This window comes from Mustela erminea, chromosome 1, assembly GCF_009829155.1.
Source record: "Mustela erminea isolate mMusErm1 chromosome 1, mMusErm1.Pri, whole genome shotgun sequence".
Classification (NCBI taxonomy): Eukaryota; Metazoa; Chordata; class Mammalia; order Carnivora; family Mustelidae; genus Mustela; species Mustela erminea.
The window spans coordinates 152,499,079-152,639,662 of NC_045614.1; the positions used below are offsets into that span (position 1 = coordinate 152,499,079).

The 140,584-nt window shown below is 42.9% G+C and overlaps 1 protein-coding gene and 1 long non-coding RNA gene across 8 annotated transcripts; both read right to left on the reverse strand.

The window, feature by feature from the left end:
* Positions 1–4,177: 4,177 nt before the first annotated feature.
* ZBTB38 (zinc finger and BTB domain containing 38) lies at positions 4,178–80,381 on the reverse strand. 6 transcript variants are annotated; one of them, XM_032347226.1, is made up of 6 exons: positions 79,840–80,335; positions 78,606–78,680; positions 62,295–62,360; positions 47,554–47,652; positions 23,277–23,369; positions 4,178–10,596 (listed from the first exon to the last, which is right to left on the reverse strand). In XM_032347226.1, the coding sequence occupies exon 6, from the start codon at positions 10,594–10,596 to the stop codon at positions 7,012–7,014; it is 3,585 nt and encodes a 1,194-aa protein (XP_032203117.1). In that variant the 5' UTR covers positions 23,277–23,369; positions 47,554–47,652; positions 62,295–62,360; positions 78,606–78,680; positions 79,840–80,335; the 3' UTR covers positions 4,178–7,011. The 6 variants fall into 6 exon arrangements, 5 of the variants coding, with proteins under 5 accessions (XP_032203117.1, XP_032203108.1, XP_032203092.1 ...); XM_032347217.1 differs by lacking the exon at positions 23,277–23,369 and adding an exon at positions 61,341–61,704 and having other exon boundaries at positions 79,840–80,334; XR_004286843.1 differs by lacking the exons at positions 4,178–10,596; positions 23,277–23,369 and adding exons at positions 41,582–41,592; positions 45,860–45,861 and having other exon boundaries at positions 79,840–80,381.
* Positions 80,382–114,451: 34,070 nt separating this feature from the next.
* On the reverse strand, positions 114,452–139,293 carry LOC116593249. 2 transcript variants are annotated; one of them, XR_004286845.1, is made up of 3 exons: positions 138,868–139,293; positions 126,684–126,925; positions 114,452–114,611 (listed from the first exon to the last, which is right to left on the reverse strand). It is a non-coding gene; the product is annotated as an uncharacterized LOC116593249 (long non-coding RNA). The 2 variants fall into 2 exon arrangements; XR_004286844.1 differs by lacking the exon at positions 114,452–114,611 and adding an exon at positions 115,678–116,615.
* Between the last annotated feature and the right edge of the window lie 1,291 nt (positions 139,294–140,584).

The window sequence follows — 140,584 nt, forward strand, 5'->3', positions numbered from 1 at the left end:
GTTGACAAGCCCTGGGAATCCATCTTTCCCTCTCTCCAGGGCAATGGTCACATCACTGCCAGTGATCTTCTAGTTGCTGGGTGCAAAAGGGCACTTTCCAGATTTTTTGTACTTGGCTTTATCTTCACTTGACACGATTAGTCATTCTCTCCTTTCTGACAGGTTCTCCATCTCTGGGCCCCTAGCTACCCCTCCCCCAATTTTCCTCCTACTTCTCCGTCTCTTCTCCGTGCCAGAAACTTGCAGGCTTTTATTTAAATTCATCTTTCCAATATTTGTGTTCTCTGTGTCTTGTTTTGCTATACAAGCTTCATCTTGCATTCCCATAGTCTCGATGAATCTGAAACCAGAAGGTTATCCTTGGCCCCTCCGTGGCCTTCACTTTCCCATATCCATCCAACATTAACTGCTGCTGATTTTATCTCCTCTAAATAGCTCTCTTTCTCTCCTCTCTTCTTTCATCTTCCTTGTCAGTACACAATCCACACCACTGTCCTCTCCAGCCTGGACCACTGTAGTAGTTTCTTACATGCTCTATTTCTGGCCACTACTGTCCTCTGCTTCATTCTCTACATTTCAGCCAGACTTTTCACAGTGCAAAATTGATTAAAACACTTCTTGTCCCAACAATTCAGTGGCTCTCTGTTGCTCTTAGTAGAAGATCCCAATCCTGGGGACCCTTCAGGGTCTGGCTTTCAGCCTCCAGCCTCATCTCAGACACCATCTCTCTTGCACACTGGCCCCCACTGGCTTTCAGTGTGCTGTGTTCCCTCTAGAAGCAGACTTTTTTATGTGCTGTTCCCTCTACCCAGAAACTCACTCCTCTTTCGATTCTTACCCCTCATTCAGATCTCACTCCAAAGGTCCTTCCTCAAGGAACTCCCCAACTAGCAGCTCTTCTTGGTAGCACTTAGGCAGGTGTAATGGCTTTGCTTTTTGTGTTCCCCACTAGACCACAAGCTCCAGGGACAATCTTTTGCCTGCTCTTGCATTCCCAGCACCTAGCTCAGATAGGTTTTGAAGGAATGAAGCATCCTTTCCAGCTTCATGCCTGAAGTCAGTCCCCTTTTGCAAACTGTTGGCGCACATATCTAGTCTTCTACTGGGGACTCCATCCTTCCAGTTGCTCAGGCCCAAGACTTGGATTCACCTTTGATGCCTCCATTTTTCTCCCCTCCCGGGGCCTAAACCACCCACAAATCCCATCAGATCTACCTTCAAAGTACCCCAGTATGTCAGTCAGACAGTACATGCTTCCCGATGGAAGAACATGACCCAACTTAGGAAGCTGCCTTGCTGATTGCCAGTCCGTGAGAAACTGTTCAGGACAAACAATATTAATTTCTTCAAAAATACATTGCAAGGGGGGAAACAAAGAGAGTCTCTACACAGACCTGCAGTCTCTTCACTGAACTGCAGTGAGAGTCATCCTTAAACACATTAGATCATTTCCTGTCTGCTGAGGCCCTCCCACGGCCTCTCATGTTGCTTCTGGGACCTAGCTCTGACACACCCCCCCCCCCCCCCCCCCCCGCACACTCAGCTGTCCTCTGCTCCTCCATCACTGGTGTCAGAAGTACAAATTCTCTGGCAAGGCCCACGAGGCCCTGGTAATGTGTCCTCTATGTGCCTCTCCTGGCTCACCACCCAAACCCCAGGTTTGCATAGCAATCTGCCCTCACCTGTGCTCCTTTGTTTTAGCCACTCCTACCGGGGCCTGCCCATCCGGAGATGCCCAGGCTCCCTCCACCCTAGTTCTGAGCCATCTCTCTCATTACGCAACACAATCCAATCTGCTTCTGAGCTCCCAGGAGCTCAAGGGTTTGTTCTGTAATCCATGCTTGCCTTGTTCAGTCTCCTTCCCCGGATCCAGCTTCTTGAAGGCACAGGCTACTTCTTAGATGTCTAGAGTCCTGGCCACAGCACCTGAGACTCAATATTAAACATATTTTGAATGGAAAATTCTACATAAGTTAGCATTGTGACATCTTTTAAATCTCTGTATACCAAAGTTTCCTGTAACAGGAATAACATCCTTACCCATAACTGCATAGAAGTTATAGCTTTTTTTTTTTTTTTAAAGATTTTATTTATTTATTTGACATTGAAAGATATAGCAAGAGAGGGAACACAAGTAAGGGGAGTGTGAGAGGGAGAAGCAGGCCTTCCGCTGAGCAGGGAGCCTGATGCCCGGCTCCATCCCAGGACCTGGGACCATGACCAGAGCCCAAGGCAGATGCTTAAGGGCTGAGCTACCCAGGTGCCCCAAAGTTACAGCTTTTTAAATTATTGGGGGGAGGGAAATTGCTTTTGACTCCTCAGCAAAATGTTCTTTAAAAAAAAAAAAAGATTTAGTTTTTGAGAGAGAGAGAGTGAGCACAAGCAGTGGATGTGGAAGAGGGAGAGGGAGAAGCAGTTTCCCTGCTGAGTGGGGAGCCCGAACAACATGAGGCTCGATCCCAGGACACTGAGATCATGACCTGGGCCGACGTCAGATGCCTAACTGATGGAGCCACCCAGGCGCACCCCACCCCAGCAAAAGATTTTAAATAAACAGAACTGAGGTCTTAGATGTCAAGAATGAAATAGTAACTTAAAAAATCTTTAAAAGTGTAATCATATTTCTGTTATCACCAATTCTTCCATTAGTTGTCTAAATTTGGAGTTTCATTTTTAACTTTGTTCAATTTGTAACTTTAAATTTTGTTAATTTAAATTTTGTTAAATTTGTCAATTTGTACACCACGCCAACTTGCCTGTCCACTGACCACCGTACTTGAAGAATCAGCATCAAGGGGTGCATACTGGGGGAGGGAGAAGGGAGATTAATAGCCCACCAGGATTTGGGGAAGAGGAAGGTGACGAGTTCTCACAGATGGAGGAAACTGCCTCTGCAAAGAGAACCCGATAGAGACAGAGGGCGTGGAACCAAATCAACCAATAGGTAATGAGAAAAGAGGAAGGTGAGCAACAGGAATAAAAAGACCCAAAGTAATTGATACAGTATGTACAAATAGGATTGCTTTGCTGTGATTTGGTTTGATGCTTTTAATCCAGTTACTTTCTCAAATGTTACAAATTCTTTCAATATTGAATCTGTTTGTTTCACTAGATCAAGAACGTTAGTTTCAACAGACAGGAGTTATCGAATTTTTGGTCTGGAATTGGTTTGGATTACCCTTCAAGTACAAAATTGCTGTTACTGGCCAGCTGTGAGGAGGGCTGGTAATGTGAATTCTTTTCCCTGTGTTGGTGATGGGTGGCAGCCCCTGGCACTCCCTTTCACATTATCTACTGGGACTAACCGCAGGCATCTGAAGATAATGAGTTAAGGTTAGGAATATAGTCTGTGATGACGGAACACATTTTTTTCTTTGTGTGAGAAAGTACTAGCTTGTAACAGCATTAAATGGTAATTTTGCTCCATATTCTTGAAAAAAAAGTGCACAGATTAAAAAAAAATTATTTTGTAGGGCAGTATCCCAACATCAAGGGGGAAAGCCAAACACCCAGTGTTGAGGCGGGAGTACAGAAAGCAGGGGTGTGCCAGGGAGAGCGGAGGCCAGTACAGCCCTGAACGCTGTCACCAGAACAGCTGCTGTCCTAGAGCTGCGGGCATTCCTCGGGCCTCTTTTCCTCACTCCTTGTTCAGTTTCCAGGAAGATTTTACTTTTAAGGTGTTGAAAAGAAAAAGAAATTTGGCTCTGGAGTCAGGAAGCCCTAGGTTGGAATCCTGGCTCCGTCTGGCTGTGGGATCTTCTCAAAGTCACTATAAAATGTGGATAGTGAGGTCGATTTCCCAGCCTTGTCGGGAAAGACCTGAATGACATGGCCCATGGCAAGAATGGTGCCTAACACCTGGTACTGAGTGGGATTTGTCCCCTGGGAATGAGTGGAGTAGAAAATATTTCCAGAGCTCTCAGATTCCCCATGACAACGTCAGGCCTATCCAAAGCAGTGAATGATAAGGCTTCCATCTCTCTTATTCTTCCCTTTTTTTCTTTTAACATATATTCCATTTGGGTCCTAAGCATGTAAGTAGGTATCACAGAATGGGAACAAGTAAGGAAACAGAAATATATTAAGTGAATGATATGTGAAACAATGCTGGGACTCACAAAGAGAAAACTGCTGCTTGGCTACACAAAAGAAGTAACATTAAAACATTTAAGAGACTTAACATAGGAATAAGCTATTTTAATCAAGCAAAACCAAATTTGTATTCATTATTTCTAAAAATAAAATTAGACTTTTCCAACCCTTAACATCTGCATTTAATAATATCTTCTAACCAAAATACAGATGCTAAAACAGCAAATCACAATATATCTTGTACAGCATACAGTATGTTCACTGTTTACACCTACTTTAATTCTAGTTGGTCGTTATGTACTCAATGCATACTGAAACATCACTCAGGATAAAGTTTTCACAATTAACAAAAAAAAAGTGACAAGGCTGTCTTAAAACGGCTCTGCTATAAATTGTATAGAATATACAGAATTACAAAGTCAAGTATTTTTTTATCAAAATATACACCCCTCCCTGAAACTAACACAAGCTATCAACATTTTGAACGAATAATACAATTATAGAAAATATTTGCAAAATTATTTTTTTCATGTATAAATATTCTGCCATATTTACTTTGGTCTAGAATTATCAGCATACAAGTCCACTTAGAAAATTTCCACATGTAAGGGCTGGGAGACATCACTACATGTAATAATTTTATATTTAGAGTTACCCCAAATTAAAATGACTGAAATACACAGTAATTCTCTTTGATTAATAATCTTAATTGGGATAAAACAAGTTAGTAGATCACAGAATTGCCTATTCAATATTCTAATTATCAATTCAGAAATGATTTTCATAAGCCCTTTGTGACTATCTCTTTTAACAAAACCCAAATGAATAGTGCAGGTATACATATATACAATGTATAAAATAAAGTTGAATTTGCTTGCATTTTCCCATTTCCTCTATTACATAATACTGTATGTAAGTGAAAGCAGATGAACAAAAGATAAATGCAGATGCAGTATTGGGGTTACTTAACAGCAAAATACTACGATATAAAAAGGTCAGCTCTGATCATGTCCTTCTCTGGGTGTTTAAACACTTTCTTGCCCACCCAAATCCACGTTAAGTCTTCTTCGTGGAGATATCACAATACTTGGAGAGAGGAACTGGAGTCCTTTGAACTACATCTTCATAATGGTGACCTTGAAACCTTGGATAACCTTGGGCTTCCATCTATCAAATCCCATGAACATGAATGGCCGTAGGTCGCCCTTAAGCCAGGTTCCGGATTCTGCTCACACTGGTGATCAAAGGGTAGGAATGTTTTCTCTCTCCCTTCTATCCTGGCAGCTTAAACGTAAGAACGATGAGTTCCAGCTTCCTAGAGCCTAGTCCACATGACAGAATATCCTACAGGGCAACTGGACTTTGAGGGCAATGCTAACGGTATGGGGCAGCATAAAAGAACATGAAAAAACCTAAGTGGGTTTTTAGCAAGGGAGCTGGATGTCTGCAAACATGAAGACAAGGCATCCGGCTTTGGGGATATGTTTCTGAATCATATAAATAAGTGATGGAATCTTATCACTCCGCATTCTATCTCCCCACCCCCACCCCTAAAAAAGCAAAGCTACCCTTTGAGGCAAGGAAGGTCATTGTTTCCTCTCGCCCACTCAAGTCGTTAATAGGTGAGGTGGAGGTGTCTTCCTGATGTCCTTTTGTTTTATACTAGTGTACACTTGTGGGCTGCAAAATCTCCAAGAAAGCTAACGACTACAGGGATTAGGCTTTCTGTCGCTTTCAAGTGTCTGGGAACTCACCGTCATATTCATACTTTGCACTAAATCTCCTGGACACTCCTTCAGTGGAACAGGATGTGTCAGGTTTTACTTAAACCCTTGAGACTGATGAGGTCTGTCTGAAAAAGACCTCCCCATCCATGGCCTTGTGATGGATGGAAGACTGCAGGGAGTTTCAGAAGAATTTGACCCTTCTTTATTTTCTGAGTGAGGCCACTGCAAAGTAATATACAGCACAGGTAATCACAGAAGAGTTCTGGGAGGGCTCTCCCCCGCAGATAAGGCATGACCTATATTTTCTGCGTCTGGAGGAGACCAGTTCTAGTAATAGCTCAGCCATAACTTCAAGGGAACGGCACTCCATCTAAAAGCATACATTATATGCTCTTAAATCAGATTCAAGATGCTTATTTACTGATTTTTCCATCAGTTCCTCATTATTTGCAGATCTATTGCTTGTCATTAGAATTCTCTACAGGGGACATGGACAGTTAAAAGTCATAGTGATTTATATATGCACTTTACAAGGTTTGTGTTGCAGAAAAGTAGTTCTACATAATGAACGTCCTACTTAGGTTACTCAATTTCACACATATTTTCAGCTATAATATTAAATATTTCATATATATTCACTAATTTAAATAATTTTTAAAAGCACAAAAGCTGGATGGGAAAAATGACTATAATAGCTCATTTATCTTCTAACATATTTATGAAGATGATGTTTTCATGATATCTGACCCTCATTTTCTCCAGTGACTAAAGAGAGCTTAGCAGCCAGTTGCTATCAGCACTTACTAGAATGTTGTAAATTAGGCTAACAGTAGACTCTTCCCCACCCCCCCACTGGCAGAAATACCACAGCTAAGAACTTCATAAACTTCCATAAGATTCTTGGGATAGTGGAGGATTCGGCTATTTCATTTTTGTGCACTTTGCATGAAGTTAATGCTAAAACCCAAAGTAGATATTAGGATCCTTTTTCTGGAATTTTCACAAATGAGATTTTCTTTTTTACGTTTCACTCCTTATGACTGTTGTGTGAACAAAACTCAACTTAACAAAAAAAAAAAAAAAACCACCAACAACAGAAGAAAACAGCTAACTAAAAACGAAACAAAAACAAAACCCCAAAACAACACAGCCACCAACTTATATCTTTGAAGACTTTTCTAAGTATTGCCACTCAAAGGACATTTTCAACAATGGTTTGTACGTTATCCTTTTGGTCACTGTCTTCTGAGTCATGGACATGTGGGTTCTCCAGGGGATCTGAGTTCTCCTGACACATGTCACCTTCCATTTTCTCCCGCTGACTTGGACTTTTGAACAAGTGTTTCTTCTGGTGCATTCCAAGGGCAGCAGCTGTTTTGCAAATTTTGGGGCACTGGAAGCAGGCATAGCCCTTCCCATCATGCTCCCAAATGTGCCTCTGCTCATGATTCCTTTTTGTGGAAAGGTACAAAAAGCTCTGGAAGCAGAACTGACAGCGGTAGCGCTTCTCACCTGTGTGGATCCTTTCGTGGATCTTGAGGGTCTCGTTGAGCGTGAATGCCTTGTTGCAGTACTGACAGATGAACTCCTTCACACCCAGGTGGATGCGTTCATGTTTCTGCAAGTTGCCCTGCACTGAGAAGCACCGCCCGCACGTCTTGCACTGGTACGGCTTCTCTCCGGTGTGACACCTCATGTGCATCTTGAGGGTGGATGGGCTCTGGAACTGCTTGGCGCAGAACTCACAGGCGTAAGGCCGAGCAGTGAGGTGCCGGTGGGGCCTCCCTTGGTTCCCGGCCCCTGAGGCTTTGTCCCCATCACAGAGCTCACACTGCAACTTGGGCATCTCCTTGGTTTCTTCTTCCTCAAAGGCCTTCTCTGGAGGAGCCTTCCCCACGGCACAGTCCAGTTCTGCCGGGTATCTGCACTTAGCACTTGGGCTCCTGTTTTCGTGTTCTTTCTTCCAGTTGACCTTCCTCATCTTCCTCAGCTGTCTGGATTTCTTCTTGGGTTTGTAGTTGTAGTAAGGACGCCAGGGCTTGTCAGTGGAATCCTGGTCACTGGCGTCGTCAAACATCTCATTCATCTCCATACACTCGGACTGGCAGAGCCCGAGGGGGCTGTCTCTGTTGGTTTCTGGGTCACTCTCTGGCGGCAACGCCTCCTCCTCCATCTGGTACTTGGGTCTTCTTCCTCTTTTGTAGAACAGCTTGGATCCGAGGATGTGCCTTTTCACGATGGCCTCGTTTCCGATCTTCACTGTGATCTGGCAAAGGGGCGCGACATTGCTGTTTGTGGAGGTTCCGGGCAGAGCGGGCTTGGCAATGTAGGTTTCGATTTTACTGGTTTCCTTCGTATTTGCAGTTTTGCTCACGGACCCTCCAGGATCGGCCCCATACTTGGACTCCTCTGCTACTTCTGCCTTGTTACCAGGCACAGTCTTCTTTTTCTCCTTGATGCTCTTCGGTCGGCTGACCGTTCTGCTCACTTTGTCGGGCTCAGGTTTGCCGTCGTCTTTCAGGGACTGGCTGACAGGCGGCTCAGAGGGGACACGGGGGTTGCTGCTGGGCATGGCGGCCACAGCGTTGCTGTGCATTATCACTGATGAGAACTGGCTACTGTGCACGATGACCGAGGGTGCTGAGCCACCGTAGCTGATCACAGAGGCTGCGTTCTCGCTGCTGTTACTCAAAGATGGGACAGGTACGTCCCCGGCCGGGGCGTCAGAGCTGCCAGCATTCTCAGCAGAAGAGACGGACACCTCGGCAGAATAAAAGTTACTATCGAGGTCAACTTTCAGCGATTCCTCTCCCCATTTGGTCCCCTCTGTGTTCTGTACATTGGCAGAGGTGGGCACCTCCTGACGTACAGACGTTTCCAAGGGGATGGCTGGACTGTTGGTCAGGGTGTTGACGCGGTCCTGGAAATTCAGCGTCGGTAACTCAGAGCCATGTGGATTCTGAATAACATAGGGGCCAGAGGCAGACTCATTCATCTGACTGTTTTCTCGGGCACTTTCATAGGAAGAATTTCGGTAGCTTTTGTAAGGAGCCCTCTTGCATTTCATGGGCAGTAGCCTGTAAAGTTTATATGGATAGACACTAGGCTTCAGGCCTCCATTGGCTGTTTTTTTACTGATGGAAAGTCTATGATCTATGGCATGGAAAGACTTCTGGTGATTCTTCAGAATATAGTAGGTCATGAAAGTTTCGAGGCAGAAAATGCACTGATAGCGCCTTTCTCCTGTGTGCCAAATTTCATGTCTTGTCCTGTACTCGGCCAACGCAAACACTTTGTTGCAGTAATGGCAGGGATAGGTTCTTCTCCACGAGTGAACGTTTGCATGCCTTCGGAGGCTGGACAACGTCACATAACTCCGTTTGCACACAACACAGCTGTAGAGCATCTGCCCATTCACAAATTTAACCATGTGGTCTGTCTCTGGCAAGGTGCTGCCGGTACTGGAAAATTCGCCGATCCTGTTTTCAGACAACAGAGGTTCTGGTCCGGTGAATGAACTTCCATTCTGTCCAATGGTGGGGTAGTTTTCCAGAAAGCGCTGGTTTCCTCCAGGAATCGGCATGTGGCTGGAGCGCATACAAATCTGCTCATGCCGGTCGAGCCTGTTCAGAGTGCTGAACTGCTTGTTGCAGTCCTTGCACACCAGCGGCTCCTGGGTTGGCTTGTGAAGCTGCATGTGGGCACTGAGCAGGGCACTACTCTCAAAGGATTTGGAACAACAGCTACAGTTGTACACAAGAGGGGGGACCTCCGCTGCGGGCGGCCCAGGAAGCTCCGAGGATTTATTTTCATCTTCCTTGGAAAAACGGGCATCTCCTTCGTTGCTGGGAGATTTTGAACAAGGCAGGATGGCAGCCGGCTGTGGACTTCTCTCCTGACGAACCTCTAAGCTGGTTACTGGAGGGGGTGGCATGTTGTCTGCAGCTGGGTCACAGTCCTGGGGTACGGAGACGGTCTTTGGCTTTCGGCACGTTTTCGGTTTTGCTGCAAGAGCTTCACAATTCTCTTTACCTGTCTTACCAGGGGAACTGCTGTCATGTTCACGGACAGGTTGATTTCTGTAGGCCTCGGCCACGGAAGAAACGGCATACGAGTGCTCTGCGAGGGTGCGGACAGGCTCTGCCTCATGACACACGTCGGTCCTCTCCAGGCAGAGGCTTGTGGTTCTCATGGAGTCAGAGACCTTTTTGAAACTTGCCCGCAAGTCCAGTGGAGAAAACATGTTATTACTATTTTCTGTCTCGATGATGGAAAATGCATTGGTGATCCTCGGCCCATTGGTGATGGCGGGCTCTTCATGCCTCTTGTCATTTTTTTCTTCTTTAATCACTCCCTTTTCAGTAATGCAGAATACATAGGGACCAGGGGAATTTGAGAAGTTGCGATCAGTAAGATCTTCCAGGAAGGATATTCCCAGCTTTTTTCCTGCAGCTGCAAGATCGGTGACTGTTTCCTGTCTCTTGACAACAACCGTGGAGCTGTAGATATAATTAAGGATTTCAGTAAACACTTCAGCTTTGAGATCATCCAGTTCCAGGACATGGCTGGAAATACAGATTGTATGGCTCCAAAAGATATTTTTGAAGTACAGGCTTGAAGCAGCTAGGACATTGCTGTGGGCTTTAAATTTGGTGTCTTCCACAATAATAGTGACATCACATAAAATGCCCCGAATGCGCTGCTCATTTAAGATGGAGAGCACTGTGTCACTGTGCAAGTCGTCCTTGAGGTCCCTGGAAAGGGACATGACTGTCATCTGAAACAAGAGGGGAGAGATAATCAGACACCCTTCCACCACAAGTAGTTTCTTTCTTTCCTTTTTTTTAAAGTAAGCTCTATGCCCAACATGGGGCTTGAACTCACGACCCTGAGATCAAGAGTTGCACACTCTACCAAATGAGCCAGCTAGGCACCCCAACAAGTAGTTTCTTTATTTCTAGATAATTTTCAATGCTTTTGAAACACTTTAAATAAAGGTTTTTATCTTATTCTGGTGTTACTTGCAAGACTTGGAGTCAACATTAGAAGCTAAATCTCGATCTCGCCCCAGCCTGTTTCTCATACCATTGTTAATAGTTGTTATAGTTGGAAATCCTCCCAGAACTCTTTCTCCAAAGCTGTAGCTATATATACATGTCCAAATTCGGGAGGGGGAGGGTTTCTCTCCCAAATGTTTAGGGTCTCGCTATCACTCAAGGCTGCTGCATTAAATTCTTAGAGCTGAGCAATGCCATGGTCCTGCCACAATCTCCCATCTTCACAGATAATCCTTATGATATGACCCAAACATGATTTATGAAGCAGGAAGAGGATGTATTTTTTTAAGAAGCCCTCCCTCATTAAGCAGTACCTGATATAAAGGTCCTGCCTGCTCAGAGAAGAACTGGAGAAGCCATTCCGAATCTGTGGCTCTGAAAGGTATCTGGACGGAAAGCCTCCGTCTGCAGACCAAGTCTGACCACCAGGGGTACCCTGCCTCTCTGTGCTACTGGCCCTTCTCTAATTCTTTCTCCGATTTCCCTTTCAGGATCGCCAAAGGAGATTAGGGTTTTCAGAAACAACTCTGTGAGGTATTGAAGGCACACTAAAAAAGAAAAGAAATAACACACAAAACCAGGAGAGTATGTCTCTGAGTCTAGTGCTATCTCACTGTGGTTTTGATGTGCAGACATCTCTACGAGATCTTGATTTCAATTCTTCTGAATATATACCCAGAAGTGAGACTGCTAGCTCATACAGTAGTTCATTTTAATTTCTTAAGGAATCTCCATACTGTTTTCCATAGTAACTGTACCAATTCACATTCCACCAACAGTGCACAAGGGCTCCCTTTTCTGCAACCCTTCATAAACGCTTGTTATCTCTTTGATTTTAGCCATTCTAATAGGTGTGAGGTGGTTATCTCCTTGTTGTTTTGACTTGCATTTCCCTGATGATGTGTGATGTTGAGCATCTTTTCCTATGTCTGTCAGCCACCTTGTATGTCTTCTTTGGAAAAATGTCTATTCAGGTCCTCTGCCCATTTGTTAATTGGATTATTTCTGGGTTTTGGGTGTTGAGTTGTATAAATTATTTATATATTTTGGATATTAACCCCTTATCGGATATATATAACTCTCCCATTTGGTAGGTTACCGTTTTGTTTTGTTGATAGTCTCCTTTGCTGAGTGAAAGCCTTTTATTTTTGTGATTTCCAACAGTTGATTTGCCCAAGACATATCTAGAAAAATGTTTCTATGGCTGATGTCAGAGAAAAAATTGCCTGTGCTCTCTTCTAGGATTTTTATGGTTTCAGGTCTCACATTTAGGTCTTTAATCCATCTTAAGTTTATTTCTGTGTGTGGTATAAAAAAGGGGTCCCACTTCATTGTTTTGCATGTAGCTGTCCAGTTGTCCCACCATCAGTAATTTACCCAAAGAAAATGAAAACACTAATTTGGGAAGATATATGCACCCCTATGTTTATGGCAGCACTATTTACAACACCCAAGATACGGAAGCAGCCCACATGTCCACTGACAGACGAATAGATAAAACAGATATGATACACACACACATAGACACCCCCCACAGGAATATTACTCAGCCATAAAAAAGAATGTTGCCATTGCAACAACATCGATGGATTGAAAGGGTATGATGCTAAGTGAAATAAGGCAGAGAAAACAAATGCCATATGATTTTACTCACATGTGGAATTTAAGAAATAAAACAAGTGAACAAAGGGGGGAAAAAAGAGACAAAAACCAGATGCTTAAGTACTGAGAACAAACTGATGGTTACCGGAAGGGAGGTGGCTGGGAGGAGGGGTGAACTACATAAAGGGAATCAAGCATATATTTATTGTGGGGAAGACTGAGCAATGTATTAAACTGTTCAATCATTATATGCTTGAAACTAATATAACACTGTATATTAATTATATTTCAATAAAAAATACTGAGTCTAGTCACATGTTCTTCAATTAGCACAATTTAAAGGCACAGTGGCTCTTGTTCTGGTTCAAGGGTCTTATCTCTGTTCTTCCCAGAGCCTAATTCTTATTCTTCTTTCTATATATTTTATACCATAAGCCCGGGATGCTCAGAGCCTACCAACTAATATTTTAATGAGGGATAGAATATTAAGATTATATATAGATATAGTTATGTATATATTTATAAATATATATTTATATATAATATCAATCTTCTATAAGAAATACGTGGTACATAGGGACTAAGACACAAAAATTAAAACTTAACCTTAATGCATGCACTATGTTCAATGTATTTTGTCCTCTTCCACTGTCTCTCAATTAAAAAATGTTAATGACAACTCACTAAACTAATTTCACTATACACTAACAGATCACTCCCGCAGCTAAAACCAAAAATCTCCCTCTGGTCTAAAGGCCATACTGAACAGCTATTCATCCAGCCTTTCTCTCTTGTCAAGTGATGTAGGGAAAGTGGCAGAGCTTGAAGATACCTCTTTGGCTCCCAGTGGCAAGGTCTTCCAAGCACGGGAGCCCTACCTTTAACCTGTGGCATTCATTCAGTTGTGGAGACCAGATGGCCACAGAATGAATAACTTTTTACCCTTTTCTGAAGCTATTATAATTGTGCCTATTATGTTATTTAGTGTCCTTTATACTTTAGGATCCATTTGATTAACTCTTTGATCTCATCTAGCCACAGGAAAAACTACATTACTACTAACAAATTCTTCTGTTCCCAAGACAAAGCAGCTTCGAACTCTCAACATCACTGGTTGTAGCCATTGTTACCCTGGGTTTCTGGTGTGACTACTGTCTCATTTTCTTTATGAAACATTACCTCTTCTACTCTTATTTACCCTGCCTATAGTTGTAATAGTCTATGAATCTTTCCTAGAAGTGTGAAGGAGTTATGTCTAGGAATAAAAAGGAATTAAATGAATTGGAATCTACAGCTTCCTCTACACCCCTGAATAGACAGCGGGACTCTGTCCTTCACTGGTTATAGATCAATGTCATTGATCTATAACCAGTGGCTCTGGCTGGTGCCTCTGTTGCCCCCTTGGAGTCTCTGCTCTGGGCCCCTGTAGATCTACTTTTTCTCCTAAATCATTTATTCTCATCTGTTTGGGTTTTCTGAAGCCCATACATTACTTTCATTCTTTATCCAGCTGACTGGGTAGTTCCAGATCTGGCAAAAGACATACTATGGTTTTAAATGGTGGTTTCCATCTTGGCTTAGTTCCATGCTGACATATATTTTGTCCTTCCACCTCAAAACTACTGCTTCTTCCAAAACACTCCAGTTCACAGCACTATGAAACTCCCACGAGGTCCCACCTCCACTTGGGAAACAGTATTTCACATCAGGCTAATACTTCGAGGTGCTCGAAGATAAGCCCCACCCGCTTCTCTAGGATGGCGTGATTCTTCACTTAGATTGTTGTTAGGAGGGTTAGTGAAAGGCTAACTGTTAACATTAGAATATCTTAATCACACTCACAGAATAACACATAGAAAAGGAAGTATCATTTTATATGTCATTAGAACATCCTCCTAACTTTGGAATATCCAAGTATGACACTGTTCGAAAGGGGGACTATCTACCATTGTGTGGCAGGAATCCTTTTAAAAGCGTAGTGACTATGTAGCACTTTGATGTGCCTTCTTGGCACATACATAAAAACTTCATTCTTGTGTCAATTCTACCCAGCACATATGTTAATGCCTAACACGGTCAGACACAGGGCTCAGAGCTGGAGAAACTGAAGCATGTGAGACAAGTCTGTCCTCAAGGAGCTCAGAGTCGAGGAGAAGAATGAGAACTGTCAACTAATAATTGGACTCTATAATGGTAGGCCTTATACTAAAGGTATGTATCAAGTATTAAACGATGAAGTGCCAACTTATTATTTATAGGGGCCCTGGAAAGCTTGACATCAATCAATAAGTAAAACAGGGTTGTGGGGAAGGCATTCTAAGCAGAAGGAACACCATGGGCAAAGCAAATGCAAAATGATAAAAGGGTGGACTGCACTCAGGGACTGGGAAGTGGGTCTGTGTGATGGCAGGAGAGGGTGTGCACACTGCTCTGTCCCCAATGTCCTCAGCAATGCCAGGCATCAGTACCTTAATGCTGAATGACAGGGGCCAGGGAAGGAAGGGTCAGACCAGATCCCAAAAGCTCTAAAGTAATCCTAACAGTAAATTTTATATTGCAGGTTAGGAGGAAACCACTGAAAGTCATAACCAGATTTGAGCTGAAACAAACACACACCCGACTGCTCAGACTGCAGTGTGCTGGAAGGATCAGAGGGAGGGGCCAGCTGAGAAGCTGCCCATCTGCCCGGATGGAGGGTGGGGTGGTGGCATGTACATGGACCCACCCCAGCTAAGTGGTACGGGGGGCTGGTATCTGAACTCAAAATAGGCTTTCATTTCCTCTACCAATATCTATGGAACAACTGTTAAGTACAAGGCATTAGGCTAAATGTTACAGGTAGACAAGAGTTCATTCTTCCTTTGAACATTTGAACAGATGCTTCCTGAATACGTACTCTGTGCTTTGAGACAGTAGTTCCCAACCCTGGCTATGCATCGAAATGACCTGGGAAGCTTTAGAATAGTACAGGTTTATAGATTTTCCTCTCCCCTCCTCCCAGAGAAATTCTGGTTTAGAACAGCCAGGCCCAGACCCTGGAATCCATATGCATTTTTATATTTATATATATTTAGTAAATAAAGAATACATTAATGTGATACCAAATTCAAAAGACACAACAAATTTCCTACCTTGTCTCAGAGGCTCTTCAAAGTAGGTTTTTGCTTTGTTTTGTTTTGTTTTTAAGCAGGCTCTACACCCAGCAAGGAGCCCAACACAGGGTTTGAACTCACCAATCTGAGATCAAGACCTGAGCTGAGATCAGGAGTCAGACACTTAATCAACTGAGCTGCCCAGGTGCCTCAAGTAGTTTTTATCAACCAGCTAGAACCAGGCCCAGGCAGCTGACAATGAAACCCCATTGCCATAAAAGAAATAAAAATTCTGCCTTCAAAGTTTTGTGGTATAGCAAGGGAAGTAAGATGTGTTTATGAAACGCCACATAACACAGTTACACAATAAGTGTGTGGGATCATGCAGACAGGTAGAATAATTTGTAATTAGATAATAGTGGTTGCCTGACTTATGTTACTATTTCCTGAGTTTGTATTTAAGCTATAAATAGCCTTTAACATATACCTTCTAACTACATCAATACACATATGCATGTATTCACATGTATGTACAAATAAATGTGTGACTTTATAAATACATGAGCATATGCTATATAAAAATATTTACAGTCACACACTTAATGATAAAGAAATATATATATGTAAAAATACAGGGTGAACACATAATTCGGCATCTAAAACAGGACACTTTAGAGAGAAAAGGGATGCAACTAACAACCATGCCAGAGAAACAGGTACATACTGGTTCAGTACAAGGGGAAATAGAATGAATGGTCATCCTCTCTTTATTTATATATATACACACAGACATATAGATATTTATATATAAAATCTGTATATATACATGTACAAAATATAAATCTCTAGTATAAAATTCCATATTATAATTTTAAGTACATATGTGTATATTTACATAAGATGTATTTTAAAAGTAAGTAAAGTGCTTTTAAGAATTTTATAAATATATGATAAACATTTTATATAAATGCCATTGGGAAATTCACATATTTAGTTAATTCACATATTTAGGATCTTCTGCTGCTTTTGTCTCCTGTCATACTCCAACCTTCCCTAATAAACACACAAACATTTAATGCAAAGGTGGGCATTTAAATAAGATACTTCTGATGATTAAATTACCTTTTCTTCACTAGCTTTTATTTATTTATTTTTAAAAAATATTTTGTTTATTTATTTGACAGAGAGATCACAAGTAGGCAGAGAGGCAGGCAGAGAGAGAGGAAGGAAAGCAGGCTCCCTGCTGAGTAGAGAGCCTGATGTGGGGCTTGATCCCAGGACCCTGAGACCATGACCTGAGCTGAAGGCAGAGGCTTAACCCACTGAGCCACCCAGGCACCCCTCTTCACTAGCTTTTAGAATGAACTAGCTTTAAAAAAATAAAATAGGGGAGCCTGGTGGTGCAGTCGGTTAAGCATCCATCTCTTCGTTCCGGCTTAGGTGCTAATCTCAGGGTGGTGAAATGAGCCCTGAGTGAGGCTCATTTCTGTGCTCAGTGCAGATCTGGTCTGTTTTGGTTTCTCTCCCTCTCCATCTGCCCTTCCTCCATGTACTCTCACTCTTTCTCTAAAATAAATAAATCTTTAAAAAATAAGTCTATGCTCACGGTGAAATATTCGAACAGTACAGAAGTGTATTAAGGTACCAAGCAGAATCCTCCTCTAACCTAGTCTCCCCTCCCCCACACCACTGCACCCACTAACACGCACAGCTCGCATACTCCCTACCACAGATACCTTTTCCCTAACTTTGGAAGATTTTGTAAATTACATCTGTACAAAAGCTCTAGGAGAAAGATGGTATTTCCTCTTGAGTTTCTTCTAACCTAACCTCTATCTTCTCTGCTTGGCAATTCCTTAACCTTACTCATCCCGGCAGTGTCCGTCCTCTGGAATTTCTGGATTTGGGCTCCTACCTTTATTATAACATGTGTTATAACATTATGTACGGTTATGCATTTGTTCACGTTTATACCATTCCCTGCTTGATCCTAGAATGCGGGGTCAATCTAACCCATCTTTGTTCTCCTGACATTATGGGATACAGTATACCGTTGATGTTGACAGGGAGCGAGAGGAACTGCCCCCTCAGACCCTGGGCAGCAAATGGCTTAAATTATACATTGTGCTTAGAAAAGTTCCTGATTTAAAGCTTTAAAAATGAGAGCCAGATGAACCCAAGTTCTACTCTACAGAGAGTAAAATTAACAAAGTTAAAGCTCTGCCTTTGGCTCAGGTCATGGTCTCACAGTCCTGGGACTGAGCCCTGCAACAAGCTCCCTGCTCAGCGGGGAGCCTGCTTCCCTCTCTCTGCCTGTCTTTCTGCCTTTTTTTCTTTTATTAGAAAAATAAAATGAATTCCTGTTGATTTTTTTCCCTAGTTCCCTTCTAAGCTGGCAATTCTCAAAGCATTTCATGGACCGTGAGTCTCAAAAGACCCTTTCATCAGGCTCATGAGGGCAAAACAGTTTTCATAATAACAAGAAGATGTCATTTGCCTTTCGTCCCCCACCATGCTAACATGTACATCAACTGTTCAAAAGCAACAAGGGGTAAAAGAGCTGATGCTGCAGCAAACAGTGAGCCAGTAATACCCAGATGAAAAAGTAAAAATTATTAATTTTACTAGATCTTTTGACTATTGGATATACACATTTTTACCATTCTGTGTGATAAAATGGGAGGCACATACAAAACACTAGCAGTGCATATTGACAAAACAATGACTGCCTTAAGGAAAAGCACTTGGGTGGTTCTTGGAGTTGTGAGTTAAATCAGCCAAATTTTTTTCATGGAACATCATTTTTACGCAAAAAAATGACTGACAAACTATGGTTATTTGGATGTGGACATCTGGGCAAACATACACTTGAAAATGAACTAAGTGTGCCTGCCATTTCTTTCTTTTCTTTTTTTTTTTTTTTTTAAAGATTTATTTATTTTACAGAGAGAGAGAGAAAGTGTGAGCAGGGGGAGGGGCTAAAGGAGAGGGAGAGAGAGAATCTCAAGTAGACTCCCTGCTGTGTGTGCAACATGGGGCTTAATCCCATGACCCTGAGATCATGACCTTCGCTGAAATCAAGAGTCAGATGCTTAACCAACTGAGCCATCCAGGCACCCCTCAAGGAAGTAGTCATTTTATTGCCAGTAATAAAAATTCAACTTTCAGGGAAATTACTATTTTGGAAAACTTGGTATTTAACATAAAGTTTGGTATCCACCACCATGAGCTCTATGCTGCTCAATACATAATGATTTTTCTAATGAGATTAGTGATAATTGTTAAAGAATGTGATTTTTGGATGGCATGCAATGAGTCTGGAAGACCAGTACAGTTCAGGGAACTAATATTTTCTGAATAACCAATGCTTATTGTTACAAAAAAACCATGCACAGGCTAAAAGGTGAAAGAAATATCAATAGATTCAAATGTGACACAGTATGGAAAGTTCATTCCTATGGTTTCAAGTCCCATGTTATGACTAACCTTTAAAAAACCACCTGCCTGTCAAGTTTTGGTGTAGTATTAAAGAATATCCACAAGTAACTGAAAAAGCAATTAGATAACTTCTCCCCTTTCCAACAACCTGTTTGTTATGAGGCTAGGTTTTCTTTACATACTTCAACTACAACATATTTGCCCCTGAATTCAAAGCTGACAGAAAAATCTAGCTATCTTTCTTTCTTTTTTTTTTTTTTAAAGAGAATCTTTTTTTTTTTTAAATAAAGATTTTTATTTATTTATTTGACAGAGAGAGATCACAAGTAGGCAGAGAGGCAGACAGAGAGAGAGAGGAGGAAGCAGGCTCCCCGCTGAGCAGAGAGCCCAATGTGGGGCTCGATCCCAGGACCCTGAGATCATGACCCGAGCCGAAGGCAGCGGCTTAACCCACTGAGCCACCCAGGTGCCCCTCTAGCTATCTTTCTATCAAGCTAAACATTACATATTTGCCATTGTTCTCAATATATTTTTTGCCGTAGAAGACAGTTATTTTTAAAATAAGTTTTTTATCATGTAACTAGGTTTACTGTAGTCACTTTTCATGAGTTAATTGTTTAAGTTCTCCTTTTAAATTCTGAATATGGCAGAGACTGATAGATTTCTAACTCTGATAAGCAAAAGCTCTTTGGGTCCTCAATGATTTACAAGAGTGTAAGGGGGTCCTGGCACCAATACGTTTGAGAAATGCTGTCCTTTTTTTTTTTTTTTTTAAGATTTTATTTGTCAGAGAGAGAGAGAGAGAGAGAGAGCACACAAGCAGGCATAGTGGCAGGCAGAGGCAGAGGGAAAAGCAGGCTCCCTGCTGAGCAAGGAGCCTGATGCAGGATTCGATCCCACCTGAGCCAAAGGCTGCAGCTTAATAGACTGAGCTACCAGGCATTCCAAGAAACACTGTTCTAACTTACAAGAAAACGTTCAAAATGATTGTTAAAGGTATTATTAAAAATTTTTTCTACTCAAAATAAATCAGATATAGGCCAAAAGAACGAGGGACACAGAAGATGAAAATATGGTAAAATATGAAGCAGAAATCCCCAGGAGAAGGAGAGGCCAAGGGACAGAGAAACACGAACATACCCACAATCACACAGATACACATTCTATAGCTATCTTTAATAGCCCAAGCCTGACGTGGTTACTAACCATCTCTGGAGTCTGAGCATCGTTGAAAAATCAGGGGGACCAACAGTCCCTCGACACTCTCCATACTCAGGTGAAAATTGTTCCTTGATTTGCAGGACCTCTGCCTCTCTTCTGTTTGAACAATCTAGCACTTCTTGTATTCCTGCCTTCCAGATCTCAAGGGTTAGCTTGGTCCCAGTATTCTGTGTGCTCATACGATTCTATCCATTCATCTATCAAATTAGTTCCCTCCCCATCAGATCCTGGAGACTGCTTTTAGGGACCAGTCCACTCACTCTGCAAATGAACTTGAAAAAAGGGAAATAATTCTTAGCAATGACCTGAGCAACTAACTCCCTGTATTTCCAGCATAATTAAATCTTCCCTCCCCAAACAGTCAAGGCAACTTTACTGAAATACACAGAAGCCAAAAAACGTAAAGTGAGAGTTTCCATATAAATTTTAACTCTCACAGTGCAAAGAAAAAAAATCTTGGAAAACTTCTTTAAGTTATTAATCAACAACATATCTATCATGTAGAACTTTATAGGGCTCGCTAATAAAATTTGGTCTAATTTTATTAGTACATCTCTAAGACCCGACAGAGAGTGAAGTAATGCTACCTTGAGTAAGGCCGCTCTCCTGGGCCAGACTGAGGCCCGTTCTTCTAAATCTTCTTCTGATCAGAGGCATAGGCCAAGCGCCCTCTTGTAGCCCATCCGCCACTTAATTCCTAACGTATGTAACAACAAAACTGAATCAACACAGCAACTTTCGCTTCTCTCTACTGCACGTTGTCTTCTATAAAAAGAAACTTAGAAATAAAACCCAACTTAAAAAGAACACACTATATTAGGATATTGACCTGCAATCCTGCAAAAAGTCAAACACACAGTCCATTTTGGGGCAGTGTGCGGCCCATATCGAAGCGGAAGCTGCAAGTCCCAGCAGAAAGTGTGCCGACAGAGCACAAGGCTTCAGCAATCCTGCTCCCTCATCCCACCCGCATCTTTGCAGCACACTTTCTTGCAGTCATGTTGGGGGACTACGTCAGACCTCCTCACATGACAAGGTGTCAGAAATACATACATCGGATCTCAAACAAAGATTACACAACAGAAGCCCTTTGTATAGTTTTGTCTAGGAAAAGGAAAATCCTCTTGATTTCTCTTCTAAATGCAGTCCCAAGGGGGAAGAGAAGAGCTGCATTTATCAGACTCAGATGCACTGAAACCCTCAGCTTGGAGAAGGCATCGTAAGGCAAGGGAAATTTGCGTCTTCAATGGGAATTCAAGCCGCTCAAAAGGCTGACATCAGAAAGCTGCCAGGGTGTATCTGACAGAGGGAGGTTGGCTTGAACAACCTTACTTGAATATATTACTTTGAAAAGGTAAACATTTGGGCTCTAGACTTGTAGTTGCGTGCATATTGATTGTAAGAACGAGTTATTATCAGATTCATGAGTGATGCAACGGGCTCAGTTAAATATTTCAAGCTGCTTGTTTGGAAAGATGAAAGGGGGAAAAGGTCTTGGCTTCTCTCTCTCTTTTTCAAACACAACAGTGTTTCAGGGTAGCCCATGTACCTCAGGTTCATCTCAGGATCGAGCATGCCCACATACCTGCTTGCTTAAGAAACCCAGCCAACAGGCTCAAGTGTTTATCTCTGAAGCCCTCCAGTGCTGTGTTCGTTCCTCATCTCAGCCAAGCTCCACTGACACTCAGAGTTCCGAGCATGGAAGGCATTTTTAATCTGAATGCTGGGGGGGACCGAGTTACCAAAATGACCAGGGACAGGGTTCCTGTCCTCTGAAATGTCTCAGTATGGGGCGAGTTTATCATCAAGAGTTGCTTTCAAAAACCAAATAACATTTTCTTGTGAACCTAAAGGGCCAACTGATGTAATGGCCCTGTTCCTCTCAATGAACTGCTTCTTCTTGGGAAGGGCAGAGGGAAGAACGGTCAGATAGTCTGGCTACTGAACAAGAATGGCTCTCCGGCCAGTCAGAAGGATGGGCCATCCTGAAACAGACGGAACACCAACTGCGGCTTTGGCCTTAAACTATCTAAGCCCACCTCCCCATGGCACCCTCCCTCTCCAGGCCCTGCTCCCTCTGCACCCCAGCTTTCTGAGGACTACCACACGACAAGGAATCACAGTTTACACCACTGGTTCTGTCTGGATGAGCCAGGAACTGGGCAGGGAGGAGTGAGGGGCACAGCACACACAGTGCAAAGAACAGTGCTTGGCACACAGTGGGGTTCAGTGAGAGCGGGCTGGAACCAGCCGGAGGACTGACCGTGTCCTGCTCAGCTGGTAGCTTTGGCGAGAACTGCTTATGTAGTCCATGCTTCATGCGGTACATTGGAACGATCTTTTAAAAACACAAATGAGATCAAGCCAATCCCTGCGTAAAACCCTTCACTGGCTTTCCCCTTAAGTCAGCACAAAATCCAGACCCTTCACTGTGGGGGCCCGGTGTGATCCACAGGCCCTCTCCACTCTCTCTCGACTTGCCCACTCCCTTCCATCCCACTCTCCGTGCTCAGCACATAGGTCTCCCTTTGCTTACTCCACCTGCCTAATGCCTTCCGGCCCTGGGATCTTTACACGCACTGACCCCCATACTGGCGGTGGCTGGCTCTCTCATGCTACAGGCCCAGCTCAGATGTCATCCTGGAAGGACTACCCCCTCTGTCTTTGATCCTGCTTTCACTTGCCCTCACCATGCCTGGTTTTCCTTCATACTACCTATCACAACCTGCCATTACCGCGTGTTTGTGCCTGCCTGTTCACTGTGCACTCTGCCCACCAGGAGGTAGGCTGCAGGAGGCTAAAGGGCCTCATCCACCCTGTTTACTGCTACAGGACGCAGCACATGGTAGGCACTTGGGAAATATTTGTTGAAATGACTAGTGCTGTGGCCATGCACAAAAAATAGAAATGAGGCTTACCCTGATTAAAAGAGCAAGCTTCCCCTCTCCCCTGCACTCCCCGTGCCCTGCACCCTGCTCTGCTTTTTTCTTTTCCATAGTACCCACAGCATTCCAATATACTACACAATTTACTCCTTTATTGCTTACTGCCCATCTGCCTGCTCCAACTGAAGTCTCAAAGGGCAGTCATCTTTGATACTCTTCCCTTCCCTGATGTAGCTACAGCACCTAGAAGAGAGCCTGACACACAGTAGGTCCTTAATATTCATTTACTAAATACATACTTCATCCTGTAAATAGATACATTTCTAAATCAATATCAGACATGGATAGGTAGATATGGGCATCATACATATTGTCATCACAATTTGCAGCTGTTTGAATCTCCCCAATCAATTTAGAATAAAATTGCTTTTATCTGATGTACTTCTGGTTGTGAAGCACTTCACATATTAATTCTTTTAATCCCCTTCACCATCCTGTGCAGCAGGCACATAAAATGGGGATAGTAGCATACCCTCACAAGGTTAAGGGAATGAACAGAGCCTGTGCTGGGTATATGGAAGTTGGTATTACTGGGTCTGCATCCTGACAAGTGCCACCTTGCAGGAGAGCTATAACTGCTGACGGCGGCACATAGCTCAGTCCCCCACACTCCGTGGCCTCGCGGGCATGTGCACGCACAGCAGGAGGGAAGACAGAGCGGGTGACCTGATCTAGCCACACAGAACTGCCCTGCATGGAGTGCAAAGAGCAGGCTTACTGCAGAAGCCCACAGCAGGAACAGACTCAGGCTGAGATTAAAGAGCTAGCCCACAGGGGGCAGCCACCCTAAGTCAGCAGAATATGTCTGAGTGGTCCTTGGGGAAGGGCCACAGAGGCTGGGAGTGAAGGCAAGCAGACCCCTTGCCCTAGGCAGCTGGCCCCAGGGCAACCTGAACACTGCTAGGGACTGGGCCTGGACTCTTCAAGGCCAGCTGGGTTGACAGTGGTGTGCAGGAGGCGCTCTCTAGGTGCCCCCTAAACACACACACCACAGTCAGCCATAGTGTCTGCCCCACCCCCACCCAGAACTGACTAAACACCCAACACCCACGTTGGCACTTTAAAATTTTAGTATTTAAAAAATTGATTTTTAAAGTCTATTACTGATTCAATTCAGTCTAAGCACTCAGAACACAAAGACCAAGGATTTCTTAATCTCAAGTGTATGCATCAGGAAAATGGGTTTTTCTTCACCTCCACTCCCCTCCACGAGTATTTAGATTTACCCTCTCTGGGGATGACGCAGGCTTCAGGGGTCAGGAAGCTCAGGCTGGAGCCCTGTCCATCAGGGTACGGCACAAGAGTAGTGAGTATGAAGCCTCAGGAGGCACCACAGAAAGATCTCCAGGGGAGGGCCAACTTTGGGTGTGAGCTGTCTCCATGACAGACGGCAGTCTTCCCACAAACACAGAACGGAGACGTGGCCAGTGAGCCTCATTAAAACCCTAAGTCCAAATTCCAGTATCTTCACCAAGGCTTATAAAGTCCTCTGCGACTTAGCCCCATTTCCTGATACTCTAATTGGCATCAGCCTTCCTTCTGCTCCTTGAATATGCCTAGGATATTCCTATCTCTGGGTCTCTGGACATGCTGCTCCTGCAACCCAGAATGCCTTGCTAGCCCAGGAAGCAGCCTACCCTTACCTCCATCCAACAACCCTTTCCCCCTCAATTAGGTTCATCTGTCATATATTCTCAGCATACTTTTCTTTCATACTACTCATTATGATTGTAATTAGTATTGACAAATGAGTGCCTTTACCACAAGAGTATAAATTCTGTAAGGGCTAAGACTGTTTCACCAGTATCTCTAGCTCCCAGCACTCTACTTGGCACATAACAGGTGCTAATAAACCTTTATTAAATGAATGCAAAAACAAAAAGCACCCAAACACCAAGCCCTCTACAGCCCACAATACCAGGCACTGTTACCAAGCTTTCTGGATCCAGCATTAGGTCAATGCAAACTGCCCTATCTGTCACCTATGCTTTGTTCAACATAAAGCCAGGAGGGTGTTCTGACATGGTATAAAGGAAACACAGACACAGACACACACACACACACACACACACACCCCAACACTGAGGGCCATCTACTGTCCACAAAGTTGTCACTGCTCAAACAAGTTAAAACACTGAAACACAGCTTCGAAACACTGAAGAATAGCTTACTATTACTGCTTTGGCTCAAAGGAAGGAAAAGAGCAATACTTCCGGCTCCACCGGTATGCTTTGTTCTGTTTAGAACAACAGGCCCCAAATGGAGTCACTTATGCTAAGCCCCATGTCCTCAAACTGAAACGTAACTTAGTTTGGCTCTCCCAGAAATGGAATCTTAAACCAATCAGGAATCAACCGATCAGCATTAAGTAAGTAATCTGCCCCATGATGCCCTGCTGTCCCATATAAGGAAAGTAACCTCGCAATAACCAATCTGCCTTTTGCCCAGTATAACTTCCTTATTTTGCTCCCGTCTGCCTATAAAATCTTTTGCCTTGCATAGCTCTTTGGTGCTCCTTTTTATCTGCTACGTTGGAGGCCGCCCAATTCACAAATCACTGAATAAAGCCAATAAAATCTTTAAAATGTACTCAGATGAATTTTGTTCTTAAATAGTTTAAACTCCAGGGATTTGGCCTTTGTCCCTTGAGTACTTGGACTAAATTGGAAACAAACTTTTAAAATAACTTTAAAAAAAATACTAAAACTGCAAAGTAGTAAACCTGTGGCTGTGTAATATAAAAAAAAAAAACTGTGCACATGCACTGGCCCATGACTTCTAACTATGCTATGAAGAACTCAGTCACTGCTGACTCCTGCTTGCTTTAGAGCCCCCCTTGGGCTGCCTTCCACAGATGAATCCCACCACAAATGAATCAATGTCCCCAATAAGACTTGCTCGTCAGACAGGAAGAAACTCACGTCATAGGCCAGTCACATCCGAGTACCGAGACCATTCTATGCATTGCGTATACACTATCCCTATTAAGTTCACAGCAACCAGATTTTGCAAATGAGAAAACCGAGACACAGAGAGACCTTGTAATTTGACGGGGGTCATTTAACTAGTGGGCAACATAGCTGGGATTCAGAGCCAGGCAGTCTGATGCAAACACCAGACTCTCCATCTCAGGTTCAGGCGTACCAGGAAGTAAAGAACTCAGCTTTTCCACCTCTTTCTTGGTATCAAAGGCTCATCTGCTCCTGACCCCAGCCTACTTACCAGCATGGGATGCAACACCAATGGTTCGCTGGACCTGAGTGGGGGTGCCATAAGCAGGGCACAGGTTAGGGCCTGCGATGTGCTGTGAGGAAGGGGAGGCTGAGAGCCAGCTCGTGCTGTGCTCTGTGTGGCCAGGCGGGTACACTGGAGAGGGCTGCATCCTCCTGCCAGATGGAGGGGGCTGTGTCTTTAAAACACACAAAGATGCCATATGGGCCACCAGGTGGCCTTGTGGTGAATATTTTAGGGAAATTCAGAATTCTCCATAACATTCTACTTTTAATTTGTTTTCCTAAAAAAAAAAAACAACAAAAAAAAACCCTCCAAAGTAATATATGGTGCTCATAAATATTATTATTATTAAAGATTTTATTTTTAAGTAATGTTTACATCCAATGTGGGGCTCAAACTTACAACCCTAAGATCAAGAGTTGCATACTCTACCCAGTGAGCCAGCCAGGTGCCCCAATATTAGTAGTTTTTGATCCATTTTTATTTCAAGGTCATATTTATCAAAATGCCTACCACTCACCAGTTACTGTGTACAACATGGGTTGCCATAAGAAGCGGGTATTGAAAGGGCAAGCGAGTGGAGAGATTACATAAAGCTCCTGAACCAGGAGAACAGAGAGACCCCAAAGCACTATTAGTCCAGTCATGAAACGGAGCTCTACTAAGGGACGGTTCAGGATAAGGCAGCCTGGCCACGTCCAGTCTGGGACCGTGGCTGAGAATCTGAACTTTGGCGTCAGGGGGACCTGGCTCTGTCACGGTCTGACTTTGACCTTGGGCATGTTTCTTAAGCTCTTTGCACCTCAGCCTCTTCATCTGTAAAACGGAGTTAAAAATAGAATCTACCAGGCTTAACATGAGGATTAAATGGTAATACCTGTAAGATGCTTGGCGTAGTATCTGGCACAAAGCTTACTAAAATTAATTATTATTAATGTTATTATCATTAATTAATAATTAGTTGTACATGTCAGTAGGAACAAATATTGCAAGCCTTGGCCCCAAGCCCCAAATATAGGAAATGTGAAATTTCTCAGTGGCAGGGACAAATGTTCTAGTTCACTGTGTGCCCAAAGGTCCCCATACCCCTCCCAGTGCTTACTATCCCAGAGAGGCTCAGCAGTTGGTCATTCTTCCCCAATGCAGATGGCAGTTACATCTAGGCCTTAGCTCCTATGTGGGTATTTAGTTACAAGTATTGTCTAAATTCCTTTTTTTTTTTTTTTTAAAAGTTGCATTGGTTGTTAGTAGTCTTCTTAGGAGGTGGAAAAAAAAACGGTATCAAAAATTTAAAAAAAAACAAACATCAACTTGGGGTACCTGCATGGCTCAGTCTGTTGAGCGGCTGCCTTCATCTCAGGTTGTAGTCCTGGGATCGAGCCCCACATCAGGCTCCCTGCTCAGCGGGGAGCCTGCTCCTCCTCCCTGCCCCCTGCTCATGCTCTCTTTCTCTCTCAAATAAATAAATAAATCATTTTAAAAAATCATCTTTTAAAAAAAATCATTCACTTAGGTATCTATTAGCAATTCTGGTAAAAGGCTTGAGAGGAAGGAGACCAAAATAATGTTTAAGACATATACTAAATCATCCATAACGTTCCATGGTGTGTACTTGTCCTCTTAAGTCAGATCACTCAAATTATGCTGTATAAGGCAAAGCCAGGGTACGGTCCGTTTATTGGGTTACATGTTTTAGATAGCAACATTCTTTTACCTTCATAAAAAAGCCTCTCCTGGGGCACCTGGGTGGATCGTCGGTTAAGTGTCTGACTCTTGGTTTCGGCTCGGGTCATGATCTCGGAGTCGTGAGATAGAGCCCCACATTGATTGCGTGTGAAGCCTGCTTAAGATTCTCTCTCTCCTTCTTCCCCTGTCCCACTCCCTCTTCTCTAAAATAAATAAATAAGGAAACATGTTAAAAAAAAAAAAGCTTCCACTGTGCTCTGCTTCTTCACCTCTCCTGTAGACAGACTCCAGGCAGACCATGTTTGCTCCTCTCCCCATGTCCCATGGAACTTTTAGAGGGCAACATCTTGGGACCTCCTCCTTCTTACTTTAAACTAGGAATCTAGTAGCTGCTTCCATTATTTGGCTGTTAAAAAAAGGGGGGGGTCTAGTAACATGTCAGTTTGGTTATGATTTATTTTAGAGAACATTTTGGTTTTTTGATTTTAGAATTTTTTTATTTTATGTCTCAGTTTAATGGATTTATTAAGTTGTGGTTTATTCAGAAAAAGAAAGTAAAAATTTGGGTTAATTTGGGGCTTAACATGTTTATTTGCTTATTTGGGATTCTGGTTCAAGCTTCCACTGAAGTCCTTGAAGAAAATTTTTGACAATTGTCCGATGTAATCAATATAGAAGTTCTAAGCCCTGCTTCTCCTATACCACTGGGCTGTCCTTTTTCTGTCTGTACAGTTTTATCCTTAGACTCAGAGGGTAAAGCAGGGCCTCTGTGTACATACTCCTGGGTTTAAATTCCATTTCTGCCACTTACTAGCTGTATGAACTTGGACAAATTAACACCTCCACACCCATTTTATTTTTTAAAGATTTATTTATCTACCTGAGAGAGAGGGAGAGATAGAATCCTCTGGCAGACTATAGGGCTCGATCCCAGGACCCCAAGATCACAACCTGAGCCAAAATCAAGAGTTGGATGCTTAACTGACTGTGCCACCTAGGCACCCACAAACCTGTGGGTTTTTTTAATCTACAAAATGGATATAATAGTGCAACTTAGTTCTTAATAGGATTAGATAAGACAACATAGATAAAATGTAGTATCTCATTCTATTGCTCTTTTCACCCTAATTTTCCATGAAAATTCCAGGAAACAATACTTACAACTCTTTTCTTTAGCCCATCTCATTTTGATAATAGCAACCAATTTACTGCTTGTCGTTGGAGAGGCTGTTGGAATCGAGGGACATTTTGTACAGAGAGGTTTCTTTGAAGCTGAATGGAAAGACGGGTGGCCTGGAGAGTCTCAGGCTTCACGGGTTTCCAGTGAGCCTGAGCAAGACTAGTTCTGACAGGCTTAGCAGCTGGAAGTCAGGCTGACCCCAAAAGAAAAGACATTAACTAAAAAACAGTCATGGAAGGTAAGTACAAAAACAAATATTTAGCAAAATAAGGGACTGTGGGTAAGAGTTCCTACATGAAAGTCTTGGGAGGATACGCTGACCTAGGTACATAATGCAACTGTGAGAACAAACATTTACTTCGAAAGAATAAGTACATGCATCATGATGTTAACATCATGATACATAAAGCCACATACAAAATTAGTGACTGTTGTTTTGGGGGGATGGGGTCCTACACACCCATTAAAGATAGCACCACCGCCTCCCGACCTTACAGCAAAGAATAAGAGAAGAGGCGAGTGGCGTCTCTGGGTCCACACATTGCTCCTTTCACTCTGGGTAAAGGCGCTGAGCAAGACAGCTCTCAGACCGTCATCCGAACCCCCAATTAGACTATTACTCAGTTTCTTCACACACAGAAATGGTAAAAACATCCAAGTGGCCAGCCTCACCAGTGTTCACGGACAGAGTTAGGGCAGGCAAAGGATTTTACAACCTGAGCACTCAGTCTCTCCACAGCTTCATTCAGTTCCCTTCTTACCTCACAGGGAAGGGGGCCTTAAAGCACTACGAAGAAGTCATGCCCCGAGTGGTAGTCAATACCAGCCGGAAGGAGAGGAGACAGGCAACCAGTGTTCTGCCCCGGAAGAGCTGTGGCTGGACACAGGAGGAAGGGGAAGGGAGGCCATGGAGGAAGGAGCCTGGGGCTCCCTCCCTAGGAGGCCTCTGCACTGATGTCCTTCCTAGTGAACATGGCTCCTGGGACAGTCTGGCTACTGTGTCACGGAGCCTGCCCACGCCGCCCTTCCAGGCTCTTCAGGGGCTTAGTAACAGGATGACGGTCATAAAAGCAAGTTCCCTAAGGCAGTTTCCAGCTCCAAGATCAGGCATTCCCTGTTAAAAACAGAATCCCTGAAACCGAGCTTTTTGCCTTGGCGGCAGCTTCTTCAAGCCCACTTTGAGGCTCTTTTACATATTTGATGACCACAGCCCATCCCCAGTCCAGGGAGCTGTGTCCACAAGATGGTGCTGAGTCCACACCGAGAAATGCTCTTGTGTCCTGGGTAGCTGGTAATCCAGTCCCCCAGAGCTTTCTGAAAATGGGCAGATGAGTAGGCCCGGCTCCAAAATAAATAGGCATTGAATGTTCTAGGTAACAAAAGGCAGAGAGAGTCTGCTTCTTAGTGGACACTGCACTCTAAGTCATTCTTAATTTGCCACGAACGGCTTCTAGAGATTCTTCAGATCGGAGGTGGGGAGGGCTCCACCCAGCACAGGCATTTCCTCCTCAGAGGAGCAGTTCTCACTGGTAGCAAAGAAGGGGCCCTTAACTGTGGTCTCTGCCCCATGACAGCCCTTTGAAGCTTTACTCTGCATGGCCCCCTCCTAAACATCTCGAATTCCTTCTGCTATCCCACTGCAAAGAGGGTTTTGTACACAAAAGGAGCATTAGATTTGGTCCAAGGCTCTCATTTTGGATGTGAGAAAACTGAGGCACGGAGAAGTTAAATGACTCGCCTAAGAGCTCAGGGTTTGACCAAACCTGGTTGCTAGGCTACTGGTTCCACATGTTTCACTATACTGTGCTCAAAAGGCAGATGCTGGGGCCTGCTTACTAACAGCATGACCACAGAAAGGACCTGACCTCCCTGAGCCTTGGTCTCCTACTCTATAAAATGGAGAGAATACTACACGCCTCACAGGGCATGGGAGGATTAAATGAGAGTATCTGAGCACCCGGCAAGTGCAAATATGAAGCAAATAATAAGTGCTCAATAACTGGTTTTATTTAGGTTATACAGGTTTCTTTTTTTGGCATAGGGTTCTCCTTTTTTCCCTTGTTTCCTTCCTCCTTGGCTTCCAAACTTCCAAGCCTGAATTTTTTAACTGAAGCTAAAAAATTTACTCATTTATTATAACTAAATTTAATTACGTTCATTTTGTTCAACATCTCCAGTGTGTTGGGATATTTTTAGAATGTCACTTCTGTCTTATAATAGATCTACCAATTTCTTTTACGTGTCACACAGATTCACCCTCCGGAAACTTAACAGGTTAAATTCAAGATGGCGATGTCTGTGACAAAAGGGCAGGACTGTTTTCTGTGCCCACCTCCAGAGAGTGGCAGAATGTGGCTATTCTTCTCAGACACACACACCCCACCCGCACAGATCATATTTCAAGATCAGGACTTGGAAAATATTTTTCAATCTATCAGAATGAAAAAGATAAAGCTTTGGTTTCATTTTTGAGGAGGAAGGAGGTTGAATCTACACGATGAGGAAGTGACTCTGTAAAGAACAGCTCTGGCTGTGCTAATGCATTAATGTGTTTAGAATCAAGACACTGAGACCTCAGGGTAGGTGAGCTCTTGTGCTGAGATCCAGAAGACTTCTGAGCTGCAGAAAAGTTAAGTTTTACTTAAAAGAACAAGATGTCAAGCTCTGTGGAGTTGAACTGTGGTCCCCGGGCTGGCCCTTGATTTCAGGTGAACCAATGCAAACCCTAAGCAGCAGTTATATTCTCTCGGCTCTGTTGTTTCAGTAAGCACAAGACCTTAATTTTCTAACCACTCGTCTCCCCTCCCACATCCTCCCTAACTAGCTCACGCCATTTGTGTTTCTGGGGCTCAAGACACAGCATCCCCATACTCTGCCCCACTGGGAAACCAGATAACCCGCCACTGTTTCAGGGCCCATATTCACTAACCCAGCAGAATACCACCTTTCCCCAACCTGACACTTCTCAAAGGGCAACCTTCTGGACTGAAACATGGGGCAAGGCCAAGGACATTCAGCCTTACTCCTGTTTAGCTCCCGACCATTTACAAATCACTTTCATACAAACCATTTCATTTTCTTTCTCACAATACCCTGCTGGCTGTGAGATAATATTTCCATTTTAAAGATGAAGACACTGAGGCTCAGAAAAATTAAGCCAAAGTCCTAATACCACATATCATGTCATTGGCGAGGCTGGGTTTTCAACCCTGATCTTGTGACTGTGGGTCACAAACTCCTTCTAGCATACTTAAAAGGAAGACTGTATTTATGTGATTCCAAATGTCAGTAAACATAGATCACCATCTCACCCTTTGAGTGGTATATTTAGTAGCTGTGTTTGTTTTATGCCAAATTCAGTCCCAAATGTGTATGTGCCGCTCCAAAGACTACTTAGCAAGAGCTGTTCTGACCAACCGAACCAGTTTTTCCTGACCAGCCGACACACCATTAACACTGCTGGCCAGGTGATCATCCATGCGCTCCATTGTGTTCTCTGCCATCTTGCACTGCCCAATCACACAGCATTTTAATTCATTCTGTGAAATGGGAATGTCAGAGATGATTACTGGGCTAGTTAAATGAATCAATGAGTATGGAGACAGTGGCTAGCAAGTATTCAGTTAGTGGCATCCCATACAGCTACCACGACTACTACCACTTCATTACATTCATTACAGCCAAGTAGAGTTTTGTTTTTTTAACAAGTGTTAGATGAGGTATAAGGCAGCAAGGGCCCAATTATCCAGAAAAGCAGAAACACTATTTTATCCCCTTGGCCTTGTTTAATCCTTTATTTCTTCCTCATTGAGCAACCTCCTGGAGCCCACAGTCTAATGGAAGAGACAGACATGCAGACAAACAGCTCTCTGTGATGATCACAGTGCTCCACCAAGTGTGCCCAGGACTCTGGAAGACCCAGCTTTAAACGGAGTTTGAGGAAGCAGAGTCAGGGAGAGAGAGGTGGAACCAAGTCTCCAAAGACAGGGAGCATTTCTTTGGAATCCAAGAGAGAAAAACCTCTAGTCCAGGCAGAGGTCTAAGCAAAGGCAAGGCGGTGTGAGACCGAACGACACCCTGAGGGACTGGCACAGAGGTGGGGATGGCTGCTGCACAGGCTGTGGGGAGGGCCTGACGAAGATGCAGAGGGAGAGACTGGCAGGAACTGAGCTGTCAAGAGTTTTGAATGTTACCAAGACACTGGATTTTATCCTCTGGTCCAGAAGTTCTCAATCCTAAACTGCACACTGGATCACCCATGGGAACTGGAGAAAGAACCAACATTAGGCTCCAACCGGAGATTCTGATTTGTTTGGTCTTGTGTGAATACTGGGTATGGCGATTTAAAAACAAAAAACAAAAACAAAACTCTCCAGATGATTCTAATGAGTAGTCTGGACACTGGTGAGTCATTTAAAAGATTTTAAGCAGGAATCATTTGGCAAGTTTGCAAACAGATCATTCTGGGAACCATTTGGTGAGAAGGATGTCTGCAGGGAGTCTAGTGAGAAGGCAAAGAGAAGGCGGGGAATGAACAGATTTGAGAGAGAAAGATCTGAGAGCTATCTGGATATAAGAACCAACTCACTGGAAATCAGGAGAGAGGGAAGAATGAAGGTTGACAGCCCAGTTCCATTACCTGATGTCCCACTGGCAGGTAGGGAACCAGATAAAAGAGCTGGTTTGGGAGGAGGATAATGAAGTCTGTGCTCCCTGAGGAGCCTGTGGGAAATGCAGGTGGTGCCCTCAATCAACAGGCATCCCAAATAGACCTTGCTGCTGAAAGGAAGCTGGGCTGAAGATACAGATGTGCACTGCACAGACACACAGGAAGTGGTCGAGAACACAGGCAGGGGAAGGATCCAAGGAAGGTAGAGTGGATGGACAGAAGGAGCTGTGGGAATACCACTACCGAGGGATAAAAGATATATTGGAATCACCCAGTGGCCCTTACTAAAACTTTAGTTTCTGGATGCCACCCCACACTGACAGCATCTGAATGGCCAGGGGTAAAGCCCCAGAAATCAATTTTTACCAAGTTCCTAGGCATTTCTGAATCCAGACTAGGAATGGACATTGTTATCAGCTGCCTAATAATGCTGTAACAGGTTACCACAAATGTGGTGACTTAACAACATCAGAAATTTATTCTCTCACATTTCTGGAGGCTGGAAGTTTGCAATCAAGGTGTCATCAGGGACGTGCTCTTGCTGAAGACTGGAGGAGTGCTCCCTGCCTTTTCCAGCTTCTGGTGATTCTAGGCAGTCACTGATTGGTTTGGTCACTCCAATCTCTGCCTACATGTTCACAGGGCCTTCTCCTCCTTCTGTGTTGCTCCTCCATGTGTTTACAAGGCCCTTTGTCTTTGGATTTAGGGCCCATCCCACAATCCAGGATGAACTCATCTCAAGATCCTTAACTAACATATATCTGCACAGACCCTTTTTCCAAGTAAGGTTATATTCACATAATGGCGATATGAATGTACCTTTTGGGGGCCACCATTCAACCTACTACAGACACCATGGCAACAACTCTGGATAAGTGGGAGAGGGAACTGAGATCCAGAGCTCCAAGCTAAGTTCCCTGACAGTGCCGGGAAGAGGAGGGAGTAAAGAGGAAGAGAGAGGGCTGGTGCGGGGACTAAGATCTACAGCTCCACCTCCAAGTCTTATGCTGCCCAAGGGACCCCAGGTCACTCAGTATGCAGGGCACAACGCCATCTGAAAGCACCATGCAGAATGGAAAAAATCACCCCACTCACAAATTAACAAAGACCATGGTACCCTCAAAACCCAGGTGAAAGCTTTGAAAGGCTGAAAAGGCTTTCCATTAACTCACTTTCTAAACTAATCTGATAGGAAGTTAGGATTTCATCTCTAAGATATTGTGGCCATTTTGTCCCCACCACCCTAGTAGATCCCAGTCCAGACAAGTCACCAAGGCGGCACTGGTTACTGGGATTGGTTATTTCTATTCTTCAGAATGTTTCCATAGGAGCAGGCAAAACTCTCAGTCACCAACATTAAAGAAGGTTCAGTTATACCTCCCTTCTCATGCCTCCTAGAGTCCCCCAGTCCTTGCTGAGAGCCCAGCACTCCCTGTTGTCACACTACTACATGTTCCAGCACCGTAGTCCTAAGTTACAATAACATGTGTCACTTCCCTGACACATGAAGGTTTTCTGGCCTCTTACCACAGGAACTTCCCTTCTTGGCAACATGGTTTGCATGGCCTAAGAGCCGTGGCAGGTGGGGAAGGTGGAAAGGAACCAGGTGCTATGTTCAGGTTAAAGTCACAGCCAGGGGACACTAGCCTCCAGAATCAGATTCCTAGCGTGGTCAAAACCACCCCATCACACATCTCGACGGTATGATGTAAAAGGTACATCTCCCAGCCCCTACTCCCTAAGACCATCCTGAAGTATCTCCTGGCTAGCAAACCCATAAGGGCCAGTCTCTCTGCAAGTCCCTCCCTGGGCTTCACCACACCACCTAGAGCAGTGTTCCCCATGCACCAATGTGCACGAGTCAGCTGGGCAGCTTGCGAGGCTTTCTGACGCAGTGAGTCACGTCGGTGTGATCTGTCTTCCTTTACATCAGGGTGGAGAGAGCTGATGTACATGGCTGAGTTGAAGGTTTAAGAAAACCAAGTCCCCTTACCTGCTGGTGAAATGATAACTATAATGGTGAGGATGATAATGCCAATGACAATGAGAGCTAATATTTACTAAGCACATTCTACACGCGAGGTCCTGTGCTAAAGTGCTTTATTGACACTAAGGCTCAGCTCCAAGAGCCCTAAGGAAAACAGGAATAGTACAAAGAAATTGAGAAAAGAGGCAAGGCATTGTAAATTCCAGAATGTGCAGAAGGTGAGTAAGTGTCAACAGAGACAGAAGCCAGTTCTCACACTGTGCCCATTTGGGACTAGTTAGGAAATGGCTAACTGCTTGATATTTCAGAAAGCATCTTTGGGCCGAGCCAGTCACACCAGAGACTAGATATATGGCAAAATGCCTGCTGTCCTTCACTGTCACCCCATGGCCCAATGCCAGCCAGATTAGCCTCTGCAGTGTTCGCTCCATTCCGCTACCTTGGGGCACCATGTCTGAACAGGGAGGGGCTTCCTTTTGTGAATTCTTCCTGTTCTAGCCTGAGATGGGCACATGGAGCACTGAGCAGCTTAATCAAGGCTGCTGTGTCTGGTATCTCTCCAGATGTCCTTGGATATACATGCTGTGTTTTGCAGCTGATTCTACTGACAAATCGCTTGGCCTGTATAACATGGATACAGTTTGTCTCCAAAGTGGCTCCCTTATTTGCTGTGACATGAAGAAGGTTCAATGACCATGACTTTTCCTTGGGATGGGTCTTGGAGAACTTCAAGCCCAACACTCTACAGGAAAAGACTGGGCAGGCTGCCACCAAGGAAATGCAGACTGGTGGGTGAGTCAGACGGTGTGGCTGACTGGCACGCAGGCAGTCCAGAGGCCGGATTCAGCCTGCAGAGATGTTTCATCTGGCCCTACAGTAGTTTAAAAAAATGTCATGCCACCATTTTGCCATTCCATCTTCTTATACCCAGCCCACATTGAACATTCACATTCTCTTCCTGTCCCTCTATATACCTTTAGGTCCTAATATATAATAATGTAAGTATAAACCACTTCTAAGTTTTATTTTACCTACAACATCTGTCTCTGTACAGTGATTCATTGTCCTCCTAAAATTTATGTGATGAGGTATCAGTATTTAAGCTTCCAAAACTATTGAAGTATTACATCTTAATGAGGGACAGGTGGTGAGAAGCTATGACATGGAATATATTTGGGTTGCAGAATATTTCTTCAGGATTCCTCTGGTTTGTTCATGCCCGTGTGGAAAATTTCTTAATATACGAATCCTAGGGGACACAGCGGCAGAGAACAAACTCTTCACTTTGCTCCAAAAGTCGCTTTAACCCTAACGTCAGCTTGAGCTCCACAAAATCAGATTCATACTCTTGGGAAGCACCCAGCTTTCCTTTTCCAAAGAGGCTCTGTGCTCATCGTTAGCAGATGATGTGGTGAGGGACACAATCACTGCTGAGAATGCATAGGCCTTCACAGGTAGCTCCTTACTGTGTCAGAGTATTTTGGACGATACCACGCTTCACCACTGTGTCACACAAGTAACAATTCCAAAAACTAGACCAAGAAAATGCAGTCTGGACAACCTAGCAGTCTGGGCTTCAAACAATGGGATCAACACAATAAAACACATGCCCCAAGATCACAAGTGTCTCTAGGGAATCTCTGCGAACTTCTCAGGAGAACAATGGTGGTCAAGCTGAGGAAGCAGCTTCTGCTCTAGAGACCCTGGACTGGGGGTGGGGATGCAGAGCTGATGCTTTTGGCCTCTGGTGCTGGTCCGGGGCCTCTCGGAGGCTGCTGATGCTCTTGCCCTGTTCTGCCCCACTTCCTCCCACTGTCAATAAACAGCGCATGGTTCCCAGTGTTTTCCCCTGCTGGTAAGATGCCAAGGCACAGAGATCATGTTCACAGACCTGAGATCTCATATATTTGAGGCCACATACATATGTCCCTTGCACACACACTTCCTCCTGCCGTGTTTTCCATCATTTCTCTTCCCCCTCCCATTTTTCCAGTTTGAAGCCACTGCTGGCAACACGGCAATCTCTGGAGTGAGGCCAGGCATGGCAGCACAGATCCCCGAGGCAGCCTGGGATTGCTAAACAGTCACCTCCTCCCAGGGTCCAGGAGATACAGGTGACTGGCAGAGCTGTCAGGCAAGCCCATGGGGAGGTCAGATGAACAGCTAGAGGCATAAGAGCTTCTGTGCTGTGGAAATGCTGCAAAAACCCTGGCCCTTCACAGAGATGGACACACAGCACTTTAAACAAAAGAAAGTGCCTGGGGGAAACTGGGTGAGGGAAAAGGCAGGAGGAGGGAAGACTAGGAAAGGAACGGAGTCTCAGGGAGCTTCTTCCAATTTCACTCCTAAAGACATGACACTGACGCTGAAGGAAGGTTTCTGGCAGGAGTCAGGTATCCAAATAGTTACCCTACTCACCTGTTAGGCTGAAAGTATCTGGGGGGCGTGTGGGGGGTAGGGGGAAACCGGGAGCAATCACAGCAATAAATAAGCTGTCTAAACTAAAAAAAAAAAAAAAAAGTGAAAATCCCCCAAACAAACCCAAAGCTACTGCAGATAAAAACCCATAGTAGGCTGTTTAAAAAATTATGCTTTTAAATATACTGATCTAAAAAAAATCTGAAGAACAGGCTGCTCTGAGAACAGCTCGAGTTTCTGCTTGTGCTTTCATTTTAGAAAACAAATGCTCAGAGACTCCACGGTGGGAGGAGCCTCTCACAGGGATTCAAACTCACAGAAAATGGCCACCGGGTTTAGAAGCCTGAACACAACAAACAGGACACGCAAGGGACCTTCTGGGACTACACAACACCCACCTTCCACGACAGTAGCTGTCTAGAGGCAGATACAACCTTTTTTTCTGACCAGTAACATAAATCAAGGCCTCCAAAGGATTTGTTTGCTGAACACCATAATGACTAATCACCCGACTTTTTTTTTTTTATCCTCCCTAAGCAAGGGAACCTCACGGGGCGAAGAAATAGGTCATCTTTAATGTAAGGTAGCATCGAGGATTGGAGGTAAGACTCCCATCTAAACGTCATTTAAAAAAAAAAAGGTCTCAAAAAGTATTTCCTAAAATAGAGACGCACAAATCACCTTATCAGAAACTCATAACAATAAATAGAAGAGAAAGTCTTAAAATAGATGATTCAAAAGTGGCAAAAAGTTCTTGAGTGATTTCCTGAAAATGTCAAAACCAAAACCAAATATGAAGAATGTTAAATATACAACAAAACAGGGTAAGAGACTCACCCTGCAGTGCACATTCATTTAGGAAAACGCGTGTTTCCCAGGTGATCAGTGGTGCTTCCGTGCACAAAGGCAACTTAGAGTGCAGTAGCTAAAGAAACTCCAGAACTGCTAGACCTCAGAAGGACAAAATTTAAAGGTCAGATTCTTTTTTAAACCCTATTTAGCACAGCACTCAGGGTAGGCCATTTCTCTAACGTCTGAGTAAAATCCTTTTTGGGGCTTCGTGTCCCTGCTGCTTACTATTTTCTTCATCTATCCTAGTGTCTTCTGCTTCCTCAGGGTGGGCCTCCTGTGAAAGCACAAATGGAACTCCCCCTTAGTCCAAGGGAAGGGTGGAACACGCTGCACCAGGCACGGGTCTGCGGCAGGCACCCGGGAGGCACGTATGGCTTTGGCTCCCATGAGACAGTCAGCTGCTTCCACCCACCAGCATAAAGACAGCAGGGAACCCTGAGAAGCCTTGCTCTCAGAGCTTGTGTCAGGGGCTTCAAGACCAGAATAAGCCGGTAGAAGCAGGGACAGACCAGAATGCTGAGTAGATATTGTTTTTTCTTTTCTTTTCTTTTTTTTTAAGATTTATTTTAGTGAGAGAGAGAGAACACGAGCAGGCGGAGGGGCAGAGGGAGAGAGAGAATCCCAAGTACACTCCCATCCAGGGCTCGATCCCACCACCTTACGAACAAAATCTCGAGACCATGATCTGAGCCAAAATCAAGTCAGATGGCCCAACCAATTGAGCCACCCAGGGGCCCCTGCTGAGTAGACTTTTTAAAAAGGAAATCCTCCCCTTTGGGTCTAGAAGAGAATCGGCCTTCTAACAGAGCTAATCAGAAATCTCTATGCCTACGTGAACACGTATATAAGTTTGGGGAGACTGCAATTCCAGATGTGGTGGGTCTCTCTTGCCTGGCAAAGTAATAAATTTGGTTTTGTTTTTACTGAATTGGTGGTCTTATTATCTAATCGTAATCAACTCTACAAATAATCAGAAGTTGTTCTAACTCATGAACAGGAAAAGTAGCACAAACAAAATGGGGCCTAGAAACAATATCCAACTCACAAAGCAGGAAGGAAGTGACAGCTCATATCTATCTCACCTTGCACAAAGCCTGCCTTCATGGATTGCTGAAATAACCCCAGTATGTTCCTCCAGGATTTAAACAGCCACTGGATTTCTCATGAAAATGCAGCCTGGGATGAACACACGGCATAAAAGTGGCCAGCAAAAACACAAGCATACCAGTGGCCAGTGTGAGCTGGGTCTTCCTCTCTATGTTCTTCAGAAAAATATTTAATTCCTCTCAAAACTAAATTATTTTATAGCTTAGAAATCTGCATTGAAGAGAGAAAAAAGTGCTTTATTTAAAAAATAGGAAACGCCTCCTGCCTCTCCCAGTTTAAAAAGACCTTTTCTTGACTGTTTTACTTTATTTTATACATTTTTAAAGATTTTATTTATTTATTTGACACAGAGAGAGAGAAAGAGAGGGAGGGAGATTACAAGCAGGGGAAGTGGCAGGCAGAGGGAGAGGGAGAAGCAGGCTTCCTGCGGACCAAGGAGCCTGATGCAGGACTCTGTCCCAGGACCCTGGCCAGGGTCATGACCTAAGCCAAAGGCAGATGCTTAACTGACTGAGCCACCCAGGTGGCCCTCTCGATTACTTTCATTGATGAGAATCCAAGTGGTCAGCAGGATGGAATTTTTGCATCACGGTGTCCAACTGTATACTAGAAGTCCAGCTGCCATTCTGGTCCACTCTCTCCAACAGAACAGCCTCCGCCCCTCTTTAAGCTTTGCTTGCTGCCTGCCTTCTTCTGCTCTCCTAATCACCTTCCTTAAGACAGGACTTGCCTGCTTCTGTAGATAGCGTACCAGAATGGGCATTAGACACGGGGTTCTATTCCCAGTTTGCTACTACCTGTATGATTTTGAGTAAATCCTATGATGTCTCCTTATCTAGAATGTGAGTAGCTGGTTTGGGCTAGTTTATTTTTACGGTTCTTTCTAGCCACAAAATTTGAAAACCACAATTCCCTCCCTTCCATTCTGCTATCTTTTGATTGATTGCCAGCCAGTCTCAATCTTTTGGTAAGAATCCTAATTTCCTCCAAAACAAATAATCTCTCATCCTTAAATTCACACACTTTCCTCAAGAGTATATAAGGTAAAAGCAGAACCCAAAGACTGGCTGGTATTAGTCTATCTATGAGAAGAGTTGGAGGGCACTCTGAAATCAGGACCCCTGGCTGACCTCAAACATGGAGTTAACTCTCAACCCACCTTTCCACCTGCTTGTTCCAGCACCTCTGCTTTTCTCCTAGAGAAGGAACAGAATTATTGCACCTTAGAGCTAGAAGAAGCCTTGGTTACAGACGAGGAAACCAAGCCATCAGTTACATGACTTTCCTTCCCAAGATCGCCCAGTGGGTCACGGGCACAAGTCCCAGGCCTCCTGGTTGATCTGGTCTCTCACACCATGCTATTTTTGTATCTCCTCCCCCAAACTCTCTCTGCAGGGCTCTGGGCTCTTTCCCTCTCCCCACTGCAGCCTTCCTCAAGGCCGCAGAGGGTCATCAACAAACACTTGCTGAGCACCTCTGGGCTATCCCCCAAGGAATAGTTCTAAACTTTCAACTGGCACAGTAACTCTAGGAACACTGAGCCCTGCATAGGGACAGTAACAGCTATGACAAGACACAAATTGATGGGTCTCACCAGTGTAGAAATTCACCAGTGTTCTCATTTTAAAAGGAAAGCTTGAAGCAACATGTAGACTGTACATAAAGATAGGTCGGGGAGATCAGGAAGCCCCATGAGTTGGGGGTCCTGATCTGGTTCTCGGCACATAGCTGATATTCACTGAACAATTTTGGGAAGTTTGCACATTAGCTTTGCTCCACCTGCTTTTTGTCAAAATTTCTGAGGTTACAGTGATATCAGGGACAAGGCTGAGTCTCTAAGCTAAAATCAGGAACAGGAATCTACTTCATATTCTATATATGTGACTGGGGAAATAACACGGGGTATGGAGAGAAGAGGCTGGACTTTGTAGTCAGACCCCAGAATATGAAAACTTCATTGGCTGCATTACTGAGCCTCTTCGCCTCAACTTCCATCACACCAAGTTATTCTGACATTCTCCTAAGATGGCTGAAATAATGCACATAAGGCACAGAATTCACTTCATGAAGGTTGCTCTGTCCTCTCCCCTTGGGCATGATGGGAGTAGACAGAAATTCTTATTTCTTGGAAGGCTCCAGGCCACTGGCATCCTCCAAAAGAAGCAAACCATCAACGGAATGCCAACAATGTTCTAAGAGGACTCGGTATAATTTTAAAAATATATTCCCGTTATCTGATTTTTAAATTTCGTACAGGGAATATAAAGCACAATTCAATAAGAACAAGTCAAATATGTTTTATATTCTCCATACACAGCTTAAATATCAAGGACATATATGATGTCTCAATCCTTTCCTGTGAACAAGTGAGGAAGAGGACTAGCACTAGGAGAATAGGGTCAATTATCTTCTCATCTAAGAAATGAGGTTGGGACAGATGAGCAATGTGAACAGGCCTAAAAATTCTACCATGCCAAGATGCAGACAGGCAGAGAAACGTAATCAAGTAGCAGAGATGTCCACCAGCCAGAGGACACTGAGTCAGAAAACTGTATGCAGATATACTTCAATGGCATTATGGAGCAATGCTGCTGCCATTAATGTATTATTTGTCGCAACACTTAAAGTTACATTGTTTTTGCAAACTCTGGGCACAGGGACAGGATGTCCCCATTGATCCTCCAGGAAGAGAAGCTGATCTGGGGGCTGCACGTCACCTGGTACTGCTGTGGGCGTGCTGCAGCCGGAGATGGTGGGGGGTGAGAATCCTGGCATGCCTCCACTGCCTGGGGCTCAGCTGTTTTTATCTTATTACAGATACAATCCACAAACGTTAACAATACAAATATAAAACACTGGGGCACAGACCTCTCTCTGATAGAAACTGGGTTCGCATTCAGCATACTGAGGCTCAGGTTTGCCCCCTCCTCTGCTTCCTACAAACTGGTACTTGTTAATCCTCATCTTGAACTGCCTGTTTCAAATGAAGATTCCCAGGCCCTCCTCCAAACCTACATCCCCAGAATCTCTGGATTTCGGGCCTTTTAATAAGGCCTGCTTTAATAAGTTCCCCAGGTGGATTCTTATCCATATTAAGTTGCCAGTCAGTTGAATTATCACGGGATAGATTAGCTATAGCTGGAGGAATGCTCTTTCTTTGATAAAATCAACACATTAAAATGAGTCATAAAGATAAGGCTTTGTGTATAGATGCATATTACACAGAAATTTACTGATACAAAGTTGTAAGGGGAAGGGAATCAACATTTACTAACTTCCTACTACAGTACAGATCCTGACCAAATTATATATCACTCAATCTTCAAAATAACCTTATTTGAGTTATAGATAGGAAAAGTTAGGCTTAGAGAGAGAGAAACTTTTCTGAAGTCACAAGCCTGGAAAATGGCCTGGTGAGGTTGTGAAACTAGATTTATCTGACCCCAGTCTTCTCATTCCATTGTATTAAGCTCATATGTCCATGAAAACACACACACACACATGCACACACACTCTTCCTCCCTTTCTCTCTCACACATACATGTATCATATAATAGCCATTTAGTAAAGGGCAAAGGAATTAAATTACTTTTAGCAAACCTCTTGCATCAACAGAAATGTAGTTTTTAAAGGACTATCAACAGATATTCTTTGGTCCGTCTGCTCAAAACAGAATTAAGTGCACGACTACTATGGAAACCACATTTAACAGCCGGAATTTTAGTAATCAGAAGTGTTTTGGGGGGCTAGCTAGGGTCAAATTTAACAGTGATTCTTGATTTGTCCAAGCTACAAATTCTTGAAAATGAAGCCGTTTAATATTCACTGTACAAGTCATATTATCACAAAAGGAAAAGCGCCAATAACCATGATCTAGCCCTTGTCAATCCAATGGCATCCTCCGCCCAGCCCCTACCCCCACCCCAACCAGAAGTCTGACACTTCTGGCTCCCTCCACTGGGAAACCCCTTCTGCTGGCTGCTGCAGTCCTGCTCTCTTGCAGGTCTTCCTTGCTCTCTTGCCAGCTTTCTCTCTAGGTACTCGCGAGGTCCTTCCTTCTCTTAAGGCTCCATCCACAACGTGTGCCTCCCCGTACTCACTCTCTAGAAAATCTTTTCTCCCATCTCTTGACTTTTTCTTGTATCCTAATGACTCCTGAGCTAGCTCTGGCCTTCCTCTGCGGCATAAAGCCCCCTGAGGACTGTTACCACCTCAAACTCAACACCTCTTAAGTGCAGCTCTTCACCCACCTCTGAACTTTCCCTTACTGGCAGCACTACTGTGGAAAGCTCTGGGCAGCCTTAGCTATTCCTTCTCTGCTGAGAAGTCAGACTGTGTTCTTTCCTTTGCATTTGTTCCTTTCCCATTTCACTGCTATCACCCATTTCAGGTCTTGTCCTCCCACACTCTCACCTTTCCCTGATGGACTGTGGGAGCCTTCTAACTGGTCTCCCTGTCTCTGGTTTCTGCCCTGCCTTTCCTCCCGATCGATCTTCCCATGAGCTACTCACAAGACCGTGCCCCTGATGCATAGCTGGGACTCCCCCCTGTTCAAATATATTCAATGACTTCTCTTGGTTTAGCGCATTCCTATTTCCCAGCTGGACATACAAGACCATTATTGTTTACCACTGAATGTCCTCAGTTTTATTTCCCACTTGATGCCTATCTAGGCCAGTTCTAACTCATTTGGACTCACTACCTTTCCCTGAATGTGGTCCATGCTCTCTTGTTCTCCTCCTATTCTTCCTATCTGAAATGTCTTCTCTCCATCTCTCTCTCTTTTAAAAGATTTACTTATCTTGTTTAAAGACTTTTTTATTTATTTGAGAGTGAGAGAGAGTGTGAGGGCATGCATGAGCAGGAATGGAGGGCTGGAGAGGAGGGGCAGAGGAAGAGGGAGAAGACGACTCCTTGCTCACCAGGGGCCCAGATGCTGGGGCTTGGTCCCCAGACCCTGAGATCATGACCTGAGCCGAAGGCAGACACTTAACTGACTGAGTCACCCAGATGCCCCTATTTATTTACTTTAAAGCGGGGTGTGGACAGAGGTAGAGGAGAAACAGAGAATCTCGAGCAGATTCCATGCTGAGCACAGAGCCTGACGGGGAGCTTGATCTCACAACCCTGAGATTATGTCCTGGGGCTCAATCTCATGACCCTGAGATCATGACCTAACCCGAAATCAAGAGCTGGATGCTTAACTGAGCTACCCAGGAGCCCCTTCTCCCTATCTCTTTTATGGAAACTCTACATCCTTCAAGGACTTGCTTATTAAATGCCTTTTCTCAAGGAAGAATCCCTTGACTCCTAAAGGTAAAAGAGACCCCTTCCTTTTCACTACCTTTTTAGGCATTTACCACACAGTATTCTGCATATGTTATTTCCTCATCTACGTAACAGGGTCTGAGAGGGAAGGAACCAGATCTTTTTGCTGCTAAATTCTTTGCTTTCTCTAGCACAATGACGTACTCATGTAGGCACTCAATAAATATTTGCTGTATAACATTTATAGAACTCCTAGAAGTTTACAGAGCACATTCACATTCAACATCTCATTTGTTCTCTTTGAAGTTAAGTTTATTACCAGCAGCATTCAAGACTTACAAACTGATACCTGTTGCTTAATGCAATTATTGTAGCTATCACTAACTCTGTACTCTGTAAATTAAAGTATCTCTTAAATTGCTTTACCTTTGAACACTTCTAGCCCTGGGTAGCCTACCAAGCTAGAAGAAGAGAGCATTTCAAGTTAAAGAAAGCCCCCTTGCCAAACTGCTTTATGTCTACTGGTTAAGCATATAGATAAAAGACCTCTAAAAGCAGGTGACAGTAATAGCAAAATCAAAATTTAAAAGAGAAGAAATTCTTTTCTTTTTTTAGGGGGAAGGTAGGGCAGAGGGAAGAGTGAAAGAGGGAGAACTCACAACCCCGAGATCAACCTAAGTGAAAACTAAGAGTTGGATGCTTAACTGACTGAGCCACCCAGGTGCCCCAAGAAGAAATTCCTTTCTTAAGATTTCAAGATTTTTAAAAAGATCTATATATCCTTTATGGGTCAATCGTGAACTTCCTTGCAGCTGATATTCTAGTATGTTAACAGCAGCAAATCTCTAACAGTTGGAAAAATAATTCCTTGCTAAGAGACTGAACATAATTAATATCATGATTGCAAAAAGAAAGTATGTTTGATCTTGAATACCCAAGTGCCTTGTAGGAGTTTCATATACATTTGTTGAGTGAACAAGTCCATGAATTAATTCAGAGAAGACACTATTGTTTATAAGTTGAAAATATCAGTTTTAGTAGCTGGTTGGAAGTATAGGTTAAATTTGAAAAAAAAAAAAAAAAACAATGAAAAATTGCATGGAAAGGCAAGAACTGTGACACGCCAGCTACTCAGGTCTCTTCCTGTAAGAGATCCCACGCTGACTGCTGGAAAGGCAGGTGAAGGAGGGGGGTAACATCAGGTACTGCCTAGCTGACTGCCTTTTGGAGTTTAGGCTGCAAACTCCGAGAGGGCCAGCACTTTGCCTTGAACTTTGTTGTCCTAGCTTTGTGCTTTGCATACGGAATGTGCACCACACATACAGTATGAGATATAAAGCTCCCCATGATCTGTCTGCATGCTCACATTTTAATCCTTCACCTCTGTTCTTCTTTACCTTGTAGGGGTATTGTGAGGAGTAAATTTAAAAAAATAAAAAAGATAGAGCATTTTGCTGGGCTGTCAGTTCTTGTCTACATAAACTGCCACTGTCCTGAGGTGGGGGTGGGGGCTCTTCACATGTGTACTCTCAGGGCCTAGCGTGGTGCTCCCCCTCCAGCAGCCCCAGCTGGCTACATGACTGAGCAGCAGATATGCGGGTGTAGTCCTGCCTCCGCCCCAGCCCACTGGGTCAGCCTGAAGAGCCATCTAACTAGCCTCAATGGTGTCTGTGGTCCTTCCAGTCTGGACAAGCTAGAGATCTATGAAGAGATTTACAGACGCTCCCACGACAGTCACTGGCAGAACTGGAATGAGAAGCCAGTTGTCCTGAAGCCCTGTTTCACTTGGTTCCCCCCTTCATCACAGGGGCCTTCTGTCACCTTAATAAACAGTTCATTTAAATGTCATGGTCACTTTGTAATCCCCCAATCTGGTGGATCACTGGCACAAATCATATGCCCCTTGGGAGTCCTTCAGTCCCTCAGAAAAACCCTTTTTTATTTCATACAGACTAAGGAGAGACACAAATTCAGTTACCTCAGTTAGACCACACCAGCACTAACAGTTTCTTGTGCTTCGGAAGAAATCACTTGGCAATTCTTGGTTCTGAGTCCTCCATCTTCTCCACATCAAGATCTAAAAAGAAAGAAAGAAGGGAAGAAAAAGCACAGTGTCCCATGACTGGCTGCCAGGATTTGATGTTTCAACAATAACAGTAACTGCAATCAGCATGTGTCCTCAACACCTACTCTAAGTCAAGTACTGAGCAAAAATACTGACATATGTGACCTCATATAGTGTTCATAATACGCTTCATGTAGGAGACATTCCCCGTTTTACAGCTACACAAAAAGAGGCTCCAAAAGGTCACGGAACCTACTCAAGGTCACACAGGTAGTTTACGTTAGATTTGAGACTGAAACCCAGGTTCAGCTGACTCCAATTCTTGGGTTATTAATCCCGAACAAGTGTTTTAAAAACTGTCTGGCAGTGAGGGCACCTGGGTGGCTCAGTGGGTTAAAGCCTCTGCCTTCAGCTCAGGTCATGATCCCAGGACCCTGGGATCTAGCCCCGAATGGGCTCTCTGCTCAGCAGGGTACCTGCTTCCTCCTCTCTCTGCCTGCCTCTCTGCTTCTGATCTCTGTCTGTCAAATAAATAAAATATTTAAAAAAATAAAAAGCCCTATCTATTAAACAAAAAATAAAATAAAAAATAAAAACTGTCTGGCAGTGACCTACCATGTTAAAAAATTAAATTATATAAACAAACCCCAAAGTCTCAAAACAAGATTTACTCTAACTATATGCAATGCACCCCGATATTGCCTATTCTTTTCTAAATTGGATTATGTATTTTATATCTTTTTTAAAAAATTCCTGTAGTAACCCACTAAACTGATTCCACAATTTTCTAATGGGTCCCTACTCCTGTTGGAAAAACACTACACTTACCTATAGTACCTCACCAAAAGTTTCTCTGAACCCACAGACTAAATCCTCCTATAATTTTTAGCCTTGCGAACCTGATGGGAGTAGCTGAGCTTCGTAATTGGGAGAAAAGTGTTTCAACTTTAAAATATGTATAAGTCACCATAACATATATCATCAATAATGGATCCTTAAAAGGAATATTCAATTAGGGCCAAAGTGCAGAAAGGAATTAGTCACTTACCTACAGCAGAGCAGGACTTAGAAAGTGGAATCGCGGACACACTAAAATCTTGGGTGATTTATTATACACCCTGCAAAGAAGCCGCTTCCAGGGGGCGGTTGTGTTGTACCAACAGAACACCACAACACAACAGAACAACAAGACCTAACTACTTGCAGAAGTAAGAGGCTGAGATTGCAAACCCCTGGGGGCAGGGCCCTGCCTCTGCACGTCTCATTCAATTCCAGGGGCTTGGTATTGAACCAAGATCATCAGGTTCCCACTGGGTCGGGTCTGGGGTCCCAGTCGCAGGCCAGAGGAGGGGGGTTGCGACTGTCAGCGCAGTTACTGAGCCTGTAGGACCTGAGCCCTAAGGTCTCCAGCCCTTGGGTGCGCATTTCTCCCCGCACCCCCAGCCCTCTAGCCCAGTCGCGCAGTTGGGCCACGAGATGCGGCGCCACCTGCCTGGTCCGTAGCTGACCCCTTTCCCCACCCCTGAGGCACAGGCCCCCGGCTCCGGGCACCTGCGGCCGCTGGGTCCCTGCAGCAGCTCGGCTTCCCAGCGCCCGCGGAGCTCCCAGCTCTGCGCCAGCCGTTGCCAGCCAGGTTTCGGGGCTCCCTCCTGGGAAGAGGAGGGGTCAGGCTGGTCGCGCCCGGGGCCCCGCGCCCGGAGGCCGCACCTCGCCCACCCAGACCCGCACACAAACCCTACGAATGGCACTTACAGGGCTCGACTGCTGCAGAGCGAGCGCGCTCCCCCGGGGGTCCATGGCTCTTCCGGACCCGCGAGTCCGGCCGCTGCGCCACACAGCACCGCCCAGAAAATGGACGCCGGCGGCTGGGCTCTGTCGGCCCGGCCCGCCCCCGGCGCGGGGCAGCGGACTCGGCGGGTCTGGGAAGAGGTCGGCCCGACCCTCAGCCCGCGGGCCGGGGCGCCCGGGGAACCGCCGCGCAGAGGACGAGGCCGCAGGAGGGCGGCGGCGGGACCGGGACTGGGGGCAGGAGACGCACGACGGCCGCGCGAGGCCCAGACTGTACCTGGTGCGACGGCGTGGGGGCTGGGGGTAGGAAGCTACGACGACTCCGCGGGGGCCCCACACTCCACGAAAGGGGCAGCGGCCTCCGCCTCCTTGCCTAGGGACAACGCAGCTAGGAACCTGGCCCAAGGACAACCGGTTTGGGGGGCCAGCGGCCACTGTCACTATCAGAACAAGGCCTGGGGCGGCAGAAGGGCCCCTGGGTTCCAGATCCAGACCTCAGAGGGCATCCAAGCCCTGCACATTTCAGAGAGGCAGGATTCGGAGAAAAGTCAGGTGCTGTTTTAAAGTAATCAAATTCTCAGGACTAGCGTGTCACCTGTGTTCTCCCATGGCTGTCAGGGAAGGCCTAGATCGATTTTCCCAACGTGGTATAAAAAAGCATTTCACGCAAAATGACCCAGTCGTCGTCTTCAAATAAAGGGCGCTGACTGCGTGCTAGGATCTTTCTTCCAAGAGTCAGGGACTGCTCATTGAAAAAGTATTTACTGAGGCCTGCCACAAGCTTGCCTTGTGGAGCTATTGGCCTGGAGCACTAACATGCAGGTTTTGTTTTTTGTTTGTTTCTTTTTTACAAAGCCATCCATATTCCCTGCATTTTGGTAGTATGAGTCTAACTGTAAAGCTTTCTTGAGCAAAGATTTACTCCCAGGTTACAACTTAAAAGGATAAAAAGCCTGTTATCTGGTTTTTAATTAGGAATACAAATATTTGCAATTCTGCATCTCTGCTCCCAACCATATTTTAAGAACCCAATCATCTTGAAGACTAAAGTAGATTGCAATATCAAATATACAACTAGCAAAACATTTGAAATAATCAAGAGGAAAATACATTGACTTAAAGTCAAAGAATTATGTAATTTTAAAAATAAAGACAGGGTTTTAAAGCCTGGTGGTTTGGGCAATATGCACACACATGTACACTAGCAGTTCCCAACCTTCTCTAAGCCAACCACCCTCTAGTATTTCTCAGTAGGCCACATGTTTAGAAAGATCTAGTCCACTAAATTGTGTTTATTAACTAATGATTCATCTTCTCACTTAAAATACAACCTTGCAGTGTTTTTGTGTAAGTAACCACCAATCAGAGCTTCTACAAAACCTGAGCCAATCCATTGTCAATCCTAGATTCCAGCCTAAAGAAGCCTGTGGTCTGATTGCAAGTATAAGTGTTTCCGTTAAGGTTTTTGGAAGCCATGAAAAACGTCTGGAGACCTTGGAGAAAACCGGAGCATACAAATTGGGAACTATGGGTTGGAAAGTGCCAGTATGAGGCATGACTCTCTGTGCTTCCCTAACACTGGAAGGTGGGAGAGGTAGTAGAACAAGGGAGTTTGGTGTTTGGATTCTGTGTGGCTGGGTTTAAAGCCCTGCTTTGTCACTTACAAAGCCACTTGCTGTGTAATTTTAGGCAAGTTACTTAACTTCCCTGAGCCTCAGCACCCTCATCCATGAAATGAGGCTTATTTTAATATCACCTCTACCTTATAGGGCTTTCTAATAATTAAATAGGATGACATACGAAGTACCCACCAAAGTGCCTGGTACACGGTAAGCACTCTGCAAGTGAGCAGTGTTGTGGCTGCTAGTGGAAGGCGATTATTCAGAGCTGTACGTTCCTACCATCCATGCAGTAAGAACCATAGCCTCAAATGCAAAGCAACCTTTATACCCTAGAAATTTTCCATGGGGAAGCTGCCAGGGTCACATGGTGAGTGACATAAAGGGATTTAAACACAGGTCTGTCTCCACAGTCCACTTTCTGTGCTGCTAACATGTTCCAGGTGGTACCTTGATCAGACGCTGTCAACAGCTTGTTAAGGGTGAAATCGGCTCTGGCTTCCCTAAGAGGCTTAGCAAGTGAATGGCTCCTTACATCCACTTGGGAATTCACAAACAGTGGCATTTCTTTCTCATTAGAGCCAAATGTTTCTCCAGAAGCGAGGAGATTTCCCCAAATTGTTATTAATAACTAAAATATCATGGCAACAGTTTGAAACACCCCAGCCGAAAACCTTACATAATCAGCCTGTCCTTCAAAATTTTCCACCCTTCCTCATAACCAGTCTTAGATTCTCTCTCTTAATCATTCTTCTGAGTGTGGGGAACTATCTGGAAATTTCCAGGAACATCCCAACTTATCATAATTTTATGCTTTTCTGTAAAGGTTTATTCTTCCCAAAACAACTAAGTGGGATTTATTTTTCTATATTTTTATACCTTTCAGTTCAAAATATTTGCAAATCAGCAAAAAAAAAAAAAAATCCTACGACTTTCGAGATCCTTTCCTCTGAAATATCTACCAGTTGTTCCATATCTCCAGAATGGGGCTCCTGGTCCTTTCCTAGTGGCCTTTCCCAGGAGGTTCTCCTTTTCTACCTCATTTCCTTTAATTCCCACTTGATTTCTGCTAGGCTACAACTACATACTTGCACTTTCTGATTTAGGACTGTTGGTTAATGTAACATTTGCTGCCCCCCCTCTTTAAGGTTTCAATTTTATCATAATGTATAAAAAGACTAAAGCCTGTCTCTTTTTAAAACCCACTTCCTTCCTTAGTTTCCCACCATGGGTTAGGAATCTATAACTCATTCTGTCTCCCATGTATGCAGCACTCTGTTAATTTGTTGTTTTACTTCTCTCCCTCGTCCCGGGCATTCACCAAATTTCTATCACTTGGCCTCCCTTTATGTGGCTGTTTATCTCTCTCCCTTGAGCGTTTTAAGAAAGTCTGTGTCTGAATCCTCTCTACTCTCCACCACATTCCTGAAAGGCCTCTTGTGATAGTGCCTTGAGAAGTCTTAACAAAGCCCCCCAAAAGGCAGTGTTTAGAACAGGGGCTCTAAGGTTCCTGGGAGCCAGGCAGGAAGTAGTATGAACTAGGGTCTGCAGGATAATGCGCATCCCACCTAAGTGGGAACAGGTGTGGTCACTACCCAGGCCCAGATCAACTTTTGCCAATGGGGTGTAGGTGGGGGGAGGCCAGATCTGCAGAATTTTCCAATGAAGCCAAAATTAGGATTTTTATGTAAAGTCTATGAAATGTTGACTATGTACACAAACGGAAAAAACAAAGGCATCAGAATCCGATCAAGTCTTTAACTGTAACTACCAATTTATAGGAAATCTCTGTGACAGAAGAACATGTAAAACAGCACCCAGGAGTGTAATCAATCAGATTTCAGACTGTAGGAAACCCTACAGGTCAAACAGTTTCTTTTTTTTTTTTTTTAAATTTTATTTATTTATTTGACAGAGAGAGATCACAACTAGGCAGAGAGGCAGGCAGAGAGAGAGAGGGAAGCAGGCTCCCTGCTGAGCAGAGAGCCCGAAGCGGGACTCGATCCCAGGACCCTGAGACCATGACCTGAGCCGAAGGCAGCGGCTTAATCCACTGAGCCACCCAGGAACCCAAACAGTTTCTTCAAACAAATTTTTTATAGCAATAGTAAGGATGAAAGAAACAGGGAAGGAAACCAATAAATTAAATGACATTTAAGGGAATATCAGTTGTACTGTAAGGACCTTATTTCCTTTGAACTGTGCTTTAAACAAGTAAAAATTGTAAAATTTTATTTAAATGACATAATTGGATAAATTAGGCCAAATTAGAAAATGCTGACTATGATATTTGATGTTATTAAAGAATTATTTGTTGGCAATGATAATGATACTGTGGTAACTTTTCTTAGAAAATCACATTTTTTAAAATGTATTTCTTTAGTAACTCACATTTTAAAAACGTTTTATTTAGAAATATTTCAAACTTATAGATGAATTTCAAGAATAGTACCAAAAAACGCCTACATACATTCTACTCATATCTACCTACCTACCCATTTTTTCCTGAACTATTTTTAAGTTGCAGGCATCATTCTCTTTTACCCCTAAATACTTCAGCATTTATTTGTTAAGCAAAACAGCTTTCTCTTCATATTCTTGTCTTTCAGAGAATCACTTCAAAAAACTCAGAGATAAAATGATATGATATCTGAGCTTTACTTCAAAATAATACAGGAAAGGATTTACATAAAACTAGCTTGGCCAGCCATTGAGAATTAGAGAAGTTGGGTGATGGCTACATGAGGGTTCATTAAACTAGCCTTTCCATATTTTGTATAGTTTCAAGATTTTCATAATAGAGTTTTATTTTTATTTTTTCCTAATAAAATTTTAAAAAGATTATGTAATTAAGGGCTTTAAAATTATATGCTATTAAGGGAATATGAGAAAGATACAAAATTGTCTACAAAATATTATCTCAAGGGGCACCTCGGTGACTCAGTCAGTTAAGCATCTGCCTTCCACTTAGCTCATGATCCTGGGGTCCTGGGATCTGTTTTTGTGTAGCCTGCAAGCTGAGAATGGTTCTTACAATTTTAAATGATTGGAAAAAAAGTTCAAAGGAGAATAGTATTTCATGATGATTATATGAAACTCAACTTTCAGTGTCCACAAGGTAGGCTGTATTAGGACACAGCCACCATCGTTCATTTCTGTATCTATGATAGTACAGTTATATTATTATTATTATACTGAATATTACATATTATTAAAATTTAAATTTTGTCAATAAAAAGCTTATGGAAATTTGTTTTCTCAGTTGCTATATAAATATCTATATAGTATCCCCAGTTGTGCCTCAATCCACAAAACCTAAAATATGTTCTATCTGACTCTTTACAAAGAAAGTGTACAAACTCCTGGTTGAGGACTGGGCGTCCCCTGTGACCTCAAAGCAGCTTATTATAGAAACGGCACTGGACTAGGAGTCAAGGATGGCTCTTAAGGCTCCACGTGACCTGGAGAAGTCACAACTTCTTTGGGCCACAGTTCCCGCAATGACAAAATAAAGTGTGTCTAATGTCTACATGGCAACTGAAGTCTGTGATTTACATTTCTGAGAGAGCTCCACAAGCAGTACAGGGTAAGGATAACACTAAGGACTGGCATGCCAGCCTGTGTGGTCCCCCTGAAGATCAAGGAATTCTTTTTTCTTTTTTTAAAAGATTTTATTTATTTATTTGAGAGAGAAAAAGAGGGGGGTGAGGGGGATGGGGTGGGAGGAGGAGGAAGAAATAGACTCCCCGCTGAGCAGGGAGCCAGGATGCAGGCTTGATCCCAGGACACTGGGATCAGAATCCCAGCTGAAGGCAGATCCCAGGCACCCCATCAAGGAATTCAATGAGAATAACCTTTGGCACTCAGAGAAGTTCTGGATAGGCTGGTGAAGAACAAGGAACAGGCCTTGGGAACTCGAGAAAGCAGAGCCTGCTGTGTGCAACATGACGCTGGGAGAGAGTTTCTAAAATCTGCAGCTTCAAATCGGGTATTTTGGGTCTATTTCTAGTCTTTACTTTGTAGAAGACTGCAGCACATGTAAAAAGTCTGCTTGTTTAATTCAAAGTTTAATCCAGATCTAGCAGAGCGATGTCGGGGGGTGGTGAGGTCTCTCTGGCATCCTCAGATATAGAATAGGAGCCTTGGGCTGGGGACTTCATAAGATTCTGGGATAAATTACCCTCAAGGACGTAAGTTTGTAGGCTCTTTGTTAACACCCAACACGGGACAGTTAAGCAGCAAGACCAACATCACTACTGAAGCCAGACAGAACATCATGGGAGCAGTCCTTACATAGCAAGTCTGCCTCCTGCATTTTAGGGAATTTCCCAAGACTAATTTTTCTAGTTGCACCCCCTCCCCACCCTTTCTCACTTGTACCCTGGACCCTCCTCCCTTCAGGGTATGCACAGCAGCATCTCCTTTTGTTCACCAGTGGCCTCCTGACTGCTCCCTTTGTTTCCTCTTATTTTCTGCGCCCTGCCTGTACCCTCCTACAGCCCTCTCAGTCTGCTGTCACCTCTGTCTCCCCATTTCGCCTCCTAGATGACCACCCCCTTCTATTCCACATCATTTCCTCAATAGCCAGCAGTTTCTAGAAAATCCGCCAGTGATGTAGCTTCTCTCTTTCCCTACTGAAGTTCCCCTCTTCCCTTCCACAGCTTGAGAAAAGGGTTGGGGAGAATTACAAGGGCACTGCCCTTCTGGGATTTAACCACATTCTCAGCTGGTGGCTTTTGTTTTCTGTCTCACTGGCTTGTAAGGCCCTCGGGGCAGGCACTCCGCACGTCATGCTTGTCGCTGGGGAAGATGGGCAGGACAGTTAGGCCTTAATTAGAGCAAGGCCTCAGACCGGGTAGAAGATTTTAGCAGGCAAAATGAAAAAGGAATTTCAAAATGTCCATTTGGCAGCAATGACCACAGGGGAAGGAAGAGGTTTACTGTATTATGTAAAGAAAATCATGAAAGCTCTCACAGCTTTTCGCGAACACTGAAATAATATTTACACTGGCTTTAAAAAAAAAAAACAACCGGAAGACAAGCTCCCTCTGCAGGCCAAATGTAGTGAGTGCAGACCCAAGTGCTAGTCTTGAACCCTGAGCAGGAATAGCTGCAGAAGCAAGGGAAGAATTAAGGGACAAGATGCCAAATGAGCTACCAGACGAAAAGAACGATTTTCTGGTCAGTGAGACTTTGAGGCCACAGCAGAGCCACACTGGGATCACCTAAGAGAGACATGAGCTTTGGCAACTGCTTTTTAATATACCTGCTGCCCACCAAGCCTTCTGCAGGACAGCCCACAGGAAGCCCCCCTCCCCCACCGTCAGCCAAGGAAGGTAAAAAGGCAGAAGCATCTTGCCTGCATCAAAAATTCAAATTTTTATATTCAAGGGCTTCTCAACTTAACATCTGCTCATGAATGCAAAAGGGTGGCAGCCGTTACTTAAGTCACCTGGCCAATGCAGGCAGACCAGCTTGGAGTAGGGCAGCCAGACATACGGTGGCTTACTAGGAGCCAAGACATCTCGGGAAGGTGATGAGGATAAGACATCGAGTCCCAGAAAGAACTACCCTTGCCATCAGCTGAAATGCCCCCACACTGAAGGCTGGCCTCCAAGGCAACATTATAAAAGGCCCCTAGGAGAACAGCATGCCATTCGCTTCTGTCTGGAACAGAGAGGACACACAATTGTGCCTGTCCATACGATGCTCTAGCCTTGTGTAGGAACCTGGTTGAAGTTCCGAAGGGTGTTTCATGTCATATTCCATTTTGCCTGGGCTGGAGTGGCATCTGTCACACCGTAGCTGCTCCATAAACGATGCCCAAAGAGGTAAGCTGAATTATTGAAGCCCATTCTTCCACTGGTGGGCAAGACTGCTATAAAGGGCTAGAATGTGCTTCACGCAGGGGAACGGTTCATAAGTTAGTCAAAACTAAAGTGTGAGGGGTCAGACAGGCCATCTCTAACTTATGATAAGCAAAACCCACTAAATTACGAATTTTATTTATTTAATATTTATTTATTTGAGAGGGAGTGCGCACAAGTGGGGGGAGGGGCAGAGGAAGTGGGAGGAGCAGGGTTCCAGGATCTTAACCAGAGCCAACAGCAGATGCTCAACAGACTGAGCCACCCAGGAGAACCTAAATTACGAGTTGGTTTTAGAAGATGCTTCTGACACATTCTGAAAGCCTCATAGGATCTTATCGTTTCTTCCTTCCTTTCTTTCTTTTTAAAAGATTTATTTATTTGAGAGAGAGTGAGTGAGTGAGTGAAAGGGGCAAAGGTAGAGGGACAGAGAGTCTTAAGCAGACTATGCACTGAGGGGCCCAACGCAGGGGCCAGTCTCAGGACCCTGAGATGAGAACTAGAGTTGGACACTTAACCAACATCATCACCCAGGTGCCCCAAGGGTCTTAACAGTCTCTAACTTATGTAGCAAACCTATCCCTTTGTACTCAGAGCTTTGTCAGCAGACTAACCTAAAATGCATAAAAGAGATCTGGTTCTTAAAAAGAATTTCTTTGGTATTATTTGCTCAAATAGAGAAATACCACTCCAGGTAGTAGGGTCTTTAGAAAGCCGCTGTCAGGCAAAGAAATCTGTAGAGCTGAAGAATTTTAGGTGTGAGAGGACAGAGAAAATTTACTGGCAAGATGGGACAGACCCTTCCACCATTTGCTTTTGGAAAAAATTAAAGGAAATGGTCATCTCAATGTGTGGCCATAAGTTTACTTTCTGGAGTTCTTAGGAAAAACAAATCTCTGAGAATCCTTTCTCCTGTAGATTTCTGGGGTTAGTGCTACACCTACCTATGTCAGCATTTTGTCCGCACCACTGCACCTTCTTAGGTGGCTTCAGGGTGGGACTGGGTCAAAGGCAGTGACATCCCCGGCACTGCGTCCTGGGAATTTGACCAAAACCAGCCACCGGCCAGGCCCACCCTTCTCACTGCAGCGGAAGCTGACCTAGGAAAGGCTTTACCCGCGAAGCTATCAGACCTGGCCCCGTGACAATGGCGGTTACGCAAAGAGAGGAGTTTGCAGTCTGAGCATGCGCACTCCTCTGCCTCGTGATGATCCCCGCAGAACCCCACCTGGCTGGCTGCGTCTTACCAGGCAGGTCTCTGCTTTTTAAATGCCATCTCCTCGGGAAGGCCAGTCATTCTACCGTGGTTTTCCTTCTCCCAACATATCGTCCTTGCCTTTTAACATTTTATTTTAATTTTCTTCTTTGCACTTGTCTTCTTTAATCGTTTACATAAATATTTTTTGAACTTCCCCAGCCCCACCACTCCACTATACTAGAGGCAGGTCTCTGAGAAGCAGGCCCTGATCTCTCCTGCTCGTTACTCTATTTCCAGCCTTTGGAATATGCCTGGCATATAGAAGGTGCTCAATAGATGTGTCAAATGTTTAATTACCAACGAAGCTGTTAAGAACAGCATTTCCCCTGGAAGGGAGTTGTTAGAATCTACCACGTGGTTCCAGGAACTCAGAAGCTTAGCAGGATTTGGTATTAAAGATAAAGGTGCTAGATCTTTTTATTGATCCTTCTTTCCCTGCCAGCCAGCTCTAAAACAGGGTCTGGCTACCAGCCTCTCTAGGGGGACCCACGGAAATGAATGAAGTAGATCAATCTAACTGTAGTGGCAAGAGATGCAATATCGGTATTCTCACTGAGTTAAGGTTCAGAAAAAATTTCCTATTCTCCAAAGAAAAAGAGTTAAGAACTGAAGACTATAAATCATTCAAGTAGAAAACCACAGATTTGCTCATTTTGTTTTGGTGAGAACAAAGCAGTTGTTTGCACATTCTTTCTATCACACCTGCTCTGGCCTGCCCAGTATAACCACCTTAGCCAAAAAGTATAAATGGGTTAAGCACAGCCTTTTAAACAATGAGAAGGGGTAGGTGCCATCTCTGTGATCATCAGGAAGTGTTTTTGGCTAGACTAGGAAATCCCATAATAACTGTAAATGGGTACGTTTGGAAAAGCTTTGTGCCTTGTAAATATTTCTGTGAAATATGAAGGCAAAGCATTAAGGCGAAACACAACAAAGTAATAAATAATAATTACTCTTGCATTCACTGGTCTATTTATTAGAATGACAGTGGTACAGTACACTTCCCAACGGTCTAATTTGGCTTTCAACCTCCTTGAATTGTGTGTAAAATTCTTTTAGGCAGACAAGAGTACCATAAGTGAATAATGCCACAAAAAAATCATTAGGTATGAAAATCTAAGAGATGATGCAACCATGCTTGAGTTAACAATAAAAGGATCAACATTTTATAAAGAAGAAATACACTGTTGAATCTACTGGGCATTCATTTTTGTGGTAAAACAGTCCCATTGCATCCAACTAATCTCGTGATTAAGATTCAAATAGGTTCAAAATGATTGATTTGTACCGGCCTATCAAAACAGAAGACGTTCTAGTTGTAATCTTTCTGAATAGCAATAGTGTTTTAATCACAAATGCCTGCCTCGTTATTTGCTCAAGAGTGAATGACAATTAGCTTGATCCCCTGCAACTGTTAATGCTACTGATACTGAAATAAACAGGCAAGACTGAATCAGGTTTCCGACATTTCCCTTCGGTTTAAGATCTTCTGATTGATGCTACATTCAGAATGTTCTTAGTCATTTTTAGTCACAAACAAGAAGGAAAATGGCCCCCGAACAGGAAAAAAAAAAAAAAAAAAAAGGTGTTCCAGGAGGGATATTTCGTGGCAAGCCCAAAGAACGAAATCACTATGAGATGAATCACGTTCTAATATCATTGAGCCAGAGAAAGACTCCAAACAAAATATTCACGTTGGCCTCCAAACAACACAACAACAGCAGCAACAAACCTTTAGCCCCGAAGAGGTTTGACTTTGCACATGGTGCTTTGGAATATTAGACCAACTGCTAGACTAAAGCAGCTATTTACACAGATGGTCCCGAGTCTCGATGTTCTTCACATCGGAGCAAACCTCATAGAGGATTCAGGTTTGCCAGTATCTTCCTCCGAACATATCTACAAAGACGTTCCCACAAAGGCTCCATGTGTACTTCTCATTGGGGGGGTGGGCTTGGGCTTGGGTCCTTCTCTACCGAGAGCTCTGAGGTTACCCATGGGGGGATCAGGGAAAACAAGAGCACAAGCATTTTCTGATTCTGAGAATTTCTGAGATGCCTTTTGTTTCACTGGCGCTGGTGAACCAGTGATAATGAAACTACACGTCTGTACACAAACCTTGACCAGCATTCTGGAGCACGTTACAAAGAAAACCTTAATTTTGAAAGTACTGAGCACAAAGGAGGAAGCAAAAAGCTCTCCCTGTGCAAGCTTTCTCTATAAAGTGTAGAAATATGGCTTAATTTTTAAGGCTTGAAGACCGCCTTTAAAAACATCTAAAACCAGTCCAGACTCCCTAAGAGAGGGAAAAAGAACTGGACAATTGTCATTAACCATTTGTTTCTTTTTTTAAGACAATCTTTTGCATATCTGTTATACTGCATTTTTAAACAAGATTTGGTTACCAAGGAAACAGGTTCTGGCCCAGTGTTAATTTGAAACTAAAATATATTTCGGAAGTTAAGCTCAAAGGAAAGAACCCATGAAATTATTTTGAAAAGTGCCAGAATTTGGTACTTACAGAGCCACAGCTGTATGGTCTGCAATGAACCATTCTAGGGACTCTTTCTCATTCAGTGAAGCTCTTTATCTTCTAACAGGGCCATCTACATTTAATACTCCCTCCTTCAAAAATTGTAACTCCTCATCTCTCTGAATTATAGATACACAAATAGCATATTTATTCTTGTATATTATCTAAAATTGATTTTGGAAGCATGTAAGTTTTTATTCTCATCTTTCATATAACACGTTTAAAGACCGCTTCTTAAAATTTAAATATTTTAAATGTTTCTTATTAAGCTTGTTTGCGCTCTTTGAAATTATCTCAAGAAACCCATTTATTTTTAGTTTCAAGCTAAAATGGAGTTGAATCAACAGACTTTTCAAAAAAATTCTTTTGTTGTCTAATGGCGCCACACCTATCATATAGATGATTTTTTTAAAAAGGAATCATCTCACTTTTATGGCAGAATCATTTTGTGAGTTTATCAAAGCTATATATTTATATAGTATCTGAATAGGAAAGCCCATCCAATTTAATACCCTCCCTCCAAAAAATTACAGCTGTCTTATTTAATGTTTGTTCCAAAAGTCATATTTTAATCCATCTCAAATTCTTGCTGCATGGCTCAAAAAAATCTAGAAAACATGCAAATTTCGACCTACCTGTATGTATCACTTAATGCAGTGCTAGCATGACAAGACACTCAGCCATTTTTATGTAAAGCGATGGAGACCAACTGATTTCTCCGTCTTCTTGCTCACAAGTTTTAGATGCAATTGTCACACACACACAAAAAATCATACGCAGAACAGCTTGAATGTACTGTGATCACGAGAACTGAATTTATCAACAGGAAAACAGGATTGAAAAAAAGAAGTTTCTCATCCAAGGTTTCTCTGAGGCTGCAACCAAGGAGGTGGTGTGCCGAATTTTTTTCCCTTCCTCCTCTGAGAGTTCAAAGCCCGGAGCTGACCACTGCAAAGGCCACTGTCACATTTGCTGAAAATCAAACCACTGATACCAGCACTGAAAATACAAATTTGAGAACCAAGTTGTCTGCACACCATGGAGTGCATAAGAGTTAAAAATAGATTCCACCTTGCCTCCTACCTGCATAATAAATATGTAAGTTTCAAGTGTTTAATTTGATATTCACATTAATTAACAATACAACATACATTATTTAAAAGACAGCAAATGCAAGAAGAAAGGAGAGACACCATCTGGTAGCAGAGTTTTGTTGTTGTTTTTGTTTTTAGGGTTCTTTTTTTTTTTTTTGGCTTTGTTTAAAAAAAAAAAAAGGTAAAAATCCTATTTTGAACGTGATGAAAAGCAAACATCCAGAGGCAAATGAATCGGAACTGAAAGGTGATGTTGAAATATCTAAGGCTGTAATGAGGCAAAAACAAGTCTTCGCTACCAGATGATATGGCATACCGAGCATTTACATACTCACATCTGAAATACTAGGCAACGTGTAATGAATTCTATACACAGCATGCACACACAGCAAAAGCACGGCTAATCCTGCCTGCCATCTTAGGCTCGCAGAAGCAAGATACGCACTGCATGCAGCACACGAGCACTGGGGAAGGAGGAGGCAAGGGACAGCTCACCTTAAATGCAGTATCTGATTAATGTTGTAAGTGACATTGCATATCAGCCTCAGAGTCTTGGTTCAACTGGGTAGGAGGGAACAAAGAAAAATGTCATCAACTGGTGATGCAAGATGAGCCCAATCACTAAACACTGTTTAGCAAACTCCAAATTCTGCAACCAGACAGTAGAAGGCATTTCATACACTTGAGCAGAGCTGCTGCACAATGAATGTGTCCTTTTGCTTCTGAGAATCAAACAATCCTTTTGCTAACGAAGAAAATAAGCTGGAATGAATACTGTCATATCTTCTTCTTGAAGAAAGCTTTCAATACAGTATGTATCGGCTGGGAATGCATTTTATAGACTATTAATTTCATAGAATTGCTAACAACAACAACAACAAAAAAAAAACAAAATAAAAAACTGTTATGCTATTGCAAAGTAAAAAATAATGTTATATAGGGTATAGCTCTTCTAGATTATTTTTCAGATCCTAAGTGATGCCGCCGGCAGGCTTGTAGAAGAATGCATGATCGGGCTGTCTGTATCCGTGCTATAACCTCTAACCACAAGCCGTGTAAATGTATCCTGCTAAATGTATCTGCAGTACAGAATGGCAGATACCTCCTCAGTTGCAATTGTATTAGGATGTGAATGAATTTGCTTGAACTTAGAAGCAAATAAAATCAGTGCAGAAAAATAAATTGATGCTAAATTCCTTTGGATGTAGAACTGACCACGGTGAACAAGAAAAACTATCCTTAGGATACTGACCTAAATAATGTTAAGAATTGCAGCAGCATACTTACCGCGCTTGCTCAGAACATAGAACATGCAAAATGATTTTTCTCCTCCCTCCCTCTCCAAAAGCTATATTGTAAAGTAACAAGGCATTAACAGGAATATCAGAAGGCTGTGTGTATATGCATAGTACATACTATGAAAGAAGAAATGGTGTTGTGCTAAAACGCAATGTTTCTTTGTTTTACTTGGAGGCTTATCTTAGCAGTGCTTGCATGATGACATTGACATCATGGAGGTCAGGGCTGACACTGGGGTGCCATCCGTTTTATGAGTGAAATGTTTTCCGAAAATTAAATTTCATCTACTCAAACACCAAATTTCATGTCTTCTTCAATACCACCTCCCTACCCCCGCTGCTTAAGATTGATGAGATCTAGTTTGGCTCTGTGTAATAAATTGGAATTGCCTTCTGTAGAGAGTCCAATACATAATTGTAGGAATTAATTTTTTTAAACAAAAACCCTCAAGAATTCTTATGCATCCCCTTTCAATACTTCCTATCAACACACACACACACACACGCACACACACACACAATTGAAGCTCAAATTGCAATGAAATGTTTAACATGTGGAACAAAAAATGTGGAAAGAGCCGCTTATTCAGGATTTTGAAGAAATGCCTAATAAGCAAATACTATTTTGCTACAAACCAGTGTCACCATGTCCCTGAAGAGAGGAAAACAGCATAGCTTGCTAGAAAAATTTCCTCCAGAAACTGCCGGCAGGTAAAAAGCAGAAAAGCATTTCATTTACCATGCTGTATAAAACAAGAAGTCTTTTATTTTTAAGGAAATAGAGCAGATTCTTTTCCACTTTCTTCAGCTACAAAGAAACCATACTCACCCCCACCCTTAGATCTTGGATATAAGCCAACATTTTTATAAAATGCTTATGAGCCTGATTTTGAGTATATATCTATGTTTTTCTTCTTATCTCTCCAAAAGTCTTTAATTGCCTTGTTGTATCACTGAATATACTAATGTTAATTAATTTTAACACGTACAAAACGAATTAATATTTTCTGAGGTTGCTAGCTTCCCAGCGCCTCGATCTTCTATAAGGACTGGCTAAAAATAGCCAGGTTAGCAAAAATATTCAATTTCCCCAGGATTTTTTTAAAGGAGAAAATGTATTCAGACATCTTAACTTAGGTACTAGGTTTCACAACCAAATCTTTTGTTTCTAGCTTTTATTCTATTTCCTTTCCCAGAACCCAAGTGATTTCAGCTCAATGTGTGGAAAGCACCAGCCCACCTCTATACCATGTACTTAGTCTCTGGGTTGGGTTGTCCAGATAGTCAGTCATACCTGAACCACACCGAATCCTCTTCTCTTTGGAGCACATCTCTCCCCCACAACTACTCCAGAAATAAACGTGGCTCTAACGGAAACAGTAGCTCCTGGTCTAACACCAATGGTGGAACCATCTTCCCCACCCCCCACAACATTGCTCTATGAGCTCTGGTTAGCATTGACAGCAACAGAAAATTAGAATGGAGTGTCCTTAGGCTAATTCCTCCTTTTTACCATGGGGGTCAAAAATCAGAGAGACTATCAGGCTGAGTTACAAGGTACCAATTTAATATATGGTCATCTATAAAGCAAGGTCCTTAGAGTGGGGTGAGAGGAGGTTGAAGTGAACACTGAGGCATGTGATGATATTAGTGTCTATTCAGATATTTCCCCAGGAAAAACATCTGACAATCATGTGAAGATACTCACAAAATATTATCATGCAGGCTAAATACACACGATATGGAATCAGCACTGACCACATAGAACTAAGTCGCTCCCTCCTCTACCTGGGATAATAAATGACAGTGACAAGGACAGTAAGCCATATCAGGCACTCATGAGATGAGTGAATGGTGTCACGTCCTCACAAGGACAGGGTGGTGAATGTGGTCACATCCCCTCCTGATACTCTTAAACCTGATGCCAGGGCATGCGGTTTCCAAACCTCCCAGTGGGTTCCCTGTCCACTCTCTGTCAAAATGAGCCAAAGAGCCACGTATTGGTTTATTTTGTGATGTTCTAAAAATGCCCAATGAGCAAACTTGGCCCGTTTACCAAACCTGCTTGTGTTAAACAAATTTGAACTGCAGTTGAAAGCATTCAGATAGATGAGCTTGTTTAGGCAGACATTCTCCACTAGTAAATCCTGTTTTGCACTTAAAACACACACCACACACCCACACACACACACACACACACACACACACACACACACCATGCTCATGCCTGAATTACTTAGGCTTTGTCACAACTGCAAGTGGCAAGGGTATGCATTTGCTTATGATTTTTTAAAAAATCGTGTGCTACTCATCAACCTCCTCAGGGCATTATACGCAAACATTAAATTAAAAGACAAATCCCTTTTTCAGGATAAAAATTGCAACCTGTTTCTGCCCCTCTGAGGAGTTAAGTATAAGGAATCTTAAATAATCTGGCAGGAGGAAGCTAGCGAAGGACAGGACAGACAGGATGGAGGCAGCAGTGAGGGGCGTGTCTTTCACTTTGATTAACGCTCCTCCTTGCTCACAGTCTTGTTCTGCCCTCTGAGCTCATTTTATTTTCAGTCCTGTGGGTTAAAGTTAAATTGTATGGCTTATGCAAAGTACATAATTCAAGTATGAACAAAGCTTGGCTCTGTATGTTTAAAAAAAGAGTAAAGTCAGGGCACTGAGTCCCAGAGGAATCCTTGGTTTATAAACATTTGGACTGGTTTGCACATTTCTTTACTCCATTCACTGCATTAAAAATTACAGCTGGCTTCCATTTACACCTAATATGGACATTCTACAGTTGGGTGTAAAGTTGTTATAAGGTTAGGCCATTCTAATCTAAATTTTTACAAATGAAAAGTTCAGCAAATATAACATTTTTGTTTAAATTCTTAGAATTAGGGACACCCGGGTGGCTCAGATGGTTAAACATCTGCCTTCAGCTCAGGTCTTGATCTCAGGGTCCTAGGATTGAGCCCCACATCGGGCTCCCTGCTCAGCAGGAAGCCTGCTTCCCCACCCTCTCTCTGCCTGCCTCTGCCTATTTGTCATTTCTCTCTCTCTGTGTCAAATAAATAAATGAATAAAATCTTTAAATTCTTAGAATTAAGAAGTTTGGAAAATTTTATGAAGCTGTTACCTCTCTCTATAATGAATGTATTTAGCCCTGGAAACAATGTGGTCACTTAATTTATCAATGACTAAAAATGGCTTTGGCTGATATTTTAACTTAAATTTTTTGGAAATTCCAATGCTATTTCAAACATCTATATCTTGTCTGGAGAGCTAGGGGGGAACTTTTGCTTTCTACCTTGATCAGAGCTAGGTCTATAACAGCTACCATTTATTGAGAACCTACTACATACTCAATATTTTAGCTATATTATATTATTTAATTCCAACCTAATAACCCTTCAAGGTGAGCATTAGTTATCGTCCACTTTGAGCAAGGAAATAATTGGGATTTCTGGTTACATAGTACATGGTAGAGTTAGGATTCAAACCCAAGTCTGACCAATTCAAAAGTCTAGATATTTCCACCAATCCTCAAAGGATAAAACCTCTTTCATCCACATTCTGCCCTGATGTAGGAATCTTCTTATTGTGCAAAATCCTGGTAGAGGGGATTCCTCTCCTTGAAGCCAGGCCTAACTGGGTTTACAAGAACCAGGCTCCCAGGCTCTGGGCATTGTGGATATCTAGGACGCCACCAACTGGAGACAGGCTGGATAAGATATAAGGTGCAAAAGATAAAAAAAGAGGAGTTGTCCATTGGACCATGTTGAAAAGTTAAGAGTAGAAAGCAGACTAACAACTTGGATCAAAGATTTCTTGTAATTTGGAAATGTTTTATGAGGTGAAAGAAGTGGAAAAGCTTACATTTCCATCTGAGCTTGCATTCTACCAGGTGTGTTTTCCTGGTACAGATGAGGAAGCTGGGACTGAGAGGATCTGGTCATTTGCCCAAGATCACACATTTAATAAGTGAATTTGCCCATTTGCTCTATTATATCTTGTTCCTTTTTATATATAATATATTCACAATTTGTGAGTATATTTGTTATCAGTTTATTAGATTATGCTAATCTAAATTGTCAGTTAAAGAAAAATCAGTGTAACAATCAAGACTGATCTGGTTTCCATTCACAAATAATGTATTTGGCCTGAATAGATAAACTAAGTTGGTATTACGAGTTCCTTCTCCAACATATATTAAAAACCGACTTTTCAAAAGCCTAAAGTTTGAGTCAGAGGTTTTTCCTCAACCATGGGTAGTGTTTCAAATGTACCATTTTAATGATTAGCTCACTCTGTTAGCATCCATACATTTTGCTCCTAATATCCCTTCCAGCTCTGAACAGTTTGTGATTCTAAAAAATCCAGCCTAGCTTGCTTTTTAGGTCGGTTGGCCAAGAGCTGGACTCCAAGTGTCCTGCCTCCTGGTTACATGGCCAGCTGACTATCTAGCTCATTGGCAGTAATTTTATATGCCAACCAGATGGCTCTCAAACAGGGCTTTCTAATCAGCTCCACTCTGCCCGGGAATACGAGAGGAGGATTAGGTTGCTTGGTGTTCATGAGGCAGTAGAGTGAATGGTTGATGGACGGACAGCACTGAGGAATGTGAACTCTGGGAAGCCTCCAATTCTTAGACATGAGCTGTCTCACTTCTATCCATTGACATCTGTGTAAGAATGGGAAAGGACTGTATTCCTGATGGCAAGGATGAGGCTACAAACCTTTGGGACCACACTGAGGTTACCGTCCAGGAAAGAGCTGGAGGGAGAAAGGAAATGTGAACCATGAGGTTTTTTAACAGAGAAAAGGTGGTAAGTGACTTACGGCTGCAAGGGAGACTCTGGTGGACCATGTTCTGCCCCACTGTAATCCTACTAGGACTCTCTTCCCGGCAATATCCTCCACACGTCTCACCACCATTTTGATATCACTGCTTTGACTTTAACAACAGAATCATTCCTGATTTTATTTCTCAATACATTTGTAATATAGCCCCAAGAAAGCCCTTGTGAGCACATGGAGATCCAGAGCATTCCTGCATCCCTAGTCACACATTCATTTGTGGCCACAACTGCTTGCCACTTGCCAAGGGGAGAGCAAGTAGGACAACAAGGTTTTACGAGATCCTGCATTGGCAAAACACGTATTCAACAAGATGGCGGAGTTTCTTCTTTCTAGAGAGATTGGAAAGTAGGGTGAAAATGGAGGGTGGGATGTGAATCAAAGTGGAGGAGGAAGAATTCTTACAGATTGGTAAAAGCTTCCCCATTTGAGAACAGAATCCTTTCCTGATACCCTTTCATCCTGGGCAGCAAATACTGCAAGGCTCAACCTGGAACAAAATCACTGGCTTTCTCTTTTACTGGATAAATGACACAGCTCAGAGAGGCTATGACAGCTGTGACTGTGGACCTCAGCTCACCAGAGCAGTTTAGCAAACCTCAATGAATCTTCACTTCCTTCGGACCGAAGACAAAAGCAGAATGAGCTTTTGTTGTATTGAATTATCTACCTTCATCGCGTCTCTGGCTTGCTTACTGCAAGATCTGTGTGTCTTTCCCAGCACCTAGAGCACCGTCTGGTGCAGTAAAGAGGGCTCATATGGGTTACTCACCAACCAACACCAAACGGGGAGTCCATTTTCTGCTCCCCCTACTACCAAGGGAATCTTTAGCTTTGTCTCACAATGCCACTTTCTAAAATAGGAGAACTTGCTCCATGTACTAAGGGATGGACCTGGGGCCTGAAAATACCCAGGGAAATCTTTCAGGTACTTAAACAATTGTTTATGGAGGGGAAGTTGTCTGGCAAGCAGACTACAGGCTTTGCTTAAATCTGTCCCTCCTACAACAGGGAAAGGGGAGACAGGGATAAGAGAGGTCTGACAGCAACACCACTGCCTCCAAAATGGGCCTCAACATTGTCAAAGCACGTTTCATAGAACTATAGGATGGGGAGGTACTTTGCGGGATGCCACCTCAACCCTTTCTTGGGGGTGAAGAGAATCAGGTTCAAAGACAGTGTTATATCTGAAGACCTCAAGCAACCAGGATAAAAGTCCTAGTCCTTATTTCTAGTATTCTGCTCTTTGTAATGCAATGGACTGGCTCAATCAATTAAAAAAAAATTCTAAGATTTCATGAAAATAGATACTTAATAAATGGAATTTATTAATTAATAAAAAATAGAATAAGCAAATTAATGAATAGATACCAGGAACAGGGCTTATAACTTGTTTCTCAGTTCCTCTCAGAAGAAAATGTTATAGTATGCTTTAAATTTTTTAAGGTAAACTAAATACAATTTTAAGCAAAAGAGTAAGTATTGGCCAACATATCACCTGAGACCAAGGGTCACTTGAGAAGTATCAGAGGAGGAGGCTTGATTGCTATTTAAGTCAATCAGATTAAGTTTAGACAGCTGAAGTGCCCTTATCCTATTTGGTTTGCAAAAAGAAATCTCATGAGTTAGCATGAACAGCTAAAAATAAGTTGCAGGTTTCATTTTCCGTTGTTCAGTATGGTTTTGAAACCAAAAGGTGCAAAGCTAGGAGATTCACCAACGCCTACTGAAGATCAACAGTTCAAACTGTCACCTTTCTAGCATTTTGTCTTGATCTATAGACCCCCGCCAGGCCAAGAATGGTGCACCTATGTCCTTTCTCACTGTGGTCCCTTGAGATGAGCCCCCTTTAAAAACACATGGCAGGAAACTGGGGTCTGAGGCCAGTCCTGAGGGATAGTGGCTTATGTGTGAGTGTCTTGTCATATCCGGACAGGATGCCACGTAATCGGCCCCCTATGCTCAGCTTCCATCTTCGGTGATGCTGGGGACCCCTCCCGTAAAGCAAAGGAGTAAATAATGCTAGAATTTCATGAAGATGGGGTCCTTAAGGTTGTGAGCATGGAGGACCCCTTGACCTAAATGCCCATGGCCTTGTACAGTTCCATACTTGCAAACCCAAGCGGCTCACCATAAATTTAATTTCAAAACCATCCTTCCCACTGCCCAATCCGGCAAAAAGGTGTTCGACAGAGGTGTAAACGCTTCAAAGAGAAGGCAGCCCTCTCCCACAGCAGCATTCAGCTGTGGCACAAGGCTCGGGAGAGCAGTGCGGCTGTAAGCAACCCCTCAGCTGAATTAGATCGAAAGGGGGCAAGGAAGGGTTAATCTCCTTCTATTAGAGGAGGGGCCATTTGGCAAAGGTGAAGAGAGTAATCTGTATGAAGAGCAGAGAAGACAAAGAGCCATTCCAGAAAAGAAATTACTGTGTAGGGGAGAGAAGGATGATTTGTCCTAGATTTTCACCATGAGACCATTTCTTAGATCTCTGAGTCTTTACCTCGCTTTGAAGTTACAAGTCTCAGAAAGGAGAAAGGGGGCATATTCACAGTTAGTACTGGAATACTAGTAGATGGAATAGTTTGATTCCATCTGAGGTGGGCTGTCTCTGAAAAGCAGAGGTCAAGGCCGTAGAAGCCTACTCATAAATTAGAAAAGTGGCAAAATAAACAATAGGAGTTGCTCATAAAAGAGAGATTGGTGGCTAAATCCCCCTTTCTTGGGGGTGAGGGAACACTCCCCCCTTTTTGTTAAACTTAAAAAAAGTTTTTAGAAGTTGTTTTTAATGACATTTTTGGAAATAGTTTAAGGGTCACAAAAAGTTGCAAAAATATGATAGTAACTATGTAACTTCATCCAGCTCCCCCTAATGAGAATATCTTAAACTAGTCTATATAGTACCTTGTCTAAAGTGAGAAACTGACATTGGTGCAATATTATTAATTCAGATATGGACCTTATTTGGGTTTCATCTGTTTTTACCTGCTCTGTATGTGTGTGTGCAGTTCTACGAAATCTTATCACATGCATAGATCGGAGCAGCCATCAACACAACCAAGATCGAGAACTATGCCGTACCTACACAGAAATCTTACGCTAACCCTCTTGAGTCACATCTTCCTCCAGCACTAACTTCTGGGACTGATCTATTCTCAATCACTATAGTTTTGTCTCTTTGAGAATGTTACAAGTGAAATCATATAGTATGTAACCCTTTGAATAACCCTAGGAATAGTGCTTTCTTTCCCCCAGCATAGTGCCTTTAGATCCATTCAAGTTGTACGTAAAGAATATGTACCCTTCTATTGCTGAGTAGAATTCCATGGTACGGGTGTACCACAGTTTTGTTATCCAGTCTCCCCGTAAGGGACATCTGGCTGGATTCCTGGTTTAAGCTATTAGAAATAAAACTACTATGAATATTGATATATGGTCTCTTATATAAGTTTTCATTTCTCTTGTGTAAACACTCAGGAGTGGGACTGTATGGTAAATGCATGTCACACTCTTTTCCTGAATGTCTGCACCATTTCTGTTCCCACCAGCGGTGCAGAAACAATCCCATTTCTCCAAATCCTTGCCAGCATATGGGTACATCAGTATATGTCATTTTAGCCATTCTGATAGATGTGTAGGGATTCCTTCTGCTGGTCCAGTCAAGATGGCGGCCAAGTCGGGGGGAGGGTGGCTTCAGAGTTTGGGTGTTGAGGCTTCAGATATCCCTCACTGTTCCAGCTTTCCTAATACTTGTCTACTTGTCTGAAAATACTTGTGTGACATTTCAGTGGTGGAAAATGGGGCTCTTCCTATTGGGTGAGCCTTTAGGTTGGTCTAGTTGCTCCTGACTAGAATAATGGGACATCATTGTCTGGGAATGCTGGACTTCTTTGAGGCAGTACCTCTTGGCCCAACAGGAAGACTTGGTACCAACATCACTCTCCCAAGAAGTGATATGAAAGCCATGATATGACAGCCATGGAGCAGAGAGACAGAACTTGCCTGGGCCAGGGTTGTCCAGCAGCCTTGGCCAGAGGCTGTGTGAATGCTTTTTATTCCTAAAGTTAGCTACTCATTAGCAAGGGGTGTGGGGAGTGGACATGGAGTCAGCATAGACAGGGAAGGATGGGATCTCCAGTGGCATGTTGTCAGATCACAGGCCGCACTGAACACATTCTGCCCTTGGACTTCCTACTCTGTGTATCACCTATGTTTCAACAGCAGCATGTGGGCACCTTGTCTGGATGTCACAGAACTCCAGCATCTACCTCCTGAGGGTTAATCTGGAGGCACTGCTATCACCACCACATTGACCTTCTTGGCCTAGGGATCCAGGTCTTGCCAGTAATTAGAACTCAGTATCAGGAGGTGCCTCGGCCAAGGAATTTGTAAAGGATGCCAGGGAGAAGGGCTTTGCGTAGAGCCAACATCATAGTGATGACTTGAGCTGCCTCATCCATGTCTGGGAAGTCACCCTCCCTCCATCTGCTGTACCCCTCATTAAAGGAAGGTTGTCGAGCTTCCCAGAATCCATACTCATCCTGACCCTGGCTCTATGAGTTTGGACCAGAAGGCCAAAAATCAGGAGAGCAGTGATCCTATGTGGGAACAGCCAAGAGATAATGAAGACTCTGCCCAGAAGCAGTGAAGCTTAGTGATCACAGGCAAATTCCCGGGCACCTACTATGAATAAAGGGTGCAGCAGAGGTGTTCCTTCAGGGGTTGGCTCTTGCCCTTCACCTGGTGCTGTCACAGGAGGGAGATATGTGTTTGGGCATGGAGGAATCCAAATGGTGATTTATAGAGCCCGCACATGAACTAGGGACCAACAGGAGCTAAGCAGTTTGTGAAAGCTGAACTTGAAACAAATGATGTAAGGGAGGCCCTCAGAAGCTAGGCTGGTGCAATGAGGAAAGGCAGCCGTATGTCATCAGGGGACACATAGGTGTAGTCGGATCGGCTTGTGCAGTTACTCACACAAGATGGAAGGTCAGACTTCCTCTTAGAAGGCGATCAAAGAAAACTAAATTTGGTTGTTGTTTGTTTACTATGTTCTCTGTTGTAACAGAATCTTCCCAGTTTCCCAATTGCAGGGGCCTCTCCTTGGATCCACCGCCCCTCCTTCGGCCAGATGCTCCTACTTACCTGCTGTCAGAAGGCAGCCCAATGCACAGAACCTCTCCAATTTCAAGAGGCAGGTGCAGCTCAGGGCAGGCACCTCCTCAGACTATGAAGTTATGTAATGGGACTCCATCCTTGAGGCTGAATTTTGCAGCTCCCCCTCAAGATCTGGCTTTGTCTTTTTTTTCCAGCTCATGCCAGCCTTGACCAAAATCTGATCACAATGTGGGTCTCTTTTCTCCTGCCTTCTGACTCTGGACCCCCTGCCCCTACTCTGCTCTTATGCCTGGATCTGTGTGGCTACCCTATGTCCTCCTCTGTCCAGCATTAATGTTCCCACCTCAGGGTTTAGGGCACACAGTGATCTGGTTTTGTCAGGCAATCAGGGTGGGCACCCCTGCTGGGGTCTGGGCTGCCCACACATGTCCTGAGATATGGCCCTGCTTCTGATAAGGCAGATAAAAGTTTCCCAGCTGAGGCTTGAGCCTCACCTAAGGAGTCTGTCTTCTCGCTGGTGCCTTGTCTCTGCTGCCACAAGATTGGGTGGCTCTGGGCCCTTTGTCTACTCAAGTTCTAGTTTTACTTCTGCCACTAAATCTCTGAGTACCACCTGGAAGTAAATGAACCATTCTGGGTCTCAGTTGTTTCATATTTACAGTAAGGGTTCCTGATTCCTTAGCTGACAATCTTTCAACTATACCATACCACGATTAAGGAAAAATCTAAAATTCGGAGGCCAAATAAAAGCCTTTAAGTTAAATTCTGGCTTAGCTATACTATCTCAGGGTTCCCAGTTTGTGGAAATGAGTGTTTATTGAATTGAATGCAATGTATCCACAGTTCTCTGGCTTTAACGTGCATAAGGATTAGGAGGGTATGTTAAAAAGCATAATCTTAGGCTCCCTCCTCAGAGCTTCTGATGCCACTGGGGTCTAGAAGTATGAGTTTTAACATGAGAAACTAAAGGGGACTTAGATTTTGAAATAGACACTGGTGTCTTTCAGGAGGCTAATTTACCAGTGTGCATTAGGAACCTCAAAACCAAGTCATTTGACCTCCTGATTTAATTCTAGGAATTTCCCCTAAGATGTGCACAAAGATTTATCTACAAGAATGTTTACAGACTGATAACAGCAGAGCACTGAAGACAATAAAAATGGCCATCCAAAAAAATGGATAAATTAAGACAGATCAGTGCAATGGAAATGCAGCCATTAAAAATCAAATTTTCATAGGCCACTTAGTGACTTGGAAAAATGTTTACAACATAATTGTAAGTAGGGTGAGAAAAAGCATGTAAAATACAAAAACACAATGTCAAGTAATTCATGTGTATGTGTATATATATATATATACATATATGGACGTATATATATATACACGAAAAATTGGAAATAAATGGATCAAAATGTTAATACAGAATTGTTGCTTGGTTGTTGGATTATAGGAGACTGTTGTTTTCTCCTTGATATTTTTCTGTATTTTCCAGATCTTGTACAGTAGGTATTTAGGACTCTTTACATCTGAAACACAATGATAAATATTTTAAAAGAAATAAAAAAGGAATTTGCCTCACGTAGAGTGAAAGGCAGGGAAGAGTGGCATTTTAGGAGGAGTATGGTTCAGACTCAGTCTGGTACCTGGGGTGAATTTTAAGCTACAGTCTCTTTTGTGAAATACCTTGGTATAGTTGATGCCAAGGAATTTGGGTCAGTGAGAAAGTCCTTTCACTAGATACTACCTTCCCACTACATCCAAAGCTAACAGACTATAGGATCTGGGACACAGAGGGGAGCTCACAGTTGAAAGCACGCCTTCTTTCCTGCTCTTCGGTTGAACTCATGCTTGTTGACTCTGTGTGTAATCCCCCGCCCCATAACACCAAGCAGACGGCTGCCCTCAGGATTAGGTGTTTTTGGGCAGGCAATGGACTCCACTCTCATTTGGGAGACACTACCCGAGCACAATGCTTCTGTGGACTGGTTTCAGGGCCTCCTTTGGCCAATGCACTGGGAGCCCCCTAGAATGCCAGGAAACACTGTTTTTGCTTTTGGATTTTTGGTGTGGTTTTTTTTTTTTTTTTTTTGGCAGAGAGATGCCTCAAACCCATCCTCTCTCACAGACTTCAGTGACTGCCATTTCCCCCCACCCCTCAGGGTCAAACCTCTCTCAGAATAAGATTAGAATCCTCTCAGTTAGACTTCTGGCCTACAGTTAAACCTTTCAGATGACCTTGAAAATTTTATACCACATGCTGTGGCTAGTTAGGGAATGGTACTAAGGACCTCAGAGGAAAGTCAATTTAGAAAGACAAAAAAAAAAAAAAAAAAAAAATTGGGGTGCCTAGGTGGTTCAGTGGGGTAGGTGACTGCCTTCAGCTCAGGTCATGATCCCAGGGTCCTGGGATTGAGCCCCAAGTCAAGTTCCCTGGAGTCAGGCTCCCTCTCCCCTGCTGTGCTCTCCCTGCTTTGCTCTCCTCCCCTTGTGTTCTCTCTCTCTCTCAAATAAATAAATAAAATCTTAAAAAAAAAAAGAGAGAGAGAGACAAAACATTTAATGATGATGAGACTTAAAATATTAATACCACTATCAAAAGCTAAAACACCAATGCTGACTCTAATTATAATTATTTTCATCAACACCTTGACTTGCCATACATTGTTCTAAGTTGCCCAAACCATTTCACATATAATACTTTATTTATCCTGACAGAATCTCAGTTTTACATCCTTTAAAAATACCATTTTGGAGGCGGGAGGAAGCTTTCAAGTTCTGATGAAAAGCAGAGGCTTCTTGAGTTAAAAACAAAACCATGAAGTCTTCAAGTGTGGTGTTTTCCAGCTTCGTTCTTGACAAGAAATCGGGGGATTTCAGCAAGAGAAATTACAAGGCCCTATTACCATGAATTCTTTGCTTTGATGAATATGACGTGGCCTTGTTGCAAAACCCTCTAAAGGGAGTAAGAGAACATTCATAAATGCTGACCCAGAGTAAGAAGGGGGCTTATACTTCTGCACTATGAAAAGAATAAAATCCCTGGGATAAAAAACAATCAACGGGTCTAGGCACTGCCTTCGTCAGCCTGCTGGGCTCAGTTCATGTCTGCATGTCACAGATAACAGGTCCAGGCTAAGCTCTTTAGGTGACCAAAGCTCCTAAAAGAATATGGTGCCCCAAATTTTAACTATACCTCACATACAGAATTAAAAATTTTTTAAATCATAAAATATAAGCTTAAAGTTAAGGAAGCTCCAGAAAAGTCAAATTTTCCCCATATGTCTACTTTGACACTTTATTGAAAATGTTGAAGATCAAAATATTTACAAAGTGTATACTTGTTACCCCTGCCTTGTTGGTGTGTCTGTGAGGTCACCCAGCATGCTGTACCAACTCTGTGGAGGAATCGGGCTGACATACTGAAATTCTGATTTGGCGATTCCACATCCCTCCTTGTCGTGCTATCAACGTAGCTAGTCATCAGAAATCAGGAGGTTGATGCCAGCCTACCGCCTCCACACACATATTCATATGTCAATTCCTGCATACTTAGTGCTTTGAGGAGTCATTATCACATGGTAGTTGAAATTAACAAACTGTGACTACCAAGTCTCCCAAGAGAATGGACCCCATCACTTTTCCCCCTCGACTATGGCCTTTGGCCTTGTCCTTCCTGGCAGACCCTGTTAGACTGGGACATTGGGCAACAGATTGTCCCCACTTGGCTCTAGCTTTTGAAAACTAGCACTTGTCAACCTACTCCTCTGGCTGCACGCTAAGAGGCTCTGTATACCCCATTCAACTTGGTCCTCTCTTTAGCTTCCTCTACTGGTTACTCTGCCCAGGGCCCTCACATCAGGAGGGCCCTGGGCAGAGGCAAGGCAGCAGTAACAAAAGACTAGGCCAGGCACCAGGCTCCCGGAGAGCCTGAAAGGCTGTGTCATATTGGCCAATAGCTGGCCTTCCCACACAATGGGCAACATGTGTTCTCCAGGGTATGGGTGTGGGTGCCAGAAATGTCAAGTCCACGGGCAAAATTCAATCAGAAACCAGTGTCTATCCAGATATCAACAATAAGACTAGAGAATTAGCTCAGGCAAAGACTGTAGTCCATTTTCGTATACATGCTGCTGAAGCAAGCACATGTAGTCCATTTTTACTGGAAGTTTTTATGATGTCTGAGGGGCATCATAAGGCACCCAACATATGGTTTCTGGTATTTACCAGCAGGGGAATTCTCTGCTAAGACCAACAATGGCAAAAAGGCTACATAAAGTATAAAATTAATTCAGAGTTCTCCAAACAGGGGTTATGGCCTTACTCATTATTTCAGTATGTTTTGAAACTTTTCTTGAGAAGAAAAAGCTAGAATTATGTATCAAAGCCTTATGGTTGTACTAATCTCTCCATTCTGAGCCTTTTAAATCTACTTTTAAATGTTTCTCTAATAACTTGGTGTGAAGATCCCATCTTAGTCAGGGATTCCACCTCCCCCACACCACCCATACTCACGAGATTAAAAAGCATCCCAAACCTGGAGTAGATCAGGCAGGGTAGCTTCTGAAAGCTCCCAGGAGCAGAAAGAATCATGAGCTAAAGAAACCACAAGATTTCCAATAGGCTACCAGAGCTCAAAGTTGGGGGGACAGAATTCATCCAACTAGCATGACTAGACCCTAAAGCAGGAAACAAAACCAAAATGTTCCTAGACCAAGAGGACCCTGGAGGGGAAAACAAGGGGAAGAATGTCCTTCTTCATATACCAGCCACTGGCAGCATGGTAGAACTCATATAAAGGTTCAGGGTTGGAAAGAACAGAAAGGTCTTGAAAAATCTCACTCACTGCTCCTTACCGATACGGCCAGATGTTACTGAAGAGAGATGGTCAGGGAATACTAAATATCTGATTAAATTTTTGCTTGTCTCATTGATTCATTCTGCCCTCTTACCCTTGAGCATCTCTCAGTTCTTTATCATGCTGTGCCAGAGAGGACTACCTCATACCCAGAAACTCCCCAGAGCCATTACTGGGAAGTGCCTGCCTCCCTGGGGACTACATTTCCCAGAATGCTTTGCAGTTAGACATGATCATGTGACTGGGTTTTAGTCAAGCTGATGTCAGTACAAGTGTTGTACATCCCTTCGAGGCATGGCCTGTGATAATCTTCCATGTGCAATTTTCACACACTTCTTCTCTTCCACTGGGGAGTAGAGCAGTCCCGGTGACCTTGAAAACCACACGCTGCAGAAGGTGGAACCTCTCTCAATCTGTAGCTCTGAAGGAATGTGTGAGAGTTGACCCACTACACCCTGTTACATAAGCAAGAAATAAACTTCTGTTGTGTTTGAGCCTGAATACATTTTTCAGTCCATTACGGCAATTAGCTTATCCTAACTCTTACATGTCCTTTTGGATACCGCTGCTTTTCATGTGTGCAGAAGTTACCATGCCTTCTCCCCCTCCTTAAATTTTACTGTAAACCAAGAGAATAGAATTGGTAAACTTAAATTTAAGCAGCCATTAGGAGCGAATGACACTCACCAAATCAGTGGTCCCAGCATTCAGATCTTAAAGCCAGAAGAGCAGAAATTCAGCAGAGTCTCAGTTCAAGACAACCTGATATATTAAAATAGTACAAAAAATAAATGTAAGATGTACAAACACATTAGAATTATAAAACAAATACATAGTTACTTTCTAAATTGTGTTGTTCGGTTACAACGGAATTTGCCACTGTTTTCCAGTAAATGACAAACTTCCCTATTGTCTTTAAAATAAGATTTCTTTACTACATCCCCCTCCAATCATTATAAAATAGAATTTGTAAAGAATGATTCTACTCCGCTAAGTAAGTTCTACAAGACGAGGCGCTGACTCAGGGGATGACACTGGAAACTAGGAACACTGGGTATGATTTCTCACCTACGGGTTCTGCAGTTCTTAGGTACACATTTGAACTTCTCTCTCAGGAACTTAACTTTCCTACTTAGGGACTCTCAGAGCTTGTAAAATTATAGGCTATGTGAAGACTTAAGTTTTTTAGGTGATGTTAAAACAGACATCAGAGGTACATTATATCTGTCTTTGTGTTTTAATATCATTCCAGATGCAATGGCACAAGAAGGAATTAAAGTAAGCTCTCTATAAACACGGTGATGAAACAAAGGAAGAGCGTGAATATGACAATCAGAGCAACCACAAACACGCTCTGGAAAGGTGGCAGGTTGCGGATGTTTTCTTACCAGGGCTACCATCTTTTACCAGGTTAAGTGCAAAAATACTATTTGACAGCATAGGGCACATATTTGACTAGAACAGGGTTTCTTTTCATGTCTAATTACCCGGTTTAAGATCCAGGAAGCAAACTGTTCAGAACTCTGAACAAACATTCTGGCAGTCCAAAACAGAGTACTAGGGCGGGAGGAGGAAGAGGAGACAAAACAAGAGGGTTGACCGGGGAAAGAACGACTTGGGCCATTTTCCCCAGGGTTTCAGCCTATACATATGTGTACACACACACACACATACACACACACACATAGAGATTTTATTATTATTATTATTATTTTGAGAGGAAATGAACTCTTGTCTCGTCCTGTGAGAAGAGAGAGATCAGATAAAATACCTTTGGTGCTGTCTTTGGAAGGTCTCCCAAATGCACCCCATTCCCTCCCGCTGGGCTGGAGCCTGCCAAGCCACAGGTGTCAGGAAACAAGATGGCGCCCCACAGCATAGGGCGCTGAGTGAGGGGGGCCAGGGGTGGGCCTTCACTTACTCAGAGACGCTGGCTCCTCCGAAACCCAGACGTTGCCAGCTCCCTGGGCTCAGGAGTTATAACCGCTTTCTTGCTCTGGGTTCTTCACTTCTTGTTGAGATCAGCTCCACATATTTTTCTGATGATGTCACCCATTCTGACTTCCTACATTTTGAAAGTTGATCTACAAGCAAAACCCTCCATGAGGCTAAAAAAAAAAAAAAAAAAAAAAGAAGAAGAAGAAGAAGAAGAAAAGAAAGGTGTGCTGTGGGGAGATGGAGAGGAGGAGGAGAGAAGCAGTTGCCTCCTTATTTTGAGATTTGCTGCAGCTGCGAGTGCCACTCCCCAGCCAGTTTCCTGGCTGCAGAGGGAGGCCAGTGGCCGGGCGTGGGTGACGTCAGGGCCAGGCCTGAGTCATCGCCAGCGGCCTGGCTGCCCTGCCACTCGGAAGGGGACAAAAGGAACCTTTGATGTCCAGAGGCCCTCCTCTCAGCACACTCGCCTGTACGGAGCAGCAAGCCAGGAGAACATTCCTGCTGTCTCCCCACCCCCAACCGCCCTTCCTACTTCCGGAACAATCCCAGGCAGATTCAGCAAGGCCGCCCCAAGGGACATCACCCTTCTGCATAGCAGAGGCCTGGTCACTCTCTGTCAAAGAGAGAAGCAGAAGAGGGTGTTTCTCTGGGGATTTCTCACCTCTCCCTCTGGAATCCCCCTTTTTCTTTGTGGTGCTGCCTTAACCAAGGAGGAGAGGTGGTATAAAAAGTCATGTGGAAAGGCAGAAGGTGCTCTCGCCACATTCCCAGGGCAATGCCCAGTGGTCAGTGCCTTTGTGTAATGGCCCTGGGCCTCAGCTTCTTGCTCTCTGGGTACCTGCGTAAGTCTGTACCTCCTAGATTTAAGAGGGCACCACTCTTTAAGAAGGGTATTTATATCTTTGGGCCAGGATGGGGCTCAGTAAATACGTGATGAGTGAATGAATTTCGATACATTTAGATGATAATTTTAAAATAAAATAGTAGAAAACATATACTGAACACTTGCAGTGAATGTTTGAGCCTCTGTGCTAAGTGCTTTGCAAAGATTATTTCATTTATCATTATGATCATGACAAAGTTATGAGGTTAGGTACTATTATTATTGTTTTCAATTCTATAGATAAGAAAATGGACGCTCAGAGAGATGAAGACGTTTCTCTTAAGTTTCACATCTGGTTAATGGTAGAGCCTGGATTGTTTGATATTGGATCCTGTGTTCTGAACCACCATGGTCAGTGGCTGGGGTGAATGTGTGAATAATGACCAAGGGCAGCCTGGTTCAGATGAGCAAAGATAATGGTAACGATGGGGCTTGAAACCAATTGCACAAGGAAGGAATAGAACAATTAGGGATAATCTGTCTAGAGTAGTGGGCCTCATGTCCTTTTGATGGGTCAACACAAGGTCTGAGTCTTGGGAGGACACTCAGAGGGGTCAGAAGAGCACGTTCATGGTCAGGTCCAAGTGGGAATGAAAAGCTGGGATGGGAAGACAAAGCAAGAGGGGTCTAGTAGTGTGTGGTGGATGCAGGCTGTGAGGGAACAGCGGACAGAGTACCTCAGAGGGCACAAGGCCCAGACTTGGCCCCCCTGGACTTATGGGCATAAAGGGGGGGCAGTCAGTGCAGCTAAAGGCCCAAGTCTGGGACAGGCAAGAAGAGACTACAGGAAAGAAAGACAAGATAGCTCTCAAAGACCCCAAGAGTTAGAGAAGGAGCTAGAACAATGGTGTGTTTCAAGGGCTAGGAGGAGCTGGAGGTGACAGGAAGAGCGCCGGACCTGCTGGTGGGAGTCACTGCCCTTAGCACTGCGCTATCAGGCATCGCTGCCTTTCCAGGGCAGAGTGAGAGGCTTGTCAGTGGCTGTGTTCAAGCCACGATGAGGACGGCTGGAAAAAGAACATCTCCTTCTGGGGGTATCTGGGCCCGGGATAAAGATGACCTTGGAGGTAACTTCTTCTGGGGTTTATGATTTTGTGGTTTGTACTTTTCCATGATTCTCCTAGAGTAAATGTCTCATTCCAAGAGGAAGACAAATGCCAGGAATTTCCAGCCCCTTGAGGAGGGGGATGGGAGTCGTCGCTGGCCTCCTCACTAATGCCACTCCACAGTTGTCCTTCCGCTGTGGTCATGAGACCCCTCTTCTGGGCTCAGGAGATCAGTGCCTCTGATAGCTGGGGACATAGTGTAGTTACCTTGTTCCTGGGAGCTCTGCCAGTTGCCACTCTGAGGAATTACACTTGTGCTGTAGGGGTCTAACTCCCCAGGCAGGTGAAATGAGCAAAGGTGAATTTCAGAAGAGAGAAAGCCACATGCTTTTAATTAAAGGAGCAGCAACAATTGATCAGGGTCACTGTCAATGTCTACACACAGCCTGACCTTGAGCTGAGGAAAGCGCTTTAAGTTCCAGGCATTTTTGGCAGAAGTCTTGTTTATTCTTTCATTGTCTTTTTGTAGAAAATGCCTCTGGGCACCTCCCCATTCTGCTTCCCCAAAGGCTTGGTGGCCTTGCTTGCTTCCTGTACACAGGTAGTTATTTCTCTAATAAGATGAAGAGAGGCTGATTATTTTTTCAGTCTACCTGTGGGACCAGGATAATGTGAAGAGAAAAGGAAAGGAAAGGAGAAATGATGAGTAAGCTTAAGTGAGATGCACAGACTGTATTGTGGGTTTTTTTTTTACATTTTTCATTTTTTAAATTTATTTGACAAAGAGAGAGACAGACAGCAAGAGAGGGAATACAAGCAGGGGGAGTGGGAGAAGGAGAAGGAGGCTTCCTGGTGAGCTGGGAGCCGGATGAGAGACTTGATTCCATGACCCCGGGATCATGACCCAAGCCGAAGGCAGACACGCAATGACTGAGCCACCAGGTGCCCTGCACTGTATGTTCTGAGGTTGCTTCTAATAAGATAAAATCATAATTGGGTGAAAATCTACTGGGGGACACAGAGAAGTAAATACAGTCATACCCCCTAACCTCTATCCCATCTAGAGAATTCTTCATTACAACAAATGAGGTTATAGACTTGTACTAAAAAAAAAAAAAAAATCAATAAATTAAACCTTTACACGTTCTAGGAAGTCCTTGAATGACTGGTCTATACTTGCTGCCTCCAATTTCTCTTATCTCATTCACTTAATAAAATATAATTTACATATCCTAAGGTTAACCCACTTTAAGAGTACAAGGCAATGGATTTCAGTATATTTATAGAAATGTGTGACCTATAATAGAATTTTAGAAGCTTTCTTTTACCCCAAAAAGAAACTATGTGTCCATTAGTAGTCACTCCTCATTTGTGCACTGCCCCTCCCCCCGGTGCTAGGCAAACATTAATCTGTCTCCACAAATTTGTATCTTCTGGCCATTTCATATAAATGGGATCACATGATATGTGGCCTTTGTATCTAGCTTCTCTGACTTAACATAATATTTTCAAAGTTTATCCATGTTGTAGAATCTATCCGTACTTCATCCCTTTTTTTAAGTTCATTTATTTTATTTTATTTTATTATTTTTAATTTTTTTTTTAGTAAGCTCTATGCCCAGCATGGGGCTTGAGCCCATAATCTGGAGATCAAGAGTCACGTGCTCCACCAACTGAGGCAGCCAGCCGCCCCTGTACTTAATTCCTTTTTATGCCCAAATACTATTCCATCGCGTGGATGTAAACATTTTGTTTATCCACTTGCCATTTTTGACTGTGATGAGCTATACTGCCATGAACATTCAAGTACATGTGTTTGTGTGGACATGTTTTTGTGTCTCTTCGGTAGCTACCAAGAAATGGAACTGCTGGGTTGTGTCATAAGGTGACTCTAGGTTTAACATTTTAGTGTATGTGCTGCCGAAGCAAGCTCTCTCTACCATTTTGAGGAGCCGTCAAACTGTTTTCCAAAGAGCACCATTTTATATTCTCACTAGGGACGTGTGGCTTCTCCACATGTTTACAACACTCTACTTGACTATCTTTCTGAATCTAGCCATACGAGTGGGTGCAATGTGGTATCTCATCTTGCTTTGGATTTGCCTCTCTGTAGTGACTAATGATGTTGAGCATGATTCCATGAACGTACTGGTCATTTGTATGTCTTCTTGGGAGAACTGTTTGTTCAAATCCTTTGTCCATTTTTAAATTGGATTATTTGTCTTTTTATTGTTGAGTATACATTCTGCATATAAATCCTTTATCAGATATATGTTTTACAAATATTATTGCCTTGTCTGTGGGTTGCCATTTCACGTTCTTTTTTATATTCTTTGAAGGAGAAAGGTTTTTGATGTTGATGAAGTCCAGTTTATCAGTCTTCTCTTACATCATTGTGCTGTGCATATCATATCTGAGAAACTATTGTCTAACCCAAGGTCATAAAGATTTGTTCCTTAGTCTTCTTCTAATAGATTTATAGTTTTAGTTCTTACATTTAGGTCTATGATCCACTTTAAGTTCATTTTTGTGGTGTAAGGTAGGGATCCACAGTCATTCTTTTCATGAGGATATCCAGAACCATTTGTTGAAAAGACTACTCTCACAAGAACTCTGGACATCTAAAACTATTCTAAAATCAAAAACTTATTTAAAAAAATAGTCCGTTCTTCTCCCCATTGAATTGTCTTGGCCCCTTTGTCAAAAATCAACTGACTATAAATATTTGTTTATTTCTGGACTCTTAATTCTATTCTGTAGATCTAGATGTCTGTTCTTACGCCAGCACCACAATGTTTTGATTACTACAGCTTTGACCTTGTGCTTTTTCAAGATTGTTTTGGACATTCTAAATCCCTTGCATTCTTTTTTTTTTTTTAATTTTAAAGATTTTATTTATTTGAGGTAGAGAGAAGTGAGAGAGAAATCAGGAGCCAGGGGATAGAAGGATAGAGAGAAGCAGTTTCCCCACTGAGCAGTAGCTCCCAGCTGGTTTTTATCCCAGGACCCTGGGATCATGACCTTACCCATCCATGTGTCCCTGGATGCCTTGCATTTCTATCTGATTTCTAGGATTCTCTTCTTAATTTCTGCAAAAAAATTCTAGCTTGGATTTTAACAGAGATTGAATTCTACCTCTAGACCAGTTAGGGGAGTATTCCCTTTTTTAACAATATTAAGTCTTTTAACAATATTAAGTGTGATCAGTGAACTGGGGAAACCTTTCCATAAATTTAGATCTTTAATTTCTTTCAACAATGTTTTATCATTTTTCGTGTATAAGTCTTACATTCCTTTTGTTAAACGTTATCCTATTTTATTCTTAATCAATATTACTTATATTGGAAATAATCTTTACTCATGGACTTGTTAAGAGCTTGTACTTTGGATGTTGAAAGACCTAAGTATCAGTCCTGACTTCATTCTTTTTTTTTTTTTAAAGATTTTATTTATTTATTTGACAGAGAGAGAGAGAGATCACAAGGCAGGGCTCGATCCCAAGATCCCAAGACCGGGAGATCATGACCAGAGCTGAAGGCAGAGACTTTACCCACTGAGCCACCCAGGCGCCCCATCCTGGCTCCATTCTTTATTAGCCTATGATTTGAAGGTTACTTAGTCTGTATCAGCCTCCTTTTTTTTTTTTAATCTGAAAAAAAAGTTAATAATAATACCACCTGCTGGGTTTGTTATGCAGATTAAATACGATAATGCTTATGTAACCCTACTGAGACTATGACCCACATGAGCCCTTCTCAGGGTGATATTACAATCTAAGAAACCCAGTCCAGTCACCAAAAAGTAATTTCAAATTAACTCATCTTCTATACTTGCATTTCTCAAGCTCCATACAGAGCTCCCTGCAATCTTTCTTAACATCCTTTCTCCTGTTCTGTCCAAACCCCTTATGCCCCACGGATTTCACCTCTCCTTCTTTGACCCAAGCTCCCTAGAAAGTTTTTTCTCTCACTCTAACCAATCTAATTCTTCTACTTCTGTCCTGTTCTTCTGATAAGTGAGGGGGAGAAACTGGACAGGCAGAGTCAGAATTCTTTTTAGTGTGAGGAAAGTGAGGGAGTTCTCAGACTTCACCACCACTCCCATGAAATGTTTAGTGCAATGTCTGATATATAAGGGCTCAATAAACACTGGGCTTTTATTTTTAATTTTAAAAAAGATTTTATTTATTTGAGAGAGTGCGAGCGAGAGAGAACACAGTTGGGGGGAGGAGCAGAGGGAGAAGGAGATTTCCCGCTGAGTAGGGAGCCCCACATGGGGCTCAACCCCAGGACCGCAGGATCAGGACCTGAGCCAAAGGAAGAAGCTTAACCAATTAAACCACCTAGGAGCCCCTGGGTTTTTGTTTTTGGTGGTGGCTACATTATGCCCATCTATACTTTATGTTAATGGAGTGGGGTTTAGATCATGACCTCTGAGAATACTGCTCAGTGGTCCATCCTCACTCATTTAAATGAATTTGGGATTATTGCTTTTCTTTCCTCTTCCCCAATCACTCCTCAAATAATCAGCCCCTAGAAAATTAAAAAATTTATCGTTGCGGCTCCCTGCATAATGTTTGAAGGTCATGTCTCCTGTTTCCTCAGGCCAGCACCAGGACACTATCATCCCATAAAAACCTTTAGAACAGTGTTTTTAAAACAGCAGGTCAGTACCCGCCATTACTGGGTCAGAAGTAGCATTAGTTTCAAGTGACAAAATAAAACAGAACAGAACAATTCAAGTACAAGACTTTTGTTTCAGTTTTATGCTTGTGAGCTGGGTCTCTCTGTGAAACCTATTTGTTACTGTGGTTCAGAGTTTAAAAAAAAAAAAAAGTTAAAAAAAAAAACAGTGTTGGAGTGGATCTTTCACTTTTGTTAAGCGGTTTAAGGAACTCATAAGAGCATAAAGGCCTGTCCATTTTGATAGGCATCAAGTACCAAGGATGAAGTTCCACCAGTAATGAAGGATTTGGGGGCATTGAGGTCTTTTTCTATAATTGATAACACTTGGTGGAGGTTTATTTCTGTTACCTCTGTTGAGCTAGCCCTACCCCATTCCCCCATGCACTGTCGCCCCTGCTCTCTTAGTCATCACCTCCTCGTACTCTTCTGATACCCGCGAATCCACATCCTGAACTTGTACAGGGTTTTCTATTTTTTAATACTCTTCCACACACACCATCTCCTTTGATTCTCACAGCTATCCCATGAAGTTGACAGGTCAGATCCAAACCCTTGCTTTACCATTTAACTCCATGCGTGACCTTAACCCCTCAGCTTAACTGCTACATATTATCAGAAAGGTTAAGTGACCTGGACAACATCACACAGCCTGGAAGTTGCAGGACCAGGGAGAGAACTAAATCATCCCCTCCTAGCCGGGTTGTCTCATGGGCTCTCCTCACAGAGACACATAACTTTTTTTTAGTAGTAATATTCACCTGACGGTCTTATAAAGAATGTTTAAAAAGCAAAGAACACTGCTCTCTTCCACCGTATCTAAAACCACTGACTTTTATGGCGCAAAGTACAAGACAAACAGCTCTACGTGCCTCGTGGATAAGGGCTATCATTCTCAACATCAAAGACTATTTATTAAAGGCCAGGCGCTCTGAATCCAAGACAACAAAATCCACAAGGAGAGGAAACAAACTTCCCCGAGCGCTTTGTTTTGTCCTTTGTGTTGCAGAGTGTCCCCTCTAGTGGCTTTGGAGGAAAACAGCTTCTGGAAAACATTGGTAGATTGAAAGCCGATGAAATCAGACAATGTCAGAGCTTCGATTGAACTTAGAGAACACTTGGTTCAAGGTGTGTCCCATTGCTAATGAGAAATTGAGAAATTGAGAGCTAGAGCAGCAATTTCCCCTGGTTCTCAACCAGGGGAAATTCTGCCCCCAGGCAACCCTTGTCAACTTCTGTGGACATTTCTGGCTATCATTTGACTGGTGGGGCATGCTGCTATCATCAGTAGGTGAGAGCCAGGGATGCTGCCAAACATCCTACAGTAGGCAAGACAACCCCTCAGAACTAAGGAAGCAGCCTCAATGCCCCCAAGTCCTTCTCTGCTGACGGAACTTTATCCCTGGGACTTAAGGGTTCCATCCTCATCCGAATGGACAGACCACCTGGAGGATGGTTACTGCTAAGCTCTTATGAGTTATTTAAACACCTTAATTATCCGGCTCCAAATGTCAATAGTGCTCAGGTGGATTGGAGAAAGGGTGTGTGATCTATCCAAGGACCTGCAGCCTTCCTCCTCTCCCCAAGCTTTATTGAGATGTAACTGACACATAACCAAGGGCTTGTAGCTTATTCATAGCTTTTGGCTTGAGCTATGTGCTCTCTTTTTATTTCTTTTAGAATGCTTTTATTAGAATTGTGAAAAAGTCAAATGTAATACATGCTCATAATTGAAAGCAATATAATAAAAGCCTTAAAAGACTTTCCATCACTCCTTCCCATAATCAATGTAAACAGCCTTGGTGGTTTATTAGGTGGGACTATATTAAAACCCAAATTTAGATCATTTTTGACTTACTATTTCCTATGGTTAGTTAAACTTAAGATGTTCATCCACTTCTCCATGTGCACACCAAGACAAGCAACAATCAACCGACAAGGTTTCTTTTGACTTTGCTTATTATGCAAAAGTTGGACTAACACACATTACTTGCTTTTTAAATTTAATAAATTGTGATTATCTCTTCAGATCTAAAAAAGAATGTCTTACGTGTTTACAAAAGTTTGGAATGATCAGTACTGTGGACCCCAAGGAGCTAATATGGTCTATGAAGGACATTAAATGACACTGAATCATGGGGCATGTGTCTTTAATATCTCTCTGACACTTGATATTTCACTCTTTCATAGAGCCAGTCTCAGGATTAGAATCCTTAGTAGGCCACGTTATCTAACTATGAATGAATAACATCCTTTTATTGTCTTTGTATTTATTCTTACAGATACTTTCTAGGCATAACAAGTAATACTGGTTTTCTGTTGATTGTGGTGATATGAAACTTCATCTCATGACAAATATACATGGATGGACTAACTGATTTTATGTGCCAACTTGAATGGCTCATGGGGTACCCAGGTGTTTGGCTAAATGTTATTTCTGGGTATACCTGTGAGACCATTTCTGGATGAGACCAGCATTTGAGTCTGTAGACTGAGTAAAGCTGATGGTCGTCCCCAGTGTGGGTGAGCCTCATACGATCTACTGAGGGCTTAGATAGAACAAAAAGGTGGAGGCAGGGGCATCTGGCCTCACTCTGCCTGACCGATAAGCTGGGTCACTGGCATTCTCCTACCATGAGACTGAGACACCATGGTTTCTCCTGATTCTCAGGACTACACCACAGGCTCTCCTGGGTCTACAGCTTTCAGGTGATGGAGCAGGTGACTACACAGCCTCCACAGTCATGGAAGCCAACTCCCCTTAATAAATATTCTCTCTCCCTCTGTGTATCCTATTAATTTATGTATATATGTATCTTATTAATGTGTATATATAATGTAAATATGTATCCTAGTAATTTTGTTTCCTTCCTGGAGCCAATTCAAATAAAATGTTTTAATGGTATAAGATTGGTAGAAGCTTGGGTAAGAGTGATCTAACTCATTCTTGGTATGGCCCATCATATGTTGTTCAATCATTCCATTCTGATGGACAAAGTTTTTTCCAGGTGTTTGTTTGTTTGTTTTGCCATTAGAGCATATTGGAATAAATATTCCTTATCTTTTCATACTTTTATTTCTATAAAATAAATTGTCTAAGGTGAAATTATCGTTTCAATTTATATTTTAAATTTTAATAGATATTTTCAAATCATTTTCAAATAAGTTGAAGCAAGTCATACTCCAATAATTGATATTCAAGACTAAACATTCTCCCACATCTTTGTCATCACTGGATATTTTCACTTTTTTTGAAAAGCAGTAGAGTATATTATATATATATATATATAAATTATTTTTTGTTTAGTTTTTATTTAAATTAACATACAGTGTAATATTGGTTTCACATGTACAATTTAGTGATTCAATGCTTATCTACAATACCTCGTGCTCATCACATCACTTTTGCTTTAATTTGCATTTCCCTGACTTTAAGAATAATGATTAAGAGCATAAATGGATGAATTGTATGGTGTGTGAATTATATTCCAATAAAACTGTTACTAAAAAGTTAATTACAAGTAGTAACACATTTTAAATAATCAGCAAAATGATTTTTTAAACGCACACTAATCCATACCCTGAACATCTTTATAACCTTAATTTCTACCCATCTCGCAAAGGCTAATCAACCTCCCTGAATGTCTCTACAAAGGAATTTGTAGGGATTACTGCTGAAGTTAATCCTAGATTGTGGCTCCTCTGGGTGAAAATAAAACTCATTCATTCTAGAAAGAAGAAACCAAGTTCTCTACTGGGGAGGGAGGAAAGACCTCAGAAATAAATCAACCGATCACATTAAGTAGAAAAAGGATGTGAGAAAGGGGAATAAATAATAATCCAAATAATGGCCCTGGCCAAGACATGTTAACTTCTCTGAGCCCTGCAGCTGCCTTTGGTTACAGGAATGATAATCCTGCACAGAGATTTCATACCGGCTTGCCACAGGGCTGTTGCAAAGGCCGGAGGATTATCTGCCAATAATGATGACTTCCTGCCTCAATTTGCCAAGCCCCCATATCTGAAACCAAAGTAGTCCCCAGAAAACCTAGATGAGTTGGGTGTCTTACTACCAATTGAGTTTTAAGGTCCAAAGTAGATTTTGGAGCACAGAAAGAAATACACACAGTAACATGTGACTTTATCAATATTCAGTTCATTTAAATTAGAAAAATGTAAGCTTATAGTCACCCATAAACATAGTTGTCTTATTCATAAATATATATGCTCAAAAGTATAAAAATAAGAATTACTTTCTCTCATCATTGAACTAGTGTTCCATTAACTTATAAGTTTAAAAGATTATAGTCCTCTAACAAATAACTATCTATATAAATTGAACTAAGTAAATACCCTTAAACATTTAAAACAACATTTACAAATTTAATGTCAAATACTTTCAGGCATTTCAGTTACCTCATAAAACAGTTATAAATTTAAGAAACAAAATTGCTAAATCCACACAACCAACAAAACTAAAAGGCAAAGGGCAAATATCCAAAATATCTAAAGAACTTTTACAATTCAACACCCTAAAAACAAATAATCCAATTTAAAAATGGGTAGAAGACATGAACAGACATTTCTCCAAAGAAGACATCCAGATGACCAACAGACACATGAAATGAGGTTCATCATCACTTACCATCAGGGAAATGCAAATCAAAACTACAATTACATACCACCTCACACCTGTCAGAATGGCTAAAATCAACAACACAAGATACAACAAGTGTTGGTGAGGTTGTGGAGAAAAAGGAATACTCCTGAACTGTTGGTGGGAATGCAAACTGGTACTGCCACTCTGGAAAACAGTATGGAAGTTCCTCCAAAAGTTAAAGATAGACTACCCTATGAACGAGCAATTGTACTACTGTGTATTTACTGAAAGAATACAAAAACACGAATTCAATGGGATATAGGCACCCCTATGTTTATAGAAACATTATTTACAATAGCCCAGATATGGAAGCATTCCAACTGTCCATCAATTGATGACTCGATAAAGATGATGTGGTAGACAACTTCAATGGAATATTACTCAGCATAAAAAAGAATAAATCTTGCCATCTGCAACAACATGGTTGGAGCTAGAGAGTATAATGGTAAGCAAAATTAAGTCAGTCAAAGAAAGACAAATACCATATGAGTTCACTCAAAGGTGGAATTTAAGAAACAAAACAAAGAAGCAAAGGGGAAGAGAGAGGAAGAGAGAGACAAACCAAAAAACACTTTTTAAAAAAAGATTTTATTTATTTATTTGGCAGAGAGAGAGCTCATAAGTAGGCAGAGCAGCAGGCAGAGGCAGGGGGTGGGTTGGGGTGGGGGAAGCAGGTTCCCTGCTGAGCAGAGAGCCCGATGCAGGGCTTGATCCTGGACCCTGAGACCACAACCCAAGCCAAAAGCAGAGGCTGGACCCACTGAGCCATCCAGGTGCCCCCAAAAAACTCTTAATTAAGAACAAACTGATGGTTCCCAGAGGATAGGGTGGGGGGGGATGGGTAAAATAGGTGATGGGGATTAAGGCACGCCCTTACTTATCATGATGAACACTGGGTGATATATGGAAGTGCTGAATCACTATATTGTACACCTCTAACTAATATAACACTGTATGTTAACTAACTGGAATTAAAATAAAATTTTTGACTTTTTAAAAAATAACAGACACACACAAAGATACTATGTTCCTGTTATTTAAGCTATTTATGGTTTAGTGTTTTCTTACCTGCACCCAAAAGCTTGCTTGTTGAGCACTCATATGACCCCATAATAGCCACTTACAGTTATGGCCTCTCAATAGCTCTCCCAGCCCCCTTCCACCATCCTGTATCCAGAATACTCTTCCTAAAGAACCGCTTGGATTAGAGAATTCTGTCACTCAAGCCACTACAAACAAAAGAAGGTAGTCACAAAAGACCACATATTACATGATTCCATTTATATGAAATGTCCAGAACAGGGAAGGACAGAAAATAGATTTGTGGCTTTAGGCTTGGGACAAAGATGAGTTAGGGGGTGAAAGATAAAGGTTTCTTTTTGAAGAGCCCAGATGTCCACTGACAGATGAATACATAGAGAAGATGTGGTTATACATATATATATATATATATATATGGACTATTACCCACCATCAAAAAAAGATATCTTACCATTTGCAACAACGTGGGTAGAACCAGAGGGGATTATACTAAGCAAAATAAGTCAGTTAGAGAACGACAAATACCATATGATTTCATTCTTATGTGGAATTTAAGAAACAAAACTCATGGGGCACCTGGGTGGCTCCGTTGGTTGGGTAACTGCCTTGGGCTCGGGTTGTGGTCCCAGGGTCCTGGGATGGAGCCCCACATCAGGCTCCCTGCTCTGTGGGGAGCTTGCTTCTCCCTCTCCCTCTGCTGCTCTGCCTACTTGTGCTCTGTCAAATAAATAAATAAATAAAAATCTTTTAAAAAAGAAAAAAGAAACAAAACACATGAACAGAGGGGAAGTGAGGGAAAAATAAAATAAGACAAAAGCAGAGAGGGAGACAAACCATAAAAGACTCTTAACTATAGGAAACAAACTGAGGGTTGCTGGAGGGGAAGGGGTGAAGAGATGGGGTAACTGAGGGATAGACACTAAGGACCAGGGCATGTGATGGAATGAGTACTGGGTGTTATGTGCAACTGATGAATCACACTAAACTATATCTCTGAACCTAATAATACCCTATATGTTAATTAAATTGAATTTAAACAAAATTTTTTAAAAAGGTTTCTTTTTGAGGTGATGAACATATTCTAAAACTGACTGTGATGGTTGCACTTACCTGTGAATATACTAAAAACCACTGAATTGTGCACTTTAAATAGGTAAATTGTATGGTATGTGAATTATATCTCAATAAAGCTGCTAAAAGAATACAGCCTTTAGGGGAACCTGAGTGGCTCAGTTGGTTAAGTGCCTGACTCTTGGTTTAGGCTCACAATCTCTGCGGTCATAAGATGGAGTCCTGCATAGGCCTCCCAGCCCAGCAGGGAGTCTACTTTTTTTTTTTTTTTAAAGATTTTATTTATTTATTTGACAGAGAGAGATCACAAGTAGGCAGAGAGGCAGGCAGAGAGAGAGAGGGGAGAAAGCAGGCTCCCTGCTGAGCAGAGAGCCCGATGCGGGACTCGATCCCAGGACCCTGAGATCATGACCTGAGCCGAAGGCAGCAGCTTAACCCACTGAGCCACCCAGGCACCCTACTTGAGAGATTCTCTCCCTCTGCCCCTCCCCCAGGCATATGCCCCCCCTCCCAAATAAATAAATCAATCTTAAAAAAAAAAATACAGCTGGGGCACCTGGGTGGCTCAGTGGGTTAAAGCCTCTGCCTTCAGCTTGGGTCATGATCCCAGGCTGCTGGGATAGAGCCCCACATCGGGCTCTCTGCTTGGCGGGGAGCCTGTTTCCCCCCCACCCTCTGCCTGCCTCTCTGCCTACTTGTGATTTCTGTCTGTCGAATAAATAAAATATTAAAAAAAAATACAGCCGTCAGTGGGGATTCCGTTACCTAGAAAATAAAGCATGGAGCACCTGGGTGGCTGTCAGTTAAGCGTCTGACTTTGACTCAGGTCATGAGTCCTGGGATCAAGCCCTGCATCAGCTCCGTGCTCAGTGAGGAGTTTGCTTGTCTCTCTTTCTCTCCCCTCTGCCTCTCCTCCTGTCGTGCTCTCTCTCAAATAAATAAATAAAATCTAAAAAAGAAGAAAGGAAAGCACAAATTCATTACCTTGGCATCCAATTCTTTCTATTCTCCAGCCTCAAATGACCATCTAATTTAACTCCTGGCTACTTCTCTATATAGCAGTCAATCAGACAGCTCACGAGTTATTCCAGAAACACAGCCTGTGCTTCCCTATTTCACTACCCTTGATCCTGTGTTCCCTTGGACTAGAAAGACCTCTTTGACCAGCTTGGTCTCCCAAAATTTGATCTGCCTTCAAGGCCCAGTTCAAGTGTTCTCCCCAGTCTTCCCAAGCGGAAACACCCCTTGCTCCTCTGAATTCACAGAATTTATGTATATCCTGCAGTGTTTTCCTTGTTCTCTTTCCCAGGCCTGTGTTTATACCCCCTGACTGGCTATACTAGCTGCAGTTTCCAGATCAAAAGCTGGATGGTAACTATGTGTCAGAAAGGAAGAATATTGCAAATATGGACCATCTTAGAAATTATGGATTATATGGTTGCCATAACAGTTTTCCCACTAGAATGGATGGTTTTTTCCCTCCTTCACAGAGTTTTTAGAACTGTCTCTCAGATGGATGAAGGAACTTAGCCTCCCTTTCTTTCCCGGATGCACGGAAAACGCAGTTAGGTGGTTTTAATGCATTATATGTCAAATAAGTAAAAGCTAGACTGATGATACAGAAACATTTTTAAAGGCTATAAAAATACCAGGAGAAAATAAGAGAGGATATTTTTAAAATCTTGTGATAGAGGAGACCCTCCTACATAAATCACAAAATCCAAGATGCCATCAAGAAAATCAATAATGAAATTTCCCCACCTAAAAACTTAAGGCTTCTGTATGGCAAAAGACACCATAAACAAGGTTAATGGACAAAAAACAGACTTTGAGAAAATATTTTTATGAGATGTAATAGTTAAAGGAAGAATATCAACTAACTGAACAAACAACACATTTTAAAAAGGCCAAAGGGCACCTGGGTGGCTCAGTTGGCTGAGCGTCTGCCTTCGGCTCAGGTCATGATCCCAGGGTCCTGGGATGGAGCTCTGAATGGGCTCCCTGCTCAGCTGGGAGTCTGCTTCTCTCTCTCCCTCTACTGTTCTCCCTGCTTGTGCTCTCTCGCTCTCTCTGTCAAATAAATAAAATCTTGAAACAAAGAAAGAAGGAAAGGAAGAAAGAAAGGAAGGAAGGAAGGAAGAAAGGAAGGAAGGAAAGAAGAAAGAAAGGAAAAGGCCAAAGCATCTGAACAAATAATATGTACAGAAAAAATTGAAATGACAACACATGAAAGATGTTCAACATCACTAAGCACCAGGGAAATAGGGAATAATATACAAGGGTCAACTGCCTCTCAGATCCGCAAACATGGAAAAGATTAAGGCAATCTGTTATCGTCAAGTGTATGGGGAAAAGATCAGACATGAATAGGAGTGTTGCATACATACCATAATGTATGTAATTTTGAAAGAGCAATTTGGTAGGCTCTAATTATTTTCTGCAACAAACAGGTATTAAAGTCATAATTCCCAAGCAAACTTGTCAAAAGCCATTCTTGATGAGTAATGAGGGAAATCTCAAATTCTCACTTTCCCAGTTTCCCCATTCTAGGCGGCTTATACAGAACCACGCTTTTAAAGATAATTTTTGGGTTGCTTTCAATACTAAATAAGGAAGCCTGGCAGTGCTGATCATCCTTAAAAACCCTACTCTAACTCTTTAAGTGAGAATTTATTTTTAAAAGTTCTCCATATTTGCCTGGACTGACATTAGCCATGTTACCTGGCTACTTCTTCACATGGTGCATGTCCGATTGACTGATGCCAGGTGCAGCGGTTGGGGGCTACTTTGTTCTGATTTCCCCTCCCTTGGCTTTCCTTGATCAACACTCAATTGTATACATGCTTTTGGCTTGCTGGCTGTTTGGCTAAGCTTTAATAGAAGGTTGGGTCTTGGTATAAAGCTTTATCAGTCTTTACAGTCATCCAAATACCCAGACTTTTGTGGAGCCGGGCATATTCCCTTATCCCACTGTCCATCCCGTAGGCCATAACAGCCCTATGATGCCTTGGTATGAGTTAGGAGAATGTGTCTCCTCAGGTGCAGCTCCAGGCCAGGCTGCACGGCTCTAGGAGTGGAGCACAGGTGTCCTTCAGGCCTGCCACCCCCTGGGCCACTACTAGCCGTCCTGCTCCTCACACAAGTCTTCATCCAACTGCTGCCTAGGAAATCTTTGCACACTGCCATTTCCTCATTTCAAATGGTCACAGGACGCAGCAGCACCTGCTACTGTTGATGCCGCAGACACGTGGCTCAGGTTTCTTTCCCTGGCTTCTCCTCCTAAGTGGCCCTTCGAGATTTCATCAGGTGTCCAAATCTCGTTTGTTAATGCTTTTAGCCATCCCACCCCCACAGCCATCACACACACCCTACCAGGTCCTTGTTCCGCAGGGGAAACAGAGAGTGACGGAGCAGTTAATTGGTGTCTTATCCTTTTTACTGCTGCGGCCTTATCAGCGAAAGAGAATGATAAGGTGATTTTCTTCTTGGCCTTGAGTTTTCAGTTCTGAGCTTCCCCTCCTCATGGGAAAAGAAACAGCCCTTTGTGCTTCACAGGCTAAAACAGAGACGTTTCTAGGCCCCCAGAATAAAGCTTTTTTCACTCAGATCTTTGTTTGGAAGCCAGACTTAAGAATTATTCAGGATCAAAGGAGGGAAGTGTGGGCCAGCTCCCCTCAGGGTGGCTCCCTAAGAGGGAGAAGCATGCGTGTGCATGCGTGCCTGTGTAGAGGTAGTGAGTACAGGTTTCCAGGGTGGCAGGGTCTGTGTCCCACCACCCCTGCAGGAACTTAGGTGGGAGGCTACTTGAAAGCCTGTCAACGTTGGACACTACACACTTCTGGTTTGAGAGCCTGGGTGAGGACCTCTGTGGACAAACTGTAGCCATTGGAGAGAGGCACAGCACCAAGGAGCCTCTCCATGGTCTTCTCAGCATCCTCTTGGACTGGCACAAGGGGTAGCAGAAAGATCAGTAAAAACCGAGGCACCCATCATGGTCTACAAATCAGGATATCCCACTTCCCTGGGCTTGTGAAGGCCTAGAGGACAGAAACAGAAACCCAGTGTTTATGCTATTAGACTCTTCCCCAACTGCAGAGAGTGAGGAATGTGAAGCCAAGTTTAACTTGGTTTTAGGGAAATAAAGAAATGTGGCATTCCTTGCACTGAATATTATGCAGAAGTTCCTACTTTTGCCAACATTTTCATCTATACTATAATCTATGGAAATCCCCCCTGGAAAGAGAAGGGCTCCTGCATTTTGAGTAGTTTCTTTAACTCTTTCCTTTCACCATAATCTTCACCTATTAGAAATTTTCTCTTGTCTAAACAACATGTATAGTATAATTCGGAACATGCATTTATTAACTCAGTGGAAACATGAGTTCTTAGGATCCTCCCAAGTGCTCAACTCTCCATTTAAAAAAAAAAGAAACAGATTTTTCAAGAAGAATCATGAAAATAAGACCTGGAGTTGGGGCCCACCAGCCTAGATCAGGATCTTGATTACTTGAAAATTCTGGTGCCCAGGAGGAATCCACTGGGGAGCAACTGGGTGAACAAGTAGACAAATGGATTTAGTTCCTTTGACTCAGAGTTTTACAGAAACACCCCACTGTGCAAAAAGGTAATGTGTGTTTGGCACTTGGGAAATACAGAGAAGTACAAGATACAGGTCCTTCCAGGAGGACGGCACCAGCTCACCGGAGAGAGAAGATAATGGGCCATGAAATATATGATTAACTGGGTAGATGGGACATGGTGAGCCCAGAGAGACAAAAGGACTAATGAGTCAGGGAAGTCTCCCTGGAGGAGGGACAGTGGAAGGAAACTTTGCCTATACAATTCCCTGATTTTAGCTGTCTGGAAGAGGAAGGTGAAAGGGAAGAAGAAGGTTCCAGATCCTTGACAAAGGGACAGAGGTAGGAATGGTCAATGCCTGGTTGTGAGGTCAGTGATGTATGCTGGAGGAATTAGGGAATACAAGGAGCTATAGCTGGAGAGTGGAACCAGTTTGTGGATAGCTTCTAGAGAGAGGAGTTTAGATATGAGGCAATTGGGTTTCCAGCCCAGAAATTACATGATGAGAGCAGGGCTTAGGGAGAATTAGCAGGCAGCTCCCATGGGAGAGACCAAGAATTAGGGACTCTTTGGGTTCGTAATGATTTCTTTGTAATAACATTTACAGTATTAAAAAAAAAATTGACTTTGAGATGCAAGCATTGGATGTTGTACATAATGCTTCCGAAAGGTTTATACCTTGATATGACTTAACCCACTCTATTATTAAGGGAATGAAGGGATTATTGACTTATGAAATCAACATTCAGGAGGGTCTGGGTTGAAGAAATTTGGGAGCTAGCATAAGACTAGATGCCCAAGTGTTGACTTCATAAGGTGGTTATGAGAAAATGAAGAAGTTGGCTGAGGACCATGTTCTGCAAGAGCACACTTGCAGGAGGGATGACTGGAGGATCCCCAGAGACAAAGGCGGGAGTGCTGGAGAGCTGGCAGGAAATTGCCCTTGATGATGGTGAGTCACATGACACCTGGGAGCAACCTCATTGTACTCACTGCCTGATTTTGCCGTATACATTCATTCCTTCACTTATACACTCAAAATTTTTCATTCATTCAAGTATTTATATCAGCTATGGCTCTATGGATGGTACAGATTTCAATGATGCATGACATGATCTCTATAATCCAGTGGGAGAGAAAAACATGCACAAGAATGATGGCAGTTCAGAGCTGTTCTTCTCTCCCTCCCCCACCAATCTCCTTCCCAACATCCCCTCCCTCTGGAAAACTAAAATATCTGTTGCATTGGTAGCTGATTGGCTCTCAATTTTCCTCTACGAGTTCCAATGCTAACTTTTGCTTTTTGTTTAATAATAAGAGTGAAGACATTCCATAAGAAGTTTCTAGAATTCTTTAATTTTCCCTTCTTCCTAAGGGGTGTGAATTGGAGGAAGCTTCTTTGGTTTGTCTGAGCTGAGGTAATGGATACAAATGGAACAGGCTGGAGAAAGGGAATCACTCTTAGGGGAAAGGGACCAGGCTTCCTGAAAGAAGGGCAGATTAGAGTTGGGTTGAGGGGTGAGAGAATGCTTTAGAGAGAATGAGAAGGGGAGGGAGGCTGGAGGAACAGAGATAGTGAGGACTGAGATTGGAGGGGACAGAAGAGAGAGGGTCTGAGCACCCATGTGCACAGATGGATATGGGAGACTATTGCCTATCTGGAGGAAGTTTTGCTGTGTGTTATGCAGTAAACCCCTTGATTATGGCCTGCACAAGGCTACTTTTCAAGGCTTGTGGGTAGGGGTGGAGATGTTAGTAGTGGATACCATGCTAAGAAGGTAGCTTAGTCTTATTTGGGGGTATTCCTGCTGCTTCCAATTTTGCACTTAGGTCAGACTTCTCTGTCTTTGCATATTTGATAGCTGAGCTCATTGGCCTGTGAGCCTATAATAGGTATTTTATATTTATATTATATATTTATGTAATATATAAAACATTTATATATAAACATAAACATAACATTAACATAAATATATCTATATTTATATTTAATATATTTATAATAAATATATTTATATTTAAATAAATATAATATAAATATATTATATATAAATATAGACATATATTTATATATTAAATTTATATTTATATATTCATATATTTTAAGATATGAATATATATTTATATATATGAATATATAAATATCCATAAATATAGATATATAAATATATATCTACTCTCTCACACATGTATACATATATCTATATAGATATATATGCTATATATATAGATATATGTTCATATATCTATATTTATGGATATTTATAAATATATTATTATATATCAAATATTAAATCATAATATAAATTATATGTGATTTAATTTATATATCTATATTGTATATTTCATAATTTATATGTAAGTATATATAATAAATATATGATTCAATAAATCATATATGATATAAATATATAATTAATATATTAAATGTTATATTTATATATTATAATATCTAAATACATTAATGTTTAAATATATATTTATGAATATATAAAATGAAAATATATGAATATATAAAAATATAAATATATCTTATATATTTAAATATTTATATATTTTATATATAACAGGATTTTAATGGGTGCTGCATGGCCTTACATTCTTCTCTACTCTCTCTTACACATGTATACTGTTGAGTCCACCATTTTCTTGGCTGCTCCTTTGGCCCAGTCTAGCTAGCTCTCTCCTGATGGAATGCTTCTTCCATTCTTGCCTTCTTTCACATCTCTCTTTAAACTTGAAGCTCTTCCACTGACTGTCTCCTCATCTCTATATCTCCACTTTAAACATACTCTGAATCCTAGGATTCTATGAAATTCTGATTCTGAGAATTCAAATTATCACTGATTCATTCATAGTCTATATGACACCTTAAGGAGAGAAATATATATAATTGTATCCCCCCAAAGAAGGCACAGTGCTGGATTACAGTTCCTCAAGATAACCACACGGCTCCCTCCATCATTCCATTCAGGTCTTGGATAGAATAGCAACACTCCTGCTCACTCCCTAGCTCCTTTCTCCTGCTTTACTTTTCTTTATCACCTAGTATTATATATTTATTAAATTGCTGAATATCTGTCTGCTGCCCTAGAATGTAAGCTCTATGAAAGCAAGGCCCTTGCTTGAACTTCCAGACCTGAGACTGTGCCTTGCATTAATATTCATTTGGTAAATGGATTCCAGATAGATATCAGGTACTCAGGCAATGTGAAAATAAGTTTCAGAATCAGAAGTGCATATCTAAATATAACCTAATAAAACAAGGGCTTAACTTTGTTTGGATTGAAATTTTGAGCAACCTGAGGTTCAAAAACTATATTTGCTTTCTCTTCCATGGAAAGTTAAAAAACACCTTCAAAGAATATAAGCTTAACTCATGTAAATAATAAATCATTAGAAGGAAAAGATTATAGTTAATATTTTCAATTTAGAATATTGAACTTAAGAGAAGCAAAAGGGAATAATTAATGATATACATTTTAATATACTAATAAGAAGTAATTATAATTTTTTTGTAAGACAATTTTTGTTTTGCTATGCTGGACTTGGATAACATATTTAAATTGGCATTTGAAAGGAATTATGTCATATGCTTTTTCAAAAATTTTATGAATTGTACATCAGAAGAATTCGTGAAACATGTAAGCAAAGATTTTCTACTTATAAAGTATAAAGCAAGCAACTGGTTAATTGACTCCCAACTCAAATAATGGCAAGGCTACCTCTCCAGGAGCCCTCAGTAGTCCCTCTCTGAGTCCTAAGCACAGCCTCCCTGCTTGGAGGTAAGACAACCCTGACTTGTATGATTGTCTTTTATCTGCTTTTTAATATAATTTTGCAACCCACGTTTATAATTTTTAAAGCTCTGTCAAAATAACCATGCATATCATTAAGAAAAAAATAAATAAAAGTGATGGTTTCCTGTCTTCCCCAGAACCACTCTGCAGAGGCAACCATTTCTCATCTTTCATGACATTTCTTCTGGTAGGTATCTCCACAGCTTTGAACAATACGCTCATATTATGATTGCATGATGTATCCACATTTTGTTTTAAAAAAATTATTTATTTATATATACAGAGAGAGTGTGCATGTGAGCAAGGGAAGGGGCAGAGGGAAGGAATCTTAAGCAGACTTCCTGCTAAGCAGGGGAGTCAGGCACGGCTTGACCTCAGGACCCTGGGATCTTGACCTGAGATGAAATCAGGAGTCGGATGCTCAACTGACTGAGCTACCCAGACACCCCATGATGTATCCATTTTAAGAGGGTGAGAGAAGAAGAGAGAAATGAGTTTACCAACAGATCAAACATTTGAATTATACCTGACTTGTCATTAGTGACACTGGAGGCTGAAAAGCACTGGAGTGATTTTTCAACATCCCAAGGAAAAAAAACAATATTTAATGTAAAAATCTACTACTAGTTAAGGTATCAATTACATGTGAAAATTAAAGACAAGGATGAAGAATATTTATCACTCATACATCCTTTTTAAAAAAGTTACCTGAGGATGTACCTCAGTGAACTAAGGGAGTAAGGCAATAAAAGAATGAAATGTGAGGCCCAGGCAGCAATCTAAGCCAGTGAAGAGACTGAGGGATTCCTGTGCAGGAGCTGTGGAGGTCTCAGCGATCTCAGGGACAAAGATGGGGATATGATAGAATCCATGATTAGATAAGGAGATTATACAGACTTGAGGATAAAATAATGGCAAAGTTTCTCAGAAAGGCAAATACAAACTTGAGGGGGAAAAAATCCAAAAAGCTATAAAAGAAATGCAACCAGAGTGACTAATTGTCCTATAGCAAACAATATTTTCATGGTCATAATAATGTAAACCCGGTTGCTCATTTCAATATTTTAAACTAAGACTATTGAGAGAGCATGGAAGACTTAGTTTGGTCATAGAACACATGACAAATGTCATAGAGAACATTTTCTGTATCCTCAATATACAAATTTAATGATTATATGTCTAGGAGACTTATGTCCTTCACCTATGGGAAATGTCTTATAGTTCCCATTATCTATTATTTTTTTCTTCTGGTAACTTAATCAGATGTGGGATATCCTAGATTAGCCCTCTGTGATTCTTTTTTTTCTCTTATGATTTCTATCACTTTGTCCTTTCTCTGGGATATATCTTTGAATTTATATTGCAATGCTTCTATTGATTTTTTTAATTTTTTTACAGATGTATTTTTAAAAAGATTTTTTAAATTTATTGAGAGAGAGAGGGAGAGAGCACAAGCATGGGGGGGAAAGGGGAGGGCCAGAGAGAAAGCAGAAGCAGACACTGCTGAGCAGGGAGCCCACCGGTGTAGGCTGATCCCATGACCCCAGGACCATGACCTGAGCCAAAGACAGACAGTTAACTGAGCCACCCAGGCGCCCCTTACAATTTTTTTTTTTAATATTTTATTTATTTGTCAGAGAGAGAGAGAGAGAGCATGCGCGAGAGAGCGCGCTAGCACACACAAGCAGGCAGAGTGGCAGGCAGAGGCGGAGAGAGAAGCAGGCTTCCTGCCAAGCAAGGAGCCTGATGTGGGACTTGATCCCAGGACCCTGGGATCATGGCCTGAGCTGAAGGCAGCAACTTAACCGACTGACCCACCCAGGTGTCCCTACAAATGTATTTTTAATTTCCAGAGGCTATTTGTACTTCTCTGATTATTCCTCTTTCATTGCATCCTGTTCTCTTATAATGCAGTGTCTTCTCGAACACCTCCGAGAATACTAATTGGAGGTTTCTTTCCTCCCTTCTGTTTCCTATCTTTACTCTTTTCTCTGGTAACTTTTTTAAAAAATGATTTTATCTGTTTGACACACACAGAGAGAGAGAGAGAGAGCGCGCCCTCACATAGGCAGGGGGGCAGGAGGCAGAGGGAGAGGGAGAAGCAGACTCCCTGCTGAGCAGAACTCCAATAAGGGGCTCCATCCCAGGACCCTGGGATCATGACCTGAGCAGAAGGCTGCTGCTCAACTGACTTAGTCATTCAGGCATCCCTCCTCTGGTCATTCTTGTGTTTATTTGTATCTATCTTTCATGCTGTGATTTTTCTTCAAATATCTGGTCATCCTCAGTTGTCTTTACTTCAGAATGAGACAAAAGATGTTACTTCGTGTACTTTTTGTTTTTTTCACCCAGGTGGGCCTTATTGAGTCTTCACCTTGTGGTGATCTAGCTTTGCGAGCTGTGTGATCTTAGGCAAGTTATCTAACCACTCCGAGCTTCAGTTTCTTCCTAGAGTTGTGAGCATTAAATAAATTAATATATAACATAGTTATTATAGTGCTATGTAACTATTTGCTACTTGTATAACTTTTACTATGATTACTTGGGAGAAACCCAGGTATTTGGCTAGGGAAGTGTTAAATACCAACAGATCAGGGGACTTATGTGTGGGGCCATTACATTTTGTACAGAAGAGAATATTGTTGTTTTATTAGTAGTAGGGTGATGCAGGGGGGAGAGGCCAACTGCTTCTTTGTACTATTTTATCCATCACCACAATTTCAGCCCATCACTCACTCACTTGAGTTGCCTAGTGCCCCAAGTTCTGCTCTGCAAAACATTTCCTTCTTGGTTCTATCCTCCTCCAACCTCCACTCATGCAGTATGAGTTTAGCTTCCTTTGTTCTCTTTCTTCTGCCACCACTCTTCCATCCACTGATTATCCTCTGGAAAAATCTTTGAAATATGTTATCTGCTGAGAGTCCCTATGCCATTACTGGGTATTTATCTCTTTTTAAATACCTTTATTTTCATTTTGGTGGGGTCTTGGTGACAATAAAATCAAGCGTGCCTAATCTGCCATCTTTAAATCAGACATTCATAAATTCTCTTGATAGATACAGTGCCAGTTTCCATGTTTAAAATCCTTGGATTTTTATGCACTTTTCTTACACTTGTAGGGCCGTTTAGCTTGGGGGAGATGAGGAAGGAAGGGAAGAAAGGAAGTGGTAACCAAAGTGACTTGATTTAGTTGGTGTCCCTTAGAAGACAGTCTATTAATGAATTCCTCTCCTGGAATGATCCAGTTGATCTGAATTTGCAGTCAGCAGGAGAGAGGGTTTTAGGCAAAGTTTCAGGAAAGATATCACAAGTAATAATAAAAACAAATCACTTAAAAAGAGTGAGATACAAATTGCTTCTAAGTTCCGAAGTTATTAGGAGCATTTCTTTTACTGTAACTACTACCAGATCATTCCTTCATGATGCTATTGCTGGAAGTCAGTATGTATATTAGCTCAAGAAGATTTGGGGCTATTTCTGCAAAATGCAGTAGTAATTCTATTATGAATAACATAATAATGGCATATGATTCACTATTTTCATTACATTTATCATAAGCAGATATTGAGTAAATTTAGGCCACCGCTTTGAAGCTCAAGTTGGCAGAATTCACAATCATTTGTGAAATCTAAGCATCTTAAAATTTTACTTTTAAGCAGTAATAACTTCAATAGGTTATGGACTACCCTTCAAACAAATAATTAAAGAAATAATAGATTGGTAACCACAACCCTAATTAAAGAAATTACTAATAGCTAATCCATGTTAAAGGAAAACGTGTTTTAACCATGACATATGTTATTAGTTAGGGTCTAACCAGAACAACAGAAACCATTATACAGATTTATAACAGAGGAAGTTTAATGCAAAGAATTGGTTATACAAGTTGATGAATGACGTGAGAAATTTAAGTTTGTGACTGTGGGAAGTCACTCACAACCCTGAGCTGGGGGGACAATCAGAGGTAATGGTATTACCAGAGGCCAGGGCTTGGGATCACCAAAGCAGCTGGAACCACAGCAGGCCCTTCATACCATCCAATGGCAGGAGACTTCAAAAGAAATATCCTTGTCTTTCCCTTCCTTCCACCCCAGGGCTTCTCACAGGCTGAGCCCAGCTGGAACCCAAGTGACTAGGCAGTTGGGGAAACCTGTCTGCAGTGGTCAGTCCCCTGAGACACAGAGCAGAGCAGGTGAAAGTGAAGAATGGGTCTGAAAGTAAATGGGTGCATGACCTATACAACATATACATACTATAATAGACCATATAGACATTCCTTAGTTTAAATATATGACAAGTACTCATGTATAATATATGTATGTATAACTCTGTGGTTATATTTGTACTCAGATTAAATTGGAACCACAGTCTTGGCCAATTGAGCTCAAACTATCTAAATGGATTAAAATCAGGTTCAAATGAGCCATAAACGATTACAAACATAGCTGTCAATTAAATGAGGCTTCTTGGGGGCACCTGGCTCGCTCAGTTGATAGAGCAGCATGTGATTCTTGATCTTGGGGTTGTGAGTTCGAGCCCCATCATGGGTGGAGAGATTACTTAAAAAAAAAAAAAAGGGTAAATGATGCTTTTTATTTTTTAAATTAGGAAACACATCAACCACCCACCTTTGGACATGCAAACCATTTCCCTCCTTTCATTTTCCATCTACTACTAACACTAGGAACATACAGTCTGAGAAGCACCACAGTTCCCATCATGGCACGAATGACATGCGACCTGCTCATGCATAACTCACAGGCTGTGTGGTTTTTTAAACCAAGGACACCCAAGTTTAAGATTCTTTGGTAAATTTCACAGGACTATCAAAGAAAGATATTCTGAAATGTAGGCTTTACAAATAATGAAGAACAGTTCTTTGATTCTTCCTTCATAAAAGCTAGCAGTGGAAGTGCGCGCTGGCTGTTTTCCCACACTAATTTCCTCCTGGCAGATGGCAGAATAAAACATTCACATGAGACAGTGCCTTCTTTCAGAGACTCAAATCCACAAAGTACATGGAGAAGAAGGCTTGGGTCTTGGTCTCCTTCCGATGTGAGCATTAAGCAATAAATAAAAACCTCGGAGGGTGTGAGAGATGCCTTCGGCCCATACCAATGCCTGGCTCCAAGGACTGGGCTGAGCTGAGCCCGGCTGGACACTGACTCATTTGCCATTTACCCTGAATGTCAGTGTCTCTTCCTAACCCTCCTCTGCTCCCTCAATCAGAATGTAAGCCAGGAGGAAATAAAAATATTAAGACTATAGACTGCGCTGCCTTTTCCATTCTAACCTTTTGTTGCAATGGAAGAATGGCTTGGACAAACAAAAGGGAACTGCACAATTAGTTTTAAATAATTACAATAAAAATGGGTGGAGAAGAGGAGAAAGAGCAGAATAAAGGGGGAGGAGCTAAGGAAGGCACTTCCCCAGTTAATGGAAGCATTTATTCGAAGCTGCTCCCCTCACTGCCACCCTAGCTTCAAGGTTATTCACAAAGAAAGTCTCCTGGTAACTGGTTATCTGCCCTGGCTAATTACTGGGGGCACGAAGCCACCTAAATCAGATTCTCTGGGGTGAGACCCAGGTGTCAGTATTTTTAAGATCTCTGTTTCCAATGTGCAGCCAGAATGGAGAACCTTAGAGGTATGCCCCATCTTGGGCAGAACTTGGCCAAAGGTGAACAGCAGGAGTTTCGGAGGTGACTGGAGAGGAATCATAGTCACTATTTAGAGCAGTGGCTCCCAGTTGGGGGCTGTTCCAGGAAATTTCTTCTCACTGAGCAGCTCAGTAATCCAGAAACTGCCCACTCCCAGCCCCTCCTGAGGACTGACATTGCCTTCTGCTCACATGCTCTGAGCAGAAGTTCCCAGTGGCGGTGATCTTGTCTCCTGGGTGGCCTTTGGAAACTCCATGGGGGTGTTTGCAGATGCCACACTGATTAATAGGTTACCACTTGAGTGGAAACTAGGCTATTGGAATGGGTGAGGGAGGCAAGGGGAAGGAAACTAACATTGGAAACCTCCCATGTAGTAGGCACTCCGATGGGCTCTTGGGAGAGATGCAGGCCCCCTGCCTTCCCACTTTTCCACCCCCAACACAAGCACATGCACACACTCACCCACGAACTACAGCCTTATACAGCTTTTCTGAGTGTAGGGAGAAAAAATGTACCAGTGCAAGGAAGCTAAGAGATAGAACCCAGGGATAACATGGGAGAATACTATCCTTGCCTAATAAAGCCTAGATAATTAGCTCACACAAAATAGGGTCAAAGTTGAGTCAACAGAAGCACTATGACTCTCAAATGCAGACAGATGGGGTTGGGAAAGGAAAAACCTATCCTCACAGCGCAAGGTCTGCTTGAACTTACAGGACAGAAAGTGCAGCAGCATGAGTGGAACCCCACCATTCTTTAATGCTCATATACCTGTGTCCCTCATGGGGCAGAGTTCACCTTTCCCAGTATGAGCCCATACCAGCTGTCCAGGCCCATGTGTTCATCTGCAAGCACTGTGGCTATTCCAAACCTGTGTCCCGAGTACTGACCCTGGTCAGCCCCGACCATCCCTCCCAAAGCCTCTCTCTCTCTCTCTTTTTTTTTTTTGAAATGTTGTGGCCTCCCAGGAACACTGCATCTTCTCTTCCCACAGAAACCACCAGAGCTTCTTCCCAGGCCAGACATCTTCCCATGGTGCCTCATCTTTTCAACCCACCAGAACATAGTCTCACCCAGCTTCCTTCTTTTGCCCACTTCCCAGCCTGACCTCCTATACTCTGGATATTATGCCCACTTCTCACAGTTATTTTTCTAGGGGTCACCAGGGCTCTCCTAACTCCCTATTCTGGTGGCCTCTTCTCAGGTTTTTGTTTGTTTGTTGAGCAGATTTTAGATTTTCTGAATTTTTCAAACACAGAAGTATAATAGTGTAACAAATACACCCATTTCTTTGATTTAGCCATTATCAACATTTTGCCATAACTGTTTCCTTTTTTTTGAGTTATTATATAATAAATTACAGACATTCTGACATTTTACTCTAAAATAATTCAGTATGCATTTCTAAAAAATAAGAACATTTTTCCACATGACCATAGGATCCTATCACACCTACTAAAACGTAGTTCTGTAACATACATTTTCCACATTCCAATTTCCTCACCTGTTCTAGAAATGTCTTAACAGCTAGTGCATTCAGACCAAGCTGCAATCATGAAAGTCCACTGTGTATGGCGTTGTGTCTTGGTTTTTACCAGTGACCTATCTCACTGTAGCGTTTGCTTCCACTAAGCAGTTCCTTCTGGGAGGTCCTCCTTCGGTTTTCATAATGTCAACTCTCTTTTCACTGCCTATTCTTGGCCATCTGTTTTCATCTCAGACCCTTCCTTTGCCATTTACCTTTTCAGTATTGGTGCTTCACGGAACTCTGTCCTTGGCTATCCATTCTCACCTTACACTTACATCCCCGGCAATTCTCCTGAACCATAGTCCACTGAATGGCTATACCACGTTTTGTTTATTCATTTACCAATTTATGGACTTTTGGGTTGTTTCTATCTGGGGGCTATTATGAATAATGCTGCTGTGAATAGTGTTTGTATATGATCACTTGTATTTGTACACACATTTTTTTTGTGTGAGCATATATTTTACTTTCTCTTGGGAATATACCTGGGTGTGAGATTGCTGGGTCATATGGTAATCTTACATTTAACAGTTTGGGAAGCTGCCAAATGTTTTCCAAAGTGTCGTTACTGTTTTATAGGCTTACTAGCAACATATAAGCGTTCCAATTTCTCTACATCCTTGCCAACACCTATTAGTGTCTTTTTTAAAAAAAGTTTTATTTGTTTGTTTGTTTGAGAGAGACAGTGCAGGAGTGGCAGGGAGGGGCAGAGGGAGAAGGAGAAGCAGACTCCCTGCTGAGCAGGGAGCAGACATGGGGTTCCATTGTAGGGCTACATCCCAGGACCCCGAGATCAGAGACCACAAGTTGAAGGCAGACACTCAACTGACTGAGCAACCCAGGCACCCCTATTGTCTGTCTTTTTTATTATAGTCATCTTAGAAGGTGTGAAGTGATAGTTCATTTGGTTTTGATTTGCATTTCCCTAAGGTTAGTGGTTTGAGCATCTTTTAATGGGCTTCTCAGACACTTGTACTTTTTTGGGGGGGGATGTTTATAGAGGGTTTTTTTGGCCAATTTTTAAATTGGGTTACTTGTCTTTTTTGTTTTTGAGTTGTAAGAATTTTTATATATTCTAGAAACAAGTCCCTTAGCAGAGATATGATTTGCAAACATTCTGTGGGTTGTTTCAGGATGTTTTTTATAAAAATCTCATAGAAGAGGAGTATGGATGTATGTATGTGTGCGTGTGTGTGTTTCTTGAGGTTTAGGACAGAGCTTAGTCTCCAGCCCAGTACATATTCAATACTTATTGAATTCAGTTGAATTCTTCATAGGTTTTCTGGCAAAGTCTTTGACCATCTGATTTACTCTCCCCTCAACTTGAACTTTCATTCTTAGACTGTAAGAAAATACAAATAAAAAATGAAGAATATGCACAATTTGGACTGGACATATGCATTTTTTTTACATATGCATTTTTTTAAAAAAATCAAAAATGGGGCGCCTGGGTGGCTCAGTGGGTTAAGCCGCTGCCTTCGGCTCAGGTCATGATCTCAGGGTCCTGGGATCGAGTCCCGCATCGGGCTCTCTGCTCAGCAGGGAGCCTGCTTCCCTCTCTCTCTCTCTCTGCCTGCCTCTCCGACTACTTGTGATTTCTCTCTGTCAAATAAATAAATAAAATCTTTAAAAAAAAAAAATCAAAAATGTAAGTGGTCTTTAAACAACAGATTTTAACAAGTCATTTACTCCCTCTGTTCCCTCAGCTGCAAATTGGATGATTACATGATCATCTCGATGCTTGCTTCTACTTTAACACTAAATGTATTTAATAATAATAAGCCAAGACCATTCCTGATGGCATGCTGGGCTCAGATCAAGTCACTTGGAATAATGACTGTGTCTGTCTTGTCTCTGTTATATTACAAGCACAGAGCACTGTGACCTACACATAGCAGGTAATAAATTGAGTGAATAATCCCTGCTAAGCCTACACCTCTCCAATACACTGGTGACTCCCACATTTACATCTCTAGCCTGGACTCTTTTCCTGATGGATCCCTTTGCTCATTCAATACTTACATCTGCAGGGCTAACAGAAATCACAATTGTAATGTGTCAAAAATAGAACACGTGATTCCCCACACCTCCTTAAACTTGCTCTGACTCCCCACCCAGCCTCAGGCCTTTTTTTTTTTCCACTTCATGCCCAGCATGAAGGCCACTGTGGGCTTGAACTCAAGACCCTGAGAGCAAGACCTGAGTTGAGATTAACAGACTTATAGACTTACCCACCTAGGTGCCCCCACTGGGCTAATTTCAGTAAATGGCACCAAAGAGATGCTCAGGCAAAATGATTAGTAGTCATTCTTAACTGCTCTTCTTCCTTAAAAGTTATTCAATTTGTCAAAAAGCCTTATCAGTTCTACCTTCAAAACATATTCCAAATCCAATGCCTTCTTACCCTCTTCATAGGTTACCACTCTGACCCAAGCCACTATCTTCTCTCCCCTGGATTCCTACAACAGCCTCCTAACTGATGTCCTGGAATCTACTTTACCCACCCTAAACTGCTTTCTTCATGCAAGAGGGCCAGGATGATTCTCAAAAAACTGAAGCCTGATCATACCACTATCCTGTTCAGAACTTTCCAAAGAACCTCCAACCATACTCAGAATCAATTCAAAATCCCACCAAAAGCCTAGAAAGCTCAGGTGATCAGGGTTTGGCTTCCTCTCTGGTCTTATATTCTCTTTCTCTCTCTGTCTTGCTAACTCCAGTTTGACCTTATGTTCCTTGAACATGGCCAGCATGCTCTATCTCAGGGCATTTGCACATACTGCTCTTTGCCTGCAACACTGGTTCACCTGAGATTTCAACACGGCTTACTCTCTTGCTTCATTCAGGTCTCTGAATGTCACCACCTCAGGGAGGCTTACCCAATTGCCTTTCTAAAGAAGCCCCCTTTCAACTTATCGTCCCTTTATTCTGCTTTATGTTCAATTCATGGTGTTCAACATTTCCTAAATTACAGTATTTGTATTACTGTATTTGTTTACTTCTTGTTTCCCCCACTAGAATGCAAGCTTTATGAGGGCAGACATCTTACCTTAATTTATTGCTTTGTTTATTGCTGCATCCCTAGTGCTGGGTACCATTTCCAGCACATTATAAACATTCAGTAGATGCTGTGGAATGAATAAATAAGGTGATGATATCATATTTCTCATCTGAGAGCAAGCCCTGGGTTTGTGCTTTGGCTATGCAACTTAATAACTCAACAGCCTTGGGCCAATCATTGAATCTCTCTAGGTCCTGGTTTCCTCATCTATAAAAATGAGCTATTAATACCCACTGTGAAGGAGGCTTAGAGATGAAAGTGTCTGGTTCAAGCACTCACTTCATAGACCTGTCATTACCCATAAAAACAAACACCCCTCTTCAGGCATGACTTGGTTGAGGGACAAAGGAGATCATCAAACCTGCTCTCCTAGAACCAGAGTTTACTGATGAAAAATTGCACACTTGGGGCTGAGGAAGAAAATGAATCCATTTCAGTGCGGAAGACTCAGAGAGCTGGGTTTATACACCAGCCATAATAGCTGGGCTTAGATACACAGCTTCCAAATTCAAGTCAAGGAGCTGCTTTGTTCTGCAGACAGCAGCAGGATTGGAGGCAATGATTCAAAATGAACTCAGCTTTAGTTAGTCTCATCTGGTCCTGTGACCAGACCACAGTCCACGCCCCATCCAGGGTAGTGATTTCCTCTGCAGCCCTCTGCGAAGAGGCCCTTGGACAGGGTGAAATGCCGTGCAGCCCTGGCAGAGGACGAGGCACTGCTACATGTCCTGACATGCAAAGGTCTTTAACACGTGAAAATCTCCAGTTGCACATAAAATATCGCACACAAACACTCACCAAGAACACTCCACTCTATGTGTATACAGGTTTCTACAGAAGTACACAAACATACAAAGGCTTCTGGAAGGATGGAAACCATATAGGTTGTGCTCGTTTCTTCCGAGAGGTGGGATGCTGGCTGAAATTGGAAGTAGACGTCAAAGGAGACCAGCTTCATCCAGAATCTATTTTTATGAAGAGAATGTATTACTTCTGTTGCTGAAAATTAATTTTTAAAGCTGCCCAAACACAATGATGCTAAAACACACATTTAAGTAAAATGAAGGAGTTCACTTTGCCCTAACTAGCAGTTCTCCAATGGGACAGTCACTCCCAGTGGGTGCTTGGTGGCACTTTTTTGGTTGTCAAAAAACTCCAGTGCTATTGACATTTATTTCCCCAGGGACGAGGGATTTAACTGCCTGTGTGTGTGACAGAGTCCCACGGCATAACACCATATCTCAGCCCAGATACCAACAGCAGTCCTAGTGAGAAACACTACCCAAAAGCTGGGGTTTGTTGTACTTATGAATTTATCTGTGACCTCCTACCAAGAATTTTCTGTCTTTGGGGCACATGGGTGGCTCAGGCAGTTAAGCAGCTACTTTAGGCTCAGGTCATGATCTGGGCCCCGCATCAGCACTCTCCCTCTCAAATAAATAAATAAATAAACAAAATCTTTTTTTAAAAAGGGAATTTTCAGGGCACCTGGGTGGCTCAGTGGGTTGAGGCATCTGCCTTCGGCTCAGGTCATGATCCCAGGGTCCTGGGATCGAGCCCTGCATCGGGTTCTCTGCTCCACAGGGAGCCTGCTTCCTCCTCTTTCTGCCTGCCTCTCTGCCTACTTGTGATCTTTGTCTGTTGAATAAATAAATAAAATCTTTAAAAAAAGGTGGGGGGCGGAATTTTCTTTGATTTGAGCTACTGAGATGTCCAGCCCATGTTCCATCTGGATATACAGGACAGTAAATTTTATAATCAATGGTCAAGCAAAGTAAGTTGAAAGCATGCCAGTTGCTGTGTCTGGGAAGCACAAGGGGGTTGGTCTTTATACCTCCCATCTAGAGTATGTGAATATTTCTGAGAATAAGGGTTGTCCAGGCACCAGCCACTTTGTACTTTGTACTAAGATTTTCAGACAAATGTCCCATTGGTCAGCAGTCAGGCAAGGGCAGGGAGACCTTATGGGCAAGTTGGGAAGGCCCCTTTACCCATGATTCCCACACAAGATGGTCTACCTTCAGACCATCTGCCTTTGGGAAGCAGCTTTCAGCCTACAGAAATAGTGACAGAATGGTGATGATAGGCAAAACAGAAAGTGCTATCATTTCTCCCATCAATTCCATACTCTTGGACATTATCCTGATGCATGTATTCAACAAATACTTATGGAGCAACCACTATATGTCAAGACTGGGCTTGGTGCTGAGATGTACAGAGAAGGAGACAGGTTGGAAAGACGTAATAAACAGATCCACATCAATCAAATCTTTTTTTTTTTTTTTTTTTTAAAGATTCTATTCATTTACTTGACAGACAGATAGAGATCACAGTAGGCAGAGAGGCAGGGGGAGAGAGGAGGAAGCAGGCTCCCCGCTGAGCAGAGCCAGACTCCGGCTTGATCCCAGCACCCGGGGATCATGGCCTGAGCCAAAGGCAGAGTCTTTAACCCACTGAGCCACCCAGGCGCCCCAATCTGATCATTTTAAATAGTGTTAACTGTTGGGATGGAACAGGAGGAATGCGGTTGATAGTTACTAGGAGCGGGGTGGGGGGGTCAACATAACAACGGAGCTCAGCGGAGGCCAGACTCAGGAGGGGGGTTGGGGGAAGAGGATGGGGATGGTTCTGGGGGCCACCGTGGAAGGCTTACGCCTGTGCAGCTGTTCCCGTCTCTTCCACCCCAGCCAGGGCAACAGGCCCTTGGGGATAGCAGATGTGCTCCAGGTCCCATGGGTTGCTGGGGCTCCTGAGCAGATAAAATTATCACAAGTAACATTCATGCTGCTGTTGATTTTGTTTTCCAGCTGTCTCCACCCAAGATTTCATCTGTATCCAAGGAAGCTGATTCCATGTGTTTCAGAGGTGTAGGGGTACACTGGTGGATCACTGGAATGTGCTTTCAAAGTTATTGTTACTTAAAAACACTTGCTTGGCACTCACGTTGTGTCAGGCACAGCACTTTGCAAATGTTAAGTCATTTTGTCCTTACAGGAAACCTACATGCCAAGTGCTGAGGTATTACTATCCTCTGTTTACTCATGAGGACATGGGCCTGTTCTGCCAATCACTGCCCTTCCCCATCAGGTGCAGTGTGGTCTCACCTGCTGGAAACATCAGCATCGGGTGGGGATAAGGCAGCAGCAGCCATGGGGTCAGAAAGGCAGACCTTTGACTGCCCACCAGCTACTGAATCAGACTCTGTTCTCTCCAGGTGATCCTTATGGATGGCCAAGTTCAAAACCATTGATCCAGTCCATTTTTTTCATTTCTAGGGAGATGATCTAAGGATGAGACTTCCTGATTAGCTAATCCTTCAAAATCAGATGAGTGTTCATTTTTACGCACGCTTTTTCCTCCTCAGTTAAAGTTCATTTCTCAGGTAGAGGAACCATGCACAACAGGGTTAGAATCAACCAGTAAACAACATGAAAGCAGGACATAGTATGTGCAAAGGGCTGGGTTTGGTGGTGCCGGGGGGGTTGGGGAAAGTAGATCAGAGAAGCCGCAAACAACAAGGCATTGTCCCTCCCTGGAGGAGAACCTTATCCCCATGTGGAGAAAAGATACATAAATGTCAAAAATGTCAAAAAAGATACACATATGTTTGGGCAGACAGACAGAGGTACTGTATTTTTACAGTGACATCTTATCCCACAAACAACTGAGGAGTCATCAGTTTAACTGTACATCTCTGAGAGAAAGTCAAGAAGCAAGAGAGAGGGAAGGAAGGGAAGGGAGAGAGGGAGAGGATGAGAGAGAAAGAGATTGAGGAAGGAGGGAAGTGAGGAGGGAAGGAAGGGGGGAAAGGAGAGAGGAAAGGGGGAGGAGAAGAAAGGGGCAGGACAGGGAGAAGATTTAATGTTGGGGGGTATTCCCCCCACATTCCTCCAAGGAGATGTCTCAGAGGCAACCTGCATTTCCCTGGGAGTCCTCAGCTACCACCTGCTTCTCAGCCAAGAAACGCGGCCCGCTCCCATGCTAGAGGGAAAACTGACTGTGTAGGGCTTACTGAGAGACATAGGTGTCCCATACTTTATTGGGTGATTTAAAGGATTTTCAAGAGACATTTTTTATTAAATATGTTTTCATCTTTGTGCTGACTTCAAACACTACCCTCTACCTAAGAGGTAACTGGACTGTGTGTGAAGGCCTCATATTTTCTGACTTTCTCTGTTGTCAAAACTGAGAAAGAAATTGGCCAACCAGACCCCATCCAAGGCTGCCAAGTCCACACTGAGGGGAGGAGACAAGGTTGCTGCCTCCAGAGGAAGCAAGAGCATCACAATCTCTGATGGCATCTGTCATTGAGAATTCCTGCCCGCATTGTCACAGGGCTTGCACAGTAGAAACATGTGCTCACACCCTCCGCAAAGTACAGCGCCAGGTGTATCTGTGTCCATGAGAGGGTGCAAGGTGAGGGGTCACCGCAACCCCAGTTCCTCTTTCCCCACCCACACGTTTCTTGTCCTGGAAAGCCGAGGCCCTTGTACTTGGCTTCTTGCGGCCAACCTCTCCTGTTGGTGCTGCTTGACCCTGTTGTGACCTCTGCACGGATCAGGCAGAGTGGACCACTCAGCACAGGCTGGACCCAGTTACCTCCAGGGTCTCCCTCTTCTAAACACAATCCGAGGGGTGCCCAGTCCTGCGGTCAGGTGGTAGCAGTCTCTGGTACTGGAAGGATCTGTAGATTTAGGGCTGGTAGCCATCTCAAGCACACAGGAACAGGGAAGAAACACAGGGACGAGGTGGCCTGAAGTGAGCAACCAACCAGGTGAGCAATCTCCCCCTTCAGGCTTTTTGTGCCCAGCTGCACCTGACACACCATCCTAGGTGTCCTTTACCTAGGCCTTTACTGCACCCCATCCCCCTTTTATTGAGCTGGTGGGCCTTGGGTTGTCTTCTGTGTACAAATGAAGCTTTGCTGGCCTGGGCTTTATACTGTCCTCCTGGGGCTCTGAAGGCCCCCCTAGAGCAGATAGGTCTTCTACCCACTTCGATACCTCACTGGAGAGCTTCAATCACTTGTGACATTCTGTGATCCCCAAAATGCAAACTTCTAGAATTTAGATGGTCTTGGCAAGCTCACTTGTCTAATTAAATCCCTTTCTGTAGGATGGACATTTTTTTCTTGGTACTATGTAAAATGCCCATTCTTTGGGCGAAATTCTTCCTTTTCTGATGGTTTCTCAGGGCTACCATCACCCTTTCCAATGGTGAGCATGAACTTTCCCTACTGTTTAGCACATTCGGAAAAGATGTAACAGTGCGCCCCAGGGCTTTAAACATTTTAGCACTGGGTTTTTTCCTTTTTCAAATTAATGTTATTTGAGGCAATAGAGAAGAGATACAACCCCGGCCGCCTCTGGGTTTCTTCTCTCTATACCCTTCCTCGACGGAACAAACTTTTGGCGCACTGATCAGGGTGGCTGATTGTTCATCCTTATCTTGGGCAAACATCGAGGAGCATCCATTACATAGTAGAGACATCCTAGGGCCTGTCCCAGGGTCTGGAAATCTCCCAGAAATACAGTGGCATGAAAGATACCTCCCCAACACAAAGGAGAAACTGGGCAAATAAGATGCTAACAGCCTTCAAATAGAGTGTGTGCCAAGTACAAGGGTGTCACCAGTACAGTTAGGACTGGAGAAGAGGTCAGGGCTAGAACAGTGGGGGGCAGGCCCCACGGAACAGCAGAGGGGCTTCAGCAGGATTTTGAGAGATTTACATAAGAAGAGAATGTAAAATCTGAGGGGTGGGGGTGGCAGGTTACATCCAGACTAGGGGAGAAGCACAAACAAGGGTGGAAGTGTCTGTCATAGGAAGTGGTTAGCCGAAGAATTCGGTTGGATGACAGGGTGTTCCCAACGGGAAGAAGGGAAGGGGCCAGAATTTGAATAACAGGCTAGGAAAATTCAACTCATTTTGGAGACCATCAAGAGGCCTGAGTGATTCAACTTAGAATTTAAAAAAACATTAGGAAAAAGAAAAACAAGATAAGAGCAGAAAGCAGACATCAAGCAGCTCAGAGGCAGTGTCTGACATAGGTCTGCAGGAAAGACAAGGGTTAGCGAAGGGAACCCGCGATGACACATTTCCCTACCACTTAACCTCCCCCGCAACCCCTGCAAAAGGGTCAGAAGTCTTTGAGACCAGGAAAGGCAAGCTGCATTATCTTCTACTTATTCATCAGGCATCAAGAAGCACTTGACTCATTTGAAGTCATCCCCCTGAGGACTCTGGGGGTCCTGATTCATCGGCCTTCCCAGAAGAATCCTCTCCAGCAAGAACGCATGATCACGAGACACTTGCTCAGTGGCTGGTGAAAGCAGTCTACAATTAGCTCAGGGCTTCTCAGGCCTTTCTCCTGCCTGAATCCAGGGAAGGGAAAAACCCCAAGTTACTCCCAGCCTCAGCTTACCACAGCACATTTACCAAAGGAATGCGGAGGGAGACGCATCGCACGAGAGGGAAACTGTTCCAAAATTATTACGGGGCAACACACACACACACACACACACAGGCGGTCATCCTTAGAGAAGGTGTGAATATCAAAGAAGGTGTGAATGCAGTCACTCCTGGAGAAGGTGGTAAAGGTGAGGTTTGTACTTGGTCTGCCCTGAAGGAAGGCCTAATACTACAAACTTCCATGGGGAAGACAGTATAAAGATAGTCCCTCACCAGACACTGACTGATGGTGAACCATCTGGGCTAACCAGGTGTCTCTGTCTCTGTCTGCTACATAATAAAGAATTCAGGGACAGGGGAAGGGCATGATATAGGAGGGAAATAGGCCATAAAGAGTCCGAGTGTCTTCCTCAAGGGCCCTGGACAAGGCAGTGCGTGGCTCCCCCTGTCATCCAGAGGCGGTGTTCTGTCCAACAGTTCCATGGGACGGATGAGAATGATATTATCAGAAAAGGGGACAGAGAATAGAGAGGACAGCCACTGTCAGTGGAGGAGGATTTCTGGGAGGTTGTGAGGTGGGGGTGTTCCTGAGGCTCTGAGGGTTGAGTGGAGGAGGGGGCACCCATGGTGGTCTTCTAGTCAGGAAAGCCTGTTAGCCACAGTTCAGTTAGTGACTTGCCACTGATGGGAAGGCCAGACCTCCCTGAGGTCACTAGCTGCCGTCAACCCTGGACATGTCCACTTCCCAGCACATCCCCACATATATGGAGGGGACTCAAACTAACTTCCCAGTGACTGTACTGTCCCCCTTCTGCAATAAACAGGCCATCTCCCCTTTACTGATTGTCTCTTCCAACTAGTTTTCTAAAATCTGTAAATAGAATAGCATGTGTCTGATTTTTAAAAATTCAAACAGTAGCAAAGGCTGTCCAATAAAAAGAAAAGCAGCAGAGGTTTAAGTATAACTTTCTTGCACTTCACCTATCAATGTAAAGCAGCTTCGTGTGGCTTCCACTTCTGTAGGCAAGGAAAGTAACCCACTCTGTGTGTCCTTCTGCTTCTACTCTCATCTGTCCCATCCCTAATGCTTGCTCCCCTTCCTGTTGTGGTTACATGGCACCAAGGTTCATAACTTTTATGTTTTGTTCCAGAAACAGAATTGCTAGCGCTTCATCTAGAGCTTGGTTCTTAAAATTAAAAACAAAGAACCAGTATTTATCATATACTAGTTGTGTGATTACTGTCCTGTCCAGAGGCAAGCAGAGACCCGAAGAGAAGAACGCGTGCTACTCAAAGGGAAATGAGGTGAACTAAGCTGGGAGGAGGACTTGGGGAAGGGAAGGAGGTATTAAAGTTATTTCTCCTCAGCATGTTGAAGGCATTTCTCTGACTCCTATTGTTGGGTTGAAGGAGGGGAGGAACAAAATCAGGGGCCTTGTATTCATCTGTATTTTTTGAGTACCAATTATGTGTTAGATACTATGCTAAGCACTTAAGATGCATACAAAAGCATTTCCCCGCCTTCAAAGAGCTCCAAGGGAGAGGCAGGAAATCAAAGACAGACTAAAAGCTCCAAGGCAGGGTTTTGTTCACTGCTGTAGTTTTAGTAGTTTAGTACTTAGATAAGCCAATTACTGAATGAATGACTGGGTGCAATGCCTGAGTTCAGCACAGTGGAGGCAGTGTGGGTTGGGGGAAGGAAAAGGGATGGGGAGGGGCACCTATAGGACCATGGAAGGAGCCCTGGAGGATGCCTCGCGCTTGAAGACTCAGAGGACTTTTCCAAAGAGAGCTTGAGTTGAATAGTGAAGTGGGAAGAGGATATGGGAAGAAACCGGGGAGAGGGGATCCCCAGTAGTATAGCAGAACCAGGAGGTGAGCTTGGGAAGTGGCCGATGAGGTGAAATGACAGGAGGACCCAATCTACAAGGACTTGTGTGCTGGGCTGACTGCCTGGGCTTTATTCCGGGGCACTGGGGATTCTGGGAGGGCTGTCAGCAGGACAGCAGCGTGCTCAGCTCTGTGATTTAGAGATACCTCTGTGTGGGTAGGGACAGGGGTGGATGGGGCTGCAGATGCGAGTTCAGCCAGGGGACAGGCTGTCTCTGGCATACAGCATGCTGAGAAGCTGGACCAAGGCTCTGAGGGTGGAGGAAAGGGCTCAGCTCGGAGAAACATTAAGGAGGTAGAAACTGGTCAGTTTGGAAACTGAAGGGCTTTGTGGGAGAGCTCAGACAGAGTGAGCGCCTGATGTGAGTGGCTGATGGGGTAGTGGCATCATTCGCAAAAAGGAGGATTAAAAGAAGGGCTCAGCAATTTCTAGGAGTGCTGCAGACTGCTGTGTGTTGTGCATGTGGGACATCTAAGTGGGGACGTCCTTAGGTGGATCTACTTATACATCAGAGAATTATTGGCAAGTAAGTGGTATATAAATCCAAGGACAGAGAAATGTAGGATACTATGTACATGAAAGTTTATGGGAAATGCCACCTTTAAGGATGAACAGACCCAGAGAAGTCCCTTAAGGAGACTGGGAGGAGAGAGGGTATCACTCTTCCAGTGTAGGGTCGTGTGTGAATAAATAAAATGAAGGAATGAAGTCTGTATATTAAATTATTTATCCCTGCTTTTCCTTCTTGAAGTAACTTAAGCACTAGCCTGTACATTAAGATTCTGTCCCCATTAATCATAGAGCAACAGCCGTCAGAAGCACAGCCTAACTCTGGATGTGATTAGAAAGTTTCCCTAGGATTTTCAAAAAATACTGGAAGTCATGAAGAGTCTCAGTAGTTTTCCAAAGAGTGGTTTCTTTGGAAGTTAGTTTAGTTTTGTTTGTTTTGCCTTTTTTTTTTTTTAAAGGTTTTATTTATTTATTTGACAGACAGATCACAAGTGGGCAGAGAGGCAGGCAGAGACAGAGAGGGGGGAAGCAGGCTGCCCGCTGAGCAGAGAGCCTAATGCGGGACTTGATTCCAGGACCCCGGGATCATGACCTGAGCTGAAGGCAGAGGCTTCAACCCACTGAGCCACCCAGGTGCCCCTGTTTTGCTTTTTTAATTTAAATTCAATTAGCCAAGATATAGTTCATTAGTTTCAGATGCAGAGTTCATAATTCATCAGTTGCATATAACGCCCCCTTCTTTTAAAAGATTTTATGTATTTATTTGACAGAGAGACACAGCGAGAGAGGCAGCACAAGCAGGGGGAGTGGGAGAGCAAGAAGCAGGCTTCCTGCTGAGCAGGGAGCCTGATGTGGAGTTCAATCCCAGGACCCTAGGATCATAACTTGAGCCAAAGGCAGACAAGAACTGAGCCACACAGGTGCCCCAACAGTTTTGTTTTGTTTTTTTTTTTAAAGATTTTAATTATTTATTTGACAGAGAGAGACCACAAGTAGGCAGAGAGGCAGGCAGAGAGAGAGAGAGAGAGAGAGAGAGAGAAGGAAGCAGGCTCCCTGCTGAGCAGAGAGCCCGATGCGGGACTCGATCCCAGGACCCTGAGATCACGACCTGAGCCGAAGGCAGCAGCTTAACCCACTGAGCCACCCAGGCGCCCCCAACAGTTTTTTTCTTAAGTAAACTTTTCATTTTAGTTTTAGGTTTGGAGGAAAGTTGAGAAGATAGTAGAATTCTCATAAACCCAACACTCAACTTTCCTCTATTGGTAACGCCTTACATTAGTGTGGTTTGCTTGCCCTAACTAGTGAATCAATACTGATACTGTTTCTAACTAAAGTCTATGCTCGGATTTCCTTGGTTTTTAAGCAACGTCTCTTTGTTGTTGCTGTTCTAGGAAAGTATCCAGGATTAGCACATTACACTTAGTTGTCACATCTCCTGACGTTCCCCTGGGTTGTAATAGTCTCTTACACTTTTCCTGTTTTTGAGGACTTTGATAGTTTTGAGGAATGTTGGTCATTATTTATAGAACTGCTCTCAATTTGGGTTTGTCTACTGTTTTTCTTACAATTAAATTGGGGTTATGGGGACACCTGGGTGGCTCAGTATCTGCCTTTGGCTCAGGTCCTGATCCAGGGTCCTGTGATCGAGTCCCTCATTGGCCTCCCTGCTCAATGGAAAGCCTGCTTCTCACTCTCCCTCTTCCCCTGCTTGTGTTCCCTCTCTCGCTGTGTCTCTCTCTGTCAAACAAATAAATAAAATCTTTAAAAGATAAAAAAAAAAACAAAAACTGGGGTTATGTGTTTTGGGGAGGAAGACAACAGAGTTTGTAAAGTACCATTTTCATCACATCATATCAAGGAACATACTCGACGTGAGCTATCACTGTTGATGCTGACTTGCTCACCTGGTCCAGGTTGTGTTTTTCAGGTTTCTCTTCTGTAAAGTTAGTCCTTGCCTCCCTAACAAACTGTACTCTTTGGAAGGAAGTCAATATGTACATCCTACACTTAAGGGTAGGAAAATTATGATCCCCCTTTTTGAAAGGAGCAGGCAGTTAACTTTTTAAATTCTTATCTTGCCTTTTCATTTGAAGGAAATTTCTCTCCAGCTTCCTTTTCTGCCTTTCAGATACTTTTTTTTTTTTTTTTTAAGATTTTATTTACTTATTTGAGAGAGAGAAAGAGTGCATACAGTTGGGGTGAAGGGCAGAGAGAGAAGCAGAGTTCCTGCCCAACAGGGAGCGGGGTACTTGATCCTGGGACCCTGGGATCTGACCTGAGCTGAAGGCAGGAGGCTTAACTAACATTACACCTCTCCTCCCACCCCCGATTGAGCCACCCAGGCATCCTCAGATGCTCTTTTAAGAACACATAGACCTGGGGCACTTGGATGGCTCAGTGGGTTAAAGCCTCTGCCTTAGGCTCAGGTCATGATCTCAGGATCCTGGGACCTCAAGATCCTGGGATCTCAGGATCCTGGGATCGAGCACCGCACCACCGGGATCCCTGCTCAGTGGGGAGTCTGCTTCCTCCTCTCTGTCTCTGCCTGCCTCTCTGCCTACCTGTGATCTCTGTCTGTCAAATAAATAAATAAAACCTTAAAAAAAAAAAAAAAAGAGCACATAGACCTATCAAACCATGGAGCCTGACTTTAAAGGGATGTTTTATGGGATTTAACATTTCTTAATGTATCTAAACACATGCAATCTCAAAATACCACGTGGCCAGATTTTATTTTATTTTTTTAAGATTTATTTATTTCTGGGGCACCTGGGTGGCTCAGTGGGTTTAAAGCCTCTGCCTTCGGCTCCGGTCATGATCCTGGGGTCCTGGGATCGAGCCCCACATCAGGCTCTGCTCCGCGTAGAGCCTGCTTCCCCCTCTCTCTCTGCCTGCCTCTCTGCCTACTTGTGATCTCTGTCAAAAAAATAAATAAATTCTTTAAAAAAAAAAAAAAGACTTATTTATTTCCTTTGGGGGAGGGCAGGGAAGAGTAGAGAGTGAGAGAGACAGAAAATCTCAAGCAGTTTTCCCATTGAATGCAGAACTCAGAAGGGGTGTGACTCAGGGCTCCATCCCACAACCCTGAGATCCTAACCTGAGCCAAATCAAGAGCCAGATATTCAACCAACTGAGACCCCCAGGAACCCCCACATGACCAGATTTTAAAATGCAAGTAGTGACTCCCTTCCAGGTAGGCATTGGTTTACAACTGCCTCTGGCATGATGATTCCCTTTGAAGCAAGCCCAGAATGATGACTTATACAGGGCTCATCCCTTGTCCACCCTGCTGGTGTTCTGTATGAGGCTGCCTTAACTTAAAAGTCAGGAATGAGTGAAAAACCCCTCAACAAGAGAGAAGAATCAGAAAGGAAGTACTTGAGAGGACTGATGTGTCCTTGTATTATACAGATAAATAATCTCCTACTTTGCTACAATAATAGCATCTCTTCTATAAACCAAGAATATCATGGCAAAGCCACACAACACGATCAGAGATTGCATCCCTAAAAAAAAGGCAAAGAATTTCACAACAAGGAAAGATTATTTAAAGACATAGAGAAACTCCACCAAGAATAATATAATGTGAATTAGGAAACATGGCACATGTATCTCAGCATAATAAATTTTTATAACTTAATAAAAAGTTATTGAGCTCTGGTAAGATAAGGCCCAAACCTGCTGCTTTGGTTTTCTCCTGTGACTGTGTCCTGCTGCCCCCTTGGGGCCTCACCACAGGGTAAGGAAGAGCAAGGAAGTGACACAAACTGTTTTTCTCGCACTCTTTTTTCTATCCTTATTGCCTGGACTTTGAAGTTCAGTGTCATGTAAATATTAACTCACTTCTTAAATAAAGAAAGCCTCAAAGAACAAACTGTAATCTGAGCATATGATTTACGCCAACATTTTCCCATGAGCTCTAAGGATTCGGATTTCTTCCCTACCAATAGGTCTCTATTTCACAGAATTAGTTTGAAAATAGTCTTAACTTATCATCACTGTTATTATTATGATGATTATGTGACTGAAGTATTTTCCAAAGAATGCCTGAGATGATTTTAGGTGGGAACATCCACTATGTTTCCTTTTAAATATATTTAAATTAAAAAAACTAATTTGAGGGGTGCCTGGGTGGCTAGTGGATTGAGCTTCTGCCTTTGGCTCAGATCATGATCCCAGGGTCCTGGGATGGAGCCCCGCCTTCATCCGGCTCCCTGCTCAGCGGGGAGCCTGCTTCCCTCCCCTCTCTGCCTGCCTCTGCCTACTTGTGATCTTTCTCTCTCTCCCCACCCCCCCACCCCCGTCAAATAAATAAATAAAATTTAAAAAAAAAAAAAAAGCAACTAATTTGACTTGGGGCACCTGGCTGGTTCAGTCAGTGGAGCATGTGACTCTCGGTCTCGGGGTTGTGAGTTTGAGCCTCACACTGGGTATAGAAATTACTTAAAAATAAAATCTTAAAAAACAAATCCTAATTTGACTTAAAGAAAAAAACACATCAGTAGCAGTACACCTGGTGAAAAGTAGAGCAAAAATGATCACTGGCTAAAGTTTGGGACTTACTGATCTCTTACTAATCAGTTTCACAGGGGAAATTTATTGCATGTGTAAAGCCTAGATCATATTATTATAACTTTGGGAACAACCAACAGCATTAAGATGGTGGGTTTGGTTTCTTTTTTTTTAAAATTTCTTGTTTTTGCTAGTCACGTTACCCATAGTTTTCTTTTCTAATGCAATTGTGTTGATCACAATGGTCTAAGTAATTCCCAGGAAACCTTCAAACCAAATTAGACACCTCACTGACACAATCTTTGCAGAGGTGGTCAAGAGAAAGTTTCTCTGAATTTCTCTTAGAGAAGTTTTTAGATTTTCTTCCAGGTTATATTTTATTTTCCCCAAATTAAAATAATATAAATTACAGTGGCTTTTTCTAATATTGAGAGCTTTAATGTACATTGCTATTTGAATTGCTGAAGAAATAGTCCCTTACTTATGAGATTTTGATTTTATAAAAATTCCACGTTTTAATTACCCCACTCTCCCCCTGTCATGGTGTGTTCTTCTGCAGGGTACATCTCATGTAGAGTTGGCTTGCTGGACCTGAACTGTGTAGCCAGTATGAGCTCAAGCAAATAAAGACTGATATTTTTTAAAAAAACGCCAATTTCCTTAATCTCTTTTTTTTCCTCCCACAGTGTGATGTTTCTCCTTGACACCTAATTAAATGCTTTTGAGCATTTGCTGAATTACTGCGTGGTTAAGCCCCCTCAAGGGCAGGAAGCTTAGATATTTGTAAATTTCCTCCACACACCATTTCTCATTAGTTAACCTTTTTCTAAATAGTAAGCCAACCACTTGTAGTCAATTCTATCACTCCATGATTAGCCTGCATTTATCTGTACGTAACACTGTTGGTGGTTTTTATTTGTTTTGAGGATTGGCATAGACAAAACAAATGGCTGTTATGTTACAGAGTTTTGAATTTATCCTAAACTATGATCACTGCTGTTACCTTAATGCTTAAGCTCCAAAGAATACGTTTGTTGTTATTCTGGCTGTTAATATTACTTTATCTTTATAAATACATCCCTCATTTTGCAAAATGACTTAATTTGTTTTATTGATTCTAGGTATCAGTGGTAGTGTACCTAATAAGCTTTGGAAACACAACTGTTATCACATTATTTCTGAATAATACATTAACATTCGTTCTATTTGTGCCCATTCTCCAATCCCTTCTCTCTCTCTTTCCCTCTTTCCCTCCTACTGCCCTTTCCTGTTTGCACCAAACATTTATTAAACATCTATATATCAGGCACTATGCTAGATGTTGGGGAGTCAATGACGGATGAACTCTTGGTTTCCCATGAAGCTTATTCTCTCAATTTAAAATCTTTCCTTCCTGTTTATTCCAAAGATTACATGGGAAAAATACACTTAGGAAATTCATGGGAAAGCGAGCAGACACGGACTGCTTTCACTGAACTGGAAAAAAGCACGTCACTCACCTTTAGCTGCTGCAGCTATCTTCCTTTCCCGTGGGCTCTGGCTATCTCAGCAATCCTTCTTTTCCCCCAAGAACTGGCTCCCGGGAGGGCATTCTTCCTCCTCTAGCAAAAATAACTCTGGGTGGGAATATTAGGATGGACACCAGTTGGACAAGGCCCAGAGCAGCTGGAGAGTCCTCCTAGAAGACTCAGATGTTCACGCTCGTCTGGTGTGGCAGCTTGAGGCCTCTGGTAGAGAGCTCCTGTAGGAAACCACAAATGCACAGGAAATTGAGGAAAATCAGATAAAGACAAACCATTAAATGACATGTGTACAGAGAGGAAACAGTTAAGAATTAACCCAAATTAATTTAAGGCTATAAGAACAAGTGGTGCAACGGTTTAGTTAATCAGTAGCTAGTTTCCAAAGCTAGGGTATTTGAGCCAAATGACTAAGGACCTTCAGAACTATAAGGGGGCAGGTGGTTGGAGAAATGGATCTACCACAGAGAGAGTCACCGACAGCTGTGGAAAGTAGAAGTAGGCGCTGCATAGTGGACCAACGTTGGTTCATACATACATCCATCTACCTACATCACACATGTATTGATCCATTCAGCAAATGCTTGTTGGGTGCCACTGTCCTAGGGGTGGTGTTGAGGATAGAGCAGTAAGCATGCCCTCAGGGACCTTAATATTCAGAAGCATGCACGAGGCACACTGAACAACAAACTGGAATTTAGGTAAGGAATATATAAAGAAAAGACAATGTTAAAACTTGAGTCTGCTGAGTTTGGCTAGTTTCTTTAGAATATCAGGGCCCAAAGAACCTTCCACTGGAAAAAGCTGTCACCCACTCCCTCACCCTTCCCCTAATCTGAGATTGTCTCCCTGTCTTTTCATTTTTTTAGCTTATAAAGCAACATCATGTCACCATCTACATCTTTAGGCTAAGGCCCATCTATATTCAGATCTCTAGTCCTGCTCTAATAGGAAACATAAGACCCTTGGCTTAAGTATCAGCTTCTTGAATTTCTGATTTCTTCCCTGTTTTTGACCTCTAAAAATTGAATTCAAGTTCCTGGACTTTCCAGACTCAGTATTGAGTCTGTTTAACTCTGTTTAAATGCCCATCAATCTACGTGACCTTACTCAAATCCTTAACCCAGCCATGAAGAATGGAGTGTGGAGTATGACAGTCTGGTCAGAGTGCCAGGGAATACAGTGGACAGAAGTGAACAACCCTAAAAGTGAGATGGGTTAAATGTCTGGAGACCAAGTTAGAAGATATAGTCCACAAGGGTCATAGTCTACTGGGGACATGTTGCTTCTAGAAGACTCTCCCAGAGGTAATTCAACCCATGTTGTGGTTTGCAGATAGTTCAGTGGTGAGAATAAGGTGTCCTGTTGTAACTAAAATCAGGAAAAAGACCATTTGTAAATTCAAATGAGACAGAAGGTTATAGGGTAGAAGGGTGACTATCCCCCCACCCCCACCCCACTGCTTTTTTTAGGTAGGCTCCACCCTGGGCATGAAGCCCAACACAGGGTTGAAGCACTAAGCAAAGAGCCACCAGCTTCTACAGCAAAAAGTGCAGTCCTTCCACCCATGGGTCCTGTCCCCACGCTACTTAAATAAACTTACTAAGGCCTCAAAAATTCTTCCTTGACCATTGCATAACATTTTTAGTGGCCTGTACGGGGTTTACAGGGTGAATCCAAGAGATTTTGTGCAACTTGTTGAGTCTCTTTTTATTTCTCCAGCCTCTACTTCTTACTTATTCTTTTCTGGAGATGTCCCAAATAGTATGACCCTTTCGAAAGTGTCTTTCCTGAGTGCTCAGGAGAGCACCTGTTGGTGGTGGCTATAACACGGGAAGGGATGGACTCCTGCTGCCCCACTAGATACTATTACTTTGGCTATAATAGCACGGGGCTCAGAAATCAGAGTCCCCTTATTTTTCCTGTTCTTTTAATGCATATATTCTTGTCAGGCACAGGACGACCACATAAGCTGTTTGGACAGCCATCAATCTCAAGACTCCCATGTAAGGTTTCTTCCTAAATAACCCAGTGTGATCCCTTGATTAGCATAAAATCCAAGATACATCTGATGCCATGCTTCCTGAAAGGTACTAGTCAGAACTATTACCCAGTTGGGGAACTCACCCAACAGAGGACCACTCCCCTGGGGCTGGATCATGGATGAAGCTCCCAAGAAAGTTGTCCAGATTAGAGAGGAGTTTGTTTTCTTCTGTCTCTCATTTATCCTTATCCAAGGGCTGTTTGGCGTTCTCCGTCCTGGTCCCCGATTGAAAGTACTTCCAGCTTAGCTATATGATACTTAACACAATATAAAATAGCTGCCTCTTCCTAACAAAGGCCAGGACCTCTACCCCATCCATTCATTCCAGACCTAGGCTTACAAAGGGTATTATTATTTTTTTTTTTTTTAAAGATTTTATTTATTTATTTGACAGAGAGAGAGATCACAAGTAGGCAGAGAGGCAGGCAGAGAGAGAGAGAGGAGGAAGCAGGCTCCCTGCTGAGCAGAGAGCCCGATGCGGGACTCGATCCCAGGACCCTGAGACCATGACCTGAGCCGAAGGCAGCGGCCCAACCCACTGAGCCACCCAGGCGCCCACAAAGGGTATTATTATTGGTTGCCAAATACATTGACTCCCTCAAAATGGAAAGCGGGAACCTCAATCTCTGTGGTGTTTCAGTCCATTTACCAGCAACCCCTATAGCCTGGAATGCAATGGGGAAGTGAAGGGAGATCTGCACTCCTTCTCAGGTATTACAAAGGTATAAGAGGGCTAAGAAAGAGGGACACCTCCCACCACTCTGTACCCCAGGAACCTTTGGCAATATTCTTGATGGTACTCCATTTGGCAATGGAGGGAGATTTTGGCAATGAACTCTTAGTTAATGTACGCTCCTCATTTTGTAGGGATTAACTATGAAATCAACTTCCTCAGTTCCAAAGGATTTACCTCTGGGCTGTCTCATAGCACACTGGAATCAAGTTGGACAATAGGATTTAAAGAAAAAGTGCTTCCTGTTTTTCTATAATAATGCCTAGCCTCAATATTCTCTGGAGGATGATGAAAAATGGCCCATTAATGGGTCCTTAAGCTTCAATACTATTTATTAGTTAGACCTTTTTTGCAGGTGTCGGGGAAAATGGACCAAAGTGCCCTACATCCAGGCCTTTATGGCACTGAGTCAGGCTCTTAATCTAAAGAGACTTGTAGATATGTCTGTCAAGATTCCAGGCCCCCCTCCTTTAGATTTTTCATGCCCTGATTGTGTAAATACACCACACCAATCTAAGAAACCAACTGAGTCAAACAAGAATATCAATCAGCAGAAGAAAAAGTCAAAATAAGCCTGCAGGCATGCCCAGGTCCCCTAGTAACTCCTCCTCCATATAAACCTTTGGAGCCTTCTGCTCCTAACCCAGTGGGACATACTAGAAGCAGAACATCATACCTACTGAACACTCAGATTAAGGCAGGGCTGTATCCACTTTGGGAAGTAGCAAATGGGGAAATGGGTACAATTAAGGTACATATCCCATTTTCCATGTCAGATCTGGCTCAAATAAAACAATAACTAGCATGATACTCAGAGGATCCATCCAACTTCGTAGATGGATGTCACCAGGTGTCTCTAACGTTTGATTTAACCCAGCAGGATATCTACATTATTGTAACACATTGTTGTGCCCCAGAAGAAAAAGCCTGATTTGGACTGGGGCACAGGAATGTGCAGATGAGCTGGCAAGTAGGGATAGAAATCATTATCCAGTAGGAGGAGATGCTGTTCCGAATGCTGAGCCTCACTGGAACTCCTGTGCAGACAGGACAGATCTGGCAGGGAAAGATGGGACCATATGGTCACCTGTTTATTGGGGGGAATGAAAAGAGGATTTTCTGAACCTGTCAATTTCAATAAAATTAAGGAAGTGACCCAGGAAAATGTTGAAACCCTAGCTTTATTTCAGGGGCGTTTAACAGAAGCAATTTATAAATATACAAATATAGACCCAACCGCACGAGAACGGATGCTATCCTGAACATACATTTTATGAACCAGTCAGCACCAGGCATTCACTGCAAACTGGGAAAGATGGCCCTAGGCCCTCAAACTCCAACCCAATGGCTGCTGCAAGTGGCTCCTGGAGTCTTTAATAACAGAGATTTGGCTCTAAAACAGGAGGACTGCAGGGCAAAACACAGGCAGAATGCAAGCTCAGGAGACTGGCTGCTGCTACTGCAGATCCCCCATAAGGCCTGGCTAAGCAGGGGCAGCCAAAGAAGCTGGTATCAGACGGGAGTTCAGGTAAGACCCCATGTTATAGGTGCAGCCAAACTGAACACTGGAGTAAAGAATATCTGAATAAATGCTCTCAACCAGAGACACTTCCGGCCTGCAAGGCAGAGGGACACTGGAAAAGAGACAGTCCTGGTCTCCAGAGAGAGGGAGAGGAAGACAGAAACTCATTTCCCAGGAGCAACAACCTGAAGAGATGGCATGATAGGACTGACGCTGGTCTGGCTCCACTGAACATCAAGATGGCCAAGCCTCAGATGTGGGAGGTAAATTTGTTGATTTTCTTACTGATATGGGAGCCACTTACTCTGTCCTTGTTCAGCACTCCAGCCTGACCTGTCTTTCTAAAATTACTGGAATAGAAACAGAACCTAAATCGTGTTTACAAACATCTCCTTTAACTTGCCAACATGAAAACCAATTAATAACCCACTCTTTTCTCGTTTTCTGTTCCTGTCCCACTGCCCTACTGGAAAAGGACTTCATGGTTAAGTTGGGAAGCCAGTTCAAGCTAAACTCCCTTGGATAAGCCAAATCCTTATGCTATACTGACTCCAGTTCTGGGCAATACAGAAAGGTTTACAGTACCTTCTTTTGCATCCCCTTAAGCAAAGAGGCCCAGCCTCTATCTGCCTTAGAATTGACTCCACTAGGAGAACATCAAGCATTCCAGTTTACATAGACTGTCCCCCAACAGGGATTTAGAGATAGTCCCCATTTGTTTGGCAATGCACTCAGTAGAGAACTTAGAGCTCTCACAAGGCCTCAGGGGACAATAGCACAATATGTCGATGATATTTTAATATGTTGCCTCATGAAACTGGCCTCAGACTATAATTTTATTGTATTAAACAGAGGATACTGAGTGTCATCCAAAAAGGCTCAAATTTCCAAACAGAAGGTACAATACTTAGGATATGAATTAACTCCTGGACATCGTTTCTTGTCGATTGAGAGAAAAAGAGCAATAACAGAATGGGACCTCCTGCCATAAAGAACCATCTCTGAACCTTATAAAAGGCTGCATTTTGCTGACTATGGATTCCAGGGTTCTGAGTCTTAGCCACTAGGGGGCCAAATGAAGAGCCTTTAAAATGGACAAAGAACAAGAGGCCTTTTAACAACTAAAAACGAAACTAATTTCAGCCAGGCTCTGGCTCTACGGAACTAGAAAAGCCATTTTACCCTATTCTGGGCAGGAAAAGCAGGACCAACTTCTAGGAGTACGAACACAAAAACTAGGGCATGAGTTGAGACCTGTAGGATGTTTTTCCAAAGCTACTGACAGGGTAGCACCAGGATGGCCAGCATGCCTCTGAGCAGCAGTACTAGTAGAAGCATCTAGACTTTTAATGGGAGAGCCATTGACAGGGATGACTCATCAGGTTCAAGGAGTTTTAGAAAGTAAAGGACCTCATGGATGACAGGGGGACGACTGACTAAATATCAAGCTCTACTTTTAGACTCCAGTGATACTGTTCTCCAAACTTATCAAACCCTAAACCCGGCATACCTCATGCCTGGACCAGACCACGCTACTATTGTGTGTGAACATGGCTGTAAAGAGGTAATAGAATTAGTATATTCCAGCTATCTGGATCTGAGAGATCAAGTCATAGACAATGCTGCCAATAGCTGGTTTATAAACGGTAGTAGTTTTGTTTGTTTGTTTGTTTTTTAAGATTTCATGTATTTATTTGACAGAGAAATCACAAGTAGGCAGGCAGAGAGAGAGGGGGAAGCAGGCTCACTGCTGAGCAGAGAGACTGATTCGGGGCTTGATCCCAGGACCCTGAGATCATAACCTGAGCTGAAGGCAGAGGCTTACCCCACTGAGCTGCCCAGGTGCCCCAGATGGTAGTAGTTTTATAGAAGGACAGGAAAGGCTGGCTATGCAATTGTTAGTTTAATGAAAACTACTGAAGCCACTTCATTACCGACCAATAATTCAGCTCCAAAGGCAAAACTGATAGCTCTCACTCAAGGTCTCTGGTTAGTGAAAGGCCTAAGAGTCAGTATAAATACAGATACAAAATATGTCTTCCTTGTTACTCATACGCATGGTGCCACCTGGAAGGAGAAAAGGATATTAACCAGTCATAATTCCCCTATTAAATATGGACCCGAAATCATAACTCTATCACAGGCGTTCATCTCTCTGAAGAAGTTGCTGTGATCTATCTTAGAGGACATCACAAGGGAAAAAAAATTAGAACCTAAAGGAAATAATTTAGACAATGGGGCAGCAAAATTGTCTGCTCCAACTAGCTATGAGTCTTATACCAGTGCTTAAATCCCTTAAGCACTGTTGTTCCCACTTTTACTATGGAGGAGAACAATGGGGCGCTTGGGGAAGGATATACTAAAAATGCCAAGGGATGGTATAAAAATGATAATGGAGAAATCTTTGGCCCTAAGGAAAAACAAAAGAAATTAGCAACAGGTCTGCACCAGGCTACTCATATGGGAAGAGAAACTTTACAGAATTTCACCAAACCCTTATTTGATGGAATAGGAATTAGAGCCATCTTACAAAAGGCACATAAATCTTGTGCAATACATGCCCGGGTTAACCCTGAAGATGCACTCTGACCACCCCCTCTTTTAACACCTGTCCAAAGATGAGGAACATATCCCGGGGAAGACTGGCAAATTGATTTCACACAAATGCACCTTACAAGGATATAAATATTTATTCGTCTAGATAGTTACTTCTACTGGATGGGTGGAAGCCTTCCCATGTAAGACAGAAAAGACTACTGAAGTAACAAAGACTTTATTAAGGGAAATCATCCCTGGGTGTGGGTTCCTTCAATCTCTTCAAAGTGATAATGGCTCCTCTTTACAGTGCAAATAACTCAACAGGCAGCCCAAATCCTTAAAATTAAATATTTTGTATATCCAGCCTGACATCTTCAATCATCAGGCAAAGTTGAAAAGGCCAATCATAATTTATTTTTTTAAAAGATTTATTTATTTTAGAGAAAGCAGGAGCAGGGCAGAAGGAGACAGAGGAAAAAGAGAGAAGCCCACTCCCCACTGAACATAGAGCCTGAAGTGTGTCTCCATCTCATGACCCTGAGATCATGACCTCAGCCAAAATCAAAATCGGAAGCTTAACGAACTACACCACCTAGGTGCCCAAGGCTAACCATAATTTAAAAAGACCTCTCACTAAGATAAGCATAGAAACACAAGAAAACTGAGTAACTTTTTACCAATAGGTGTCTTAAGCATAAGAATCACCCCACAGGAAAGATTAGGGGTAAACCCTTTTGAATTAATATATGGTAGGCCCTTCCTTAACTATTAATTTAACCTCAAACCCAGATTATAATAATCTGTTACATTTTTCATTAGAAGCTGGATTAATCCATAAAACTCTTAACAAATATGCCAATAAGGTACAGCCAAAACTGGACCCAAAGGAAATTCAAAATCCTCTGCAAGTAAACCCCAAAGAACTAGATTATTTAAAATATTGGAAGGCAAACTATTCAGGAAAACTAATTCCTAAATGGGAAGGACCTTACAGGATCATATTAAGCACTCCCACTATGGCAATCTACAAGGTCACTTGACATGGAGTCTTATTTCTAGAATTAAATTTATATCCCCTTCAACAAAGATGACAATGAACTGGACAATGTGTCCTCATATTCCTGTGACCAGCAAAAGAGCTCAAATTCCTCTCAAACAAGGAGATAAGAAAAAAACAAAGGTTTTTTTTTTTTTTACTTGCTATCTCCACACCATAACCAAGTGGTGAGTATTTTCTAAAATGGGTACAATGTTGGACTGAGCTACAAACCAATCTCCATGCTGAATTTGTGGCTTATGGTCCATATCAAGCACTTCAGGCCTCTGTTGGTGGGTTTTTCCATTACAAAGTACAGACTGGCCTTATTTACATCAATACATAGCCAATATGATACATCACCCCAATACTAGCACATATAGGGATATTTCTATTACTGAAAAGGATGTTTCTTCCCGACCTATGGTAAATGTTACATGTGAGTCTCCAGGCCGTAAGAGGCCTTTCTCTTATCCTCAGACTACCAAAATTTTAACTGAATATGTGAATCTACAGATTGGGGCTTACAACAATGAATTCCCCAACTACTAGTCTTTCCTATTGATAAACCAGGAAGGATTATATCCAATATGGAATGAATATATGTGGCTTACTCCCACAGTAGGACAACTAAGCCAAAAGGCCCTTCCATGCTGGGAACAGAAAGAACCATATCCTTGATTTATGCCCAATGGTACTCACCAAATCAGATGGCTCTTTCCAGAAGCCTGTGACCATACCATTACTTTATAGGCAACTGGTTTGCTATTAGACAAGGTGACCAGGCTTCACACATCTAGCACCTAATGAAACACAATGGTTATGTGGGCCAAATTTAAGGCCATGGCTTCTGCCACGCTGGACTGGAAGATATACTGTTGGTTATGCCCGAATGCATGGGCATTGCATTGCAAGTATCACAAGTTCAGCTAATCTTCCATAACTAAAACAATGATGGACAAGATCTGTGTTCCATTGGCATGACCATTTGATGTGTACTGTTCTTCCATCAGTAGGTTTAGAAGATGTCATTTAGCACATGGAGGTCCCTGATAAATCCACAATTAAGGCCTTAAATGACTCTTGAAATAGGATTATGGTATTAAACACTGAAATAACTCAAGTGTGTAAAGCAGTTCTACAAAACAGAATGACATTAGATGTTGTAACAGCAGCACAAGAAGGAACATATTGCATGATTAAAGTGGAATGTTGCCTCTGCATTCAAGATTATGACCAAAATGTAACAAGATTACTTACTGACATGAATAATCAAATTGGTGCTCTTAAAGACCTTACATTGCCACTTAAGGACTGGCTACATTCCTGGTCAGGAGGGGGGACTAAGGCTCACATTAAAGGGTCTTCTCATTGCTTTTCTTATTTTCATTATAATAATCCTAATGTGTTTTGTCACTTTGTTCTCTATTGTTGAAATATATGCAAGCAATTCCTGACTCCTTTGCCCAGCTGGCAGATGATCCATACTACTTGAAACAAATATTTCCCAATGTCTTCTGGGGACTCTATAGCAATGGCCTTCCACAGCAGTTACTTGTAGGGATAGATAGTTAGCAATTTTGGTCCATAGGTAGGGACATCTCTACAACTCCTGTGAGCTTGAAGAAGTCACAGAAGATGAGGCCTTCACCCTTCAACAACCCTAAAGATTTAAGGACGGCACACTGGTCAGGGGGGAAATGATAAGGGATAAAAGCAGAAAAAACATTCACTTTTGGCTCAAAAGGCTGGCCTATAGGCTGCATCCTTCCAATAAGGGTCACATATGTGCTGGTTGCTACATTCTTAAAAGGTCTCATGACTATCTGTGTATCTCACTGATTGTTAATATTAAACTGAAAGATAAGCACCAGAGAAATCTTGCAAAAGGTAGTTTTATGAGTAGAAATTCGAAGAAAACATTTATAATCTAATACTCCCTGCACCCCCACTCCCAGCACTAAGTATACAAACACCAGCTTCATACAGCAAAAAATGAAGTACTTTCTGCCCATGGGTCCTGTCCCTTTGTTACTTAAATAAAATTACTAAGTTGCATCATACAAAGTCTCAAGAATTCTTTCTTGACCCTTGTGTTTGAAGACTCTGTTAACACACCTACGAACTTTTAAGGCCCTGCAAGAGCAAGCTCCACTTTTCCGGAACAAAAAGTAAATAGGTGTGTGGGAGTTCAGCAAGGGATTCTTCCATACTCAAAGGAACTGCTTCCAAATAATTCCCAGCAATAGTTAACTGGAGGACTTGAATTAATTTTTCTTTTCCGAGGCCATTGAAGGACCCTGTGTTAGTCTTCTAGGGATGGCATGACAAAAAAACACAGACAAGGCTGTCTAAACAACAAGTGTTCATTTTCTCACAGTTCTGGAGGATGTTAATCCAGGATCGAGATACCAGCAAGGAAGGGTTGGTGTTCTCTGAGGCCTGTCTCCTTGGTTTGCAGGTGGCTGCCCTCCTGCGGTATCCTTACATGGCCTTTTCTCTGTGTGCAAATCCCTGTTGGGTTTTTGTGTGTGTGTCCAAATTTACTATTCATATAAGGAAAGCAGTCAGATTGGATTAGGGTCCACCTAAAATGGTCTCATTTTAATTTAAACACCTCTTTAAAGGCCCTATCTCCAAATACAGTCATACTTAAGTATGACTTTTTAGGGACAAAAATCAGCCCTTTACAGCCCTCTCCCTTTGTTGATTCTTGCTGTCTGGATGCCCTGTGATTCACTGTGTGGAAAAGAGCATGAACCACAGAGAGAGCCAGTGACCATAGGGTCCTCTACTTCCTCAAAGAATGCTTGCCTCAAACTAAGAGAGAAGTGGAAGTGTCTTGGGATATGTACCCCTTTATGGATACTTGCCCTCTATTAGAGACCCATCATTCATGCACTCCCAGGATTTAGGGGATTTCCCTGCATTTTCAGGGGTGACTAAGTTTCTACTTGAAGCAGCTGAAATATCTATTTTGTACCTGAGGATCACTCGAGAAAAGAACACACCACTCAACATCAGAGGTTTCAGACTCAGGAGTCTTTAAAATCTCAAGTTGTGGGGCGCCTGGGTGGCTCAGTGGGTTAAAGCCTCTGCCTTCGTCTCGGGTCATGATCCCGGGGTCCTGGGATTGAGCCCCGCACCTGGCTCTCTGCTCTCTGCTCCGCAGGGAGCCTGCTTCCTCCTCTCTCTCTCTGTCTGCCTCTCTGCCTAGTTTCTCGCTGTCAAATAAATAAAATAAAATAAAAATTATTTAAAACCTCTTTTCAAAAAAAAAAAAATCTCAGGTTGCTTTTGGGAACAAACTACAATATGGTAACAGAGCCAAGATGAGAGGAAGTAAAAGAACTCTGCAAGGCACAGCTGGTAGCACTCCGAAAGTCAGTGTTTCCTGTCTGCTAGCAAACCTCATTCTTCCACAGGGGTCTTTTTCCATGTTAGTAAGTGTTGTAATGCCAGTGGCTGAGGTCAACTCATTGAAAAGCAGGTGTTTCCATTTTACCTTCCTAATCCCTGCCTGTCCCTCTCATCAAGTTTCTTCCTTTCTAATCCCTCTTTATCCTCCTCCTGCTATTTGTTCTCACTTCCTCCCCCATCCTTTCGAGTGCCTCAATTCCTCCAAACCTTGGTCCCTTCCCCTATCAATCCCAGTCCTTCTACATCGCTCCCCACTCTACAGATCCCTCCCTTCACAGCCCAGTCATTTACCCAGTCCTTTTACGCCTGTTACGCCAGCTCCGTTCATTAGGCCTAGTCCTCTAGCTCCTCCCACTCCGCCTAGCCCCTCCTCCTGCCCCATCCCCCCATCTGCTCCTCCCCACCTCAAAGGGAATGCAGACATTTTCATAGTAATAAACAGCTCAGTGGCCTACGGAAAAAGTGTACCAATTTACTCACGTCAGTGCTGAATTCTATGAACGGGCTTTCTGTCAGAAACCCTAGGACTCTTTTAAACTATTTGGTAGCTTTTTTTTTTTTTTTTTTTTTTTTGCGAAAATAAACATCTTACTGCTGTTTTATCTTGTATTTTGATTACTAGTAAATCTTAAAGCTGTTTTTTGGTCATTGTTGTTAAGTGTATTTCTGATTCTGTTAATTGCCTGTGCTTATCTTTGTCCGTTTTTCAATAGAGGTGCCTTTGTCTTACTGATTTATATTTGGATTATTAGTCTTTTATGTATCTCACGAATATTTTCTCTTCGCTGTCCCTTGTCTTCTGACTAACTGGGCTGTGACGGACTGCATATTCCTGAAAATGCTGTTATGCAGATACAACGGGATACTGACCAACTAAGATTTTGCAGAAATGGTCAACGTTGTTAAAAGAATTCCATCCAGTCCGAATTCCCAGCGGCAGACAGGCAATGCACGGAACAGAGAGTATCCGGGGCTGCATAGCTGTGGGCCTCTAGCTTCAGAAAACGCCCGGAGGTGGGCACCGAGTGTGGAGCCGCAGCAGGCCGGCCAAGCCCAAGCAGGCCGGGAAGGCGCCCTGCGGAGACCTGCGGGCAGAAGGACCGCAACACTGCCGGGAGAAGCGCGGCAAGGCTGTGGCCACATCCTTTTCCCCCAAAGTCCCGGTTTCTCCGACTCAAGAACGACCTCTGGAGGTAAATCTCTACGAAACTCCGCTCCATTCTACCCATTCTGAAGCCACCTCCACAGCCTGGCTCGCCCCTCCCTTTTCGCTTTCGAGAAGACTCGCAGTTCCGGGGCGGGGACCGCACGGGCCTTTCTGGAAAACGAAGTCTCTCAGAAGGGTTCTGGGAATCGTAGTTCCAACCCTCACTTTGCGCACGCGCACTTCTGTTTTCACCGTGCGGTTCCGGCTCTGCCCCCCCGCGGGTAAGAGACAAGGGCACCTTTGTTGCGCTGGTCTTCGAACTGAGTTCTCTTCGGCTCCTTGTCTCATGGGGTCCCGGTTTAGAACGGGCTTGGGTCTTCTGTCAATTTTAATTGCAAACTGTAATTGGGCAATTACAGCGGTTTGTGAGAATCTCCAAGATGCTAGATGCCGGGGCAGTGCATTAGGGCCTGGAGGAAGAGGCATCAGAGCCAAAACCTTGGGATGTGATTTAGGACTAGAACGAGGCTATACGTCCAAATACTGGGGCTTCGAGAGCCCAGGGACCCCAGTGATCACGGCAACGACCTTGAAAGGAACTTTGAGTTACTGAGGAGATGGTGTGGTCCTCTGACCGTCTATAGGTGTTCTCCCTTTCAGGCAGCCGTGCGCTGCGTCCCTTATTTTATTTATGTCACTTGTGGCTGTGGTTGGGAAAGGTCACCGAGAGAGTGCATTGCGGACCAAGCTATGTCCAGGGAGATGTGATAAGAGCTGTTGGTGGAGTATGCCTGGTGGCTCAGTTGGTTAAGCGTCTGCCATCTGCTCAGGTCATGATCCTGGGGTCCTGGGATCAGTCCCATATCCCGTTCATTGCTTAGCAGGGAGCCTGCTTCTTCTGCCTGCCACTCCCCTTGCTTGTGCTCTCTCTCTCTGGCAAATAAATAATCTTTTATTTTATTTTTTTTTTTTAAAAGCTCATGGTGGCAGTGGCAGTGTGGACTGAAGTGGATGATAAGGGTTCAGGGTGAGGGAGGAGTTGAGGATTCCCAGATTTCTGGTGTGGGCTGCTGTCATGTCTGCAGATGATTTCGCTTTGTGAAATTCTTACTCTTAATCTGTCTCAACTCCAAAAAAACACTCAAGGAGTCCTTGACTGAGCACATGTGCAAATTTATTGTCAAAACAATTCAGATGCATGCTTTAACCCAAAGGACATTCATTCACATACTCACAAAGCTCTGTTATACCCACCCTTGTGAGCACACTTGATGTGAAAATACACACAGTTATATAGTTACCCATGATCATATACTCACATATACTACATGCCCCAGACAAGGGCCCTGGTAAATGCCCAAGATGCCCTGCCATCTTGGGCTATGTGTGGCTTCCAGACCAAATGGACACACGTTGATTCTTTGTGCTTCTCTGGAAACT

Excerpts from the sequence above, each read along its gene's own strand:
- ZBTB38 (XM_032347226.1), bottom strand. The coding sequence starts at position 10,596 with ATGACAGTCATGTCCCTTTCCAGGGACCTCAAGGACGACTTGCACAGT.